Below are 121,896 nucleotides of genomic sequence, written 5' to 3' on the forward strand. Positions count from 1 at the left end.
GTACGTATAACTAAACTGTATGTGAAAAATCCTAAAAAGAGCGATTTTTCGTGAAAATATGGTGGACTGCACGCGACTAAATGTTCTACACTTCCATGCAAATGCTACTCCCTCCGTTTCAATTTAGGAATAGAGTTGATTTTTTCAAAATTTCTTCAAAGTTCACAATCTTAGCGACATAGGCGACCAAGTTTTAACGCTCTTCTTCTTGTTGTTTCTATAAGCCTTGATTTTTCTAAATGTTTTGAGTTTTTTTATTTGATAGCTAAAGCCTAAAGCTAGTATCAACAGTATATTTGGTAATACAGTGGCTGAAGTGGTCAAAGGCTTCGAGGCAGAGACAAAGAGGTCATGTAAAAGGCCTCACTCCAGTCTTTATATATGAATGGAAGGATATGCATATAGTGGTCCAAGTTTATAATCACTCAATGGGATCGGGAGGAGATAATTAATTTGTCGACAATACTTGATTCTTTCGATATATTATCATATAATTTTCCATTTAAAAGAGAATATAATAATGTTAAAAGTTAAATTATAAATATAAAATTTTGATTCTATACCACGGGTTTGCACAGTCAAAAGTAACATCTGAAAAGTTGATAACAATAAACTTCATTATTCAGTGCAGAGAGAGCAGCTCCTGCCTCCTGCTACATATTGTACACTATTTATCACACATTTTATCCATACATATTACAGTTTATTCGTCAGATATTTTATTCTTCACACAACAACAGGAAAGCATAGATTATGCAGAGACACTGGCAAGCAGAGAGTGTCTCTGTCTCTTATTCTTCACACAACAACAGGAAAGCATAGATTATGCAGACGAGACACCGCGAAGCAGAGAGTGTCTCTGTCTCTTATTCTTCACAAAACAACAGGAAAGCATAGATTATGCAGACGAGACACCGCGAAGCAGAGAGTGTCTCTTTATAATGGAATAGGATCTAGCAGGTAATGGAGATGCAGCAGACCATGCACACTCATGCACTCGTTATTTTATTTCCTGTTATTTACTGTTATTTCATTCCACTTATGTTGAGGTGACAGCTAGCATAAGTAGAAGGGTAGTGTAGTCTTTTAATCATCAAGTTGTTAGTAGTGGATAGCATAAAAAGGACAAGGCAGTATCATTCCAAATCGAATCAAAAAAAAGTAGCATTTCTTTCTGTGCAAGATAGTCTCTACATTCTCTCTTTTCCATTACTCTCTGTTTACAATTGGCTATTCATTTTGTCTTTATGGTATCAGAGCTTCCATTGTTAACATAGAGAAAAGTGAGTTTGTTTTGTGACATTGCAGATTTGCTTCGGTTCCTTGTTTGTTTATATTGGTCATATTGTGTTTCTTATTTCACTGAACGTCTTGTCTTGCTTTTGTGTCTTAAACCAGATCTTGAATACTATCTTGATTTGGTTTCATGGCAACTGGAAGCAAGTTCACATTTGCAGATCTGCAAAACCCTTTGTTTTTGCATCCTTCAGACGGGCCAACATCGATCAGCGTCTCAAAACTGCAGGGGGCTTCCGACTACAGATCATGGCGTCGCTCGATGGAAATACAGCTCATGTCTAAGAGGAAGTTGGGGTTTGTAGATGGATCTGTGGTGAAAAGCACGACTGATGCTACTGATGCGACTCAATGGGAAACATGTAATAACATGGTAATTTCCTGGCTGCATAACAACATATCTGACTCTGTTAAACGATCTATTTTGTTTATAAATCTGGCTAGTGAAGTTTGGAAACAACTAGAACGTAGATTTATGCTAACAAATGGGTCGAGAAAATATAAGTTGAGCAAAGATTTGTTTAGTTTGAGGCAAAATGACCTTTCTGTGGCTGATTATTACACTGCTATGAGTACTTTATGGGAAGAAATTGATTCAATGACTGTGTTGCCTAGAGTGACTGTAGACAGTATTGAAGTAACTGCCCTGTTAAGTGCAATCGAAAGCATGAGAGAGGAGTCTCGATTGTTTCTGTTTTTGAATGGTTTGAATGAGGTTTATGGTGCTCAGCGTAGTCAATTATTGATGTTATCTCCATTGCCCACTGTTGAAGTAGCATGTGCAGCCTTGCAGCAGGAAGAATCTCAGCGTGATGCTCTCAATTTAAGTGTCGTGCCCGATACTGAAATGTCAGCCATGTATAGCAACACTAAAAGCACCCCTGAGAAGGTTTTTGTGTGCACAGCTTGTGGGATGAAAGGGCATAGTTCATCACGATGTTGGACTGTGGTTGGCTACCCAAAGTGGCACTATAAGCATGGCAAGTCAGGCCCGAAAGGTGGTGCGTCCAATTTTGGGGTTGGTTCATCACAATGGAATTCTAACAAAGTGAAGATGGCTAATGTTGCTCAGGTGACATCTGACAATGATGATCAGTCTATGACATTTACCACAGCACAACTCCAGCATTTACTTTCTATGATGCCTGGCAGCAAGGACACAGAAGATGATGAAAGTCCTTTTTCTGGAATGATAGATAGCAAAGCAGGGGGAGCACACAGTGGCAAATGGATCATTGATTCAGGGGCGTCTGACCATATGACTGCCACTCTGAATATCTTGGAAAATGTTAGACAAGCACCTCTCAATTTCACCATCAAACTGCCAACAGGGGCGAAGGCGTTAATAACTCATGTTGGCGATCTAGTTCTTGACAATGGTCTGAAAATGCTGAATGTGCTACATGTACCGGATTTCAACCACAACTTACTTTCAATCCATAAGCTGGCCAAGGACAATGGCTGTGATGTTACATTTCACGCAGACAAATGCTTGATTCTTGACTCTGCATCCAAGAGACTGCGAGGAATGGGGGAGATATACAATGGATTGTATTATTTAACTCAAGTTGGGACAATACCTCACAAGGCTCAATGTCTGCAGGTTGAGTCTACAAAGCATGATGATCAACTTGGTCTCTGGCATCAAAGATTGGGTCACACACCAACTCAAAAGTTACAACTCATATCAGGCATTAAGAATCAACTTCGAGGTGCAGATTTGGTCTGCCTCACATGTCCAATGGCGAAGTTTACCAAACTTCTATTTTCACAGAGCAATTCACAAGCAACAGAGAGATTCGAATTGGTGCACATTGACACTTGGGGTCCCTACAAGGTACTTGCTCGTAAAAAGTACAGGTTCTTCCTCACGATAGTTGATGATTTCTCTCGTGTAACTTGGGCTTACTTGCTAGAACATAAGTCTGATTATTTGTGCACTATAACTGCTTTCTTGAACTATGTGAGAAATCATTTTCCCACTAGCATCAAGATCATACGATCTGACAATGCATTGGAATTCAATGATAAACCGTGCAAAGAGTTTTACAACAACAATGGGATCCTACATCAGACGTCTTGCGTGTACAAGCCACAGCAAAATGCACGCGTTGAGCGTAAGCACAGGCAGATTTTGGAGGTAGCACGGGCGCTGAAATTTCAGTCTGGATTGCCCATTGCCTACTGGGGAGAGTGTGTTCTCACAGCAGTTTACATAATCAATAGAATCCCCACAACAGCACTGCAGAACAGAATTCCTTATGAAGTTTTGCATGAGTCTCCAGTTGACTATGAAGACATAAAGGTGTTTGGTTGTCTTGCTTTCTCTGCAAACACGGCAACAAAGGGAGATAAGTTTCAACCACGAGGCATTCCATGTGTCTTCTTGGGATATCCTCCATTAACAAAGGGGTTCAGATTGCTAAATTTGATTACGAATGAAACGTTTGTTTCTCGAGATGTGAAGTTCAATGAGAAGGTGTTTCCCTTCAACGATAAGTTTAAAAATGCGTACATGGAGCCTGTACCAGCGTCTGTGCAACTGGACAACTCTAAGTTTATACAGGATGATGACATATTCTGTGAAGAGGTCCAGAATGGAGATGCAGATCACGTTGTTGGAGACGAACATGAGGATGATGCACAGACTGCTGAAGAACCTGTTTTGAGATGATCTACACGTCAAGTGAAGCATCCTACATGGATGTGTGACTTTGTCACCAATGGCAATGTCAATGCAAATGCCAATTCTGTGACAACTCAAGAGGTCCAACCACAGTTTTGCTGTTTTTTGTCCACACTGGATAAAGCTGTGGATCCTGTAACCTACAAAGAGGCTGTTAAGAAGCAATGTTGGATTGATGCTATGAACGCAGAGTTAGAGGCGCTTGAGGCAAACAACACTTGGGATATCGTGGATTTGCCGGAAGGCAAACATGCCATTGGATCAAAGTGGGTTCACAAGACTAAGTATAACCCGGATGGCTCGATTGAAAGGTACAAATCCAGGCTAGTTATCCTGGGTAATAAACAGGTTCGTGGGATTGATTTTACTGAAACGTTCGCACCTGTAGCGAAGTTGTCCACTGTTCGAGCTCTTCTAGCAGTTGCAGCTATGCAGAACTGGGTTGTTTGTCAAATGGACGTTAGTAATGCTTTCTTAAATGGAGATTTGGATGAGGTTGTGTACATGAAGATGCCACCTGGTTATGAAGGCATGGGCAGCAGAATTCCATCTTTGAACATGGTAACCTCAATTCCTACTAATACTCAGAAAGTTTGTCGTTTAAAGAAAGCGTTATATGGTCTACGGCAGGCATCTCGCCAATGGTTTGCTAAGTTGTCACACACACTGAAGCAGATGAACTACGTACAATCCAAAGCTGATTACAGCTTGTTTTCATTCACCAAGGGCAACAATATCACTGTGATTCTGGTATATGTCGACGACATCCTCATTTCAGGTGATTCGGACAGTGATATGACAGAGCTGAAACGTGTTCTTTCTCAGCACTTTCACATGAGGGACATGGGAGCACCTCGTTATTTTTTGGGACTTGAAATCGATAGATCAAGCTCAGGATTTTTTGTTTCTCAGCGCAAGTACACGACTGATTTACTCAAGGAATATGGTATGAGTAAGGTTACACCTCTGAAGCTCTCAATGGATGTTCACTTGAAGCTTACTCCTCAAAAAGGTGATTTGCTGGCTGATCCCACACCTTATCAGCGTCTGGTTGGGAAACTAATTTACTTGACGATAACTCGTCCTGATATTGCTTTCTCGGTTCACATCCTGACCCAATTCATGCAGCAGCCTACAACCATTCACATGCAGGCAGCCAAACGTGTACTAAGGTATTTGGCTGGTAATGTTGGGCAAGGCATCCTGTTGGCCTCTACCTCTGCAGCACAACTCACCGCTTATTGTGATAGCGACTGGGCCAGTTGTCCTACCACCAGGAAGTCTACTAGTGGTTTCTGTGTATTACTGGGCAGTTCCCCTATATCATGGAAGACGAAGAAACAATCTCTTGTAGCCCGATCAACATGCTGAATCAGAGTATCGTGCCATGGCCTTAACAACATGTGAGATAACTTGGTTGGTGGCCTTACTCAAGGATCTGGGCATTCATAAGTTGCCACCTACGCTGCTGAACTGTGACAACAAAGCTGCACTTTCCATTGCAGCCAATCCCGTGCTCCATGAGAGGACTAAGCATATCGAGATCGACTGCCATTACATTCGCGACAAAATCACAGCAGGAGAAATTATAACTCAGCATGTTCCTAGCTATGCACAGGCAGCGGACATCCTCACTAAGCCCTTGTCTGTGAAACAGCATTATGGTCTGCTCAACAAGCTTGGAGTGACCTCTCAGCTTGAGGGGGAGTAATGGAGATGCAGCAGACCATGCACACTCATGCACTCGTTATTTTATTTCCTGTTATTTACTGTTATTTCATTCCACTTATGTTGAGGTGACAGCTAGCATAAGTAGAAGGGTAGTGTAGTCTTTTAATCATCAAGTTGTTAGTAGTGGATAGCATAAAAAGGACAAGGCAGTATCATTCCAAATCGAATCAAAAAAAAAGTAGCATTTCTTTCTGTGCAAGATAGTCTCTACATTCTCTCTTTTCCATTACTCTCTGTTTACAATTGGCTTTTCATTTTGTCTTTAGCAGGATGGAGGTGATTATGTCTTTTGTCGCAGTTGATGAATGCGTGTATCCGTCATATTCATCATAAAGAAGATTGATCACACATGCCATATTAAAAACTCTTGCGAGCAACGGGATCGGAGCTGCCGTTGGATTTAGACATTCCTGATTCATATCCATCCACGCATTTGTGATGCGTTTCTGCAGTGCATGACAAGCCGTATCTTTCGTAACTCCGTGTTGTTTCATAAAACACTCAACAGATGACGGTATATGTGGTCTCAGCTTTTCAAACTGCAATGGCAACATAAATATACCTAATTAAGCAACATCAAACTATAAGTTATGCCTGTGATCTACTCTCGATCATAAATGACACAGTGAGTTTGGGAAAACTGGTCACTTGAGAAGAGAAAATTGCATTGTCCAAAAATAATGTTATTTTTGCTGTATATACTGTTAATTTGTGCAATGTTCATAATCATAATTGCGGCAATCATTAATTCAAACATCTAACCTCATGTCCCACAATGTCATCAGTGAGTCTGCATATCACAGAGGATGCTCTAACAATTAAGGGATCTTTTGACATCCACTCGAATGATTCCCTAGTTGCCACATCACCCATCAGCACGAAGCTTGAGACCGATAACATGTAAATCCCCCCAGTTACAAGCGCAGTACTCATGTACTCTTCAAAGGTAGGAGTGTAGTGGACTTGACACCATTTAGCTTCTTTCAAATATCCTCTTGTCAACTCTTTACACTGAAAATAAGATAACAAGTCTAAAAAAATTGCACAGAACTTATGAGACCGTTTGGGCAAGCTTAAAAAAAGTGACTTTTTGTTTGAAGTAAAGAAGTGGATTAGAAGTGAGAAGTAAATAAGTTAATAAAGTGTTTAGAAAATAAATAGAAGCTAGCTATGAGAGACAAACTAGCATTCTTTAACTTTTAAAAGTGTTTCTACTTATTTACACAAACGGGTCAAGAAAAGCATAAGCTAGAGCTGCTTCTCTTAAACAAACGGGCGCTATATAAAGGGAGCCATATTTCTCGAGTTAAGATAGTTTACAGCATCTATTGCATAATCAACGGCGTATGATGGCCTTCCCGTCTTTGCAATCTCTTCTTGCGCTTCAGTGTAAATATCCAGTAGAGGTTGATAACAGTGTCTCATGTACTCCGGCAGCTTATCTAAGCAACTGATATCCCATCTATAAAACGGTAACATTGTAATTATTACATAGACGATTATAATGGATACTACGTAGATGCTTCACTACTAATGTACCAAGTTGTATTTTTTTAAATGTAGGTACTCAATTTGCCTTACTCTTGTATTGCATCAGTGAACTGCTGAAGTTCTTCAATGGTTCCATAGACATCATATATGTCATCAATTATGGATGATAAAGAAATCACTTTGGTAAAAAATATTCGAGCAGGGGCATAATGCGGCTCAAAGTACACCCCCGATATCCAAAAGTAGCATTCCACCAATCTGTCTCTTGCGAATGAAAGCTTATGTGCAAAATCTAAATCCTTCCACCACCTGAAATTTGATTAAATCTTTTCCATAGTGTTTTTTTTACTCGGCAATAAGTAATTAAGCAGCTATGTAAATAGTTCATGTACCTTGTAATATGACCCAGCTCCACTTGATGCACCTTCTCCACCAGGTTAAAGTCAGTTTTTGCCATATTTAGCAGCACTTGATTATGCCTATCAAATTTGTGGTAGATTGAGATGTAGTGCCTTGCCACAAGCCTGTTTAAACTCTTCCGAAGAGGATACTTTAGTGAACGACCAACAAGATCTACTAATGGACTCCCTAAGTTGGATTTCATATGTTCCTTGAGGTGAGAGGTGGTAAATTCTAGAGCATCATCTAGTACATTTTCCCCAGGCACTCTCAGATGGGCTGCTTCAAACAAGCTTAGCATTCCTTTCACGTCCTTAGCCAAGTTCTCTTTGAACTTGCCGTTGCTGCACTTGAATTTGTAGAATACATCTGGATAAATGCACACACGGTTACTATTGCATAGCATGATAGCAATATAATTATTACTTAGCATGAAAATATTGAATGACATACCAGAAGAGACATTATGGCCTTGCTGTCTTAGTAGCCGGAAACATAGAGCAACATCATGCAGGTCATCATCAGTTTTGGTGCCATAATATACACCAAACCTTTCCTTCAAGTGCTGCAATAATGTGTCTATCTCCGCTTCAAAGTGGTAAGACAAACCCAGCCTTTGAATATCGTCAATCAGGCTGATTAACTCTTGTTGAGATCTTTCCCCTGCACTTAGCATTTTCTTCACTTCTTGTTTTAGCAGTTGAAGATGCTCTTCCTCTTTGCGATCAAGATCAGTTTTCTAGTAATTACACAAGTAATTTGTTAGTACACTTAATAGCAGCTGTACATACATATATAAATTGAATTTGAGCTAATATTACGTACCACAACAGATGAATCATTGAACGCGAGGAATCTGTTTCCCCAGATGCTAGGATGATAAGGTGCTGATTTTCGAGTAATCTGAGGCACCATATTTGGAGTAGAGTGGACAAGCAGAGCCATATCTAGTGAGGCAGATTTAATTGTAGAGAAGAAGAGTTCTTGTTACTGGATTTATAAGGGCTACCACAGCTTACATATTTTGACATAAGTGAGAGGTGCATTTGATATAAACACAAAAAGCATGATAAACAACTGGAGCATCATTCGAGCATGATATATGTATCCTCGTCCTGTCTTGCCTCCTGGAGAAAATGAATAGTGACCGGTAAAAGAGGAGAAGGCTTCCCAGGATTTTAAGGAGACAAGAGCATATTTTTTTATCTTTTTTCTTCTTTGTTGTTCTGCGTCCCTACATGTTTTAAACCTAATTTTTTAGTGTTTAAAATTGAAATGTACAAAATTATAGTATTAGAAGATTTACGATTTATAAATGTTAGGTAAGGACTGTGAGTGCTTCGATTATATGTAAACGGTTTTTTTAATTTGTGTTTAAGGATAAATATATAATAAACATTAAATTTGATAATTTTCATAATAAATATTAAATTTAATAAGTTTGGTGGATTTTTATTGGAATTGATAAACGTCAGAAAATTTGATTATAAATGTGGAACTTCATATTACAAGTATTTTTAAAAATATTTTAAAATTATACTAAAATAAATTGTAGAATTGATAAAGCAGTTTATATACATATGGACTTGGTCGTGCATACAAGCAAATTTTCATTTTTTTTCTAACATGTGTTCCAATAATGCTGGAGGAAAGAAAAAAAAAGGCGAAACAATTGATTTTCTTAAATTTCCATAAATATAAGTTTTTCAAAAGTGAAAAAGGATTTTGATGATGGAAACATTTTTCATACATATCTCATTTAAAATGTTTTACCCTTAGTTGAAAATTTGAGAGAAAATTCAAAAACATACTGAGTAGGGACTCTATTAGAGTGAATTTTTGTCTATACTCCTTAAAATTTTAGTTTACGTACGACCTCAAATAGCTAAGCTGTATGCTATTATGCTGAGAGTTTAAAAGGTCTGTCTGTATAATTTTGATTTATCAATGACTTATGGAGTTATTAAAAATATAACAATAAAAATAAAAGTGATTTATGAGTAACTTATGACTTAGAAGTACTTTTTATTTTAAAAAACGTTCAAAAAGATTTAGTCACTGAAAAAGTACCTCAAACTAACTTCTGGATTTCTAACTTGACATTTTTCAGCTTAAAACCAGATATGACTCATTCCGAGTTTTAAGCCTAGACAAACACGCTCTAAGTTGGATACTTCTTTTGAAATATGTTGCGTTTGTTTAAAATTTATTATGTTTTTTTACAGAAATATTGATAAAAGGGGTGTTATATAGCACGTAAATCGGACCGCATGTAATAATATGTTTTGCTATTTACAAGTTTTAAAATATAATCTAAAAGGGTTAATATTTTGATGAAATTCTATAATGAAAGTTGCGACACTTTTTCATAAAAATTAACGATCAATATACTTATAAAAAAAAGAGAAGCGAGGGGCGTGTAGGATAATCTAAACACAACCTATTCTCTTGATACCACAACCCTACGACGCGCCACCTACACGCCCATCGCTTCTCCTTTATATAAGTATGTTGATTGATTTTTCTTTTTTGCCTATTTATCTTCTCCATCCAATATAATAATGAGTTACTTGTTTTGAATGGCGGTAGAGATAATTGATTGACAAGAGTATAAGAGTTTGTCGGATGTGGGAGTAAACTGCTATCTGATGAATTTAAATGACAATGTTAGTGAAAAACATGATTATCTATAAAAAAATACCTAAATTAAGATTTGTCATACTTTATATCGTTAATTATATGTAGAAATTTATTTTCATTTTTCACTAATGAATTATAGTCCAGTTTTTTGATTTTATATATTAATATTGGTATTGCATCGAGATGTTTATAATATTAAATTTATTTTATTTTATAAATATGAATTTTGAATCATTAATATAATTTTTATAGGCCGCTACACATTTATTTTATCTTACAAATACTAATTTTGAATCATTAATATAATTTTTATAGGCCGCTGCAATAGACGGCTTCTCAACTAGTTTATTCAAAAAAATGGGAAACTCCTGAAATCATACTTTCAACCTAATCAGATTTTCTAAACAACATACCTACAAAAAAAGATAATATTGTAATATATAATTATTAATAGACAACCGATGTTTCAACTAAATATATTAATGTTATTTTTATTCAGAATTTTTTTTTAAGATAAATTATAAAATTATATTTTATAGTAGTATTAAAGTGATTGCTTAACAATGAGGGAAAAAAAAAAGCATAGCAGGGAGAGACTAAATGTTAAATTGATTCATGATCGAATCTTAAAAATAAAAGATATGTTTTTCCAAATTTCCTTATCGTGGACTTCACGTATTATCTTGAATCAAAACCGTCAAACTCTTAATTTATTTTGAATTAACTTCTTTAATTTCTAATAATATTATAAAAGGAATAATTTTGATGATAAAATATAAATTTAATTAGTAAAGAAACGGTCAAAAACAGCTCATAGCGGGAAAAAACACTGATACATTCAGGGGTCGTTTGGTTCACGAGATGGTATGGGTTTGGAATCAGGAATCGGGTTAAGCTGGAATGGGTTTGAGGAATCATTCTTGATATCTTGCGTTTGGTTTAGTACTGGAATGAAAATAAATAATTTATGTACTGGAATGAAAATAAATAATTAGTAATAACTAATATTACTAATTAATAGTAAATAAAAATAAATATAACTTATTTCAGATTAAAAAAATATCATATTTAATTTATGTGTTTTGAGATTGTATTTAACCTTATAAATAAAAATGAATTAATAAAATTTTCATTTGATACCTCATACGTACCCCTCTCTCATACCCACCTCCCCCTAAGGTATCAAATCTGATTCCAGGTGGGTTTGAGGTATGGGTATCAGATTATAAAAATAGACAACCAAACACCAGGTATGGTTTGGAATGAACAAAACCCATACCGCTGAACCAAACGACCCCTCATTAAACTGAATACATCCTATCAAAAAATAGACTAGTTTCCTTGTACCAATTCTGTGTTGTCGTCATTGGTAGACTAATGCTGCTGGACAACTCACCCAAAATAGTAACTATTGCCCATTTCTCTGCGGAACAATTAATGAGAAATTTCTATTTTCATTATACTAGCAGACACCCGATTCAGACATTTCACAATAGCGGCATAAGATATTTCCCATATATCAGGTTTGGATAAAAACAATTTTAGTCGGTGCTTTCAATAATTTTTTTATTCATTAAAACATGTAGGTGCGTCCCAACATGTTTTATATCTAATTTTTTAGTGTTTTAAATTGAAATGTACGAAATTATGATATTAGAAGATTTACAATTTATAAGTGTTAGGTAATTATATTTTTTATTTTCACCTATATTAAATAAAAAATAATTAACTTTATATTTTTAATTCTTTCAAACCTTTTTTATCAAAAGATAATTAGTTTAAAATCTTTCACTTTAACTTTGATTCTTGCCCTTCTTAAATTTTATTTTTTTTATCTATAGCATATAACATTCTACCTTAAATCATGTTTACAATATGTAAATTGAAATATTTAAGGTACTATTATTATTATTGCAAGTATATATGTTTTATTCATATTTTCTTATAAATAATATTGTTATGTAATATTATGTGAAAATGTTACTTTATTGTCAATCAAATTTTTTAAAATTTATAATATAATAAATATAAAAATGTTAAATATTATAATTAATCATTATTTATTAAATATATTATTTTGTTTTCAATAATATAGAATAAAAACTAAATAAATTATTTTATTGTATATTTATAATTAACATTTAAAATAATATTTTGGATATAGCTAATGGTTTTAGCTAATACCCACTGGAGCAAAAATTCTTACGGGTTTAAATTTTTTTTAAGAGCATCTCCAAAGGTGTTATGTATAGTTGTTAGTTATAATATAATATATGGATAATAATCTAAAATTATAGCTAATAGGTTCTATGTTAACTACAATGGTGTGGTGTTATGTATAATTATATTATCTAAAATTATGCATAATTCATTTAGAGGTCTTCCAAATCTAGCTACCCCAATTTTAGTTATCCATATTTTTTTGCTAAGGGGTAATGGTTGGAGTGTTTCACATTTTACATATCCTCTAAATATGCCAACTAGATGACACATAGATGCCAAATGAATGATATACTAAGAGCATCTCCAACGCTAACATTGAAAACTGTTAGCTAAATGATGCTTAGCTAAAATTTTATTGAACTTGTAGTGATTTTTGCTCCAATGGGGTTAGTTATAACCATCAGCTATATTTAAAATATTATTTCTTTTATATTTTTAAATATATAATTAAAATACATTTAAATAAATTTGCTATGCATGAAAATTAATGTTGCATTTTATAAAACTATAACAAAATTATAACATTTTTATATTTATGTCAATATGTTAAAATAAACATTATAAAAAAAATTATAGCACTTAATAATATTACATAACATCATAACTTTATAAATTAAAAATATAAATAGTATATCTATATATATAATAATGATACACATATACATAATTTGTATATTATAATATTATGTATCTTAAACTTACTTGAAATATGTTAAGTTATATATTGATTATTAGAATTTTATAGATGTAAAAATCATATTTTTACACTTTTATTAAATAACATTTTAATTTATAAATTGAAAATTTAAATAATACATCTATACATATAGTAATTATGAACATATATAAATAATTTGTATATTATAATATTATATATTTAAACTATAATTTAGATATTTTAAATTAAATATTGAAAAAGGATTCAAGTTAGTTTGTTATATATTATAAATAAAAAATAATAAGATTTGGACTAAATAAAATAATATATATATATGTATAAGTAAAAATATAAAAATTAAATATATATCTTTTAGCTATATATATTCAATATTTTAAATTAAATATTTAAAAAGTGATTTAAGATATTATATTTTATGTTATAAATAAAAATAAGAATTAAAAGAAGGCTTGGTTTAGACTACTTAGAAGATTGTTAGGAATCAATAATTTTTGATGATAACATAAACATTTTTGTAACATGTCTTACTTAGAATCTTTATCAAATTTCAGTTGTAATTGTTACATTTCTTGTCTTTGGGAATTATCAACGGATGGGTAGAATAGGATGGCTAATTGTAAATATCCAATGCCATGTAATTTTATCTAAGTGAAGGATATTCAACTGATGAGATGTAACTGTTCAACTGATAAAGACTGGATGATGTTTCAACTGATGAAAATCAAGCATTCAACTGAAGACAAAGTACTCAACGGATAATGCTGAGGAATTCAACTGATGAGACTGGAACAGCATTCAACTGATGGAGTTTGTAATTCATTCAACTGATGAGCCAGGCATTCAACTGATAAAGTCAATAGCAGTTGAAAGCAACCAGAACCTTCAACTGATGAAGCAAAGAGCAGTTGAAAGTGACTAGAGCTTAAGTCTGACAAATCACATGGATCGAATTACACTAAAATAGACATGGAAGCCTAATTAGGAAAATAAAGAAGAAGCAGAAACATACTTATCTCATGCAGTGCAATCTGGATCAAATCAAGATGATGGTCAAAGATGAAGACATCTCAGAAAGCATGCATAAGACAAAGTTGTGCAGCATTGTTTTTAGATTAGAGTGCATTTTGTAATCTAGCTAAAAGCATTGTAAAACTTGGAGTATATAACCAAGTTAGTAGCATCAGTTGAACTTGTTCAAATTACTTGAGAGAAAAATTCTGAGAGTTAGAACTTGTTTTGAGTGATGAACCAGCAGCTGTGCGAATTGTAAAACAATCCACAGATTCTTCTATATAAAATCTCACGGGTGGATCATTCAATCCACCCGTATTTTTAATACTTGGTGTTTTCCTGTTTATTGTGTTCTTAGTGTATTATTCTTGAATCTTTTAAATTTGTAAAAGATTGTATTCAACCCCCCCCCTTCTACAATCTTTCTCATAGTTGGTGTAAAATAACAATTGGTATCAGAGCGAGGTTCCCAACAAACAGGGAAAAAGATCAACACTGCTAGAGAAAGATGGGAAAGAAGGATGCTGGAGTGAAGATTCCTGTTCTTGACAAAGACAACTATTTTCACTGGAAAGTGAGAATGCATCTGCATCTGTTGTCCATTGATGAAAGCTATGTGAACTGCATTGAAAAAGGACCTCATGTCCCCATGAAGGTCTGCACAAGTATGGGAGCTGATGGTGAAGACATGGTAGGTAAGATGATTCCAAAACCTATCCATGAATATTCTCAAGAAGATACTGAAGAAGTGCACAAGGACAAGAAAACCATGAACCTTCTGTTCAATGGTTTGGATCAAGAAATGATTGATAGTGTTATTAGCTGCACAAGTGCCAAAGAAGTTTGGGACACCATCAGGACCATCTGTGAAGGAAATGAGCAAGTGAGAGAGAACAAAATGCAGCTTCTGATTCAACAATATGAGTCATTCCATTTCAAGGCTGGTGAAAGTTTGAGTGATACATTTAACAGATTTCAAAAACTGTTAAATGGTCTAAAGCTCTTTGGAAGAGTATATCAAGTTAAAGACTCAAACTTGAAATTCTTGAGAGCTCTTCCTAAAGAATGGAAGCCCATGACAGTCTCTCTCAGAAATACACAAGAGTTTAAAGACTATACTCTAGAGAGACTGTATGGAACCTTAAAAACTTATGAGCTTGAAATGGAGCAAGATGAAGAAATTGAGAAAAGCCAAAGGAAAGGACATTCATCTGTGGCTCTAGTTGCATCTCTGGAGGATACTGTCAAGGACAAGGGAAAATCTCAAGTTGAAGAAACTGAGAAGTTGGTCAAAGAGGAGAACTCAGAGTCAAGCAAAGGAAGAAGAAAGGAGAAAGAAGTAGCTGATTCTGGTGAAGAAAGTGATGGAATTGATGAACATCTAGCCTTCCTGTCAAGAAGATTCTCCAAACTGAAATTCAAAAAGAATTTTAATTCTGCAAAATCTTTTAAAGGCAATCCCAAGTCTGATAGAAGCATGGTAGACAGATCAAAATTCAAGTGCTTCAATTGTGGGAATGCAGGTCACTTTGCAAATGAGTGCAGAAAGCCTAAAGTTGAGAAGAAGTCAAGTGAAAACATTGACTACAAAAAGAAATATTATGAACTTCTCAAACAAAAGGAAAGAGCATTCATCACAAAGGATGATTGGGCAGCTGGAGATGATTCTGATGAAGAGGAGGAGTTTGTCAATCTAGCTCTAATGGCCAACTCCACAGATCAAGAAGAAAACACTGGAAGCAGTAGTCAGGTATTCACTACAAACCTAGTTGAGTTAACTAAAGATGAATGCAATGCTACCATTAATGAAATGTCTACAGAATTGTATCATTTGCATGTTTCTTTAAAATCCCTCACTAAGGAAAATAGTAGAATTAAGGAAGCTAATACCTTTCTTAGTGATAGAAACAGTGTTTTGGAAGCTCAATTTATTGAGTTTGAGAAGCTGAAAATTGAGTGTCAGACAGCCAAGGATGATCTCTTGGTTGTTCTGAAAAGAGAAGAGATCATAAGAAAGCAGCTTGATAAGGAACAAGAGATTATTGCCAAATGGAAATCTGGTAGGGATGTTTCCACCAATATCATCAACATGCAAGGTAGAGAGACCTTTGTAGAAAATGAGTGGAAGAGGAATAAGAAAGTGCTTGAGAAATCTGGGAGCAGTTCAGGTGATGAGAATACTGATGATGATCATCAGTTGAAGAACAAAGTCTCAACTGATGAGAGTCATCAGTTGAACAAAAACTCATCAGTTGACAAGAGTGTTCTCAAGAAGCTTAACAAGAAATATGGTCCTGTTAAAAAGAATTTTGTTAAAGGTGAGAATAGTTCTTCTGAGACCAGTGATAGTGTTAATAACACTCTTCATTCCAGTAACAAGAACAAGAAGAAGTTGGATACTAGTGAGCATAAATCTGAGGAGACTAAAAAGAAGAAAGGAAATAGAAATGGCAAAATAGGAGTTAACAAGCACACCAATTACACTCCCAATGCTAGTGCTCTTAGGAAAACCTGCAGTAAGTGTGGTAGTGTAAATCATTTATCTGCTAATTGTAAAACTGTGGTTGCTCCTAATTTATCCTTGCCTATTCCTATGACATCTGTTCCTCACATGAATTTATCTGCTATGAATATGATGCCTGGTTTATTGCCTCACAATCCTTATTCTCAGCCTAACATGCCATATATGTTCAATCCTTATTTCAATGCCTTTAACATGCCTCAATTTCATTCAAACTTGCATGGAATGAACAATTTATGCATATCTCAAAGGCCTGTGTTTGAAAACAGAGTTGATGTTCCAATTTCTCAACCAAAACCAAAGATTGAACCAATTCAATCCAAGGAAAAGGTTGAGAAAGTGGAAAAGGCTGCTAAGACTAACAAATCTGGACCCAAAGCAATTTGGGTACCAAAATCAACTTGATCTGTTTGTAAAATGTGTGCAGGGAAACCACAAGAAGAATCTGTGGTACTTGGATAGTGGATGCTCCAGGCACATGACTGGTGATTCCTCCCTGCTCACAAAGTTTGTGGAGAAAGCTGGCCCTAGCATTACCTTTGGAGATGACAGCAAAGGATATACTATGGGATATGGCTTGATTGCAAAAGAGAATGTCATCATTGATGAAGTTGCATTGGTGTCTGGTCTCAAGCACAACTTGCTTAGCATCAGTCAGCTCTGTGACAAAGGTTACAAAGTCAGTTTCACTCCTGCAGCCTGTGTTGTCACCAAAGGAGATGACAACAATGTGGTTCTGATTGGACAAAGAAAAGGAAATGTGTATGTAGCTGACTTCAATTCTGTCAAGTCTGAATCTATAACTTGCCTTCTCAGCAAAGCAAGCTCAGATGACAGTTGGCTATGGCATAAGAGATTGTCTCATCTAAATTTCAAAACCTTGAATGAGTTAGTAAAGAAGGACTTGGTAAGAGGTCTACCAAAGCTGGAATTCTCAAAAGATGGACTTTGTGGAGCCTGTTAGCTAGGAAAGCAAAAGAGAAGCTCTTTCAAAAGCAAGACTCTTTCATCAATTGTGAAACCCCTTCAGCTCTTGCATATGGATTTGTTTGGACCAGTCAACATCATGTCTATTTCAAAGAAGAAATATTGCCTAGTGATTGTTGATGATTTTTCAAAATTCACTTGGACTTTCTTCCTGCATTCTAAGGATGAAGCTGGGAAAATCATCATCAATCATATCAAGGCATTAAACAACAATCCAGATGTCAAAATTGGAAGGATAAGAAGTGACAATGGGACAGAATTCAAGAACTCAGTGATGAAAGAATTTTGTGAAGAAGAGGGAATTATTCATGAGTTCTCTGCACCAAGAACTCCACAACAAAATGGTGTTGTTGAAAGGAAGAATAGAACTCTTATTGAGGCTGCAAGAACCATGATTAATGAAGCTCAACTTCCAACCTATTTTTGGGCTGAAGCTGTGAACACTGCTTGCTTCACTCAAAACATTTCACTAATTACCAAACCTCATAATCTAACTCCCTTTCAACTCTTCAAAGGAAAGAAGCCAACAATTAGCTTTCTTCATGTATTTGGATGCAAGTGTTATGTTCTAAGAAATCAAGGTGAAAATCTTGGAAAATTTGAGGCCAAGGCAGATGAAGCTATTTTTGTTGGATACTCTGATGGAAAATCATTTAGAGTATATAATCTGAGAACCAACATTGTTATGGAATCAATCCATGTGGTTTTTGATGATAAGAAGATTCAAGGATTTTCAGATGAAGGATTTCATGATAATCTCAGATTTGAAAATGAAGGTGAAGGTGATCTGTATGACAGTGATGATGATGATGACATTATTCAAAATGTTGGAATTAATCCTGGAATTAATATTCCAACTGATGACCCTCTGGTGCAAGAAACAACTGCAAGTGGAAATTCAACTGAAGCATCAGTTGAAACTACATTGGAGGGATCAGTTGAAACACCTCAAGGATCATCAGTTGAAAGAATGTCTCAAAGTTTCAATCAGTCTAGAAATAATGAGATGTCAAATTTAGGGGGAGCTTTCCAACATGGAAACCTGAACTTCAATAATGAAGCCACATCATCAAGGCAATCACTTCCACCACAAAGAAAGTGGACAAGGGATCACCCCTTTGAGCTAATTATTGGAGATGCAAATGCATCTGTACAAACAAGAAGAGCAACTCAAGATGAGTGTTTGTACAGTGCATTCCTTTCACAGGATGAACCTAAAGTCATAGAAGATGCTCTCAAAGATGCTGATTGGGTTCTTGCTATGCAAGAAGAATTAAATCAATTTGAGAGAAACAATGTATGGAAGCTGGTACCCAAACCTAAAAACAGAACTATTGTAGGAACAAGGTGGGTATTCAGAAACAAGGTGGATGAGAATGGAGTTGTCACCAGAAACAAGGCAAGGCTTGTTGCTAAGGGATACTCTCAGTCTGAAGGAATTGATTTTGATGAGACCTTTGCACCAGTTGCAAGACTAGAAGCAATAAGAATCTTCCTGGCCTATGCTGCTCATGCAAACTTTAAAGTTTATCAAATGGATGTCAAGAGTGCTTTTCTAAATGGTGAACTGGAAGAGGAGGTATATGTCAGTCAGCCTCCTGGTTTTGAAGATCCAGAATTTCCAGAGTATGTTTACTTGTTATTAAAAGCACTCTATGGACTAAAGCAAGCACCAAGGGCATGGTATGACACTCTGTCTCAATTCTTGTTAGATAATCATTTTTCCAGAGGAACTGTGGATAAAACACTATTTTACAGAAATGTAAATGGTGCCTTTATTCTGGTTCAAATTTATGTAGATGATATAATTTTTGGTTCTACAGATGAGAAACTTTGCAAGAAGTTTGCTAATCTAATGAAAAGTCAGTATGAAATGAGCATGATGGGAGAGCTCACCTACTTTCTTGGTTTACAAGTTAAACAAGTAAAGGAAGGTATATTCATAAATCAAACTAAGTACATTTATGATCTACTTAAAAAGTTTGATTTATTGGATTGCAAAGAAGCCAAGACTCCCATGCCAACAGCCACTAAATTAGAATTAAGTCCTAATGAGAAATCTGTGGACATCTCTAATTATAGAGGCATGGTTGGTTCTCTTTTATATTTGACAGCTAGTAGACCAGATATTATGTTTTCTACATGTCTCTGTGCTAGATTTCAATCTGATCCTAAAGAATCACATCTTATTGCTATAAAAAGAATATTCAGATATCTTAAGGGAACACCAAATCTTGGTATTTGGTACCCTAAAGACTCTGGATTTGATCTAATTGGATATTCAGATGCTGATTTTGCAGGATGCAAAATTGATAGAAAAAGTACAACAGGCACCTGTCAATTTCTTGGTGACAGAGTGATTTCTTGGTTTAGCAAAAAGCAAAATTCTGTATCAACCTCTACAGCTGAGGCTGAGTACATTGCAGCTGGAAGCTGTTGTGCACAATTATTGTGGATGAGAAATCAATTACTTGATTATGGATTAAATCTCTCAAAAATCCCAATATTTTGTGACAACACCAGTGCTATTGCTATAACTGAAAATCCAGTACAACACTCAAGAACCAAGCACATTGACATCAAATATCACTTCATAAGAGAACATGTGATGGCTGGTACTGTTGAAATGCATTTTGTTCCAAGTGAAGAACAGATTGCAGATATTTTCACAAAGCCTCTTGATGAATCCACATTCACAAGGTTGGTAAGTAAATTAGGTATGTTAAATTTCTCCTAATTTAGAGTGAATTTTTCTGTAATTTGGCAGCCAGAAGTTGATTAATTTTGATTTATCAAAATTGAATTAATTCTGGATAAAGTCTATAATATCTCAACTGATGAATTAGTGAAATTGTTTCAACTGATGCTTGAAACAATATCCTCTTGCGTTGTTTTTTTTTTATTCAACTGATGACACCAGTTGAAGACGCCTTCAACTGATCCTCATCAGTTGAATAGGAAGTTTAAAGAGGCACTTATTTCATCCGTTGAAAGTATTATCAGATCTGAGCCGTTGAAATTTCTTTTGTCTCTCACCTACTTTATACACACGATCGTGTGTGTAATTTTTGTAGAGATAAATAAGAGTAATTTCTTCTCAACGGTAATTTCTCAGCCAATCACAGCAATTTTCTGAGAAAGTATTTAAGTGTTTTAATTCATTTTTATTTCTTTTCATCTCACTCTTTCGAATTCTCAAAGCTCTCTTCTCTCTCTGTGCAAAAACAAGTTCTAATCTCTCTTCAAGCTTTCTCTGTAACTGCAATGGCACCAATGAAGAAGTATACTGCACCGAGTGGGTTTATCTATGAGAAGAACAACTTTGCGGCATTTGTGGATACCAAGGCCGTGGAGGAGAAGGAGTATCACAGGATGATGGAGTTCATCAAGTCAAGCCAGCTCTCTTATGCTATGACTGAAGCTCCCATCATTTACCATGAAATAGTGGAGGAGATGTGGACCTCTGCAGAGTTTAATAGTGAGAATGAAACTCTAACTTTCTCTATTAAAAATGAAACTCATTCTGTTAATGCTGATATTATGAAAGCATGCTTTAAGATTCCTGAAGATACTGTTTTATCTTTGCCTAGTGATGTTCAGTTGGTTAATTTACTTTATGCTATGAATTATGTTTTACCAACTGATGCCTTAGGTAAAATAGAAAGGAGGGGTCTTAGGAGAGAATGGAGTTATTTATGTGATGCTTTTATTAAGGCATTTTCTGGTAAAATCAGTAATTTTAATGCTCTTACTTCTCAGATTTTACAAATGCTTTACATGTACCTGACTAATGAATATTTCAACTTTGGTGGTTTGATGATCCAAGAAATTGGGGAGAAACTAGGTGATAAAACTGATAGACCTAGGAATATTTATTATGTCAGATTTCTTATGATGCTAGCTAATCATCTCAATGATAAGCTAGTTATTACTAACAAGGAAGCCAAGCTTCCCAGTTTTGTGCAGGAAAAGAGAGTCTTTAAAGACCTCTTTAGGATGAATTTATATCCTTCCTTGGAGGTGGTGTACCTGCCAACAATGGAGGCTGGAAAGCACAAAGAGGTACATGGCTTTCCTACTACTCTTTCTCAACCCTCACCTTCTTTGCTTTCTGCCATCAGGGCTGTTGAAGAGGCCCATCAACAGTCCACACAAGTGGCAAAACCTTCTAAGAACAAGTCTTCTAAACCAACCTCAGATGCCTCCCAAAAGACATCTGTTGTAAAATCCAAGAAACACAAACCTGAGGGGAGTGTGATTGGAGGTTGTGAGGGGGAGGGAAAGGGTGAACATAAAAGAAGCCCTAAGAATAAGGATGGAGAGATGTGTGTTAACCAGCCAAGCCACTCTGCAGTCTCCCAAAAGACTGTAGATGTTAATATGGAATTAAACTCATCCCTGGCAGCATCCTCCCAAAAGGATGTTGCTATTGAAAATAGTCCTCAACCAGGGACACAGTCAAAAAGGGGGAGGGACACCACTTCTTCACCAATAAAAGCTTATGGGAGAAAGAAGCTGAGAAGTGAAAAACTGAAGCACTCTGCACACACACAGGCATCCATTCTGGATTTTATGCCTTTAACTTCTCAAAGTCAGATTGATGTGACTCCAATAAATGTGGAGTCACAGCCCCTCTCTTCATCTCAACCACATATTTGTGATCTTACCATTTCTACTCCTCAAACACAATCCCCAACCTCCTCTGTGGATGTGGAATTAATTCACACCACACTTGTAAATTCTCCATCTTTGGATTTCATGGAGAAGCCCCCATCTGAGATTGATCATCATCATTTTGATGATTTGTTGGATCTTTCTCTTCCATTTCCTTCTTCTGTGACAGTGTGTTCTGTGGATTTTCCCTTAAAATCAATCACCACAGACTCAACTATCACAGCTTCTAAACCTATTTCTTCATTTTCTTCAACTGATCTCCCTCATCAGTTGACAAGTGTTTGTCCTTCAACTGATCTGCTTAACAGCGCTCATCAGTTGAATGCCTCTTCTACTCATGTTTCAACTGATGTCTCTCATCAGTTGACAACTGCTGCTACTTCAATTAATTTACCTCTTTCTACAGCAGTTGATCACATGGTAGCACAAACACTTTTAGGATTGAGTGGAGTGAGCTATGGAGTGGAGAGGCAGCCTAGTGAGCTGGCAAAAGGAGAGGGTGTGGAGAGTCTGGCATTTTCTTCTAGCCAGGAAAAAGGAGAGGATAAGAGTGACCCTTTAGTAAGGGTAAGTGAGGGAGAGGTGAGTTGTGTGGTGAGCCAAGGGGAGCCCTTGATGCAAGAAAAGAGAGAAATTGAGAGAAATGCAGGTGTCAATGAAGGGTTTAGTGAACAAGAGTTTCAAGCTGAATACAGATCCATATTGGATGGTGTTTCACTAGACCCTGAGACTTTTACTCATGGGATGTCCTCCATTCAAGACTTTGCCAGATTGGACAATCAAGCAGCTGAGAGGCACCTCAATCTGATTCACACTACATCTTCAATGCTTAGAGCAAAGGAGGCATTAACAGCTCTGCCTGCCAATGCTGGAGATGATTTTCATTATGATGATAGTGATGAAGACCTCAATGATGCTCTTGAGGAATCCCTTGTTGAACAACCTACAACTTCTCTACCTTCATGGCTCTCCATGCAATCTGCAAATGCAATTGTTGTTAGCATGGAGCTGGAAAGGCAAGCCTCCACTCTTCTTCAATCACAACCTGGAAGCTCATCTTCCTCTCAAGCCATCTCTGCCACCATTGCCAGTCAAGCTCTAGAAAACCTCAAGCTTCACAAATATCAATCCCTCCACTTTCAGAAAGAGATAGAGCATCTCAATTCTCTCATTGCCTCTGTTAAGACTGATCTGACCAAACAAATTGATGAAAAGCTTCCAGCTCAGGTCAAATCAGCTCTTTCTGGTTCTGAGCAAAAACAACTGCAATTGGAAAAGCAAGTAGAAGCTCTGGAAGGCAATGTCTATATCTTAAACTCTAGAATGGATGAGATGTTGCAGCATCAAAGAATTCAGACTGGACTCCTTCAACATCTTCTTCTTGCCTCTGGTGCTTCTCTTCCCAGTCCATCCCTTACACTTGCTGCTAACAAAAAGGGGGAGAAAGGATTACCAACTCCTGCAGAATTAATCAGTCAAATTCCTCCTCCTTTCCACACTGAAAGGGAAAAGCAAAAGATTGAAAGGATGAAAGAATTGGACTCCATTGCAAAGAGAGTGGCTCAACTGGGCAAGAAATCATCTACATCTTCTACAGCAACCACAGCTCAAATCTCTTTTCCAACCACAACCACAATTCTCAGGGTAATTACACCTGAGATTGTTATTCCCTCCAAGACAGAAAAGGGTGAGCCATCATTCTTGAATGAGTTCAAGCCAATTCTGTTTCCAAACAATTGTGGTTACTCCAGGCCTGGAAAAGACTCAAGCTCAATCTACTTTCCACTAGCCAGGCCTGACAAAAATGAATACAAGCTTCTGGGCCAAGAAATCAAAAGTTATAAAGATTGTGCAGATGTGGCCTTAAAAGCTCATTTTGCCATCATCCACAGAGAAGGCCAGAAGCTGTTTATTGGAACTGGCCATCCTCACTACTCATTTGCAAAAGCTGAAGAGGTGGCCAGAGAATGTGAAAAAGAGGAGTTTGAATCCCAACTCTCTTTGAACCAAATAGAGGTGGATGAAAGGTATGCTATTGAGCTGGAAGAGGAGTTGACAGCTGAGCTTTTAAATGAGAAAGGATTGCCTCTTGAATCTTCTCCAAAGAAAAAGAGAGTCAAATCTAAGACTAAGATGCCTGAGGCAGCCAAGAGAAGAGAAGAAGTACCAGAAAAGCCTATCTCAAAGCCTTCTTCTCCAATCAAGGACACCACAGTAGTACATCCAGATGTCAACTTCCATGATGAGCCAATAATGCCAAAGGAGGAGCCAATTGACTTGGAAGATATCCCAATTCCAGCTTTTCTTGTTCAAGAATCTTCCAAGCCAAAGAAGAAAGTCAAGTCTGTTGCTAAGAGGATGGCCAACCCTCCTAAACCTCCAAAAGAACCTGAAAATCCTGATGACTATCTGATCATTGCTAACATTGAAGAAATTTCTGAGTTAGAGCTGGAGCTGGATGATCTTCAAGAAGTGAGAGGAATAGAAGCAACTTCAAAGTTACCTGAAAGATTGGTATTCTCTTACAAAAACAAGGGTGATGTCATCTGGCCTCTTCACAGAGTTCTGAATTCTGAAGGATTCAGTTCTCTAACAAAAATATATGGATCTATGAAGAGGACTGGAGGATTTACACCACCTGCCAAGCAAATGGTACTAAAGAGAATCCTTGAGATCAGGAAGGAATGGAACTCAGATGCTAGTCTACAAAGAAGGCTGAAAATTCCCTACACTGGAAAGAAAATTCATCATGAACCTACTCCAGTCATGGAATTCAGGGACAATCAAGGTGTTAGGAGATTTTTCAGACCTAAAGATCAACTCAAGGTTGCTAGCTTGAATACTCTGAAGACTCTTCAATCCAAGCTCAACAGACAAGATAGTGATGAAGAATGGTTCTACAGGATCTTTCAGAAACAGATCAATATTCTTGAAGAAAAACTTAAGTCCAGAAGAAGAAGATCTTCTAGGAACAAGTAACTGCTCAGTCTAGAGGAGCACAATCATCTGTAATCTTTTCTAACTCCAGTATTTAAATTCTGCATTTTATTTTATTAATGTTTTGTTATCATCAAGTGTAGAATTTATGTCTGCATCTTCTCCAGTCATAAATTGGGGGAGATTGTTAGGAATCAATAATTTTTGATGATAACATAAACATTTTTGTAACATGTCTTACTTAGAATCTTTATCAAATTTCAGTTGTAATTGTTACATTTCTTGTCTTTGGGAATTATCAACGGATGGGTAGAATAGGATGGCTAATTGTAAATATCCAATGCCATGTAATTTTATCTAAGTGAAGGATATTCAACTGATGAGATGTAACTGTTCAACTGATAAAGACTGGATGATGTTTCAACTGATGAAAATCAAGCATTCAACTGAAGACAAAGTACTCAACGGATAATGCTGAGGAATTCAACTGATGAGACTGGAACAGCATTCAACTGATGGAGTTTGTAATTCATTCAACTGATGAGCCAGGCATTCAACTGATAAAGTCAATAGCAGTTGAAAGCAACCAGAACCTTCAACTGATGAAGCAAAGAGCAGTTGAAAGTGACTAGAGCTTAAGTCTGACAAATCACATGGATCGAATTACACTAAAATAGACATGGAAGCCTAATTAGGAAAATAAAGAAGAAGCAGAAACATACTTATCTCATGCAGTGCAATCTGGATCAAATCAAGATGATGGTCAAAGATGAAGACATCTCAGAAAGCATGCATAAGACAAAGTTGTGCAGCATTGTTTTTAGATTAGAGTGCATTTTGTAATCTAGCTAAAAGCATTGTAAAACTTGGAGTATATAACCAAGTTAGTAGCATCAGTTGAACTTGTTCAAATTACTTGAGAGAAAAATTCTGAGAGTTAGAACTTGTTTTGAGTGATGAACCAGCAGCTGTGCGAATTGTAAAACAATCCACAGATTCTTCTATATAAAATCTCACGGGTGGATCATTCAATCCACCCGTATTTTTAATACTTGGTGTTTTCCTGTTTATTGTGTTCTTAGTGTATTATTCTTGAATCTTTTAAATTTGTAAAAGATTGTATTCAACCCCCCCCCTTCTACAATCTTTCTCATAGTTGGTGTAAAATAACAAAGATGTTTTTTAGGTTGAAGGTGACGTGGATTGTTTTAGATGATGGCAGGAGGATCAACAAATGTGACGTACCTTTTTTTCGGTAGGTAAAATTATATCTAACAGGAGCCTGCGTTGGAGTAGTCATTTATTTACACATTAGGTATAAGACAGTGACACGTAGATATTATACCTAACACCTAACAGTTGTATAGCGTTGGAGATGCTCTAACGGTCTTTACCCTTGGACATGCTCTAACTATTGATATTTTAGCTAACAGTCTCATCTTTAGCCTTGAAGATGCTCTAAGATATTTCCCATATATCAGTTTTGGATAAAAACAATTTTAGTCGGTGCTTTCAATAATTTTTTTCTTCATTAAAACATGTAGGTGCGTCCCACCATGTTTTATATCTAATTTTTTAGTGTTTTAAATTGAAATGTACAAAATTATGGTATTAGAAGATTTACAATTTATAAGTGTTAGGTAAGGATTGTGAGTGCTCCGATTACATGTAAACGGTCTTTTTAATATAGCATCCATGCTTACGAGTTCTTGTACAAACGTTAGAAAATTTAATTATAAATGTGGAACTTCATTGCTTATATAGTTATATTACAAATATTTTTAAAAATATTTTAAATCATATTAAATTAAATTGTAGAATTGAAAGCGGTTTATATACATGGACTTGGTCGTGCATACAAGCACAATTTTCAATTTTTTTCTAACATTGTGTTCCAATAACATTTATGCTGGAAGAAAGAAAAAAAGGCGAAATAATTGATTTTCTTAAATTTCCATGAATATAAGTTTTTCAAAAGTGGAAAAGAATTTTGATGATGGAAACATTTTTTATACATATCTCGTTTAAAATGTTTTACCCTTAGTTGTAAATTTGAGAGAAAATTTAAAAACATACTTATTGTTTTTTTAATATTCAGAAAATAACATTATACTAATATTTTGTGCTTAAATGAATTATACTATAATTGATCTAGTAAATTAACAGTTTGGCTAAGTTCATGCCTAACGACGACTTAATGTGGTTTTGAACATTTCCAACGGTGTCTTAAATAGGTTCCTTAAATATATGATAAACAATTCAAATTTTAAAAAATGGAGATTCTATCTTGATTGACAAAACTCCAACAATAATATTGTAGTATTAAATTCATATTCTTTTAACAAAAAAATAATAGAAATATGTGGGAAATAATGTGCAAAAATTGAGAGTTGAATATTTAATCATTTTGAATTAAGGATTACCTATTTATGAGGAATGAAAAATAGATCTTAAAATTTAGAGAATGAGTAGAGACTTGCTGGAGTGAACTTTTGTCCATATTCCTCAAAATATCTAATAAGCTGACAGTTTAAAATGTCATAATTTTGATTTATTAATGATTTATAGAGTTATTAAAAATATAATAATAAAAAATAAAAGTGATTTTTGAGTAACTTATGACCTAGGAGTACTTTTTATTTAAAAAAGAGGAGAAGCTTCCCGGGATTAAGGAGACAAGAGCTTTTTTTTTTCCTTCTTTGTTATCTGCGTCCCTACATGTTTTAAACCTAATTTTTTAGTGTTTTAAATTGAAATGTACAAAATTATAGTATTAGAAGATTTACAATTTATAAATGTTAGGTAAGGATTGTGAGTGCTCCGATGTAAACGGTCTTTTTAATTTGTGTTCAAGAATAAATCTATAATAAACATTAAATTAATTTGATGAATTTAATAATTTTCTTAATAAATATTAAATTTAATAAGTTTGGTTTATTTTTATTGGATTTGATATGAATGCAGGAGGTCCATCCATGCTTATGAGTTCTTGTACAAACGTGAGAAGATTTGATTATAAATGTGGAACTTCAATATTGCTCATATAGTTATATTAATTACAAGTATTCTTAAAAATATTTTAAAATTATATTAAAATAAATTGTAGAATTGAAAGCGGTTTATATACATGGACTTGGTCGTGCATACAAGAAAAACTTTAATTTTTTTTTCTAACATTGTGTTCCAATAGCATTTATGCTGGAGGAAAGAAAAAAAGGCGAAATAACTGATTTTCTTAAATTTCCATGAATATAAGTTTTTCAAAAGTGGAAAAGAATATTGATGATGGAAACATTTTTTATACATATCTCATTTAAAATGTTTACTCTTGGTTGAAAATTTGAGAGAAAATTTAAAAACATACTTACTGTTTTTTTAATATTCAGAAAATAACACTATACTTAAAAATAAATTAAACAGTATTTTCGTTATTAAACCTAGTCGACGATTATATAAAATGTGAATAATTAAGGAGAAGAAAATCATAGTAATATATTGCAGGAGTCCCCGTCTTGCACGTTTAAATATATTAAACCTTTCTTAAATCTACAAGTTACTACTCAGTTTATAAGTTGGGTGACATAAAAATTGGAACAAGTGATTTTTGTTTGGAAGTTGTATTACATATATAGGACATTGCTCAAAGAAGAACACTCTTAAAAAAATAACAAAAAAGAACACTTTAGAATCGCATATAGAATCTCATTTAAAACTTGAATTAAATTCTAATTTTAAGTTAATTAATCTTTTATTATGAATAATAATAATATCTAACATGTTTAACAATAAATATGGATTAAAAATTACATGATTTTATGTAATATTAATCGTGCAAAATATATATACATGATTCCATTCTGGATTCTATTATGGATTCTATTCAGGATTCTATAATTTTTCATATTAACAATTTGGATGAGTTTAGATGTTAGATTTCATATATTATGTTTAATTGGTGTTTAATTATGAAATATAATTTAACAAATCACTTTTTTTGAAAAATAAAGTGTTATGATAGTGTTCTTTGTTGTTCTTTTTTTAAAGTGTTCTGTGTAGAGTGCAACCCATACATATCTATATATAGGGGGCTATTCCACTACAAACCACACTACCATACAAACCTAAAAACCACTATTTCCACTCCCATTTTTGCTATGAGCACTCCAATTTATTTTTTTTATTTTCTGGGGGCCCACTGCCGACGTGGCAGCAGGCCCGCTGCTGACGTGGCAGGGTGAGGTGGACCCAGTGCTGACATGGCAGGGGTAGAAAGTGTAAGTTTTTGAAAGTTGATGGCAAAGCTGGGGGTGATATTGTTAGTTTTTAAGAGTTTGAGTGGATATTTGTTTAGTTTGGAAACTAGTTTTTAGGTTTGTATGATAAGAGATTGGTTTGTATTTGAACAAATGTCTATATATATATGGTGATGCATGTTTGAGTTGAACGAGTCTATGGTTTAACTAAACCGTATGTGAAAACCCTAAAAAACACGACTTTTCGTGAAAATATGGTGGACTACATGAAAGTTGAAACGGGACCAAATGTTCTGCAGTTCAATGCAAATGCTACTCCCTCCGTTTTTCAAGTTACATGTACGTTTAAGAATAAAATTTGTTTCAGTTTAATTATTCACTTCAATTTTTACTATAAACTTTTATTTTCAAAGCCAATTCTACTTCACATAGGGCTGATCAAATGGTCGGGTCGGTCAAAAATCGAATCGAACGAATAACCGAAAATCAAAGTTTCATTTCTTTGAAAACCGAGCTGAACTTGTATTTCAAACCGAACCAAAATACTTTGGTTTTCATTTTTGGTTCGGTTAAAAAGAAACCGAACTTTTTAAGAAAAAAAGCTGCAAATTCGCAATCAACCAGAATATCCTACCTTCTGTCCCAAAAAAAAACCCCAGAATATCCTACCTAGCTAATTAGCTTTTGATTCCAAAGTATTTCTTCTCACACTCAGAGCAGGAATATCCTACGTTGTATTACAATATTGAAGGATGAGCCAAGGAGAAGGACCCGACATCAAATTCTATGTACCTGATGTAGCAGGATACTCCCTGTGTGAGTCCGTTAATCGCAAGGTTTTAGTAGTTTGATAGTTGATTGCAAGAATTCAATAGGGTAAATAATACTACAGATTTTTTTTTTAAAGTTCTGATAGAAGTGTGCAATAAAGGTAAAAGATCCAAACCATTGATCAGTATTCAGTTACGTAGATATATATGATTGAAGAACCATCTACTACCTAGTGACTGCTTTGAGAAGTTATAGTCTAGACATTGAAAGATTCATAAGAACTTGGAATGTTTCAATCAAAGAACTGTCGATCCTACTTCTTACATTGCTTTTCTTTCTATTTCGAATCATTCTGTATTTTCAGCAAGGGCTTGTTCGTCTTATACTTGTTTGCTTTGAAGTGAAATCGATCTCCAAGACAAGTAGTATACTTAGTTTTTCTGTTGAATCCTCGAGTACAAAAAAATCATGTTTTCGCTTTCAAATTCATGACTACGCTATTTCTTTAAGATTAACGAGTTTATTTAACAGAATACCTGGTAAAATGGTAGGTTGATTTTGTCTTGACTCTTCACCAAGAATGTTGATTTAATGGTGTTTGGAATCTTGGGCGGTGAACCTCGCGAGCTTGTGATGAATGTGTGTATTTTATGGCAAGAGGAATGATTGAATTAACCAAAATTCGGTTGATAAATTGTCAGATAATGTACGTAATGAATACTACATTGGAGTGTTTTTTTTTTTTTTACGGTTGAAGTGGTAGATTTTCAATTGGATAGTTCACAATATTCACCGGTCCAATTATATCCATCGGGATTAGTTCTTCGCTTATTCAAATAATTACGATCATTAGACATCTATAATATGACATGAATAATATACATTTATGTATGAATCACTATTTAATTTATAAAAAATATATTTACACCAAATAAAGATAAAAATCATCATCTACTTTTACATAAATGATAAATATGCAAAAAATAATGCTAATCCTAACAAAAATTACAAATATCTTGGAGATTCACACTTTCTCATAAATGTACCCATATATAAACCTAAAGAGAGATACATATATAATTAATTAAACATAAATTACACACTAACAAAATGAATTATGGACTATAAAATAATACTCACGTTAATTTAGGATATGTTATGGTTGGAGCTCATCAACTTTGAAAAAGGGGAGAAATGGAATGAAGGTATAATTTTGAAAAAAGAAGATGAAACTTGAAATGCAGTAGGAATAAGTCTGCTGATCCTTTTGATGGACAATCTGTTTAAAGATACTTACAAAATATATCCGTTTTTATTGGTGAGTGTATTGATATCAAAAGTATCTGATAACATTGAACATTTTAAAATTTTAAGCTTATGGAGCTTTTGACGATGCTATAGAATCTATCATTTTTTCCTAACTTTAGATGAAATGTCAACTGGTTGTCAAAGTATGGTTGTCAAATATATATTTTTGGACGGATGTCCCTGAATCATCTAAAGTTGTCCGTCAAAAGATAAGTGTCCGTCAAGTGTTTTGGTTCCAGCTCAATCCGTCAAAAGATGACTGTCAAAAAAAAGCAGGATGTGTTGTAGTGACAGTGAGAAGGTAAAGCTACAAGTATAAATATAGATGTCTTGATAAAAATTTGTTGAACCGGTAAGATAAATTATCACAAAGTCTGTCGACAGTTCATTCAAATATATTATTCAGAAACGGCCAATTTAAATATGATGGATGGCATTGATTATGGTTGGGGAATTAAAAAAATTTAAAATTCATAAAATTTACGACGGATTATGTTTTTTCCATCATAAAATGTTATGACTGAACATTTGCTCCATCGTAAGATCCCGTAAAACAACATCTGTTGAACTGGTACTTGGAATTTTTTTAAAATTATGGGACGACAGATACTTGATTTCCATCATAAGATTGGCGCCCCGCGAATTCTTCTTGTAGTGTATGTACTAGAAGTGTTTTTTCCTTATCCTTCTCCTTACTGTTGAACCCGGCCCATTTTGTATGGTGACATTTTGTAGTAAATAAAATGAAACCTGCCATCAGTCATGTCCCTAAGGATCGTTTGGTTCACGTCTTTCTAGTATCAGGTATGAGTTTCGTTTATTTCAAACTCATACCTGGTGTTTGGTTAGATTTTCGTTTCCTTCAAACCCATACCTCAAATCTACAAGGTATGAGATTTTCATACCCAAAAGAGGAGGTGGGTATGAAACATAGGTTTGAAGAATCAACTTTGTTTGTCTTATTTTTATTTTTATTTATGTCATTAAATTCAAATTATTAGTACCAAATGAAGTTGATGACTCAAATATATATAAAAAAATTATTTCAAGAATATTTTTAAATTAATTATAATTAATCACTTAAAATATTTAAATTAGATATGCTCATTCCAGTACTTAACTAAACACATGATATTAAAAATAATACATCAACCACATACCACCTTAACCCGATTTCTCATTTCAACCCCATATACTCTCTTCAACCAAACGACCCCTAAGTGCACTTAATGTTCGGGTTTCTTTTCATATAGCTTTACCACTGTCAAATAGTATCTCTATCACTTCTAGAAAATTCAAATCTTATCAAACAATAATCATACATAAAAAATGTTAATCTCACTTTTTTTGCCTTCAAAAAGGAAAATACATCTGGGCAAAGAAGGCTAGAAATCCCAGAAGAAACCGATAACAAAAATATAATATATATGAAGGGAATTGATAAATAAGCTCCAAATTTTACTATTTAAGCTCCATTTCAATTTTTTCCTCTATTCAAATAGCATAATCACCTATAATATGAATGAAACATGTGTAGAAAGCATGAGTAAATGTGGTATAAAATAGGGAATTGGAGTTTAAATAGTAAAATATGGAGCTTATTTATCAATTTCCTATATGAAAACCCAAAATAGAAGAAATTTCTTATACAGCCATAACTTGTAACTTCCTCCATGAGTGCAGTGCACAATCAAGTCCTGGTGTGAACCTGGAATTGACAGGATTAATATTAAACATTATTATATGATTAATCTTGCATAAAATAGTTGATATTGACAAAATCGTGATGGACATATAGTTATTCATTTTACTCATGCATGCAGAACATCTAACATAAAGTTACTAATTGTCATCTAAGTAGTCCATGAAGCATTAATAATGTATCAAAAGATTTAAGGGATGTTATTAGAAGCAGAATTTCAAGATGTACCGGTTAGTATAGACGATATATACTATATAAGTTAATCCAAACATATTATCTAAGTAGTTCATGAAGCATATATTAATAATGTATCAAAGGATTTAAGGGATGTTATTAGAAGCAGAATTTCAAGATGTACCGGTTAGTATAGACGATATATACTATATAAGTTAATCCAAACATATTTGAAATGAGAAAGTTAACATAGTGAACTATGCTTGTATACAAAAATATATGAACATACATTATTTTGGAAGAATATAAATAATGGGTCGTCCCCCAAGAATCAATACTTAAAATATAACCATAGAACCACTAAGTTTTGCGGGAAAACCTTATATTTTTCATAGATTTTGAGAATCTAAATCTAAATACATGGTTTTTTCATCGTTGTGTGAGTTGAAAAGTAATTTCATAATATATATATATATATATATATATATATATATATATATATATATATATATATATATATAAGATATTTTTTTCATATGCAGTTCTTGTGCTGAACCCTGATTAATAGTAGATATAACGATTTTAATAAGATTCTCATAGGTTCTCTCTAGAAGCTGGCCTATAAATAATTCTTAATATGCATATTTATAATAGACGGGAAATTTCCGGGTGAACTGTATATTAAAAGGGATATTTTAATGGGATCTTTTTAAAAATACCCATCTGTAAAATTATTTTTTTAAAAATACTACCATCTTTTTCATTGTTTTTAAAAATACCTTTTCATAAAATTTTTTTTTCAAAAATACGATTTGCAACCTTTGCAACCTCATTTGCAACCTTGGGCGGCGCAGCCGTAAAAGTTGCAAATGAGGTTGCAAAAGTTGCAAATAAAAATAGAAATGAGGTTGCAAAAGTTGCAAATGAGGTTGCAAAAGTTGCAAATAAAAATGGAAAGTTGCAACAGTTGCAACTGCAATTGCAACTAGTTCAACTGAAAACTGTAAGTTGCAAAAGTTGCAAATGAGGTTGCAAAAGTTGCAAATGAGGTTGCAAATGAAGTTGCAACTGCAGTTGCAACTTTTGCAACTGCAGTTGCAACTTCATTTGCAACCTCAGTTGCAACTAAATGCAACTGAAAACTGTAAGTAACAACAGATGTATGGTGTGCCCCTGGCGGGGCCATTAGATTACAATAGAATCAACTGAATGCAACCATATGCAACTGAATACAACCATATGCAACCATATATGCAATTACAAATCCTGATTTCAAGTTCCAATTTTCAAATGTCGTTTTCGACCTCATTTTCGGAATCGATATATATATATATCGATTCCGAAAATGAGGTCGAAAACGACATTTGAAAACTGGAACTTGAAATCAGGAATTTAGTTGCATATGAAGTTGCAAAAGAGGTTGCAACACGGCTGGCGCCGCCTGGAGTTGCAGATGAGGTTGCAAAAGTTGCAAACAGTATTTTTGAAAAAAAGATTTTATGAAAAGGTATTTTTAAAAAGAATTCTGGAAGGTAGTATTTTTGTAAATAATTAAAGAAAAGGTAGGTAGTTTTGTAGATTTCCCTATTTTAATTAGCTTGCATTAATTAAAGAATGAAATAATTAACTAAACACGCCTCCCGTTTTAAGTGGAAAATATAAAATTTTAGTTAAATATTTTAGTTGGATCCAGTCAGATAGAAAATTTAAAAATTTGAGAGGGTTTTTCTTCCCTGACATAAAATAATAACTAAATTATATTCAGATTTGAAGGAAATTTTTATGCATAAAAGATTTATTATTAAAAAAAATTAAGTGATTGTTATTATGTGTTCCGAGCATAACTTAGAAAAATCGAACTTTTAATTAATCATCTCTTGACTCTAGCTCCCTACAAAATTAATAATCACTAATTTGTTATATTAGTATTTTATAGTGTGTACAAAATTGTTCTATAACTCAGTTTTTTTTTTTATTTTTTCCAAAAATAAATCATAATCTGATTTTTATGTATAAAAAGAGTTCAAGAAATAATTACAATTGATCATTTATTAGTTTTCCATAAAAAACTTATAATTTGATTTATAGTTTATTAAAGAGTTCGAGATACAATTAAATCTTAAAAAAAATACTCAAAAATATCTAATCACTACTACAAATTTTCATAGAGGATCGGAGAGGAGTAAGGTTAATTCTCATTCAAACTGACCAAATAATTTAGGTTGTGTTTAGTGTACCGAATAATTGTCTAACAAATTCTATATATTTTTAATTTCTGTTTCTTTCCATTTTGGTAACGCTTGCGTGCCTGTATATATGTTTCATCAGGTAGTAGTAGTATAAATGTATAATACCTTGTAAGCCGTCAACATGAGCATAATACTGATTCCGGAGTTAAACGGAAAGGGCGCCAGATTCGCTAGTTCCTGAAGTGCTTTTAAGCTAAGTCTCCCCACAGCTTTCCAAAACGGATTCGTCTCGTAATTAAAATAATCATCTCTCTGATTCGCTCCCATTTTCTGCACCACGCACGTAATATGACATGCATAAACACTTCTGTTGTAGGTATTAACGTATGCCCAGCGAGCCCTATTCCCGGCACGTCCGCACATATTGCATGTCAGCCCCATGCCTCTCAAGTCGCAGTAAAGGCTGTGACTCATCCCATTGTACACATTCATGTGCACATTGGAAGAGACCAGCTGCTTCACGGATTGTGGAGCCGAGTCGAGCGGGTTATTTGAGTCTGAGATGGGTTGTACAAATATATCAAAACATGTGCGGCAAATTTTATACTCGTGACCCGCTGTTCTGTAGCACTGGCCGTGGATTGCGTACTCGCATATGTCGCAGTTTGAGTTCCCTGCACCAGCTTGGAGATGGAGATTAAGTGAGTCTCTGCGTCCATAAGCATTAACAAACTGCAACGCCATGGAATGTAACAGGGCTGGCGATATTAGACCCGACCCGATTCAGTCTGGACCCCTGCATGCATTAATTGGATTTGATTAAACAAGTCAAGATGTGTTATAAATTCAAAGTAGCGTGCCCAACTAGTTAAAAACCAAGTCAGTTAAAGAGAGACTCTGGGACTATAATATCACAAATCAAACACAGGACTGCTTCAAAGCTTACCAGCTACGGATGACACCGGCTAAATTATTATCTGCAAAAAAGGGAAAAAGAATTAATAATTGTAAAGAGAGATTATTATCTGTAAAGTACGTTTGGAGATGATATTCATCGACTAGATGAACTAACTTGACTGTGAAGAGAAACACATACCACAAACCTAGACCAGCCAGATCTGGATCGATATACAAACAGCAAAGAATAAAGGGATCTATATATAGAGTTTATGGCCGCGTTTGGTGTTGTTTTTGTAAATGAAACTACTAGGTTTTTACTTAACACTGTATACCAAAAAAATTTAGTATAGCGATACGTTTAGTACAACGATATGTTTGGTACCAGGTTTCTAGTATCCTAGACGGTTGACATTGTGCAATTTACTATACTAATCAAATTAAATAACTGTTGTGTATACTTTTGTTCATCCTCAGTGTGGAAAAGTTTGTATTTTGAATAACAAAGAATTCAAAGTACGCGTATCAGACTAAATTTGATGGTAACAGGAAAATAACCCTAGTTTTTATATTTTAAATCAAATTTAAAAATTCTTTATAACTTAAATATTATCAGGATTCTTATAATGCTTAAATATTTAAAAATGAATGAATGCATGGACAAATTAATTTTGAATTGATAATAGAAATCAAGAATAGATATACAACTAAATAACTAATTGCCTCTGCAGTTTTCAAGCGAAACCTCCTTGCTCATGTCAAAACGTTTTAGGAACTTTTCGTAGGTTTTTAACTGTATAAATTATACAAGCTAGAATGGAAAGTTCCATGTATCTATGTCTGCATAGATTAATTTAGATGAAATTGTGGTACTCCTGATAGTTTTAATTATTTAAATTTTTGCAGATTCACCTGACCTCTCTCACACTCTTTCTTCTCTGTACGATATTTTTTGTAATAATTTCATTTTTATCCACTTGGAATGTTTCCGAACATCTGGGTGTATATTTCCGAGAAGTGCGTCTTATCTTTCTCACTTTCAACAAAAATTCTTTGCTTGTCATATACTTTTACTAAAAATGTATATCTGTACATACTTTAGGCTTTAGCTGCTTGATTAAAAATTGAAATAATGCAAATTTTTAAGTATTTTGGATGACGGTGGATAGGTCATTTTCGTTTAATCTTTCTAGTGTTGAACAAAACTGAAAAATCTTCCAAAATGAGATTGTAAGACTTTCTTGAGAAATTGTATATTCACCATGACAGATGGTGTGGCCAAAAGAGACGTGTTACAGATATATTAAGAATTATACAATAATATACGGTTAATTATATATAAAATTTAATAATCACAATATAGTGTCTTGCTATCTATTTTAAGCAATTATTATCATACCTTTTGTAAATGTTACTTTAAAAATGATACTAATAAAATAGTAAGTTCAAGTATTAGGTTTGGAAAAAAATCACAATTTATGATTTATATATTATATTATGATCAAAATATACACTACAAGAAAAACCGGGTATTTTTGACCGGTTATTTTTGACCGCCTTATTTTTGACCGAACGCAGTCACATTTAAGGTCAAACTCGCATGTCACCAAGTCAAGGTTAAAATTGACCGATTAATTTTGACTGCTCACAATTTTGACCGAAAACGGTCAAAATTAGTTTTTGGTCAAATTTATCCGGTCAATTTTAAATGGCGGGCCCCGCAAAAAAAGGAGGGAAATTTCCCGCCAAAGCATGTTTCGATGACGTCATTAAATTTGACCGATCGCGGTCAAATTTGTGTGCGGTCAAAATTATTTTCTAGGCGGGAATTTTCCCGCACAAAATTTCAAAAAAAGTTAAATATATATTTGACTGGAGTCGGTCAAAAATATAAATTTGACCGGGTTCGGTCAATTTTACCGTTCCCATATTTGTTTCCCTTTTCTCATTTCCCTTTTTTTTTCTCGTCTATTTACCCTTTTTCACCATTTCTTTTCTATTTTTCTCATCAAATCGTTGAGATCATCAAGTAAGTATCACATTCTAGTTTTATTCTATTTTTTTTTCTTTGAAAATATAAATTCAATACCTAATTATGATAATTATATTGGTTAAATTTTGTTTCCTAAATTTGTTAAATTAGTGTAGAGTATTGTTTGTGAAATTGGTATAAATGTTTGATGTTACTCATGTATGATGAAGTTAGTATAGATTTGTGTATTAGTATAAATTTTAGGTATGAGTTGATTAGAATTTTGTGATTTTATTTTATTTGCATTTATATTGAATTTTGTATATATTTTGTAGACGAACATTAACTTAAATCCATGAGATAATAGCAAACAAACAGATATTGTGGAAGTCTATATTTTTCTTTATACAAAGTAAATCATATAAAAATTAAAAACAACAAACATGTGCGGACAAAACAAATATTATAAAAGAATAACCAACAAACAAATATCACTAAAAGTTTCGGCATTGCCATTTTCATCCATCAATATCATTTCAAGACTATATTCTTCTCCCTTGTTTGGATTTGTCGACTCTCACATCCGACAAACTCTTACTCTCATAAGTCAATAATCTATGTCGATATTCAAAGTATCTAGCATAGTATAACTCATTTACAAGGGTTAATTTGAGAAAAGACCGACTTATCAAAAATATTTTCTGTTTTTGATATACATTTTTAACAAAAATATGGTCAACTTCTTGGAAGAGAAGTAAGCCATTTTTGATAACAAAATAATCGAAAAGAAGTTTCAAATTCTGATTTAATATTTATTAAAGTAGGTAGTTTTTAAATATATTGCAAAAGGTAGTTTTGAAACTTTCTTCCAATATATCTGAAATTAAAAAAAGTAATTTTTATTTTTGATATTTTTAAAATTAAAATCATAATTTAATTTTTATAATACCTACTTTTAGGTCATTTAGGTATAGTTTCTCTTGGTTTTCATTTATGTTTTTATTTTGATGTTATTGTCTATATATATTATTATATTTTGCTCACATAAAAACTTAACAAAAATGATAATATAATAATTGACAAATTAAAGTAATATTTTTTTGTCACATAATTAAAGTAGTATTTAATTTAGTTAGAAGTAAATATTTCTCACACGTATATTATTTATAATTTAAATTAGAAAAACTAAAACTAAATAAATAAATTAATATTCTTAAAGACAGCGGGATTAGATTAGACAGGCCAATGTTAAGAGGATAGAACTCCCCAAATTGAAATTTCCTATCTACAGACATTCCAGATAAACTCGCGATCCCTCACCTCTCCTCGCAGTAGCGACCCCCATTTCCACATCTAACCTCACACTTCCGACCTCACAATATGATATCTCAGACAAACATCTCTCTCACCTCACTATGGCGACCTCCATTTCCACATCTCACCTCACAACATAATATCTCAAATTAGGGTTTGGTATGCTCGATTTGGGATTTTGCTCGGTTGTCAACATCACAACTCCATCACAACATATGGCATCAGCAATTAGGGTTTTGATGTTCTCAATTTAGAGATTTAGGGCACTTCTCAACATCACTTCTCGATTGAGATTTTGATTCTCAGTTCAACTTCTCTGTTCTTCACTTCTTAATCAGGGCATCTCAACATATAGGGCATCTCATAGGTTGATGACTACCTCAACTTCTCCTCCTACCCAAAGCGTAGGTCCCACCGAAGGTCTGCAAGCGATTCGAGCGCATTTCTTGAGCAGGTGAGTGTGGACCACGAAGAAGAATGCAAAATGAGACCCTTGGCACCAGGCTCCAGGTGAGCAGCTCAACTTAGTTTCTTATTGTTTGAGTATATTAGTCTAGGCATAATTTCTTTATTATTTCAGAATATTGGATTTAGGTATATTAGTCTGGGCCTTTTCATTGATGTTGCAGCACTAGTATTGCATATATATACATTAATAATTTTTCTTGCATTTTGCGTTACATATGATGGTGGTATTAATTTTTGATGTCGCTGCTCACACTTGCCTAAGTTGAGTTCCATATGCTCAGATTAGATGGTCATGGTATGCTTGATGTTGTCTAGACATACCTTTCAAGGCTTAAGTGAAGAATTTGCGAGTTATGTATGTTTTTTCACCTTCCTGCTTTTGGAATTTTAATTTGAAAAAGCAAAATTTTCATCTAAACAAGAGCTTCATTTCTGACGCAATTTTAAGAAATGTTTCCGATTATATTAATACACTCATATTTATACATTAGATAGGAATCCAGAACGTTGGCTGACCACTTAGTACGATCGGTATGCTTCCTTAGGGATTAGTCAAGGTTACATCTATATGTATTAAAGAACTTAATGCGAAAGTGAACCACGACAAAAGCTCTGTCTGTGGCTATTTGAAATTAATATAAATTATTGTTAATCTATTAAAATTAAACATTGCAGGCACTTAATTTGCAAGCTGGTTTGGATATTTTATTTCCCTTCTAACTTGAGTCATAATGGTCACATTATAAAATGGTAGGTCTGTGAGGATATACTGGAGTTCCTTTACTTCATAGAATGAAGATGAAATCAATCATTAACAAAGAAGGGCCAAATAGGCATGCCTTGAAGAGAGGAACTCCTATAATGGGTGGACTGTTATTTGTACCAATTGGCGTGATCGTTGCAGAAGTCATAGTTGGTTTCTCTTCTATTGAAGTATCTGTTGTGGCTGTCGCAACTCTGTCATTTGCGGCAATTGGGCTACTTGATGACTCGTTAAGTCTTATCAACAAGCATAATGGTGGTTTATCTTCCTGGACAAGAATTGTCTTGGAGGTAAGTGCTATTTCTTGTTTGTAATTAAGTTTTGTTATTCCCAGAAGTATTATTACAAAGCATTAAAAGTTCTTAACGTGTGCAATCCGACTGATTCATAACCATCATAAAATTAGTACATTGGTAAAATTTTGGACATTGCCGAGTTCTATAGTGAATCTGTTTGATAGGATTTTTGTAGAGGGGAAACAAACTAACCTATCTAGGGAGAGTTGCTGGACTGGCTTGATGAGAGCCTGACACTTGGCTCTTCTTCCAGCAATAAAAGAAAAACTGAGAAAGAAATGTGAATGTCTGATACTTGCAAGGATTTGGATATAAAAAGGAAAAGTTGTTAGCGATTATGTATTGGATCTCATATTATAATTTCAAGGTATTGCCTTCTAAATTACATTATATTTATGGTATGCATGATATCCTGTTACTGTTTTGCATTATTCTCAATTAAGTGTTCAATTTAGTGACAGGTTGTCTAAACATACCTGTCAAGGCTTAAGTGAAGAACTCGAGAGTTATGAAGTCTGACCATGTCCAGACCTGCATTAGGTGAGAGACATAATATTTACGAGTAAGAAGTTCTATTTTATGTAGCCCTCTATGATTTATATTTGAGTGATTTGAATGCCAAATCCTGATTTTTTAGAATACTACTCTAGTGGTCTTTGCTGTTTGAAGAAATTTGCACAGAATTAGCATTTACGTATCTATATCCATTTGTCTGGTACCACAAAAATTTGAGGTTAAGTATTGCTTATTGGATTCTTCTACGTGCTGTCTACGTGCTGTCTACATGCTGCACACCTGCAAATCTATTATTTTCTTTTCTGCATTCTTATTTTTCCATAATTTATTCAATTGCAGGGTGCTAGTATTGAAAAAGCTCCAATGGATCGCGACTTCTCAGGAAATCATGATGATGAAGACGTAGATGAAGAAGCAGATCAATTTCCCTTGTAATTGATGCAAGGTTTCTAACTGCTGTAGTAATTGATTTTGCAGCGTAAAACTTATCCTATCAGTTATGAATGGTACCAGTTGTGAATGGTGTATGATGAAGTTTGTTTACAGTGTCTTTCGAATTTGAGTTTACATTAAATTGCAAAGTTCAGTATAGTTAGTTTGGGTTGTTGTGATTGGATTGGGTTATTTTGATTTGGTTACAGGTGGGATAGTAGTATATAAGCTAGGTCATGGCGTTTTTTTTGGGTAATATTATTGATAAATTTGGCTGTTTTCGGTCAAATTTATAAATTTGACCACCCAACATCAGTCAAATTTATAAATTTGACTACAACTTTCTAGTCAAAAATATAAAATTGACCAACTGAAATAAGTGGTCAAATTTATAAATATGACCAGATATAAGTGGTCAAAAAAATAAATTTGACCGAGTTGGTTAAATTAATTTAAAAATAGGCGGGAAATTTGAATTTTCGTGAAAATTCGAAGTTCGAAAACACTAGTCAAAATTGACCGCAAACGGTCGAAATTGGCGGTCAATTTTAAACGGTCAAAACTAATCGGTCAATTTTATCCGGTCAAAATTAACTATTTTTGACCGAAAATGACTAAAATCCACTAAGCTATGACTGACCGTCAATTCCGGTCAAAATTAGCTAAATTTGACCGAACCCGGTCAAATTTAACTAAAATTGACCGGAAATGGCGGTCAATTTTACCCGTTTTTCTAGTAGTGATAGTAAGTTCGAAAAAATGACACAATTTTTCACCTGCGTGGTAAATATGGTCAAGTGTCGTAAGTTTTATATGGTGGGACCCACAATTTCACTAAAATAATAGCTAACCTTACGACACAATAAATCGGTTGTATGTTTCACATTTATGACAGAACTTTCCGTCATAAAGTAATTACCAACGAAGTCTATTATGAACGTCTGCCGCAAATTTCGGAGAAAACTTAAACTTACAACATATATTTCCGTCGTAAGTTTAAATTTATCTTTTACTCAAAATTTTGGAAGTTTTTCTAATTTTAAAAATATTATAATAAAGAACTTACGACGTTCTAAGATCCTAAGATCCTGTTTGTTGTTGTGCTTGTAGTCAATTTTTTCTAACTTGAGTTGTTTAAGAGCACCTTTGCAAACGAGACTAACAACTCAATTCATATATAGTATAGTTAATTATCAACCATTTTAAAGTAAAATTATATATGTTTGAATAAGGAGATCTCTTAAATAAGATATTGCAGGTTATGGTAATAATACAAACTTTATCAAGGACGAACGATGTGATTTCATACCTACTTTTATAATTTAACGAAGTTTCAACACAGAATAAAGGATATCTATGTATTGGCAAAAGCTTGATAGTTATTATAGAGCAGGCCACTCAAATTGAAAGGATTCATTAATTAGTGGAACGTTTATTGCTTGTATGAAAAAAATATACCGTTTTTGCAAATTTTTGATATTATCATACACAAAATTTTATATTGAGGATTTCTTTAATAAATTTATTAAAGTAATACAAGATTTTTTAATACTTATATATGTTCAAATAGATTTAAAAATAAAATATCAAAATAGATTTTAGATAATAATACTTAAACATGTTTAGATAGAATTAGACCTGATAAAATATATTTTGAAATGGAAAGGCTTTTTAGCACATCCACCGACAATCCGTCAAACCATTATTTAATATCTATATTCATTTAGAAATAGGCCTAATGTAAAAAAATTCTTATTATTTTTAGTACAATTAGAAATAAGTATTTATATTATATATACAAATTTTTGACATAATTAAATTTAGGAAAATATAAATTTCTAGAATATTTTTAAGTAGTAAACTAGATTTTTAAAATAGAGAATACAATATATAGTAAGTTATTAATTAATCATAAATGTTAAAAATATTATTATATTATAAAAGATACATTAATATTTTCCAATTAACATTTTTTCCTAATGTATATATACATAATATAGTGAGTGTCTGAGTAAGAAATCGGCGATTTTCTTTGTTAAAAAGATGACGTCCTCTTATCTTTGTTTTGAGACGTCTACCCAAATTTTTATGAACTTTTATATGACAAGTTTAGAAGTGTTTGGCCGAATTTAAAAACCCGACTTCTGAAAATCAAGAAATATTTTTATACATTATTAATTTATAAATCTTAATTTACTTTTAATTTGGATACCCTTAGTAAGTGTATTGCTATTTATCTTTCGAATTATTTTATCTATTGAACATTCACAACTTAGATGTGGGTGAGACACAGCTTCACTAGAAGTGGGGAAAGGACTATTCTCCGCTGAGTTAATATGTATATTAGTGTTAGAATTTGTGTGTTGGAGAATGAGGTCATAAAACCTGATTCATTTCTAATATATTTTTTATGCATATATATTTTACTAGCAAGTAATATATTAATATTTGTTATGATGCAGCACAAATAGAGATTCATGTTATATGTTTTATTTTCTCCTAATATGCCGTCCATGACATATTCTTATATTCATGTCATACATAAAAATCATGTTTAACACTAATAGGAGTCTTATAAGCACTATTCTTATAATTTCCACACAGACACTTAATAAGCCCATCATTTGTTTTATGAAGATTGTGAAAGGCAAAAATAATGAATCATCAACATCATTTTTATATTTGTTAGTTAAATATTTTGATTCATTAAATCGATTAAGACTAGTCCAATTACGATTAGATGCCCCCTACAGTAAATACATACATCGAGTTTATTTATATGCATTTCAACAAAAACACAATAATAAAAATGTGCTACAACTATGTACAAATTTATCACAACTATAGAAACATTAAAAATTTATAAATATATATATGAAACAAAATGCTACTATCACAATAATTAATAAATATATATAGATTATTAATTACAAAAAAAAATACTTATTTGATGTTTTATGAAGACTCCATTTGAAATTCAGAAACTTTGGGAGTAAAGAAAAAGATATTAATCGGGGTAGGAGGTGAAAGATATTAATTGAGGAAACAGTTACCGGAAAGGAAAGAAGGTGTGAGCATCTATTTCTATGCGGCAAATATCTCCCACATAAATATTCTCGACCGAAATCATGGGAAGAAAAAACTGGAGGGAAGAAATTCGAGTAGCCAAAACAGTCAGTCCAAATTTAATTTATTTTCAACCGGCTAAATTCAAACGTCTTTATTTTCGATTCAATATATTGACTTCTAATTAATATTTTTGTAGGGCTAATTTTGATTGCTTGTATTTTTGATTAAAATAACTTTCATTTGATATTCTGCGATCGAAAATAGATTTGTTTTGTAATATATAATTGAAAAGTTAGCTTAAATTTAAAATAAAGTCATATAAATATGCGGAAAGAAGAAGTCCAAGAACTCGTATATATTCGTTAATGTTGAACAAACAGGTTATCAATTTATTGATTTTTTTATACCACAACAATGGTCTCTAGTCTCCACGGTATTTACTTATCTGGAGTTTTAATTTATTGTTCGTTGAGAGAGAAAACAATACGAAGTATCCATTCAAGCTTTCACATCGCCAAATTAAATAGACATTGACCCGTACAGTGTTACGTACACAGTACACTACTTCTATGAGTACAATTAAGCTCCCTAGTGATAGGTGCAAATTGTTGTTATTTATGAAATAGATAATGTTTACTTATCAATCTAGTTAATCAAAAGTATTTTATTGCAACCAAAGTCTATGAAGCAGTTTTGAGTCATCTAAACCCCGCCGCGTGAAAAATACAACAGAACATTGTTATACGATAAATCTTAGATTAATAAAAATATATTTCAGTTATTATTTTATCTCATTTCATGATATTATTATATTTTTAAAATATATTATCATTAATAAAAATATAATTTGAAAAACTAATTATACTACAATTTCTTATATAATGATTCTCTTTCCTTTAGAGAAAATGAACTACAATTCCTTAAAAATATAATATTATTATTAAGGTATTAATAATTTGGTGGTAAATATTATATAGTTATGTGGTCGATTATTCCTTGGGATCATGATTATAAGAGTTTTGGACTTAGTTCATTATTTTTTATTAATTTTTATAACCTGTTATTTTAGTTGTGTGCGCTAAATGATAAATATTATAATAATATATATTTTTGCCTTTTTTTAAGAATGAATAATATATATTTTTGTCTTTTTTTGAGAATGAATAATATATATTTTTGTTAATTAATAAATATATAATATTTAGAATATAATGTCTCAAAATATGGGTCACTTCCTATAGAGCCACTTTATACATAGGAATGGAGAACACCTGAATACATTAAAAGATAAAATTTCATCAATTTTTTCTAAACAAATAATTAAATATTAATTATAATATTTCAACTATTGTAGAACTATATATATTCGTCCAAAATGGTTGTGCAATGAATCAAATTTCAATAAAAAAGAAACAAGAAAATAGATTTTTTTTGTCACCCACTAATTATACATTTATAAACTTACCGCATTGTGAGTACATTACATATGATTAATATATTCTGCTCAAGACTATAAAATAGTTGTTTTAATGTTTTTTTTTAATATGTAACTAATATGTTGTGAGATTAACAAATAAATCGTGTGAAAAACTCACCGTTTTCAAATTAGTTATACTAGCCTTTAACCCGTGCGAAGCACGGGCGGGAATATAACTCGTAATTTATTATTTATAATTTAAATTTTAACATCATTTTATTAGTATTTTAGTATTAGTGGATTAAATTTTAATTAAATTATATTATTCAACTGACTATATATATTAGTACATTTAATTTGAATTTAGTACATGTAGATTTAAAAATAAAAAAAATCAGAAAATTCAAATCTTTTTCAAACATAGCCGATCGTGTAATACACTAATGCCTTTGAAAGATTTAGTAATGTAATCAATCGAATTTCAAACGTAATTTTGTAATCTTGGTTTTTTTGACAACGATTAGAGTTAGAAAGAGTTATGTAATTGTTCGTGTTTATATTGAAATAGAACACGATAAAATTAAAAATAGTTATATGAAAGTTCTTGCTAAAAAAAGATATTCAAAATTGCATATTTATAATTTTATTTATAACATCATTATAATTTTTTAATGAAATATTATATGATATATTGTTATGAGTGCTTTTAGTATTTGAAACTGTTTAACAATATAATACTAATATACTCCATATTTGTAGACTTGTAGTACAAACTAAAAAATATAATTAAAACTTTGAACAATTATCCCTATTGATTTATTATAGTATAGTATAGATATGTGACCTCTCCCCCTCTTCCTGATTCTGTTATACGTCAAAATAGTTAAAACTTAAATAATCATCGATAGAGTGGAGAGCGCGTAAATCCCTACATTTTCTACTAAAATGACATTTGTCGACATGACAAAGAGATTAAAATATCGGCGTTGAAAACAAAAAATGGAAGGACTTGGCCAACAAATTAAACAGTATTTTCGTTGCAATATTGTACGTCGAGATGAGAAGGTAGAAGACGCGCGCGCGGTACATTATTCTTACACGTATACTTAGCATTGACACAGCTGCAAGTAACTACTACTCCCTCCGTCCCGATCAATTCTATACAGTTTCCTCTTTGGGATGTCCCATCATTTCTATACATTCCCAAAATAGCAACTTTTCATAATATAAAACACTACTACACCCACTACATTCTCCCACTATCTCCATTTTATAATAATAAAAATACTATTACACCCACTAACTTTCTCCACTATCTCAAATCTATTATTAAAATATATATGGGTCCCACCACTTTACCCACTTTCCATTTAACTTTACTCATTTCTTACACTTTTTCTTGGTCTCCGTGTCCAATCCCAGTGTATATAACTCACTGGGACGGAGGGAGTAGCAGATTATATAAATTACATTAGCTTGAATATTAAATTTCACAACTATTTCCAGTATTACATGTATGATGATGCATGTAAATGATGTATACAAACCAAATATTCTTCGCTACCTTCCAGGTGACAATTGTCAATTGCCAGTACCACCAACCCTAGATAATACACAAACACCGTAAAATACTGGGAAGATGCTGTTGACTCTATCGGCAAGTTGCGCATATTATCTCAATTTATTACCTGAAGTTTCTATGCTATCAGGATTAAACTTCTTTTTCTTCTTTTTTTAAAGGGTTAAACTTATTCTTAGTTGATCAATATTATTTTCTCTCTGTAAGTATAGTCTTATCAGTTTTTTCAGCTAACTTTATAATTTTTTTTGAAACTCAAATCTCGACAAAACAGGAGAAAACTATAAGATTTAAGAGCTGGCCATGAGAAGCTCTTAAATCATTTACAAAAATAAATAAAATAGGCTATTTTTGAGAACTGTGGATGGAAACCCAGCTATCCCCTTTTGAATTAGGGGGTCCTGTTCCGGGCAACCGTGAGAGAAGTTATCTAATACACTCTGTACAGGATCGTTAGATCTCTATTTTAAAGACTCAAATTCAAATTTTTTTTAAGGATCCACTATAAATATTCACGGAACGGGAGTCTTCCTTCCCACGGATATATCGGAAGTTCGTCTTTCCGCGGCAGATCCATTAAAAAAAAGATTGAATCTTAGTACAGTGTGTTACATAACCCCTCCCTGCACAATAAAGTGTTTATGTGTACATCAAATTTTGTTTTGAAGGGACAATGTTCTCAAGATGATGTAAATTCTGAATGAAATCGAGATCTTTCGTGGTGATATGAAGTGAAAACGCAGATTGATATCATCCTTGTGAGTCTCCCAAAATTAGGTTTGAGTAGTTTCGCTTGAATTATACCATGATTAAAAGGTTGTATAGTCTTATAGAACTTTTGACAGATCGAACATGCACGCATATTAAATTAAATTAAACTAAATTAATGATAAAAACTTAAATAATGTTTAATAGAACTGAAGGTCATTGACATTTAGGAAAATATGTGTACTTTTACAAGTTGGAAAAATGGATTCTACTCCTCTGTATATATAATCAAATTGGTAGCCTTAGTCGGGAGAGATTTGAAAAGCTATTATATTTCATTTTTTTCTTCCATTTCAGTTCGATATTTGAGTTAAAATTATGAAGGAATTCCCTCAAACTCCGTTATTCATTCAATTTTTTTCAAATATTATTTTACCACAAATTTCTTGACATTTTTTAATTTCATTTCTTATGAATTTAATTGTTAATAAGTGAATAAAATCTCAGCTCTTCCGATTTATTCTGATAATGGTTTGCAAAGTATTTGTAAATATTTTTGCCTTCAAAATATATATACATCTGGGTAAAGAAGGGCTAGAAACCCCAGAGGAAAAAGAAAATATATGGAAACTCATGCATCTAACATAACACATTAGCACTGCCTGCACCCCCATCATAAAAAATTGGATAGCCATATTAATTAAGTTCCTCAGTGTGAGCCGTGCACAATCAAGTGTGTCTTCTGCTGTGAGCCTGAAAGTAATAGGTTTAACACCAATAAATTTTATGAATCTCGCCGACAGTTGAATCAAAGTGTGTAGAATAATTATAAGAAATATTCATTCTAAATATATATATAAGTTGGTGTGATCAAATATGAGATTAGATTAATGATTGTAGTGTCACATATATCATACATATAGCATTAGGTATATTATGAAATTCTCCCCGGGGAAATATTTGGACAATTAATTACTATTGGTCGGGTGATAGTTCATCACCCTTCTCTTAGTCTTATTTTTAATATTAATTAATTAGGATGCAAAAAATATCGTGTTTATGTATTATATTCCAGAACTATATTTGAACATACACAACAATGCAGAAACGAAACATATATTTAGATTTATATCATGAAAATCTGTTTAAAATTTAGTATTTCGAAACAGAAACTTAATGATTATAAGATTTTATTTTAAGTATCCGTGGGCACAACTCTTAGTTAGTCTTTACTCTGTATTTCTTTTTATAAGGTCTGTTAAATAGTATATGTTTGGTCAATACGCGTTTTTTTTACTATAATATCTAGTTTTCCATCTATCACTATCGTCTATACATTGATCAGTTTAATTAAGCTAAACCAAACAAATTAATTAGTAACCATCCTCAATACTTTGGTTGGTCGGATCGAGTCAGACTGAAAGTTCGAAATCTTTGCGACTTACTAAGTTTCAAAATTTCCCTGACTAATGATTAGTCCATATTTTAAATCTTAGTGTGTAAATATGAATAACAAGAATATTAGTTAGTCTAATTGGAGTACCTGGTAAGCCAGCAACTTAAGAAAAATACTAACTGCCGAGTTAAACGGCGGTGGCACCAAATTTGTCGCCAGATTTCTCAACACCGACAAGCTTACTCTCCCCACGAGACGCCAAGTTGGATTAGTATCAAAAACGAAATTATCATCGCGCTGATTCGCTCCGACTCTGGCTACCACGCATCCGATATGACACGCGTAAACGTGACCGTTGTAGGTATTAACGTACGCCCACTTGGGCCGCCTGTTGGGATGTCTGCACATACTGCATGTCACGCCCAGGCATCTCAAGTCGCTGCAAAGCTTGCTTGTCATTAGATTGTATTCGTTTCGTGCCACAAAATCTCCGTAGACTCGGTTCATAAATTCTCGAGTCACGTCGAGCTTGTTGTTTGAAATTGGTTGTACAAATGTGTCGACACAGTATCTGCAGATGTTGTAGTTATGACCGTCTCTGTACCATCGGCCGTGGATTGGATACTTACAGATGTTGCATTCTAGGTTTCCGGTATTTGCTCCAGGTGTGAGATAGAGCTGATGTGATTCAGTGTTTCTGGTAGCGTTAATAAACCGGAATTTTACTGAGCGGTTTACACTCCCCGCCATTTAGTATACGGGTTTTATATCAGAGTGACCGATCAAAATATCTCACTTAGTCCACAAACCACAAGGCCAGATATATAGTAGGTTGAACTGACACCAGGTGCTGATCAGACCACAAGTACTTGAGACCTAAAATTAAAGAAAAGAAAATGAATAAAGACCTAAAATTTTAAGAGCGAATAAAAAGAGATTATGGAGTACCAGAGTTGTTTGTGTGTGCACACGTGCTGTACGTGCGTTTATATACTAGCTCCGTGGCATCTGGATTATACACACACAAAAGAATGAGATATATTTGACGACTCCATGGGATGTCCGTGTTTGGTGGGGATTTGCTGGAAGAAACTACAAGGTTTTTCCCTGTGAGCGTATACAACTATATAGTATATATTATACCAACGACTTTTTAGATCGATGTCATTACAACAAATTTGGTTTTAAGTTTCTAGAGTACTCTAAGATAGTTGACATTCTACAATTGAAAGGAAATTCCCCTTGAAAGTTTTTGCTTTTTACTACTTTGATCAACATTAGTCGCCTTGATGGAATATTTTTTATATGAACCGTAACAAACAGTTTCTTACAAGTTTCTAGCATCTTAGATTTGATATTAATCTCCGGTTGGTAGAATATGTGGAATATATATCCTCTATTCCAAATCAAATGCATGTTTTAAATGTATATTTTGTTTGAATTTTGTGTGATGAATTAGATCAATCAAAAATTAATCGTAAAAAAAGCTGGACAATTAAGAGGTATAATGGTCGTTGTTTCCGTCATACTGGAACATCTAATGTGAATGATTGAAGACCGGTCGGTATTTACTATTTAATTGGGTTTAAAATATAAATTTTAGATTAATAAATAATTTTGAAAAATGATATGCATTCCATATTTCTAAATACTTGAAATATAATATACATTCTATATTTCTAAGTACGTGTCTTAGAAATGACGAGATTACAAAAATAGTATTATTATTCTTAAGAATTCCTAGTCGAGGATTATCTAAAATGTGATATCTAAAATGTGATTAAAGAGAAGAGAAACATAGTATATATTGCAGGAGTCCCTATTCTTACACGTTTAAATATATTAACGGTCTTTCTAATGTGTGCCAAGGGCACACAATAAGCACCAACTCCCATGAAAATGGCTTCATTTGATTGGTGGGATTGGTGTAAATGCAGGGGGACATCAACATTTATTATCCATCCATCAATCAAAATCTAGTATTTTTATGAGAGTTATTGACTATTGTGTGCCCATGGGCACACCATAACTAGAAAATTCGATATATTAAACCTTTCTATAAATCTACAAGTTACTCCTTATTTATAAGTTAGGTGAGATAAAATATTGGAACAACTGATTTTTGTTTGGAAGTTGCATTACATATATGGTGATGCATGTTTGAGTTGAACGAGTCTACAGTTTAACTAAACCGTATGTGAAAACCCTGAAAAACACGACCTTTTCGTGAAAGTATGGTGGACTACATGAAAGTTGAAACGCGACTAAATGTTATGCACTTCCATCCAAATACTACTACTTTCGTTTCAAATTAGGAATAGAATTTATTTCAATTCAATTGTATACTTCAATTTTTAATATAAAATTATATTTCTAAAATCACTTCACATAATGTTACTCTTCACATCTATGTTATTTATATTTCCTAAATCAACCTCACATATTATAGTCATTTAATACTATTAATTTATAAATATTTACTTTTCCTAATTAAACCGTGTGATTTTTTTGATAATTTAAAACGGAGGCGGTATATATACTCCTTGCATCAGTCAACCCTGGGACCGGAGAGATGCAGTTGATATTCGTTGGCAATGCAAGTCGCTTATATTCTTTCTGAATCACCACAAATTTTTGCTTATTGTATAAATTAATATTACTCCATCATCGGTAAAGTCATTTTATTTAATTGTAACAAGTAAAAGGGATTTAAAGTTGAAAAGGCTGTTGAGAACCAGAAGTAATTAGACGTACCAGACACATTTCAAACTAATTACTTGTTTAATTTTTGTAATTTATATGATAAATATACTATCACTCGTACATATAATTGAACATTCTTTATATTTACAATTTTAACAACTAATAAATTAAATGAAGAAATAATCACTAATCACAGCATGCAGTGCCCATGTTTTACTCTGGGTCAGTTCCTTAAACTCCCTTTCGGGTCAAATCAAGGAGTGGTTTTGGGTCAAAATGGAGGGAAATGGTTAGGTCAACTATATTTGGATCAACTTTTTCCAAAATATTGACGTATTAATGAAGTTCGTAAGCTTGGACACCATTACTATATATCATGACCCGAGATTGCAACTAGCACTATGCTAGATTGCGAGAATATTGGGGGTGACAACGAATTGGAGACCTGTGCGAAATCTGAGCTCTGATACCATGTTGAGAATCAATCCATTTTAAGCCTTGATTTTTAGTCAAATTTTTTTGAGTTTTTCTATTTGATAGCTAAAGCTACTATCAACAGTATATTTGCCAAGCAGAGACTGTCTCTTATTCTTCACACAACAACAAGAAAGCATAGATTATGCAGACGAGACACTGCCAAGCATAGAGAGTGACTCTTTATACTTAAATAGGATCTAACAGGATGGAGGTTATGATATCTTTGGTCGCAGTTGATGAATGCGTGTATCCGTCATATTCATCATAAAGAAGATTGATCACACATGCCATATTAAAAACTCTTGCAAGCAACGGCATCGGAGCTGCTGTTGGATGTAGACATTCCTGATTCATATCCATCCACGCATTTGTGATGCGTTTCTGCAGTTCATCGCAAGCTGTATCTTTCGGAACTCCATGTTGTTTCATAAAACACTCAACTAGTGGTGGCCAAACGGGCGGTCCGGGGCGGGCCGGGCCGAATTTTCATCGGGCCGAGTTACAGGAACATGATTCGTAACCGGCCCGTTTGATTAGGCGGGCCGGTCCGGTTCCGGGCCGAATTCGTCCGAATCAGCCCGTGAACCGATTCGCGGGTTCACGAGCTGAAACGGTTCATTTTTATATTATTTTTTAATTTATTTTTTATGTTTTTTAATTAAATATTTGTTTTAAATAATCATTTTATTTTATAAATAAAAGAAGTCAAGAGAAAAGATGTCAGGAAAAAAAATAAAATAAAGCATATTTAGTGTCGCAGGCGCTGGAACTCGCAGGCGGGCCGAATGATTCGTTCGATTCGTATGATTCGTTCGATTCGTTCGATTCGCTTGATTCGTTCGATTCGCCTGTTACATGCTTTAATTTGTGAACTGTAAAGTTATATTAATTAAACCGCAAATTATCATATATATATTAAATAAAATTAAATAAAAGAGGACGATACCTCTGTATAATTTTATTAATTAAAAAAATGTTTTACAATTAATTTGAGAGGACTCCATCTAAAAAAACGGAACAAACCGCATCGATAAAAAAAATAAAACTACACTAAAAAATTTTAAAATTACAAAACTAAATTAATCTAATTCATTTTCATTCATTCATCGAGGATTCCGAAGAAGTATCCAGTTCGTTCGAACCGGTTGATTCGTCCAGCTCGTTGATTCGTCCAGTTCGTTCGAACCGTTCGCTTCGTCTAGCTCGTTGACTTGCGGTTCGTTCGTTCGGTTCGTTCGTTCGAACCGCGAGTCATTCGCCCGGTTCTTAGCTCGGTAATTCGCGGGCCGGTTACGGGCCGGTTACGATTTCTTATATCCTGATTCGTATTCGATTCGGTATATTTAACGAGTCGGTCCGGGCCGGTTCAAATTCGTTACGGGTCGAATTTTTACGAATAATTTGACGGTTCGGTTCCGAACGAGCGGTTCGAAACCGCTCATTTGGCCAGCTCTACACTCAACAGATGACGGTATATGTTGTCTCAGCTTCTCAAACTGCAATTGCAACATAAGTATAACTAATTAACCAACATCAAACTATAATTTATGATGGACCCCCAATATTCTCATAATTTATGCCCGTGATCTACTCTCGATCATAAATGGGCTTCCGAGGGAAAGAAAATATTGGAACACAGTAATAATCATGATAAGCTCTCCTTCGAACACCACTGTGAGACTTTAGTAAAACTGGTCACTTGAGGAGAGAATTGCATTGTCCAAAAATAATGTTATTTTTGCTGTATATACTGTTTGTGCAATGTTCATAATCAAAATTGCGGCGGCAATCATTATTTTGAATATGAGTGATTGACACTTTGCACCCCTTATGTTTGGGCGCTTTTTCGATTTGGTCTCAAACTATTTTTTTTGGCAGTTTGCACCCGTAAGTTTAAAAGGCGCTTCACTTTGCACCCCCTTGACTGGTCTCCGTTTATTTGACTGTTAACTTTAACGGAGCCAGGGGTAAAAGGGTAAATTCACACGCTGATTAAAACAAAATTACATTTTCGTAAATTAAAACTACATTTCAGTAAAAGAAAACAAAACTCCAAACGGCTCTTGAGATCGAACCCATCTTCCCGCCCCCCTTTTCTCGCTGATTTCGCCGATTCCACGAACCCTAGTTCTGCGATGAGAGGTCGTTTACGAGTTGTTAGCGATGATAATCTGAAGACTTGCACTTGGGCTGAAGTCCCCGACTGGTATTGGCTCGCGACTCTTGAAGACCACGCTGAAGTTCCGATAATCGAAGTCCCTGCAGTGCCTGAGGGATCTGAAGTACCTGCTTACGGGGGTAAGCATCTCTAATTGAAGCTTGTCTAATGTTGATTTCACTTCGGATGTATATTGTATTTCGTATGCATGCATGATAGATTAGGGTATGAATAGTTTATTGTAGTGGTCCCTTTTAATAGTATATTGTCTTGTAGTGCTAATTTTATATTCGATTGTTTATATCCTGTAGTTGTAGATTTATTGTGATTTTTGGATTTATTTTCTTCAATTTGTGTAATTTAATTTGGGTAATTAAGTTGTAGGTTTACTGTATTTGTTATAGTCCATAAATTTAAGTGATTAATTTGGGTAATATAAATGTGAGGTTACATTTGGGTAATTTAGTTGTAGGTTTACTGCATTTGTTATTTTCCTTAAATTTAAGGTTGAAATTGGGTAATTTCTCTACTGGGCAGTTTAATTTTGTAGTCTAAATTTGTGTAATTTTATTTTTTTGAACAGCTAACTCTAAAAACTTCACCATCAAACTGCATCACGGTGGGGAGTTTGATGAAAAATTTGAGAAATATAATGATGGGGAGTTGAAGTACTTTGACATGTGCTCGCCTGTAGATTTTAAATTATTTGACCTCCAATCAATGTGTGAGGAAATAGGAATGGGTGAAGGTTGTTATAATTTGTGGTTCAGCATTCCTCATCAACCTTTAAGCGCAGAGATGTTGCTCCCCCTTGATAGTGAAAAAGATGTGGGAGTGATGGTGGACTTGCTGATATATAGCAATTGTATGGAAGTGTACACATCTGCCAAAGATCAAGGTGAAGATGATATGTTTGATTTCTCTTTCACACAACTTGCAGAGGATGAAAGAGAGTGGAGGGTGGGTGACATGTATGATGAACTTGAAGAAAAGCAGATGGACATGGATGTGGGAGAGGCTGCAAATGAAGAGGTTCAGGATGATGTGAGTTTCCATGGAGATAGCTCGAATCTGGAGATGGACATTTGATTTTGGGGTAAAAACGAGTGAATTTACCCTTTTACCCCTGGCTCTGTTAAAGTTAACAGTCAAATAAACGGAGACCAGTCAAGGGGGTGCAAAGTGAAGCGCCTTTTAAACTTACGGGTGCAAACTGCCAAAAAAAATAGTTTGAGACCAAATCGAAAAAGCGCCCAAACATAAGGGGTGCAAAGTGTCAATCACTCTTTGAATATCTAACCTCATGTCCCACAATGTCGTCAGTGAGTCTGCAAATCACGGAGGAAGCTCTAACAATTAAGGGATCTTTTGACATCCACTCGAATGATTCCCTAGTGGCGACATCCCCCATCAGCACGAAGCTTGAGACCGATAACATGTAGATCCCCCCAGTTACAAGAGCAGTACTCATGTACTCTTCAAACGTAGGAGTGTAGTGGACTTGACACCATTTAGCTTCTTTCAAATATCCTCTTGTCAACTCTTTACACTGAAAATAAAATAACAAGTCTTAAAATATTGTACATAACTATAAGGGAACCATGTTTCTCTATTTAAGATAGTTTACAGCATCTATTGCATAATCAACGGCGTATGATGGCCTTCCCGTCTTTGCAATCTCTTCTTGCGCTTCAGTGTAAATATCCAGTAGAGGTTGATAACAGTGTCTCATGTACTCCGGCAGCTGATCTAAGCAACTCATATCCCATCTACAAAACAGTAACATTATAATATTACATAGACGATTATAATGGATTATACTCCCTCCGTCTGATCAGTCATTTGTTTACATATGGTTTGGGCACGGAGGTCAAGAAATATGTATAAAATAATGTGAAAAGGAAAGAAAAGTGGGGAATTGGTGGGACTCATTGACTATTTTTGGTAAGTTTTGAAATGTAAAGAATTGGATGGGACACCCAAAAACGAAAAATATACTACATAGATGCTTTAATTACTAATAATATACCAAGTTGTATTTTTTTTAATGTAGGTACTCAATTTGCCTTACTTTTGTATTGCATCAGTGAACTGCTGAAGTTCTTCAATGGTTCCATAGACATCATATATGTCATCAATTATGGATGATAAAGAAATCACTTTTGTAAAAAATATTCGAGCAGGGGCATAATGCAGCTCAAAGTACACCCCCGATATCCAAAAGTAGCATTCCACCAATCTGTCTCTTGCGAATGAAAGCTTGTGTGCAAAATCTAAATCCTTCCACCACCTGAAATTTGATTCTTTCCCATAATGTTTTTTCACTCACAATAACTAAGCAGCTATGAAGATAGTTAATTATGTACCTTGTAAGATGACCCAGCTCCACTTGATGCACCTTCTGCACCAGGTTGAAGTCGGTTTTTGCCATATTTAGCAGCACTTGATTATGCCTTTCAAATTTGTGGTAGATTGAGATGTAATGCCTTGCCACAAGCCTGTTCAAACTCTTCCGAAGAGGATACTTTAGTGAACGACCAACAAGATCTACTAATGGACTCCCTAAGTTGGATTTCATATGTTCCTTAAGGTGAGAGGTGGTAAATTCTAGAGCATCATCTAGTACATTTTCCCCGTGCACTCTCAGATGTGCTGCTTCAAACAAGCTTAGCATTCCTTTCACGTCCTTGACCAAGTTCTCTTTGAACTTGCCGTTGCTGCACTTGAATTTGTAGAATACATCTGGATAAATGCACACACGGTTACTATTGCATAGCATGATAGCAATATCACCTAGCATGAAAATATTGCATGATACTCCCTCTGTCCCCCGGGTAGCTTACCTTGGCGGACGAGAGTTTGGCATGCATTCTAATGCTTCTAGAAAATATAGTTTCATAAAATATATTTTAATTTTTTTTCTTTTGAATGAAAAATTGATGTTTGAATTTCTATACACAAATAAGAAATCAAAAATAAGTTACAGAACTATATTTTATAAGAGTCTTAAAATGCGTGTCGAGCAGTGAAAAAAAAACTATAAATTAAGAAATCAGAGAGACGGAGGGAGCATACCAGAAGAGACATTATGTCCTTGCTGTCTTAGTAGCCGGAAACATAGAGCAACATCATGCAGGTCATCATCAGTTTTGGTGCCATAATATACACCAAACCTTTCCTTCAAGTGCTGCAATAATGTGTCTATCTCCGCTTCAAAGTGGTAAGACAAACCCAGCCTTTGAATATCGTCAATCAGGCTGATTAACTCTTGTTGAGATCTTTCCCCTGCACTTAGCATTTTCTTCACTTCTTGTTTTAGCAGTTGAAGATGCTCTTCCTCTTTGCGATCAAGATCAGTTTTCTAATTGCACAAGTTTGTTAGTACACTTAATAGTACATAAATACATATTATAAATTGAATTTAAGCTAATATTACCACAACAGAAGAATCATTGAATGCGAGGAATCTGTTTCCCCAGATGCTAGGATGATAAGGTGCTGATTTTCGAGTAATCTGAGGCACCAGAATTGGAGTTGAGCGGACATGGAGAGCCATATCTAGTGACTAGTGAGGCAGATTTAATTGTAGAGAAGAAGCGTTCTTTTTACTGGATATATAACTGTATAAGGTCTACCACAGCTTACATATTTTGACATGAGTGAGAGGTGCATTTGAAATAAACACAAAAGGCATGATAAACAACTGGAGCATCATTCGAGCATGATGTATCCTCTTCCTGTCTTGCCTCTGGAGAAAATGATTAGTGACCGGTAAAAGAGGAGAAGCTTCCCAGGATTTTTAGGAAACAACAGGAGCATATTCTAATATTTTAATTATTTTTAGTGTTGGATATAATTGTTTAATTTTTTTCTTTATTGTTGTTCTGCGTCCCTACATGTTTTCAACCTAATTTTTTAGTGTTTTAAATTGAAATGACTAGAATAAAATTATAGTATGAGAAGATATACGATTTTATAAATATTGTGTAAGATGGTGAGTGCTCTATATATTTATATATAATAAAAGTGGAAGTTCATTGCTTATATGGTTATATTACAAAAAGTATTTATGGAAATATTCTAAAACTATATTAAAATAAATTGTAAAACTATATACGGTTTATATAGATGGACTTGGTTAAACTGAAGTGGTTGTGAGCATTTATGCCGGAGGAAAGTAAAAAAAGTGATATAATTGATATCTATACTATACTATAATAAGCCAATATGGGTATAATTTGTAGTCCTATGTTTAAGTTTTTTTTTTGGTTGGTACTCTCCTTTTGGTACTACAAGTCTACAAATGTGGAGTCTATTAGTCTTACATTGTTAAACAGTTTCAAATATTAAAAACACTCCAAACAATAACTTATCATATAATATTTCATTAAAAAATTATAATGATGTTATAAATAAAAGGGCTTTTTTTATTCATAACCACGATTTCAATCTTATTTCTAAAAATACTACCTTATCCAATCTTATTTTCAAAAATACTACCTTCTCTAAAATATTTTCAAAAATACTGTGGTTGCATATGCAACCATATATGCAACTACAAATCCTGATTTCAAGTTTCAGATTTCAAATGTCATTGATATATATATATAGAGTATTACTCCAATAGAAACCTCCTTATCCTAGAAACTAAAAACCAAACTGAAATATCACTAAATCCTAAAGCAAATACCACTAAATTCTTAAACAACCCCATCTCCATCTTCATCTTCACCAACCCCACCTTCATCTTCACCAACCCCATCTCCACCGCCACCACCTCCGTCGTCGCCTCCTTCATAACCACTACCACCTCTATGCCGCCCGCCCCCTCCATAACCACCACCTCCATCTCCACCTCCACCTCCATTATTTCTCTAACAACACAACCTCCACCTCCATCTTCACCAGCCCCATCTTAATCGTTGTTTTAACCTCCTTCAGCCCCGTTCATACTTCTTTCTCCACCTCGACTCAACTTCAAACGCGGAGCCCCACCTATTTCCGGCAACGCTCCAACCCCCTACTTCAAGCCGCCCAAACCTCCGCTATAATCATCTTTCCTTCATCTCCACCTTCACCTCCACCATCTCCACCACTATCACCATCATCTGAATCGAAAACGTGAACAAATCTGGAGATTCTAAGCTGGAACATATCTGGAGATTAAGTTTTCACTAATTCGTGCAACACAGATCACTAAATCCTAAAGAGAATATCACTAAATTGTACTGAGAATATCACTAACTTGTATTGGTTTCTAGTTTTTATTTTAAAATTGGTTTCTATTTGATCATGAGCCTATATATATATATATATATATATATATATATATATATATATCGATATCGATTCCAACGATGAGGTCGAAAATGACATTTGAAAACTGGAACTTGAAATCAGGGATTCAGTTGCATATATGATTGCATATGAGGTTGTATTCAGTTGATTCTATTGTAATCTAATGGCCCCGCAGGGGCACCCATACATCAGTTGCAACTTACAGTTTCGGTTGCATATGAGGTTGCATGCAACCTCATATGCAACTAAATGCAACTGAAAACTGTAAGTTCCAAATGATGTATGGGTGCCCCTAGCGGGGCCATTAGATTGCAATAGAATCAACTGAATGCAACCTCATATGCAACTAAATGCAACCTCATATGCAACTAAATGCAACTGAAAACTGTAAGTTCCAACTGAAGTATGGGTGCCCCTGGCGGGGCCATTAGATTGCAATAGAATCAACTGAATGCAACCTCATAGGCAACTAAATGCAACCTCATATGCAACTAAATGCAACTGAAAACCGTAAATTGCAACGGATGTATGGTGTGCCCCTGGCGGGGCCATTAGATTGCAATAGAATCAACTGAATGCAACTATATATGCAACTGAATTCCTGATTTCGAGTTCCAGTTTTCAAATGTCATTTTCGACCTCATCGTTGGAATCGATATATATATATATATATATATATATATATATATATATATATATATATATATATATATATATATATATATATATATATATATATATAGAATCCAAATATGAGGTCGAAAATGACATTTGAAATCTGAAACTTGAAATCAGGATTTGTAGTTGCATATATGGTTGCATATGCAACCACCGTATTTTTGGACAATATTTTCAAAAAGGTAGTATTTTTGAAAATATTTTAGAGATTTGAAAATAAGATTGGATAAGGTAGCATTTTTGAAAATAAGATTGAAAAAACAATATACAAGATAATTCCCCTAAATAAAATTATAAATAATAATTTTGAATATCTTTTTTTAACAAAAAATTTTATATAACTCTTTTTAATTTTAACGTGTTCTATATCAATATAAACACCACACATTACATAACTCTTTCTAATTCTAATCTTAAAAGTTTCTGTTGTCAAAAAAATCAAGATTACAGAATTATGTTGAAATTCGATTGATTAGATTACTGAATCTTTCAAATGTATTACAAGATCGTCTATGTTTGAAAAAGATATGAATTTTTTGATTTTTTTGATTTTTAAATCTACATGTACTAAATTCGAATTAAATGTATTATATATATATATATATATATATAGGATATATATATATATATATATATATATATATATATATATATATTTGTTAGGGTTTGTCAATTTTCAAGTAATCGAGAGAAAATATAGTCAGTTGAATAATATAATTTAATTAAATTCAATTTATTAATATTAAAATACTAATAAAATGATGTTAAAATTTAAATTATAAATAATAAATTAAGAACTACATATCTCCGCCCGTGCTTCGCACGGGTTAAAGGCTAGTTTTTAATAATTCATGAATATAAGTTTTTCAAAAAATGAAAACAGAATTTTAAGAATGGGAACATTTTTTATACATATCTTGTTTAAAATGATTTACCCTTAGTTTTTTTTTTTTTGAAAGGCTGATTTACCCTTAGTTGAAAAATTGAGAAAAGATTCAAAAACATACATAATGCTTTTAATTGGATCACGTTATACTTATTACTCATGTTAGATAGTTTAGTCAGGGCATGTGTGAGTTCGTTAATCGCAAGGTTTTAATAGTTTGATAGTTGATTGCAAAAATTCAATAGTTTAAATAATACGGGTCAACACCCTCACTATCACTATATCCATATAGTTAATGTCCTAAATATCAGCATACATTATCTAGCGTTATGTTAGGGGTAAATAAACATAACGCTGGTTTATGTACGTAGCTTTCTTTTAGGTACGCTTCCCAAATTGAAAACGCTAAATTATCATGCATTACTGATATTTGGGACCATTTTTTCTATCTCTGTTATTCTGGACATTACTTCCAGAATTTGTGAGATCTGGGGCTATTTTTCAAATAATACTACAGAATTTTTTTTAAGTTCTGATAGAAGTGTGCAATAAAGGTAAAAGATCCAAACCATTGATCAGTTACATAGATACATATGATTGAAGAAGCATCTACTACCTAGTGACTGCTTTGAGAAGTTATAGTCTAGTCACTGAAAGATTCATAAGAACTCTAAATCTTTCAATCAAAGAAGTGTCAATCCTACTTCTTACATTGCTCTTCTTTCTACTTCGAATCGTTTTGTATTTTCCGCAAGGGCTTGTTCGTCTTATACTTGTTTGCTTTGAAGTGAAATCGATCTCCAAGACAAGTAGTATACTTAGTTTTTCTGTTGAATCCTCGAGTACAAAAAAAGCCTGCCAACAGAAATTACTATATACTAAACTAAACCAACAGTATACCACCCTCAGAGTATACAAATCTATTTTATATAATCTTAAGCAAATTGATAAACTTGGTTTTTGGTCTTTTTATTATTTGTTTTCCATTGGTAACACTTTTCTGTATGAGAGATGGATGGTTTAGTACCTTTAGAGAACGCATGCTGGATAAGGTCTGCACTTAAGCCTGTTTAAAATTAGAAGTATACAAGTCAAATTACATCTGATGGTTTAGACCTGCTCAATTTAATTTTTTTTTAATTTACTCTTCTAACTTACCTTTGAATGTTGTTGTTGCAGTTCTTCCACAGTACAGAAATCTTATTGGAAGACCTAATAACCATTGTCTTGGAACAACAATTGGCGTCTGAGTAGATTCATCATCAGCAAATACCTATACAAAAGGCTTTGCTCAGAAACTAAGGTGATCATATAAAGTAAAAAATCAAGGTGTGACTGAAAAAGGTCACAACACACCTCATTAACCTGGAAGTATGTTCCATTAAGTGGAAAGGTTCCGTGATTTGCTGAACGAACTGGGATCTGTGTCAAAGCTCGGATCAATATCGGTTCTTTTGATTGAAGTAATCACCATCTTCTAAAATTTAAGCTTCAACTGACAAGCCTTGCATGTATTGTTATTTTTACTCACCAGAAGTGTTCCACAAATAGTTGGTAACTTCTGCTTCTCAATATTCCGGGATGGAGAGCCGCAGCATACAATTTCATGGCAGACTTCTGGTTTTGGGGATCTGCAATCTTCGGAAATTTGTGAAACCAAACTTCTAGGTTTACCGGATAACTCTCCTTCAACAGTAAACAAAATACATATTAACTATAAGTTGTTATTATTAAATCATAAGCATAATGTTCTCATTGATAAGTTACTAAGAATTAAGAAACTATCTTGTCAAGAAGCTGAACGTCAGTGCGCATATATATAATCGAGCATTCACCTTCCTCTTCCCACACTGCAAAAAGGTATGGAGATGGATCATCAGGATCCCTCCTGTCCACCTATATATTAATCAAAATTGCACAAAAACATGTTATAATCTAAATCATGATAGCATGTAATGGAAATATACGATTTAACATACTTACTCTTTCCAATATAGGGTGTGAATCAGGAAGTTCGAAGCTGCAATGCAGTAGGCAGACAATAAGAATTTTGATCCAATAATAATAGAAAATTTTACATCATCTCAATTATTGTAGAATAAATATTACTAATTTCCACTATGTATATTATTGCATAAATCCACAACTTTAAGTTAAATCAGTTAATAAATATTAGATTATTATTTTTAATATACTTACACTTTGTGCACAGTCAATAAGCGGCCTGCAAGTTTTAGTATTGGCTTCGGGGAAGGAACTGGAAAATTTAAAATATCCCATGTCTCTGTTGTGTCTACTTTAGTTGAAATAATTTTCTTATTTGCAGATTCTGGTTTACTTTCTCTTAAGACTTTACTTTCAAGTCTGATAGTGAGTATATCGTCGTCAGTCTCCCCAGAATTACTGCAATGATCAGAATCTTTGAGAAGGTCTTCAATATCTTCAAGTTCACGGGAAGGAGAAGCAGGAAGCTCAATTAATATTTCACATTTATGACTTTCATATTCTGAATCTAGGTGCTGGTATCCGTGATCTGATATGTTAACATCAAACTCCAACTCCAGTGGTGTTGTTTTTACGACATGGTTTCCAGCGGTTTCCACATTTTTGCTCAAACGTTCCGGTAGGGCAAGCCTATTACTGCATTTTAAGTAAAAGTTTACAAGTGGGCAAAACCAGATATTTATTATTCCCTCAATTTCAGAATAGAGGACTGGGAATATTTAAATCTATCTATCAAAACCAGTGTACTGTATATAACAAATATTTTCTCAAATATTAAAAAAAAGCCACTATTCTCTTTACATCTTTAGGCACTCTTTAAACAATTCAAAAGTGAATAAAAAGCATAAGTATACATCATTATATAATTTCATATATTGCACAAAAGTTGTCTTTGAGTATTTAATTAGCAAAATCAACTGTCCGGACCTAAGACGAGACCTCGTTAATATGCTATAGTAAGGTGTTGCAATGGAAGTGTAACCGTGGGAGTATAATCTTTAAAATGTTCAATAAGTTTATCAATCACTAATGCCCTGTTTGGTCAGAGGGAATGGAATTGAGAAATAGCAGAAAGCTTGCTTGCCATATTCTGTTATCTGAAAAAAATTTTGAGCGAGATTGAAGAACAACAGGATGTCAAGAAGAAGAATAAAATAACGAGGAAGTGAAAAAAATTTAATGATGCAATTTGTAAAGAAACTGAGTAGGATGGAGAATCGGGGCATATATTCTTGAATCGGTGGGTTTATCTAGTTTATGATAATCGGAAGAGGGAATGATTTAACAAACATATACCATGTTATAGTACTGATTTCATTCTAATAGCCCTTCCATTTTCATTCACCTCAACCAAATTACCATAATAAAAATCCTTTTAAAGATTTTTTGAGAGCCAAGGAAATCTCACTTTCCACAAAGTGGAATTATAAGCATAATAATAAGTGAGGTGTAATAGGTACAGAAATTATAGCTTTGTGAGGCTTTTGTAGTAGGACATATAAAATAAACCAGTACGACAGCAACAAAGTAAAAAATCTTAGCAGAAATATGTGAAGCAAACCTTGCTGTTGCACTAGCAAAATACTTGCACTCTCCCTTCATTGGGCAGGCATTGCAGTTTGGTTTTTTCTTTGTACAAAAAACCTATAAATAGTGGGATGTATCAGTACGGAAGATATTAATATTACTAACGGCAAATAATCGCAAATACATGAGAGCATACCTTACCAAATGTTATTAGATGATAGTGCAATTCATACCTGCAAACAGATTAGCACACAACCGTAAAGTGTTTGACAGTCTGGTTCATAAAAGCAATCTAATAGTTTAAGTAATGCACTTATGAACTTCAAATCTACTGTGCATCTGCCAACTCAAGCTTCGAACGAACTATACATGTGGAGCAGCACTGTGAGTTCTATTTTACCATTTATAACATGAATTAAACTTGCCTAGGCATAAAACATATATGTCAAACAGTAAAGTGGAACAATAAGAGAATGTTGAAATAATATGAATTTACAATGTTTGTTGATCAAGGTTGCACAGTCGAGGATATAGATATGTCTGAATGCTATTCACCGGAGGGTACCTACATGTATTGAGCATCATCTTAGTTATCTTCTAAACAGTTACCACACTATTAATTTTATTAATTGGGAATGGATACTCACGTTTCTAGAAGATGCAGTTGAAGTCCTTCTGGGAGTGGTTTCAGAGGGACCCATCCTAATCGAACTGCTACTCGACCAACATTCGTGTCAACCTTTTTCAAGAAAACATCAGTTCTGTTGCCGCATATATCATTTAATCACTATATATAAGCACTAAGCTTACTTACTGGAAAGGCAACATGGCGAAGTGTCAAAAGTCGAATGCATTCCGTACTCTTTAATCCTATACCATAGATGCTCATCAAGAAGTCCCTAGGTGCAGCAAAATAAAAGCTCAACACTTTGAGGTAATTATTATAGCTGTTATTAGCTTTACAAAATATGAATTTTTCTTTATTTAAATATATATAGAACTTCTTGGCATACTTTGTATCCTGTGGCGGAACATCCCTCAGCCACTCAAGATCTAAGCTTCCATGGTCTTCAACTATTCTATCAAGAAATTCCTGCACAACGTAATAGATTTCAAGAAATTCTTGTACAGAAATTTGAAATTGGTTAATAGCCTTTCAAATGCCACTCAATACACAGTTTTCTACCTTTATTTTTTTTGCAAGCACATTGTTCATTCCACGTTCTTCAATTGTACCCGCGACCTCCACAACATCTGCTTTCCTAACAGCCTCCCAATCTAACGCATCTGTGGCTTTTTTATCTCTCCCTCTTCCAGTACTGTAGTTCTTTCTCAAGTTATCCCAGATTTTGTTATTTCCTTCCTTCTGCTCACCCTTGGCTTTATCTTCTAAAGGTGCGCTTTCGGACTTAAAATTACTTTGAATACTTGTATGTTCACATGTTCTGACTTGTTGCAAACTACAACCGCCAGCTGATGCTTGATCTTTTCCTCCAGAAGGATCATTTACTGTTTGTTCGATATATTTACTCTCTCCGTGGAAGTTTTGTGCAGGATATCGTGCAGCTAAGGACATGAAAGCAGAACTGTAATATAAAATATTCCATTTTTATCATCATTATTTTGACAATATACATATATATAAATTACTATTGTTATCATCATGATTTTGGCATGAAAAATTGATGAGACAGCTAGGAGTATATGATAACCTTGAAGCATGGTCAGTGACATTCTGAGTTAGATAAGCCCCCACAACAGAATCCAGCACTGAACCCTTCCATTGTGAAAAACTTCTATCACCTGTAACATTTGCGTTATGAGCAGTTAATCTTCACAGATTATATTTTTCAATATCATCGAACACCTAAGCATATGTGTAAAAAGTTGCATACTAAGTTTATAACCAACTTCAGCAAGAAATGTATGCGGTAAGTTTGTACCACTCAAAAGTCAATCAGAAGTTAGCTAAACTTCTGTGTTGGCATGTTTGGAATGGAATGTTAAATACCTTGGATATCACGAAGGGTAGATGTGAGTGTCTCCACTCTCTCTCTGGTTAGTTCTCTTTGTGTGGCCCAATATTCCTTCTTTTCAGGGCTTGCTTCTGCTTCTTCATCATAGTTATTTCCAACATTAGACATCAGCATATTATAAACTCTCTCTGATTCCTCATCAATATCAACTAACGCTTGTAATTTATGTTTCTTGACAACATCAAATGTTTCTTTGCATAAAACAATCGAGCTTTGAACATTTTCATTTTGCAGCATATCATGCCGATAATTTTCACTTATAGTAAGAGACTCAAGCTGGATGATGACAACATCTACGAAATCTGCATTAAATACACAGAAATTAGTGCCTGGAAAAGAACACATATTGAATATGCAAAGTTTAAGAGAAAACCGCTTACAATAAGGCATAAATAATTGCCAAGGTTGTAAATTTCTGTGTCTCTTCTTGACAACTTCTTTGCCATTGCGTTTTCTCTGCCAAACTTCTACAGTTTTTAGCCAAGATCTGCTAACTCTTACTCTCTGTCTCCTCATCTTCTCTTTCTTGTGCATATTTATATTGGTATGTTTCAAGCACTGGTTTACTTTTGTTTTCCTACTATAAACTTGGAAAATAAGGTGCTCGCAACCAATATCTTTCATTATTATCGCTCTCAACCTAGAGGAAACCCTCTGTATACCAATCTCGGGTTTGATGAAATCACATACTACACCTTTTCTTAATGGAACACTTGCATTCATCTCGGCTGAACAATCCATTTCGGTGCTTATAGCAGACTCACTAGTTTTCATGTTTATGGGAATATTCCCCATTCTTTTTTTCCTTCTCTGATACTTTATATCAGGTTGTTTTTCCCATTTTTCCTCCAAGTCTATTTCTAGACATTGATTGTTGTTATCCTCCAATATTTTGCATCTATCTTCGTTTTCCAAGTCAAAATTTAAAGCTCGCTTACATGATTTATTAGCAGCTTGTCCTATCCCAAAAGCATTTGAATATTTGGACCTTGGTTTTGAGCTTTTCTTGCTATCACAATTCCTCCTTGCAATTGGCTCCGGGGTACATACTTCTGGAGTGTAGTCTTCATGTAGTACCTGAGGTCTATGCTTTTTCAACTTGGGACTTTGCTCTGGCTTGTCTACAGCAACGTTACGCCTTTTATTAGGATTCTGCTTCAATGGGGTTGACAAAACAGGGGAAGGTAAGCCAACCACAACCAAAATGTGCAAGCTTGGATCAGTTTGGATGTTGTCAGCCTGATATTTTGAATAAACATCTTCTTCATTGCTACCCCTTGCATTCAATCTAAGAGATGTAATACCTGCACAAACATCCGAGTGTATTTATTTAAATTCAAATAACATTTATCCTCAATAACCAATGGCAAAAGAAAGGTATACTAGTTACATTACAATTAATGTCGAATTTTGGATCATTGTCAAATACAACTTCGCAAATTTATTAAAAACTGAAACTGAATATTGTGCAAATTCATTATACACTAGCAACATATCTACAGTAACCTCTAGCATTTTAGTAGCATTTATGTAGCCTAATCGATATCGCTATCAGGCATGCATGTGTCTGTGTGACTAACTGACTACCAGGGTAAGTGCTTATCAAAATCCGGCCTCAAAATAAAACACAATCTGCCAATAGTCATAGTGCAAACCTCTGGTAGAATCGACAAAAATTCGCACACCTCCAGAAGGTAATTCCTCAGGGGAATCTTCTTCCTCCACTACATTTTCATTACTTTCCTCAAGAAACAGATCTCCTGTGAACCGCAACAGTAATATTAGAAGTATAATCAGAGAAACGAAAATGCTAGTCAAAACCCCCTTTTAAATTGCATCAGCATTGTCAAGAAAATCAAAAACCAAGCACAAAATGCAAGTGAAAACCCTCTCTTACATGCAGAATGACAAAAATCAAACAGGAAAATAACATGCAGAGAAAGGAAAAGATAATATAAAAAAAATTGCAAACGAAAAGTTAATCAGTGCAGATTATTATTGTGAAGGAGTTGATAGAAACAAATTTAGAAATAATACCTGACAATTTGGAATCTGGAGCCAAATTCATCTGCATGTAACTCTCACCTTTCACTTAAGCAGAGTGTTCAATCTCCTACTGTTTAATTGAGTAGTGTAAGAAAAATTTGAGGGTAGCAGTAAGATACTCACTAATGAGAGAACCGTGCAAGTGTAATTTCAGTAAGTAGAAAATGACAAAGTAAAAAAGGGTGCTCTTTTCTAGAAGAGTGTGCCGGAAATTTTATTTTAATGCTCAAAGTTAGGTCCAAAACAATTGTTTGTTTATTTCAAATTAAGTATTTAGTTAATATTATTCTGTCAAAAAAAATATTTAGCTTTTTTTATGCAAGAAAAATATTTAGTTAATATTAAAAAGAGAAATGCAAATATAATCCTCCAAGAAAAAACAATGTATGATTTCTCATGTCCTCATTCTGTTTTTTAATGAGCTTGTTTAGCAAACTTTACTTATCAAATTAAAAAGCTTGTTTTTTCAAAAATATTATTTATTTTTAATAATATTTTTAAGAATATATATAAATATGCCAGCCTTTTAAAAATTATTTACCAAAATACTGTCAAGTTAAATTCTTTTAAAATTTACAATTTTCTCAAATTATTTACAAAAATATGACTTACAACTTCTGCAGAAGTTTCAAGTCGTATTTCTTATAGAAGTTGTAAATTAATTTCTCATTTGTAACTTTCAGAAAATATTGTTGCAAATGAGGTTGTGGAAGTTGCAAGTCGTATTTTTGTAAATAATTTAATAAATATATAGATATATTTATAATATAACATTTATTTATAAATCACAAATAATTTCCATTAAATTATTAGTTTCACAAAATTAAATAAAAAATAAATAAATATGTGTTTGCCAATAGGAGAAAAACAAACAAAATCAGGAAAATAGTTTTTTCTAGAAAATGTAGATTTTGAATAAAAAGACAACAAATTGTATAAAAACAAAACACATCAATTTGAAGCCTTCTTTCAAAAGGAAAAACTCCTTTGAAGCCGCAACACAGATACGAGCGTCTTCGTTTTCCGCACCGATCTCTGAAATACGCATTTTAAGTTCCGGCTAATCGAAAAAACCCCCAAAATCAACACAATCATCCGAATATTTAGTTAGTTTAGAGATGGATAATTCAAGTGATTTTGAGCGTATGCTCTTCTTCGAACACGCTCGCAAGGCTGCCGAATCCTCCTATAACGAAGATCCCCTCGACGTTGAAGTCAGTATCATTCTACTCTCATTCGTGTCTATAACGATATATAATATGTGTATGTGTTTATATTATTGATCGCCTGTGTTGATTACTGTGTTTTTTGTTTGTTGTGTGTGTATTTTGCGTGTATAGAATCTGACAAGGTGGGGAGGAGCTTTACTGGAGTTATCGCAATATAAGAGCGTTGCGGAAGCTAAGAAAATGCTCGACGGTACTTGTTTTCGCCTTTCAATTACACTCGATGATACGATTGATATGGTTTTCGGTTTTTATATATAACTAGTTGAGAAATAAAAATTAAAATAATAATTTAGTATTAATATTTGTAGGGTACAATAATTTTGTGGCTGTCTATAAAAAGTATATTAATGATTAAAAATTAATATTTGTAAGATAAAATAAATTTTATATTATAAAAATCTTGATGTAATGCCAATACTAATATATGAAATTGTAAAATTTGGACTATAATTCATGATGAAAAACTGAAAATAAATTTCTACACGTAATTAACAATTTAAAGCATGACGAATAATATTTATTTTTGAATGCTGTATAAACAGCTTTCACTTAAAAGTTGCTTGAACGGAGAAAACAGATAATGCATAAATAATATATTCATGTATACAAAGTAAATCATAAAAAAAATTAACAACAAACATGTCCGATGAACAAAACAAATATTATAAAAGAATAACCAACAAACATACATCACTAATAGTTAATTTATTGATATCATCCATCAATATCATGTAAGACTATATTCTTCTCCCGTGTTTGGATTTGTCGACTCCCACATAGCGGTCTGTAAATACCTTTGCTTGCAACAACCTTTAATTTTTTTTAATACCGTATAAACAATCTTCACTTATCGTTGTAGGCACCACCAAGTTAGAAATCGAGCAAGAAAACTATCACTGTTGTGGTATTGAGAGAGAGTGAGTTGTGTTCACTAGAGAGAGGTAGGGTTGTGGTAGTGAGAGAGAGTGAGTTGTGTTTAGATGATCCAAAACCCTACAACTTACAAGGGTATTTATATGTGCAGAGAGACTTATGTGCTACTCTTTCCCATAATTATTTAATCTGAAACAAAATCAGATTAAAACTTTCAAACTGCTATATTTCATAAATAATCTGAAACAAAATCAGATTCTGAAATATCCGAAACTAAAAAAGGTAGTTCTAATTTTTGATATTTTTCATCCGAAAATTTCAGAAAATTAGAAAAATATAACGGAGCGATGTAAGAGGCGCCACCTACACGCCCCTCGCTTCTCCTTTATATAGAAATGAAATCAGATTAAAACTTTCGAACTACTATATTCCATTGAAACAAAATCAAATTCTGAAACTTGCTTCTAATATATCCGAAACTAAAAAAAGGTAGTTCTATCGCTTCTCCTTTATATAGAAACAAAATCAAATTAAAACTTTCAAGCTACTATATTCCATAAATAATCTGAAACAAAATCAGATTCTGAAATTTGTTTCTAATATATCCGAAACTAAAAAAGGTAGTTCTAATTTTTTATATTTTTCATCCAAAAATTTCAGAAAATTAGAAAAATAGAACGGAGCGATGTGAGAGGTGCCACCTACACGCCCCTCGCTTCTCCTTTATATAAGTATATTGATTTATATTTTTCATCCAAAAATTTCAGAAAATTAGAAAAATAGAACGGAGCGATGTGAGAGGTGCCACCTACACGCCCCTCGCTTCTCCTTTATATAAGTATATTGATTGGTATTAACTTATAGAGTTATAGTAGAATGTTGCTTACAAATTGAAATTATAACGTTGCGTTTGCACGGTGAAGGGATGGATTGATATGTGAAAACGTATTTCAATATATGCTCCTTTGTTTTGAGTGTTGTATATGTGATGATTATGTAGATGCAATGTTGAAGTTTGACGAGGCGTTGATGATTGATCCAAACAAACATAATGTTCTCTGGTGTATGGGGAATGCAAATACGTCTTATGCCTTTCTCACTCCAAATACTGATGAGGCCAAGCCTTATTTTGAAAAGGCTGTTGACTACTTCTCTCAAGCAGTTGATGCGGTAAATTTACTTGATGAATTCTTTGCAGTCATCTGTGTGTTGTCATGTTTGCTGTGCTACTCATTTGATCTCTTTTTGTGGTTCTGTTTGTTCTTAGTTGTGTTGTGCTACATTTATTTGACTTCGAGGTTGTAGATAAGTGAATCAGAATCAATGTTTTTGTAGGATGGGACGAATGAACTCTATCGCAAATCTTTGGAAGTAGCATTCAAGGTACACTAATCCTATTCTTCAGTTTTTTTGCCTACTATATTGTTCTCAATTCCAGTTCTATATATGGGCATGATATACTTACCACATGAATGCATTAATATGAGTTCATTTTGATGCAAGTATTTTTGTTTTTGGCCTTGTGGGGTTGAGAAGTTAAAGGCATTTTTTTACCTAATCACTAGTATATTTTATATGTACTGTGTGATGATATAGATGCTTCACTTGTCTTGTATGTTTCCACACATAATATTCTTGTATGGTAGAAGTATCTGCTTATGTGTCTTTTGTTGGCTGTGCACCATTTTCTCTCGGACTTTAGCAGTTAGATGGTATATGGGAGATCTAGATATCCATATCTTGTTTTTTAAATATTATTATAAGTGTTCTATTCTCAGCTTTCATGATATCGTGATATACTGATGGTTGGTTAGTTAAAGTTTTCAATCTTATGAAGTGAACCTAGACTTTGAAGTGAACCTAGGCTTTGTAATTGAAAAAGGCACCATAGGAGTACAGAGGATTGGGGTTTTCTGTTCATGGTACTAAATTGGCATTCAATATGCGGCCATGCGGGCATAAGCTTTAATACATTAACATTCTAGGAGTGTTTGCTATTATAAGTTCTTTGTATAAGGTTTATCATTATATCCAATGCGTCTATTTTTATGTTGCGTCATTTAAACACTAATAAGAAGGAAGAAATCATTTATTACTATGTCTCGGCATTCTTGATCACCCAAATAGGTATCCAGAAAATTAATTCAACGGGGGCACTATATACCACTAAATACATGGACCTAATTCATCGGTGCAGGGTTGGCTTCCTCATATCTGAAATATCCATAAAATTACTTCTAAATTCTATGTAGATATATTATTATTTAAATTTACATAGTAGAATTTGTAGTATTTAAGTCTTGTCTCCGCAATAGATGCAAGCAATCTATGACTATATTTCTGGAAGTATGTTCTGGAAAATGTGTTATTTATACAAACTACATATAAAGAAATAAACGTGCATTTAAACTAACCCAAATTTTACACACATTTAGATTCTATAAATGCAAAACTGAAGACACTTGTACCACAATGTCATACATTGACTAAGAATGAACACAGTATATTTATACAAAATGATAAAGAAACTTACGGAATAATTGTATCATACATTCACAGAGAGGAACATTCAGTTAGCACCACGATGAATCTCCCTAGATTTTTTCTTCTTCCACTTTAGCTAGGGGCAGCTTTGTGAGGGAATTACTCACCTTAGTAGTATGTCATTCACTACATATATAGTTTAGTAGTCACATTAGCATCACGTGACTTTTATTTTTCCGAGTGCATATCCTGCCCTTATGGATATTTAAAATACGACTTCCTTCATAAGGTCTTCAATCAAAAAGTTGGAGAAGTTTCTACCTTGTTGGAGGGGCGAGCATCAAACTACCAAATGAGTAAACCAACACAATGTTGTAATGATGACATTACATGTGCTTTAATGATGGGATTCCTGGAGATGTGGAAAGGGTTGAAGTTGAACAATGCTAGCTTTTATGTGTTTTGCATAGAGTGCAGATCTACTGTCTGCAATAGTGGGTCGATTCTCGGTTACCTGACTTGGATTTCTAAATACGTGCTATATAATTTTCGAGTACAAGCAGGTGATGTGCAACCTGCTTGTTTTTGTCTATGATGATGTTATTATATGTATATTTATGGTTTAAACATTAAGTCCTGAAAATGTTTTTTTTTAACATAATCCAATTTTCCAGGATGTTTTATCTTAAGTAGTATATTATTCACTCCCTTTTCATTCAATGCCTTTTAAGTTCTATGGACCAAATTGTAGCTTCCAACTGTGCATCAAACCAATATGCTCAAGCGTGTGATTAATTTGTTATATCATATAGTAATATCTTCTTGGTACCCTTGGCTAATTTGTGGAAGGATACGCAAGAGGTAATAATCTAGAGAAGGAGTGAAGGGATTGATAAGTACTTGGGAAGTGTTATGATTCACCTCCGTGTATCAAAAGGGTGTTTTAGCTTGTCAGTCAAGTCTTTTAACAGTACATCATAGTGAATAAGTTATTTGATCAGTTCTATTGCTCAAGATGCACTTGGTTAAATTCCAATAACAAATTTACCCTTCTATTGCTCAAGATGCACTTGGTTAAATTCCAATAACAAATTTACCCTTACTGAAATACAATCAGGGCTAACGTTATGCATTCTATTATAATCTGCTGAAATATCTTTGCATGCGCTTAATCATTGAACTGTCTTTTCCTGTTAGTATTTATATTTGGCATCTGGTGTCTAGCTAAGTTCTAAGAAATTTATAAAATCAGTTAGACGGATATAAATAGAAGGATTTATGTGCAAGAAGGCAACTATGGAAGAACGTAAAACACTGACTTTAAAGAACGATATGCTGTACTTTGCACTAAAAAATAAAAATAATGCAAATAAGTAAAGCTAAAACAATATTAATGTGGCCTGACCTGCGGTTTTAAATTTTTCTGGGGCGTAGTTTACAAACAAGGTAAAGCGCTTGGTCAAAAGCTGATCTCAAAGTGCAAAATAATGATTAAAGGTTGAGTCCCGGGTCAAGTAATCAAACCATTATTAAGTGGGACTATGAATAGGAAACAGAGTAAACCTAGGGAATTCAATATTGGAGTACACCTGGGCATCTAAGGGTAACATGTCAAAAGTTGCCCCTTTCTCCTATAAAAAGAAAATGAGGGCTAATGGGATGAGCTCAAATTTGAATTAGGCTGCTTGTGGTGATAGTGCCGGAGTTGTTAATGTAAGCAATAGGCCTCTCTCTTCCCCAATTGTATCACATTTTTCTCTCTGTTCTCGTTTGTTTCTTAATTAACCCTTTCCTTCTACTTTTCAATGGCCTTCACAGTATGTTGTTCCTTGAAAGCTTCTTGATGTTGCAGAGTGTGTTCCAAAGTTAAAAGAACAAACTATATCTTGATTTAAATTATGTCTCATAACATATATTGTTATACTTATACCTATTAATAAACTTATAATTATTGTCTTCACAGGCTCCTGAATTGCACAAGCAGGTCCATAAGGAGGGTGGTTTGGCTGAACGAGCAGTTTTGGGGGAAGGGCCTTCTACTTCTACCAGTGCTAAGGTTGTCTATACCATCCCTTTGCTCACAAGAAGTAATTTTTGCCCTTATAATCTCTATGATAGCTGTAATGCTGACTCGTGTTGCTGATGTTTATGCATGAGTTGCATAAACTTTTCATTTGTTTTTGAGAAAAGGGGGAAGGGATTTTGAGAGTGAAATATTTGCTCTTTTTATTTTAAATGTCTGAAGATGGCTGAAGTTTAAATGTGGTTGCAACAAATACAACACACGCTCCTAGCATAAACCACATAAGTTTTGCCATTTTTTTTCTGCATAAATAAACAACGTAGAAAAACACGTCTATAATTAGCGGGAAAAGATAAGACATGCTTATAAAATGTTTAGGGTCTAGATGGGCTGCCGTGTTTTATTGTCAGGAAAACTGTGGAACTATTGACTGCTTACGATAATTTTCCAGAGGATTATGATATGCATATCTTTTAACCGTACTTGAAGTTTAGCATGACAAGAGAAGACAAGTACTAGACCTTTTTGGTTAATTTTACTGTGGCACTTGCAATTTTTTTGCTGTGAAATGGGATAGCTGGACAGTTCAGACATGCTTTCTCTAAGACTTGAACCTTTGACCTCTTATTCATTACCAAGAACAGAGTGCTGAGGGCTATCAATTAGGCTAAAGCCTTGCAGATCAAATTTATGGTCTTGACCCGAGTTCGCGGCTTAAACATTTTGTTTGCTATGTATTTCTTTGAATTATGTAGACGTGCTGGTGCTGTCATGCACAGGTGTGATAGTTTATACTGTATAGGGTTCATAGTTTCATCCTAGCTCCTAGGTTGATGCAGAGTACACTACAGTAGTCATGTTATGAAATTACCTTTTGTTGGATGGCATCTGTTTCTGGCTGTGCTTTTGTTATATGTTTATGTTTTGTGATTGCTGGTTGCAGAGTGAAAATCCAAAGAGCAGCGGTGATCTCAAGTATGACATATTGGGATGGGTGATCCTCGCTGTTGCAATAGTAGCATGGATGGGGCATGCAAAATCTATTATGCCTCCTCCTCCTCCAAGATGAATTAAATCTTAGCGACCGTCATTATCTTTGAATGGAGGTTACTTTAAATGTCCCCCTGTTTAGCAGATGTTGATCGAGAATTGTCATTCGTTAGTTAACTTTAGAGCTAGAGAATCCCCAAACGAAAAGAAAATGCCAATGTTAACTGATTGAAAAGTTTTGTTTGTTTCTATCCAGTTCTCATTTTCTAGTAAATTACAGCGGGAGAAGCTATAAGATATGCTTCGTATCTGATCTTCCATAAGCATAGTATAAATTATAATGTGCTTACTTATCTCCGTTTGCTACTTGTTGAGTGTTTTTCACATACACAGGCACAGCCACACTAACATACACTCTCATGAATGTAAATACTACTAGCTGCAGACATGTGAAACAGGTAGAGCAAAAGTTAAGAATCTTGTGAAACATTTCTTGTTCCGTAGTCATTGCAAGTGGTCCTCTGACTAGTGACTACTACTGCTCTTGATGTGTACTCCCTCCGTACCAAAAAACATTTCCTGTTTTGACTTTTTGCACTGTTTATTGTAAGCAATTGACTACTAATTTATACATAATTTATAAGATAAAATATAGTCATGAGTGATCTTGTTTGATTCGTATTTATGAGTACTTTAATACAGTGAAATTTTTATATTTAATACTAATACGAAATTAAAAATATTAAAGATAAGAAATGTATGTTGGCAAACGCGCACATGATTAACAGGAAAAGTATTAAGAGACGGAGGGAGTAGTAAGCATCTAATTTAAATGACTGATTGATTTATATTCATCCACGAATCCATGTACTATAATTCTACCTACGGCTACATAAAAACGGACTGCGAAGGAGTAGTATCATACATTTTCTATTTGATTGACATTTTGATTATATGCTTGATTTTTTTTTTGTCAGGATTATATGCTTGATTTGATTTCGCTTTACAACCATAAAATTGTGAATCGCATACCGTCTTATCACTTGGAAATGAAAGTATAATAATCATAAATGTGGCGTAAAGTAAAAGCGAAACTAATAAATATTCAATCAAAAATCTACAAAACAAAGTATCGGGTCTATTACAAAACTACGTTGATTAAATAAATTAAGTTACAATATTTAAAATGAACGAAATTAAACAATTACTGTACTCAATTAGAATGCCCTGTTCAAACTTCCCCAACAAGCTGTCAAGCTGGTACCATAAAGTTATTCCTAGCGGGGTGCTTGAAATTTAAATTCGAATTTTTAAATCAGAATCCCCTCAACCATCCCGCCAAATTATTCAATCTCCCCAAAATTCAAACCGTTTCAAACCCAAAACTTCCCACAAAAGCTTGCCCCACTTCCCAAACGCCCCTCACCCCAACTGAAAATTACTTTATGTTCATTATTTGCACGTATTTTGAGAATTTTATAAAACATAGCTTCATAACATCTTTTTTATTTTTTTAATAAAAATATAAAAATCAAAATTTTATCAAAGATAAAAAATTAAAAAATTATTATGAAACTATATTTTATAAAAGTCGAAAAGTAACATAAAGAATTGCCGGGCTAGAGGGAGTACGTTCCCCATTCTTCACAGCCGTTATCTCACACAAAACCCGCGGCGCCCAAAAGAAAAATCGTCGATCCAAAATCAAATAAAACCGAAAAATCCCCCCAAAATTCAAACCGTTTCAACCCCCAAACTTTCCGCAAACGCTTCCCCCACTTTCCAAAACACCCTCCACTCCAACCAAAAATTACACCATGACCCAGCTTCCTCTGCATCCTGCCAAGGGCAAAACCGTAATCTGACACCAAACCCGCGGTCCCCAAAACAAAACCCTCGAGCCAAAACAAAAAAAAAATCGAAAACTCCCCCCCCAAAAATTAAAAAATCCCCGCTCATTAAACCCTATAAAAACCCCCAAACCCCAATAGTCCCTCATCTCAACATCCACAATCCAATCTATACACACACATATACATACAAAACAAGCCACACATCTCTTCTCTTCCAAACCCTAATCCCCAAAATGCCTGCCCTACCCGAAGAGCCGCTCCTCGCCCCGAACCCGGACCGCTTCTGTATGTTCCCAATTCAATACCCTCAGATCTGGGAGATGTACAAGAAAGCCGAGGCCTCTTTCTGGACCGCCGAGGAAGTCGATTTATCTCAAGATAATGTTCACTGGGAAGCTTTGACTTCTGATGAGAAGCACTTTATTACCCATGTTCTCGCTTTTTTCGCCGCTTCTGATGGCATTGTGCTCGAGAATTTGGCCGGGAGGTTTATGAAGGAGGTGCAGGTGGCGGAGGCGAGGGCTTTTTATGGGTTTCAGATTGCGATAGAGAATATTCATTCGGAGATGTATAGTTTGTTGTTGGAGAGTTATATTAAGGATTCGGAGGAGAAGGCGAGGTTGTTCAGGGCGATTGAGACGATTCCGTGTGTCGAGAAGAAGGCCAAGTGGGCGATGAGGTGGATTGATGGAGGGGAGTCGTTTGCGGAGAGGATTATTGCGTTTGCTTGTGTGGAAGGGATTTTTTTCTCGGGGAGCTTCTGCGCGATTTTTTGGCTGAAGAAGAGGGGGCTTATGCCCGGATTGACTTTCTCGAATGAGCTGATTTCGAGGGATGAGGGTCTGCATTGTGATTTTGCATGTATGTTGTATGATTTGTTGAGGATGAAGCCGAGTGAGGAGCGGGTTAAGGGGATTGTAGCGGATGCGGTTGAGATTGAGAGGGAGTTTGTTTGTGATGCTTTGCCGTGTGCTTTGGTTGGGATGAATGGGGATTTGATGAGTCAGTATATTAAGTTTGTGGCGGATAGGTTGTTGGGAGCGTTGGGGTATGGGAAGATGTATAATGTGCAGAATCCATTTGATTGGATGGAGTTGATTTCGTTGCAGGGGAAGACTAATTTCTTTGAGAAGCGAGTTGGGGAGTATCAGAAGGCGTCTGTGATGAACAGCATCAATGGCAATGCTGATAGCCATGTGTTTAAGCTTGATGAGGATTTCTGATTTTAACTATGTTCATCTAATTTACTGTTATTCATAATGTATCCTCTCATATTCAGGAAGTTCGGATACTTCTGCTATGATGGAGTTCGTATGTAATATATGCAATGGAATGTTCTCTTTCGGATATGATGTGATTATATGACTGTTGTGTTGAAATTGGTATGAATCATTGAGCTTATATTATGCATCAATGTTAACTGATATTTTGATGATAAAAAGCTTCATTTGTATCTAATAATCTTGTCTTTGTGGTATGAATGTGGAATAGCTATTGTAATGAAGTCACAGCATATCTGTGAAGGTCTGCATTCTCATATTTTGTGAACTGATTAGAAGTTAGAACATAATAGGATCACAGGAATATGCTGATATCGTAATAGATGCAAAAAATTATGATCACAACATGAGGGTTATGTTGCATGGAATGTCAACATTTTAGTTTATATTCTTTATAATTTATTGATATTATGGTAGAAAAGCAAATTTGTAAGCAACTTTATATGTATCTTGTAAAGGCAATGTGTTCTTTGTGGTATACATGGAGAATAGCTACTGTAAAGAAGTCACAATATACAAGCATATGTCATGAGAGGAAAGGAAATTGATTGGAATTGACAATTAGGTATTCTCCCGTTTTGTAATGAGTGTAGATATTGTTCTTATTACGAGTGTAGATTTAAATTTGATTGTTTGCATTCCCACATTTTGTGAATTGTCACCCCACAAGATTGCTGGGATTTTGCAGTAAAGTAATGCAGTACTGATTTGCTGTATCAGCGGACTTATTCAGTATTTCTTTTTAGAGGCTGGATTGAGTGACTAAGAGCATCTCCAACCATCTAAAACCCTTAGCTAAAAAGTGAGTTGGCATACTTAAAATAAAAAAATTTAGCCAACAGCTCCAAAAACACAACTCCAACCATGCTCAGCTGTTGTCTATAAATTTAGCCAACCTCCTATGGATGGCTAAATTTGTCGAACCTCTACAGGTCTGTAAGAAAATCTGTAGGAAGATTGTACATCATTTATTACCATATTGAAATGATATATTCTATTTTAACAATTTAAAATATTAATAACATACTATTTTTAAATTATAGCCACCAATATAGCCAGTACCATTGAAGTAAAATGTCTTACAGGTTCAGCAAATTTTACATAATGTCTTACAGGTCCAATTTAGCCAACGATTATAGCCAACGCCGTTGGAGATGCTCTAATGCTGTAGTCGCTTGCTTACTCAATCTGAGTAAGATGATGCATAGTGCTGGTCTCAATAAACAATGTGCACCAAACATATTATGGCGTTTACTTATCAATTATATGCATCACTCTGTGACCAAACAAGTATATATGGGTCATTAGGGCATATTGAGTGCAGACAGTATGTGAGCAGTTGTAACCACCAAGTTTGTAAGAATTCTACTGGTTTTCTGCGTGTTGGTTAGCTAGTGTTACCTCTTGTTTACCATAAGTAAAATTTTGCATCAGTAGAGAATGTTGTCTGGAGGCCATGTTCTTTCCAAAAGTTCTGGTGAAGATCAGAGTTCGAATAGTTTGTCCAATCATAACTCTAGCTTGACATCCACTTATAGAGCATCTATAATAGCATCCAGAGTGCCGAGGGCCATTTTTCCCCCCTAGTTTCTATCTGTTATGATGATCTTGTACTTTCTCTTCTAAGCAGATAATTTCATTTGAGCCCAATCAATTTAGAATAATTACTTAAGAAAATATTATTGCAAATTTAAGCCCTGGGGGTTTCATCAATCCAGGCTTCTGCTACTAATATGATGGTCCAAGTATACAAGACAGTCGATGGATGATAATACTGGGGTGTAAATAAGCATCTCAAAACAGACATCACCCGGTTCTGATCATATAATTTCATAAAATTGTTGTAAAGTCAAATTTCTTTTCCATCAACCCGTGATGGACTCTACAGTAAGTTGCCACCAAAATGGGAAAAAGTTCATCAAGTTCTAACAAACTAATAACACATAACTATTGAAAGAACGTATAGACTGGAAAAAGATTAACCTAAGAAATACAATGAAAGATTTCTATTCCCAAATCAAGTAGCTAGTCCTTCAAGTGTTGCTGTATGATGTTGCATCCATCCCCTACAAAACTGAAATGCATAAATTTAGTTGATGCACAAATCAGGTTAAAGATTACTCTACTTAAAACGGGTATGCAATTTGTACAGAGTTCCTGAGTTTTAATAGAACAAACACAATCAATAAGAAACATAATCAAACCAAAATTAACTTGTTAAAAATGAATTCAGGATTCATCTTTCAGCAGCTAAAACCTTGAGCTCAAAGACATCAGGTACAAGGTAGGAAATCACCACAAAGAGTTGGAGACTAAAAATCTCTACACTTACTATGAGGCAAAAATACATATTGGGAGCAGACAGTTTCTCTAATCCAGTGACTTAACAAGTTAACATTACAATTTTATATGTAGCAATTTAATCTACATAACTATGGCTTAGTATTTACAAACTAATACAAAGTAATTTGATATGGATATACTCCCTCCGTCCCAATTTATTTGTCTTGTTTGATTTTTTATGGTCAACTTGACCAAACTTTGACTGAAATTTACCTATATAAAATAATAAGAAAAAATTGTAAAAAATATATTACTAGAATCTACATCTATTCTACTTTAATATGTATTTTTTTTATTTTCAGAGTCATGTGAGAATAATTACTAATTAACAGTCAAAGTTTGATCAATTTGACCACAAAAAGTCAACAAGACAGATAAATTGGGACGGAGGGAGTAACTATGAACAATATTTAGAGCCAAGTCTGGTAAAGTAATTCACAATCAAACGAGGTATGAACAATAAATAATGCAAAATCACCCACTTGAATCGTAGAATTCATCACAGGTGATCGTGTTTCCAAATCACAGAAAAATTGTATTATTATTATAATCATTATTATTCTAACAAACTCCAATGAATTAAAAGGCAGATGATCATGCTCACGCAGCACAAAAATAAGGCAACAAAATAAGCAAAAATCACAATCACTTATAAAACACAAAAGACAGTTGAGAAATAAATATAGATAAATGAATAGTAGACCTCAAGCAGCGCCGACAATGATGTTGTTAATAGGAATAAAGATGAGCTTGACGAAGAAGCCAACGAATCCCATCACCACGAATCCGACGGCTGTACGGAACGCAACCTTGGTGAATTCTGCGGAGAATAATCATAATAAAAAAGATATCAATTTCGAATGAATTAATAAGAGAGATGAAATTAAGAATAAGAGATGTAAGATGAGAAAGTGGAGGGGACCTTTGCGATCGGGCTTGTGGCAACGCTTGACAAGACGATAGCTGTCCTTGGAGAAGTCTCTGAGTGGATCGAAGACTGAATCTATGGCGTCCATGGCTTCTGTGTATGGGATTACTTGGATCTAGAAATTATGCACCAAGGAGACGCTGCTATATGGTTATGTATGTATGCGTGTTTGTATTTGCTTTTTCTTTTTTTCTTTTGTTTTAGAATTTCTGCGTAATAATGGTGAGTCAGCGAGCCAGGTGAGCAGGTTGATTGGACGAGCTTAGTCCATGTGAGATCCAACCACGTCATATTAGTGGGGAGCGTCAGAATGTATCAATAATAAGTTTGGTTTTTGCAATTTCGAAGCACAAAATTTTAATTCTAAATAGATTTAAATGATTTTTTCCTAGTATCAATAATTACATGAATGTAAGAATTTGTTCGAAATAGTTAGTTTGAATATAGAAATAATTTAACGAATTTAGAATCTATGCATCTATTTTTATTCTAAATATTTATATTTAAGTTGATCTAGTTTATTTAAATATATACTAGTCCTTTACGGTTAGTTTGAAAAAATTTAGTGAAATGTATATTATAATTTAGTTAACATAATTCATAGTATAAAAGCAATATCATAAATTTATAAATATACGTTTGACTATATTATTTACAATATTTTTATAATTTAGTTTTGATATGATAATTTTATTTATCATACAGTAAAAACTCTATAAATTAATAATGTCGGGACCGGAGAAATTTATTAATTTAGAGAGTTATTAATTTATCGATAAATTAATAATTATTAATTTAAAGAGTTTTTAATCGATTATACTATACATACCAAACAAAAAGGCATACTGTATATAAATTAATATACCAAACAAAAAGACAAATTAGTTTATCTTTTTTAGAATTACACTGGAGTGAACCTTGGGAATTAACGTAAATGAGTAAGTACTGTGTTCATATGTATTGAAAATTAATACTCCATCCGTCCCAACATATTGTTTACGTTCACTGTTTGCACGCATTTTGAGGCTCTTATAAAGTATAGTTCGATAACGTTTTTTTAAAATATTTTTTTTTTGAATTTAAGTTTAAACATCTAACTTTTTTTCAGGATTTTTTTTTAAAAAAATATAGTATGGAACTATACTTTATAAGGGTCTTAAAATGCGTGCCCAAAAGTAACGTAAAGAAGGACGAAGGGAGTAATGACTTTTGAAGTAATGTACATGAAATGTAAATAAGAGGAATAGATGTGTTCAATGTATTCTTAAGCAATTTTGGCATATATAAATTACATAAATATGTTAGAATATTCAAACAATATCTCACAAGATGGCTTCTCATCTAAGAGGTGTTGCGAAATCTAAAAAAAAAACAGGTAATTATTAAATCATATTTCAATAGAGTGTAATATATTATTTTGAGCTTTTATGAATTATTTTTTTTTTTGACAAAAGCTTTTATGAATTATTAATTTATGATTTTCTTGAGACCAAAAATTATAAAGAGATTTTCCAAAAAATTATTATCTTATTATTTTATCGAGTTTTTCAGTTTTTTACATTGGCCCAAGTCGGGACCGAAAAAATTTATTATTTTAGAGAATTTATTAATTTACCGAGTATTAATTTAAAGAGTTTCTACTGTATTATCATTCATATACCAAATTTCAGCGAATAGTTTCATCGAAATATCGATTCATTTCATTTTTAACTCATAATAATATATTATGGAAAATGCTAGGAACCCCAAATATTCATCCCAAAATTTTTTCCCAAATGACGTGGCGAAATTTCATTGGTTGCCTTCATTCCCATAATAATGAGGCCTCCCTGCAGATTCATCAATCATCCAATCAAATTTCTCCACTTATTATCCACGTCATTTGGTAACAAATTTTGGGAAAAAAATTTGGAGTCTCTAGCATTGCCCATATATTATTTCATCTGATTCGAGTCACGCAAATGGAATGAGGAGAAGAAGGGGCCCATCATCTTAAAAACGCTAAAAATGAGCCCCAGCGTAGTGGCAGCCGGCCCCCACGGTTAGCGTATTTACTCCGAACACAAAAGATCAAACAGAGGCAAGGCGAGCACAGCTTCATTTTATCAAGAGAGAACAGCGAGAGAGAGAGAGGAGAGAGATGGATCCAGACGCAGTTGCAAAGGCATTTGTGGAGCACTACTACACGACATTCGATATGGACAGATCTGGTTTAAGTAATTTGTATCAGGACAACTCTATGTTGACCTTTGAAGGTCAGAAGATCCAGGGGAATGCTAATATAGTAGCTAAGCTGGTTTCACTGCCGTTTACGCAGTGTAAACACACCATTACTACTGTTGATTGTCAGCCTTCTGGTCCTGCTGCTGGTATGCTTGTGTTTGTTAGTGGTACTCTTCAACTTGCTGGTGAACAACACGGTCTCAAGTTCAGTCAGGTACTCTCTCTCTCTCTCCCTCTCTCCCTCTCTCGGTAATCGGTATGCATGTCATCAAACACCTATATGTAGATGTGTGTGTCTGTGTTGATTTTTGATTCTCTGTCGGAAATATGAAGGATTAGTTATTGATGCACAGCAATGGTATATGTGCTTTGTGCCTTTTCTTATTTTGTAATTATTGCTGCATATTTGTGATATTCTGCGGCTTTGGGCCGCAACTAGTGTGCCTGAAAGACTGAAAATAATAGATTGTGAAACTGGAGGATGGATGTGCACGTTGTTGCCTGTTTAAGTTATTGATCCATCGTCACTAATCCTGTACGGTTGCATATTCAATTATTTTTGTGTATCATAACGTAGAACTACTTTGATCCTTTTTAAAAAGTATAGGTATTTTTTTTTAAAATAAAACTTCTAGAACTAGATTTAACTGCTAGTTGTCCTTTAAAGACTACTTCAGTTGTGATACATCATACAAAGTAACAACTGTTACATAATATTTAAAGAGGTAAATATCATATATAGCTCAACAGTGAATTGTATTATTTGGTCTTTGTAGAAGTGCTTTTAAGTCCATCCTGTACCCCTATTTTATGTTCTTAAGAACCTCTCAGTCCAAACTTTAAGGACTGCGCACTACCCTCCTGTTTTTTGCGGACTGGGGGATTTGGAGCTTACACTCTCGCCTTTACTTTCACTCTCTCTTTGTTCACTGGCTAGTGAAATCCCTGTTTGAAATGCTTCGCATGCTTTTGCTTTTCTCGTAGTCTATTTCTTCAAAATGCTATTTCCTTTCCTCGTGTTTGCTGAATACGTATTGCATTCCAAATCAGTAGAACGCTTGAACACTAAATATTGCACACACATTTTTAGAACATACGTAGGCCTGTCATGATTGAATGATTTGAAGTGCTTGTGCTAATTCCCTTGTTCAGTATTATGTTCGTTTTTGCTGCGAGCTTGCTAATATTGTATCCAATCAGTTGGTAAAGGTCTGGCGGTCTTTGTTCATCTTAGGTAAACTAGAGGTGAAAGAAATCACAAGAATTTTCTTCTTTTTTAATGTAAGATATCTAAACTATTATTATTGGAACCTATTACAAACCAGAACCACACCTTCAGTTTCTCATACTAAAAGAGCGCTTGTTAGATTTTTTTTAGGGATTTGTTGTGGTCTGGGGTGTTGGATTAAATTATTTTCCAAGTTGTATCAGCATGATACAAGTCATCCAAATACACATATATTAAAAATAATTATAATTATTTGTATTGTTTGCATATATTTTACGGTGTTTTAATACATTGATGCATATGCGACAAGACGATAATATATCTTTTCATATTATGACTTGTTCTTTTATTGTTTGCATATTATCATTGGACTTATTATGCCTTCACTTTGTGATACAGATGTTCCATTTGATGCCTACGCCCCAAGGAAGTTTCTATGTGTTCAATGACATATTCCGCTTGAATTATGCTTGAAGTTTAGGGATGTATGTGAATCCAACAATTACATTATTTGTGTCCAGTAACTAAAGAAGTTATCTGGAAGGTTATATACATTTAGGTATTGAGAGATGCCGAAAGATATTCCTACTAAAATGTTTTCTCCATTTATTAAAGCTATTCTCGTCTTATCTGTCGCTTGTGTTATTTTCTTAGCATCTACAAAATCTCTTTTATACTATCGATTACTTGCTATATTGCTAGTTGCTTTCCTCTCCCACCAGTCTGAGTGCGTAGCATGTATGAGACAGTTCCTACTGATGCAGCATGACCGGGATAGGAATGTCTTTAAAAATCGAGACTGAATCTATGAGTTTTTATATATATATAGAGAAAAGTGCACTTTGTGTACCTGTACTATGGCCTACACAGCACTTGCAATACTGTAGTTTCAATTCCTGCACCCGTGGTACTAGACTATCTAATTTAATGCAGTTAGTGTGCCACCGTCAGTTTAACACTGACGCCGTGAGTTTAATTTCTAATTAGCAGGGTAATTAACTTCGTAACGGCTATTTTGCTGCTCTATAAAGTCTTTCCCCCAACATCTCCCTTTCACAGAACAAACCCTAAATCTCTCTCTCTCTCTCTCTACCCTAAATCTCTCTCTCTGTACCCTAAATCTTCTTTTCTCTATCGCCTCTTTGGACAAATGGCCGCAGCAAACAGCAGCAACGCCAATTCTGGAGACTCTCGTGAGATTCCAGATCTCGATTTGTGTTTCTGTGACCTGCGTGTTGTTGAGAGCTACTGTTGGTTTGAGGAAAATGCAGGTAGGAAGCAGGTTGTGTGCCCCAAGGGGTGGAAGGGCTGTGCATACTCCAGGTGGATCGAGCCACCGCACGAGGAGCGTTCTGTGGCTGTTATTCAGAAGGTGTTGAAAGAGCTGAACGACAACAAAATCAGGCACTCTCTGCAGGTGAGTCGGATTCATGGAAAGCACGCCAAAAAAATCAAGCATATCAAGTCTATGATTCAAGCTGTGCACACTGATGATGATGATTCTGATGGCGAGGAGTAGGCCATGGTTTAATGTTTGGTGTAGTTTGCAAGAAGGATGTGGTGTGATGTAGTAGTTTGTAGTTGCATTTGATGTAGTAGTTTGTTTAGTTTGGTTGAAAAATGGTTTGTTTTGTCTGGTTTGATGGTGTAATGTTTCACTTGTCTGTAATGCAATTTCAGTTTTTCCATCCAACTCCATAATCTATCATTTGAAATGACTCACAGCAAAGTAAAGCTAAGTAGAAGAAGTGTAAAGCAAACAAAGCAAAGATTTCCATAACATAAAATTGTACCAAATAGTTACATCCACATTCCACCAAAATATGGTTTCCATAAGTTCAGAGCAGAAGACTAAGTTATGGTTTACATCCCACCAAAATATACCTTCCAAATTCATGTTACCACAGTTGACATGAATTAATGACCACAAAATCCATACATTACACCACAAAATCCATACATTACACCACAAAAGTAAATTAAGCAGCAAACCACAAAATCCATAGTTTACTATCTTAAATTTTCCAAGCAGCAGCCTGAGCAAATTTCTTCCTATTGTCCTGCTTTGCCTTTCTTGCTACCTCTAGTTTCCTCAGACTGGTGACAGGGGCACTCCTGCCATCTCCAAAATCCTCTGCTTCTATGCCATGTACTGTGTTCTTTGCAGATGTTGTCTTCTTTTTCTTTGTGAAAATGCCACCTTGACTGGCATCTCCCATTGCAGGAGTTTTGGATGTAGGCCTTTTTTGCTTTGGAGCTGATTTGTTGGTGGCCCCTTCCTGCAAGTTGGTTGCAGCACCCTCTTCCCTGGGTCCATCTTCTCCTGCAGCACCCTCTTCCCTTGCTCCATCTTCAACTGCTTCTGATGTCGGTTCCTTGGGTGCTTTTGCCTTCTTAACCCTCACCTTCACTTGTTTCTCACACCCTTTAGCTCTATCTGAGGCCTGTTTAAAAGTAAATAAACATTAGCATGTAGATACAACCACTAAACATTAGCATGTAGATACAGCCTATCTTACCCTTGCTTGGCATGTTCTTGTGTTATGATTAGCCTCCAAACAGTATGTGCACCTCAAGTAACTGTTTTTCCTAGTAAGTTTTGTGGCTCCAACTTGAGGGACATCACTTGTCTTGTTTCTTTTTTTCTTGGGCCTACCAGTTTGTGCTTTAATTGTAGGAGGTAGTGGCCTTGGAAAATTTGTGGGAGCCCACTCTGATTCCCCACATATGGGCTCAATGATGTAGCTGTAGCATTCTAAAAAAACATCTTTAGTATAGCTTTTGTGTATGTAGGGCTCAAACCTCTTTTTTGCCCATGCAATGCATGCACATGCATGGTAACATGGGATCCCTGACAACTCCCATTTCTTGCAGGCACACCTCTGGGCATCCAAGTCCACCACCATTTCAAAACCTCCCTCTGTCACAGTCACTAGGTACTTAGAACCTCCAGACCATACTACATGGCAGCCTTTACTTGCTTCAATTGCCCTGCATATCAATTAATAATGCAGCATTTAATTTCTCATTCTCATTGCATTCAATACATCCTTACTTGTTCAGCCTCAATTATTAATCAAGGATTTAAAGACTTACTTGTTCAGCCTTCTCATTGCATTGGGGCATATGGGATTCAATGCATAACTTGCTTGCATTTTATTCCTCCTTTTTTGTATCCTAGACATGACATCAATGTGTATCCCCTTCAACATGCTTATTATTGGCAGATCCCTGTACTTCTTGATGCTGCTGTTAAATACCTCACATTGATTGTTGACAAATTGATCTGATTTGCAGATGAATCTAAAAGAACTTCTACTCCATTGGGACCTTGGTTTCTCCATCAACCAATCATAGCATTTTTTTGATAACTACAAAAAAATGACACATCAATATCTTACCTTCTAAACAATACACATTCTAAACAATACACATTCTAAACAATACACATATCTTACCTTCTTTAGTTCTTCCATATGTTTGTTAAACATGTAGTCAGTTGTGGACCTTGCTGCAGCCCACAAGCACTGCCTAACTCCAATCCCCTTGAACTCCTTCCACATGTTCTTGTAGAGGTGCATGACACAAAATCTGTGTTCAGCACCTGGAACAATTGCTTCAAGGGCATTTATCAACCCCTGACATAGATAACATTTTGTATTTTAGAAATACTTGTAAAATTAAAAAGAAAATAGTAAATAAGTGTTAGATATATACCTTCTGTCTGTCACTTATGAATGTCCAGCTCCCTGAATTGTCAATCCCCAAGTCCTCAACTATTTGTTGTAGAAACCAATTCCAGCTGTCTGAGTTTTCTGCCTCCACAACAGCCCATGCTATGGGATACATCCCATCATTAGCATCTGAACCTACTGCTGTTAGCAACTGTCCTCCAAAGGGTCCTTTAAGGTGGCACCCATCTAGGCCCACTAAAGGCCTGCAACCACTCTTAAACCCTTGCTTGATTGGACCAAAACAGGTGTAAAACCTCTTAAATTTCTTCCTTTCATCAGGATCCCCATCTTCAGTCATCACAAGCACTGTACTTCCAGGCATTGCTTTCCTCAGTTCAGAAGCATAGTCCCATAACTTACTATATTGCTCTGCATGACTCCCATTTATCTTCTCCAAAGCCTTTCTTTTTGCTCTACCAATTGCATGTATACTAACATGGCAATTCCAGTCATTTACAACCTTTTTATGAAATGCAGAAAGAGGCCATGTGGGATTCATTCTTAGCTCATTTTCATAGTGCTTGGCAATCCACCTGCTGTTAATCTGTTTTTGATGAAAAGTCTGCAAACAAGTGTGTGTGCTATGGTATGACTTTATTTGAAAGGTGTCTGAGTTCTTCATCCTAGAGCAGTAAATACTCCACTCACAGCCTTCACCCTCACAAACAAATTTAGCCCTTGTCCCATAGTTTCTGCACTGTTTGATTGGCCTTCTTTCTATTATTGCTTGTTTTCTCACAGCATCTCTAAAAAGCTGAACAGTTGGAAATAACTGACCCAACTCAAACTTTGGATGGCTCATCTCACCCACATCAAAGACATTATAGCTATCCTCTTCTTCATCTGTTGTATTGGAGGCCATCCTTTCATCCTCACTCCCTGCATACTTTGTTTCATCAGATGAGTACTCATAATGCTCATCTGCATTTTCCACACTGGGTGACTTATCTTTGGTCTTTGTAGAAGCAACTTTCTTCCCCTTATCTGTCTTTTCTTTGTTGGACTTTTCATTAGCTATCCCTTTCCCCTTTGCCTTAACACTCTTATTCTCTTTTTCTGTGGCCCTTTTTTGTCTTGTTTCATTGTGGTTGCAAACCTCATCATCAGTACTATCCACATTAGACCCATCTGAAAAGAATGAGTCCTCAGTGTCACTATCTTCTTCCACAGCTTCATAGTCTGAATCATCAGAATCAGAATATCCATCCTCATTAATAACCTCCTCAACATTCTCATCAGCATCCTTATCACCCCCCTCCTGAACATTCTTATCAGCATCATTACCACCCCCCTCATCAACATCATTAGCAGCCCCATCATCAACATCATTACCAGCCCCCTCCCCAATGTTACCAGCCCCATCCTCAAAACTCTTATCAGCCCCATCCTCAAAACTCTTATCAGCCCCACCCTCAAAACTAAAATCAGCCCCACCCTCAAAACTCTTAGCACCCTCATAAACCTGAATAGCAAACTCTTCAAACTGGGAGTCAAAGTTAAATTCCTGTGAAGGGTGGAATTCTTGTGTGAGCTCTCCATCAGGTGTGCAACTTACTAGAGGTGTTTGTGTCACAGAGAATATGTACACCAGCTTTGGTGGCCTAAAACCTACAATCTCAGCCATCTCCACAATTTTTGCATCATTACTTAAGTGATATAACCCCTTCTCAAAGTCACTCAGTGGTAGCTTGTAGTAAAGTTCAGAAAAACCAAAAACACCACAGTCCCTCAACATGCCAGTTATCTCAAGTATACTAACTTTGTCGACATCACAGCAATCTACATAACTAAAAGTGCCTCCAACATATCGTTTTGGATTCTCTCTAAAAACCCCACCATAGAATAGTTTAATGGTGAACATGTCGGGGTCTGCAATTTAAAAGGAAACAAATCTAAACAACAACCAGACAAGAACAGAATCTAACACTAGGGGACCACAATCGACAATATTAAAGTATACACTAAATTAAGCATATCAGGGACCACATATGTATGCACACAAACCCTAATTACAATCACAGTACAGTTGAATATAACAGCACAGTACAAACCCTAATTGTAAACGAGTATAAATGGCTTACCAGTATAATCTGGACATTCGTTAGGAGCGTAGATCTCGTTGTCTGCTTTTGCTCGTACTACCCACTCCATGGTTATCGATCAGTGAATGATGATGGTATCGATTCAGTGAGTGATGCTTGAAGAGTAACTACTGCTACAAAATGCCGCGTCTTTTGTTCTTGTCTGGGTGTTTGTTGTTTAAATGACTGAAATAACCACCGCTAATTAGAAATTAAACTCACGGCGTCAGTGTTAAACTGACGGTGGCACACTAACTGCATGAAATTAGATAGTCTAGTACCACGGGTGCAGGAATTGAAACTACAGTATTGCAAGTGCTGTATAGGCCATAGTACAGGTACAGGATTTGGAGCTTACACTCTCGCCTTTACTTTCACTCTCTCTTTGTTCACTGGCTAGTGAAATCCCTGTTTGAAATGCTTCGCATGCTTTTGCTTTTCTCGTAGTCTATTTCTTCAAAATGCTATTTCCTTTCCTCGTGTTTGCTGAATACGTATTGCATTCCAAATCAGTAGAACGCTTGAACACTAAATATTGCACACACATTTTTAGAACATACGTAGGCCTGTCATGATTGAATGATTTGAAGTGCTTGTGCTAATTCCCTTGTTCAGTATTATGTTCGTTTTTGCTGCGAGCTTGCTAATATTGTATCCAATCAGTTGGTAAAGGTCTGGCGGTCTTTGTTCATCTTAGGTAAACTAGAGGTGAAAGAAATCACAAGAATTTTCTTCTTTTTTAATGTAAGATATCTAAACTATTATTATTGGAACCTATTACAAACCAGAACCACACCTTCAGTTTCTCATACTAAAAGAGCGCTTGTTAGATTTTTTTTAGGGATTTGTTGTGGTCTGGGGTGTTGGATTAAATTATTTTCCAAGTTGTATCAGCATGATACAAGTCATCCAAATACACATATATTAAAAATAATTATAATTATTTGTATTGTTTGCATATATTTTACGGTGTTTTAATACATTGATGCATATGCGACAAGACGATAATATATCTTTTCATATTATGACTTGTTCTTTTATTGTTTGCATATTATCATTGGACTTATTATGCCTTCACTTTGTGATACAGATGTTCCATTTGATGCCTACGCCCCAAGGAAGTTTCTATGTGTTCAATGACATATTCCGCTTGAATTATGCTTGAAGTTTAGGGATGTATGTGAATCCAACAATTACATTATTTGTGTCCAGTAACTAAAGAAGTTATCTGGAAGGTTATATACATTTAGGTATTGAGAGATGCCGAAAGATATTCCTACTAAAATGTTTTCTCCATTTATTAAAGCTATTCTCGTCTTATCTGTCGCTTGTGTTATTTTCTTAGCATCTACAAAATCTCTTTTATACTATCGATTACTTGCTATATTGCTAGTTGCTTTCCTCTCCCACCAGTCTGAGTGCGTAGCATGTATGAGACAGTTCCTACTGATGCAGCATGACCGGGATAGGAATGTCTTTAAAAATCGAGACTGAATCTATGAGTTTTTATATATATATATGGTTGATATATATCCATAACTCTACTAATTTCTGGTCATTGACTCATTGGTCAGTGTTATAGACAATCACAGGATAAAAGTAACTGTGAAATTGCTCGTCTTGAGAAAAGGTAACTATAAATCTAATATGTGTGGATTATCTATTTCTAGCACAACCTTAAAGAGTGAGTAGCTGTGTGGATCATCTCTTTTCTAACACAACCTTAGAGTGGAGTAGCTCTTGGGCCATTGGTAAACCATGATGATAGTCATAGTCTAGATAGCGATGGGTAACAGATTGCATTTGAAAAACCTTCTACCTCATTGCCTTGGTTGGCCTAAATTGCTAAACTATTGACTGCAACAGTTTATGGTGAGGATTTTGGCTTTTAATTCAGTGTGCCTAGTCCTCCCCTGTCCCGTTTAATGCTCATCTTCTTATGGTCATCGTTGTCACTGTTGTAGAGGCAAACCTGTGCTCATAATGTAGGCATGGTGACCTGATGTTGCTGGTAATATAGGGGACCTGACAAGTTTGGAAGGTAAGAACACATACATGTATGGTTGACCATCGTACTGAATACTGATGCAGGGTGCTCAATCGTAGTGCTGAGAGCATTTTGTTTTTGTTTCATTTTTTAGTCAATGATTTTCTTGGCGTTGTATTTTCGTATAAATTTCCCTCTTTCATCCTAAAATATATAAATACAAAGGTTATTTTTGAGAATGGGATATGATGCAACTCAAAGCTCAGTTTCAAAAAGTAAATACTGTATATACTCCCATCAACATTCTAACTATTGGAGTTGAGAATAGCTGGTGTATTTGCTCGTTCTCTTATCCAATATATTTTTGAAAAGATTTAAATTGAGAAAGCATGCGGTGTCTACTATTCTAGTCTCATCTGTTTGTATGGTGTCTAATAAAAAGAGTTTTAAGCATAGAAGAAGCTAGAGTGTGTAAACTTGTACCAAGTCAGTTTAAAACTGCCTTTATAAAGCAAGTCCATTTTATATTATTGAATATTTTGAAGTGGCCGCCACCAACTTCTTGTGCTCACAAAATGTTTAGTCCCAACCAAGTCTTTAACGTGTCCTTATTAGAGGCTCTCTGTAGATCTCCCTGTGTTCAAAGCCAAGATCTGAGAATCTCCCAAGTCTCAGTTACACACTGAACTAAAGAATATTGGTGAAAAGAGGAAGAAGCAAGACTAAAAGATCGAAATGGCTGATTGGGGGCCAGTGTTAGTAGGAGTAGTGATGTTTATACTCGTGCAACCTGGGCTGCTGTTCCAGTTACCGGGAAACCAGAAGCAACTAGAGTTCGGGAGCATGAGCACCAACGGCAAGTCCATCGCTGTCCACACTCTCATTTTCTCAGTTATCTATGCTATCTTGATTCTAGCTGTTCATGTCCACATTTACATAAGCCAGCCCCAGCTTATTCTTCAAATTGGGTTGTGTTTAATTTGAATGTTCTTCTGTTTATGTTATTCTGAGGACGTTTTCATTTTGAATTTAAGAAAAAAAAACAGCTAACTCTAGTTGTCTTTTTTTGTTTGAGATGTTCATCTTATTTAATTGTAACATGCCAGGCCTGCAGGAAAAACTTGTTCAGGATTGTCACTCCCATGTGGATGCTCCACATTGTTATCATATTTCATCAAATTTATTTCACACTCTGAAAAAACACTTACTAACTTTAGAATGCGTTGAGTACCATATGACAGCACTAGGAGCATATTAATGCACTTCCTCCCTATATATATTGCCAAGAAACTGCTCTTCTCAAATCTTATGAGTAGTATTTAAAACAGCTTATAGAAATTGAAGGGTTCGGCATAGCTGTTACAGATTGAGTCACATAACTGACCTGCTTATAACCGATAGGTCCGGATCCTTGACAGATGATTGTTGCAGCATATTTTACCACACTTACGCAATAACTTATCAATGCTAAACTGATAGGTCCGGATCCTTCACAGATAATTGTTACAGCATACCTTATCACACTTGCACAATAACTTACCACACTTACTATCACCAAGTAATAACCCTGATTTTCAATGTGAATATTGGGGTCGCAATATTCTTGGCTTGCTTATGCAGAAATTTTCAGCATATCATGCTTACTAACCGCGAGAATTGTGCGTTTAGGTCAAAATTTTCTTATCACGCTTATTAATTACGTGAAGTGTTGTGCAACATAGAGACTTAAGCCTCAACAAATAGCCATACAACCTGAATTGTGTTTAGATATTAATATCTATCCACCTCACAGAAACAATATAGAGCAGAATTGCAAGCAAATTAAACTTGAACATGCCATCCTATGATCACGTTGTAAATTGCAAATATCAGGTAAGTATGATGGTCTGCAAATTTCATAATATGATTAAACTCTTTAACAACAAATTTAGGTAAACAAGAGCATGGCGGATGATTTTGTTTGGCATCCATAATACCCCGTTTTACAGTAACAACTAACAAGCCTATTGGGAGCGAAACTTTAGTCACCAACAAGTTGAGACAAAACAAAAAACAAAAATGAACACAGTTGGAAGGAAGAACCAGAAATAGATGTAATATCTAGTTGTGATTGACCGGATCATTGAGTACGTATGTGAATTCCGATGGCAACAATCAAGATGGTATAAATACAAAAGTAAAGGACAGCATGAACCAAGATGGAAATCCCACTGGTGTACATGTTCCCAAATTCCATCACCCTGTTCCTTGCTGGTAACTGAAACAGCAACCCCGGCGATAACACAATGAACATCACCACTGCCACCACAACAGGTCCCCAATCAGTCATATCTCTATCAATATATATTTATTTGTGCCCGTGTAGATATGTGCAAGTGTGGTTTGGAGTCGGATAAAGAGCTTAATCAACGACGGGCGTCTCTTAGGTTATGGACTTTAGCAAGTAGAAGGTGATAGAGCTACTTTATATGTAGGGAGATGCTTACTTGCTAGTTTTTCTTAGTGAAGAAGGAGAAAATGTATGATGATGCTAAACTTGAGGACAAAACAAAGACAGTGGGATTAAAAGGGAGGAAAGGTATATACATATTGAAGGGGATGGGACTTTACTTAATGGAGTTATAAAGAAGTAAACTTTATTTCCCTAGACAAAAATCCAATAAATCGTCGCTGATGACCCTTTATCATGTCCATAAACTATTAGTTGGGGGAAAAGCATTTTATCTGTAAAGTTGAAAGTGCTAAAACCAGGCACAAACCGCGTACTCCTTGAGTTCTCTTTTATCAGCTGGTGGGTTGTCCCAGAAATCACACTGCACACATGGTCACATATAATAAAAGATGACCCTTACACTGTATTTACTATGATGATCAGTAGTGGAAAAGTTATATCCCTGTACTCCTCTTCTTGATATAAACTGAGGTTCGATCCCCATATCCCATCCTCTTAAGTCAGAAAAGAATTGATATACAAGATTTAAGTCTATAATAACACTTACCTAGATCAGTCTGGCATTTACAATGTAGGTTCAATTGCAACATTTTTAAGCAAGTAAATTGACTATAATCCTATAATATAAGGTTTTCGCCTGGCTGCTCTAGTTAGTTTGTCCAACTCCAAGTCAAAGACCAGGTGTTAGAATTTGAATTGGTTGTGCATAGCGCGTACCAATATCGACAAGGAACCTGAGATCTCAACTGGTTTTTAAATTCTGTTTTCTCATTTCTCAAAGCTGTGAGCCTATAACTGACATCTTTGCATACTAGTTGGTAATTATATCAACTATACTAACATTAAATTCAATTATGCCCAACGTAACTTTAAAGATCTATTGGAATAATGATAAGCATCTTGTTCAACGAATTCTCGTGGAAACCAAATGATTTGCCATCACACCATACAAAATAAAACAAATTTTCTCCTACAGTCTGCTAAAAAGAACCGTGTAAATAACACATAACATATATGAGCCTAAAGCAGAAAGTGCCCTCTAAAGCTCGATATGTATATTCATCTAAAGCTATTTCCTACTTCCGAGTCTGGCACTCTATGTGAGGGCAAGGCAATAGTACACTACCTTATAATTGAAAATTTTTATTGTTTTGTGATACACTATTTTTAGCTGATTGGCTCCATCCTGGAATCTTGATGTGGTGTCTCGGCCTCATAAAGGTTTCCATGCTGTATGAAGATAAACATAGTATTGTTAAGAAGTTGGCCTATAAGTCATTATGATTTGACAGATATTTCAAAGATGACTTACATGCACTATGAAAAAAATGAGTGCAATCAAAAGAAAAATATAGCATGGTTAAAAGAAATGAAACAAATATTAACCACTAAGATTATATAGTTGCTACGAGATATATAAACTATGCCATGTGTACAGGTGATATTAGTGAAATTGTTAATGATTGGAGAATGGAGATAGTAGTATATACTAATAAAAAATGTGTTGCAAAAAAAGCATAAAAAGTCAAAAAGATATAGAGCAGCCTAGAACTTTAACAATGATAATTGTAAATTTAAGGATATTGATAGACTGTATCACATGGGATAAAAGAAAACTGAAACCAGGGTGTATTAATATATGTTCTGAAAATATAATCATTGAACAAACACGGCTAAATTTCTGAAAATATAATCAATGAGACAGTTCAACTTTTTGGTACTAAATTATAACAGCTCCATCTTTAGCACATCCATAGAACTTGGTCTAATAGTTGAGACAATTAAATTTCCAAAATGTCTCTCTCTTTGTTTCAACAATATACATATCAAAATCTACTACCAGGGCACCAGTGAATGATGAACTATGGAACTAGTCTATCAATTGCAATATCAAAATGGGCAGATCCGGTATTAGAAGATCAAGGGTCCACCAACATTTTTAACAATCTTTGACTGCTAACTTTAAATTGAATCATATAACATGTTAAATAGTAGTTCAGTACTTCAGTTAGTATGAAAAATCTTGTAACACCGGATTGATCGAGCTTTAGATCCAGCTAAAGTCACATTTCATAAACATATTCAACTCTTATGTCTTAGTTCAGCTTATAAGAAAATTTACGTTAATGCAACTATGCAAGTTGGAAATTTTGGTAAAAGCAGCAAGCAACACATAAAATAAAAGCAGAACATGCAACTACACTACAATCATACAAGTAAAAACATCTTCTCATTCAAAAGTTTGCAGCATTTTCAACATTAAATTAAACAGCACAAGTAAATTAGTAATTATAGAGTAATCAAACACACCTTTAGATGAAGGAGGTGGGGAAAGAAAGGCCCGGCCCAAAGCGGACAAATTAGAGAGCCCATCAACGAAATAAAACAAGACGAGCAGCCCAACAACGCATGGCAACAAAACAAGGCCGATGAAAAATATGAGCGACCCAAACACCATGAGAGCCAAGGAGATGCCCAGGAACAGCGACGCGAAAGTGGCGGGAGACGACGACAGCGACGCGGTGGCGAAGAGCGACGGGAAGGGAATAGGAAGAGGCGGCGATCCGAGAATGTGGATGATCATGGTACAGAGGTCGTAGAAGACGCGGTTCTGATCGTCTTCGTGTTGTTGTTGTTGTAATGAAATGGGAGATGCCATTTTTGTTTAAATTTTGCGTGGTGAAGAAGATAAGGGGTGGTGTTGTGTGTATATATAGCGAGATAAAATGTAGTGAAGAAGATAAGGGGTGAGGTCTGTGTGTATATGTGTGTGTATGTATATCTGCATTGATTTTCGCAAAAACTGGAGGGAGGGATGGAGGGAGGTTGTTACTGTCAACTGTCAACAACTGCGGCTTGTTTCTAGAATAGGGTTATTATGAATTTGTGTAGAAGCCTTGCACATGGGGATGTAGCTCACATGGTAGAGCGCTCGCTTTGCATGCGAGAGGTACGGGGTTCGATACCCCGCATCTCCATTTTTTGTTTAAATATCTGACGGAGTCGCTTTGCTTCGTTCACTTGTACTTCATGTACCATCTTTTTTATTATTTTGAAAGAGCCTATAAAGACTCCTATTAAATTGACATCTCAATTTTAAAATGAAATTCCAGGAAAGAGTGTATGACATTTGTGGCCACCATGCACAAGTAAAATAGACAGTCTAAAGCAGCCACACTTGCCCAAATCATGGTGTGCTTTGATATATAAAAGTGAAGAGGAAATGACAATTAAAGGTATTCAACTACAGCAACACATAACAAGACTATCTATTTCATAAAAAGTGCGACAGCAATAATTTTAACAGCCAAAAACGAAAAATCAAACTGAGGGTTGGTATAACCTTTAGCAGTTATGCCCGATGTCATTTACACTTTGAGGCTTGAGCTAGTAATTATAGCGACTTCCTAGAAAAAGAGAGAAGCTGCGATGCCATTGTCTAATAACACTGGGATGAGAAGTTATATAGCTCACTTGCAACACATAAAGGAGTGAGCTAGAAACACCCTACTTGCACGGGAATGAGTTGTGATGCTCTTGCTCATACAGCTCATTTGAACACAGCTGTGATATTCCATTGATGCTGCAATCAAAGATATTGTTGCCATCAGAAATTGCACCTGCACGGATTGGTTTATCCTCCATGATTCTTGGATATGAGTATGGGTACATTTCATCAAATTGCAGATTGATGCCTGTAGGCTGACTTGAGTGGAATGCATCATGCTGGTATGCAGAGGGATTCATTATAGTTTTTGCCGCTTGTATTTGGTTTGTTGACAGAAGAGAGAGAGCACACGTGGATTCCTCCAAGTGTGTCAATTTATCAGATACAATGATGTTCCTGCAGTTGCTTGCAGAAGTGCCTTCGGAGTTGACAACTTTTTGCGTGATTGCAGCTTCTGGATTCCAGTAGATGCCCTTTCTAGAGTTAGTGTCTGTCAAAAATGAGAATTCTTTATCTGTTCCATTGAAAGCCTTTTTCAGGCTAGAATGCAACCGTTGATTGTTGTTACTGTTGTTGGCTGGCCAACTAATACTAATGCCACTGTTGATATTTGTACTACTTCCGTATGCCTGTGGACTACTGAACTGCAACCAGCCCCCACCTAAATTGTCGAAAGAAACATCAACATAAAAATCTCTAGTACTTGAGATGGTTTTATAGGTATAAACAAAGTATGAGAGGCAAAGCATGTGTGAAACCTTCAAAGATCTCTTTATAAATTTATACAAGTTATTACATATTTCAAGGTTAAAACTTGAAAGTGCAATTATATCAGATTTACTGCTCTTGCAGTAAAGATTAATACTTTTGAATTTCCATTCTTGAAGTTATTATTAGTCAACTTCGTCCATTTAAAAATATGTTTGCTGTTTGGTGGTAAAATTTTGAGCTTGTACTTTTCCCTTTGGTAGGAATATTTTGATATTAAGGTATTCAATATCACTACAATATAGAAAAAATAACAATCATTTTAACTAGCATTTGCTTGATATATATATTCTATAATTCGTTCATCATGATGCTAGACCTTTCACTTCTAGAAAAATCAGTGATACAAACAATCTATGCAACTAAGATTGCAAACCTTTCTTCTCAATTATGATCACCCTAGTCACTGCGTATTCCTCAGAATTCCAATTTTATCTTTATTTAATTAATCCATTTGCGAAGTACTAAAATCTAATTTCGATATAAATTTAGTTAAATCTGATACATTTAAAGACTGGAAGTCTACTGTAAACTCGCTGAAGTTATAATGAATACATTATTATTCATTCAATTTAGAAATATACTGTAAACAAAGTCAACAAACACTTCCTAAGATCTGGTTCAAAGTAGCTAAAAATGTATAGGTTAGCCAACTTAAATATTGATGTTCATGTCAAGAGATCAACACTTAGTCATCGTTACTAAAGAAAAAATAATAAGTAAATGTTTTACATGATCAACCAATTAACTTTAACCATAAAGTAATTTTTCTATGAGAATATTTTACCAGAAGTGTTGATAAAAGAACACACCTTTGTAATCTGATAGAAAGTTCTGTGAAGTCATGTACAAAGCCTCTTGCTGAGGCTTTCTTCGACGGCGGTTGTGACCATCTAGACGTTTTCTACAACTCCTCTTCACATCATCAAACTCCCCAAGAGAATGGAATCTACAATAATTAGATACAAAAGTTAGTTTTTAGGTTGGGTAACATTATTTAACATCAACTGCATGGTTGACCTAAAGAAAGGAATGCCTTACTTATAGCGAAAAATTTATGCACGTTTAGCGTTTCGGATTAATTTGACAAGTATGTCGAATCACATATGCATAAACTGTATTTGATAATCTACGTTCAACTCAAGAGAGAAGTTTAAGCTCGTAGCAAATTCACCTGCAGCCTTATATCTGCTTAATCATGGTGATAAGTCCACAGGTTATGTATATTAAATTCTACTGAGGCATGTTTGATGTCTCTAACTCATATAACTTAATTGCAGAAAGCAAAGGATCTACAGCTTTGTTCATACTTACTTGGAACAGAATTGTGTAAAAAGGATATAGAAGTGGACACTCTAAGGTGAATAGTTAACACTGTAATGTATTTCAATTAGACACCTTCCTCAATCAGAGGAAGACATGGGTGCTATAATCATGCTGTTAAATTACAGTAAAAATAAGTGAAAAACAACAAATAACAACAGTTGTCCTGAACAAACTTGAAGCTAATATATCAAATAAATGTATACCGAACCAGAAGGAGAACATAGATGGCTTAATTTACCACTCGAAAAGCCTTACCTGCTACATTGCTGGCAGAATCTTTGCTCTCTGCCTTTGATTATCACAACAGGGGTCTTTGAGTGACACTCACAAACTCTATGGCGCCGATGATACTCCCTGCACTTACTGAGGTCTGACGAGCACCCATCCACTAAACAAGTTACCTTTTTCACACAACTCAGTGCATGTGTCTTCTTCATTTCTAAAGGTAATAACAGCGTTTTTAAACCATCTCGCTCCTTTATTATGTCCATGGATCCATCTTGCAAATCTCCTAATCTACCTAGCCCCAAATCATGTAGCAAACCTCCTCCATTCTTCCCACCAACTAAGCTACTAGATCCACCTAGTGCAATAAAGTGGGAGTTGTCCTCTTCACCTAAACCAGCCATGTCCCAAGCAGATGCTTTAACTACCCAATCCATGCTTAGTTCTCAGAAGTAAAGTATGTGAAAACCAGCAGATCTCTCTGTCTCATAAAATAAAACATGAATTTAGAATCTTTATATAGCCAAGCTCCCAAAGAAAATCCAAATACACATTTGTATCATCAAATACATATGTAAAATCAAAAACATGTTCATTGACTAAACATAGAATCAAAAGATAAAACAAAAATCACCTAATTGTCTATACAAGAAAAAGTTCCCAAATAATCAAAACTAATCCTACCATAGTTAAAATACTAAAACTCACACTCATAATAAAAATGTGGTGATGTGCATCAAACAAGTGGATTAATAAAACTAAACATACACATTGAACTATTTGGTAATCAATAGTTTTGGTCTAACACAGAGGTATGAAAAAATGACACCCTAAAGATATTATTGCCAAATAAAACAATCTCAAATACATAGATCAAAACTAGCACAATATATAGTCATGAAATGAGATGAAGAAAAAGTCTTTATCACCAGTAAGACCAAGAAGAATAAAGGGTAAGTGATTGTACTTACAAACAGTTGAAGAAGAAGAAAAAAAGTTAAAGAAACCCAGCTAACTTTTCAGCTTGAGGCCTATGGCAACCCAGTGAGTGACATGGATTCACACCCAACTCATAGAAAACAATAAAAATGGTATAATCAACCTTAAAGAAGAGTCAATGGGCATTCCATTGAGATACAGTGTAGAGTAATATTATAATACTAATAGGTACTACAGTAATAGACAAGTATGTAGTATTATAAAGAAAAAACTAAGATTAGTGCATAGTGGGGGTATGGGAATCAAAGAAAAGCAATGCATGATATGATGATAAACTGTGTTCAAGTCAAAAGAAAAGAACAGGGGCTTGCTTGCTAATTGCTATGGTATTTTTAATGTTCATCTCCTTTATTTTCAAGAAATGGTTCTGAGAGTTGAGACACTGGAGTTGTTAAACAGAGAATCAAGACCCCAGATGATTCATTTGCATCCATCTGGCCATCTCCACGGTTTTACTAACTGCCTGCTTTTTAGGACTGATTTTTTTCCAGAAACCGAATTTTTCGACGGCTATTGTACAAATTATATTATTATTTCGGTTAAAATCGAATACTGAAATAAAAAAAAATACAATGGCATAAAAAATTACTATCAAATTAGAAAAAAGAGCTAATATAAAAATGATTAAGATTTTATTAAAGATTACTCTCGTTCTTTACGTTAATTTTTGAAAATATAATTTTATAATATTTTTTTATAAAAAAAATTTAAAACAAAAGTTTGATGTTTAAATTTTTATGGTTCGGTTAACTATGATGCTCAATCCTGTACTTTTTCATATGTTTTAAGATGATTATAAATATTGTTAATTATATTACCCTTTTTTATAATTATTGTATCAAAATTTATATAGAACTTTTTTTTTTTATGACCGGAATAGTTATTTGCTTAAAATTTCGAGACAACCTACAAATAACATGTTAGCAAAGATATTCGACATCATGAAAATAACATGTCAGCAAAAGATATTTTTCTCCCACCTAGTTCACATTACATTTCGACATCATGAAAATAACACAAAAGATATTTTTCTCCTACCTAGTTCACATTACAAGACTGGAGTAGGTAAAAAATCTCATAACCTTTTCTTAAACATGAAGAAATTTCACCATCACTTTATATACCCACCTAATTCTTTTAAATTGATTACCTATAAGGCTATAATATAATAAAAGTTTTTAAGTAGGGATTAGAGAAATTAGGTCACTTCAATTGGTTAGGTGGAGTTGTGAATATAAATACTTAGGTCGATTGAAATGTGTTTAGTACAAAACATGTTTCATCTGAAATGTACCACTAATAAAATTGTAAGTTCACAGCATAATTAGGGAAAAAAGTGGATCAAGATAATTATCTTCATTTAGTAAATTTAATAGTGTGCAAATGAAATAACTAACAATTTGTATTGTCTATAATCACACGGGATAATATACAGGTATATTTTAGATTCTAAACAGTGCAGCCAAAAAAGTACAATAAAACCAGAAACGGCTAGACAAAAGATCATGACTTGCAAAATATAATTTTAGCTTCTCCAGTACATACATTAACAAGTGAAGTAAATATTAATTCCTATTACTTGTAAACTGAACACAAAATAATTAATATATATAGCAATAGCTGTCCCTGGAGTTGATTTTTAAACCTGAAACAAGATGCTGGCCGCTGGGCATTGATACTTCTAGACTAAACTCTTCTGACACAATTTATATATACAAATTCTCGCTGCTTCACGGATATGTATGTTTCGGTCATTCTAAACCTCCAGTGATGACTAATGATTGTGCGAAATGGAGGGAAACTGAGGTTAGCGGTTATCTGAGAGCTTAGCATTATAATACAACTTGTGCAACTTTTTGCGACAATCCATCAGCATCCTCAGATTGCTCGGCAATTGCTTCTTCCTGTAAAATGTAGCATGATAATAGCAGTAACAAACAATGTTATAACTTATAAAGCATCCTTCTCAATTGCAATCGACAAAGCTTGTATATAAAGCAGAGCAGCGTCACATTGCTGCCTTAAATTGAAGGGGCGGGAAAGACAAAATGGTAGTGCTGCAATAGCTTTGTCAACTTAAAATCAAATATACCCTAGAACAACTACGTGAGTGATCAGAAAGCACAATAAACTTACTGCTGTATCTGTTCTTTGTTGAACTCCAATACACTTCGAGCCACTAATACTGGCACTCTTTAACAAGCTATGGTCGCTCTGGTGTGACTTATTCTGTGTGTTTGAATCCCCAGATTGATCATTATTTTCAGTGTTATTTTCATCTTTGGGTGCAGAAACTCTCTCCCTGCAGAAAAGCAATATGTTTTATCATGCCACAAGTATCTTATGTCATGAAGACATTTTAAAGTCCTAGCGTTTGTACTTTGGTCTTGCTAATGGACAGAAAAGAGTTAAGATTGCAGAGTGTATCATCACATACACGGGTACTATTGTACTAAATTCACACTCCGACACAACCTATTCTTATAGGTCTCCCATCCCTGAATCCTCACAAGGGAAAGAATCACAAACTGTGTCCGAGTCTTGTTGGTTAATGTGTTTCACAGCAGGTAACTTTCATTGGTTCAAATATGAAATGTAAAATTTACGTGTTCAGCAGGAAGAAAGGAATCATACTTCTAAAATTTGTTACCCAACTCCTCATTTTGCCTCAAGTATCCTTGTCAGACACTCGACACTCAGAAACCTATTTTAAGCAAAAAACATGTGTATTTTTCATAAAATTACTAACTCCTACATTTGGACATGTATATATATTATACTTCTAAACTTTGATATCCCAACTCCTCAGTTTGCCTTTAGTATCCTTGTCCAACACTCGACACTCAAAAACCTATTTCAAGCTAAAAACATGCGCACGCGCGCACACACACACACGTATGTATTATAAAATTACCGAGTCCGACATCTGTATCTATATGGACAATTACAACGGAGTCCATCCAACAGAGCTTCTATAATTGTGAAGCAGATAATACGTAATTGTCTAACTTCGAATATTAGCATTTGGAACATATGTCTCACACTCTCACTCAAATGGGTTCGACCTTATAGCTTCTTTACCAATTAAAGATAGTGGTAAACTTACCTAGGCAAAGAAGCATGCTGCCTCAAGAGTGGAGTTTTTCCATCCCCTTTGCCATGATTATCTTCAAGATGAGCAAACTGCCTCTTAAACCGGTCAACACCACTGATCAAACATGAAACAATGGAATATGTGAGTAGTTGAGAAGACAGCATAAACATTCTACAATTTAAAAAAAAAAAAAAAAAAGCAAATCCTGGAGAGAAGTAACTTTATTTCTGAAATACCAGTGGATGCAGATGCAAGTAAACATGCAAAGAAAATTTATGAGCATGGCCACCTGTTTTGACACTGCTTACTGCATCCCAATTAAATTAACTCTAACAAATTATATATTACAAAATAATGTTCATCCATGTTTGACTAATTAGTAGGACAAGCACACATAGATCACTTAATATGCTTAAGGATTAGAATATAAGAGGAGAATAATTTCAAGTCCACAAGTAGAGATATAATCAACTTCTAACTAAAGATGCAAAGGTAATACAGCTGTGATAAATATAGAGCTATGGTCGTGTTTGAATTAGGTTTAGCTAAATCCAAATATTTTCGGGTCTTAAAAAATATATCCAAATCCATCCGGTTTCGAATCGGGTATTTAAAAATTTTAAACAACATAATGAGGTTCAGTATACCTGGTACAAGCAAACAATATTTTTTTATTATTTCAACAAACAATATTAGTTATATAATATAACAAGCAAAATTGTAAATGATTAAGTTTCATGAGTTGTCATATATGAAATATCTTTGTAAAATATTAAATAATTATGATTATATGATTAGAAACTAAATCGTTTCTGAGCAAAAAAGGATTAAATAAGTATATTTGTAGTATTTTATATAGATTTTATATATACAAATCTTTTAATATGTTGTTGAGGGTATTTGAACTTGAACCTTTGGTAGCATGAAATAGTGAAATACAGAAAATTCAATCCAATGGTTCTAATTAATTTGATTAAATTGATTTGGTTATAATGCACTATACCAGACTACAAACCAACAATCAAACTTTTGCATGTTCGTTTTTTATAATATAGTATACTAAATATAGTATAGTATAGGGTGTGTGTGTGTGTGTAGAGAGAGAGAGAGAGGTTCAATTCGGTACACATAAAATCCAAGTCCAAAATATTGGGTTCAATATTATCCAATCGGGCCGGAACGGATCAGGTATCCATCAAATCAGATTATTTTGTCGTCCCTAGCTCAAACTTGAGGAATGAACTCACAAAGATAATATACTCACTAGTAATACCAGACATGATAAAGCAAATAATGTACGAGAGCATAGGGCTATAGTAAATAATAATACGGTAATATCAATAGAATTTCGTTACTAACATATTAAAGGGTCCTTTTCAGAGTTTATAGTAAAGATAACAAAACAACTGCCTGACCTTGGGTACATGAAATTAGTCTGTTCACCACCACGAAGATACTCCTTAAGCATTTGTGGGTGGTACTCCAGAATCTGTCCACTTTGTGAGTGTTTGTCAGTAAATATACTTAATTAGCATGATCAATAAAAGGATAATTAGTAAATGGGATCAAACCTCTCTATAGATAAGCTCTCTCACATCATCTTTTGCCAACTTCCTCCGTTCAAACTCAAACTCCAGTTTTGATATAGGTCGAGTAGATGGTTCTCTGTCAACATTGGCCAAACCCTGAAAGTAAGGATCTGCTAGTGCCTACACAAGACTCACCAAAAGTATTAGTATCATCGGCTAGTGCCTACACAAGAAGTACCAAAAGTATAAGTATCATAACATGAGCTAGAAACTGGTGATTGGGTTCTCGTATAGCTACCTCTTCAGCAGATGGTCGATCTTTGGGATCAAAGGCAATTAAGCGTTCTAGCAGCCGAAGTGCTGAAGCATCTACATTAGGGAACTTCTGTGTAAATGGAACTGGCTGTTTTTTGCGCATACTACTCAAATATCTTCTAGCCTTTTCATTACGAATCTACCAATAAGATAAAAAAAAATTAGTATCATCCAGAAACACTATTCTCAAAATCCAGGGGCAGTTTGTCCCTTTGGCTGGTTAATATTCCTATACAAATTAGGATTTGCAGACAATAAAGGAGCTTAAAAGAAATCATTTGCTCAGAGCTGATAGAAGAATATTCTCAAAGACGGGGAAAGATAAGGAAACTTACCCTTGCAATCGATTCAGGGGGAGGAGTGCCAAGCAAATCAGTCATGAGATCCAGTTGATGTACAACATTTTTGCCAGGAAACAACGGCTTTCCATTAAGCAACTCAGCAAATATGCATCCAATGCTCCACATGTCTATTGCAGGAGTATACTGCAAAAGAAACATCTTAACCGTTAATATTAAAGTTTCAAGTGTAATACAAAATCATGAAGCTAAGCTATGTACTCTCTGTAGTAATATCTCCATTCAAATGGCTAAATGCAAAAGATATCATCAAACAGACAAAAGAACAATCACGACATGGCAGAATATAAGAATAGTAACCCAGGTTGTACCAAACGAGGAGCCAGATCGAACAAATTTAACCCTTCTCCTTGCAGCAGCTATTAATTATTTCTATTCATAGGAGCATAAGGTAACTGCCCACCATCAAGATATTTTAAAGTTTTCCAAGTTGATATGTTCAGATAATAGGTTCTCTCTTTAAGGTGTGAGACTAAAATTAAGGGGCCACAATGCCGACTGATGTCTAAAAATAAGCGGGTAAGAGAAGGTTTGGGATTCATTAGTAAAATTTATAATGTCCAAGATCAAAGGAAGGGTTATGAGCAGTTAGCTTATAAATCATTAATTTATTAAAAGATATAGGTTTTCCTAGCTGTTACTTCATCAGTGCAATTAAATCTTCATGAACGAACCCTGTGACTATAAAAAAACATAAAATCTTCATGAACGGACTCTAAGACTATAAAAAAAATTATATGCTCTTGGATCCCAAAAACTTATATAACCATCAAGACATCTCCTTTTCACTTCTATAACTATCTAAATGTACAAAGTATACCTATAAGTTATCATCCTTTTATATGTTCGAAAAGCAAATCAGAACAGCGAAGACATTGAATATACATATAATATGGAAACTGGAAAGTATATCATAGGTAGTTAAACACTTTAAGTCAGAAATCAACTGTTCTCTCACCACAGAAGATTAACACATTCATTATGAATCTTGAGTCTAACACGTGTACAATACCTAGCACCTGGCTTTATTCCCAAGACAAAAATATAAGTCATTCCTCTTTAAAAAAAATGGAATGGAGCACATAATGCAACTCATAACAAATCGCTTAAAGCTAGCACCTCGCATCCAATTACTCTCTTGCTTAAACCAAATCCAACCTTGTGCATGGGGTACATAATATATCATTGCATTGTAGACTTGACACTAGAGCAGGTCCAGAGTATTGTTATGAAAGCACCACAACTTGCACTGTTATGTAAAAAATTTAAACGAGCTCTTGTAAAAATAACCACATATCGATACAAAAATGAAGAATCACACAACATTTTCATCCATAACTATGTATGAATTTGATTTCTAAGCAATTATTGACTTTGGTCAAAATATGAACTCCAGCTAACCTTGGAGAAGAAAGACCCACAGAGTTCTGGAGCACGATACCATCGAGTTGCGACATAGTCCTTCAATAGTCATAAGAACATATATATAATGTCAACTACTCAAAAAGTATAAAAGACTCAAGCGTTGAAAACACTGAACTCCAATGATCCAGAAGCAATGGAAGATGAAGAAGTACCGTCCAGAATATAGCAGATGGAGCGTCATTAAATGAAACACGAGCAAGCCCAAAATCACAAATCTTCAACTTACAGTCAGCATTAGCAAGGATATTCTTTGGCTTTAAATCACGATGAAACACATTGGCTGTGAGTAAATAATTTGTTTAACATATATTAGTAGATAATCAGGGATTATTAGTAAAAGGATTTCTATGTGATAACTAACAAAATTTAACCTGTGTGTATATACTTCAGGCCACGTAGAAGTTGGTACAGGAAAAACTGATAATGCTCAGGTGTAAGATCATCATTTGCCTTGATTACTTGATGAAGATCAGACTCCATCAATTCAAAAACAACATAGATGTCCTTGAACTCTCTACGAGAAGGAGGCAGCATAATATGCTTTATTTCTACAATATCTGGATGTTTGAGCAGTCGAAGCAGCTTAATCTCCCGTAAAATTCTAGTGGCATCAGAGACATGCTCAAAGACATCAAGGATCTTCTTAATTGCTACCTTTTCCCCGGTATGGGTATCAGTTGCAGCACCAACAACACCATAACTACCTTTGCCTACAACTTCTTGAAGATTATATCTGTTTGCCTCTCCATACTCGGTGAAGAAGTCTTTGTCCAATGCACCCTGAAAAAGAGAGATCTAATTAAAATAATACGGGACAAAATACACACCATGAACATGTAACAGAGAAACATTAAATAACGCAAACAATATAATGACGGTTGGTGTTATAAACCAGTTGTTAAATCAATTAATAACTTTTTATACATTTTTCAGATCTTGTGTTTGGTGAGGATGAATGAATATAAAAGGAATGAAATGAGCCTCGAACTATATTATGGTAAAAGTTTAAAATATTCATTACTTCCCTGTTCCGGTCATAACAATTTAAAATGGAAAAAGGTAGACTCTTAGGGGCGGAATATCTTTTTTCCCATTTTTATATATAAAAAACACTAAGCACTTGTACAACAAATACTTATATTCTTACATAGATGCTTATTTCACAAAGAATATGATAGAGATCAAGAGGAATGAAGAATTGTGAATGCAAGCAAGACGCAATAAGAACCATTTCCTCTACATTCATTTATTACTCATTTACGAACCAAATCCAAGACTTGATTCTCTGTGCATTGTACAGGAGTCTAATCATGGAGGAAGAAGACCATAAAATATCGTAAAAACAATTTTTATCCTATCATCATATCAGAGATTACAAAAACTAACATACATTAACAAAAACATAAAACAAGAAAACTTAGAGATCAAAACATGTATACTAAAGAAGCATCAACAGGCTTATCTAAAGACAATTTCAGTTTAATTCAGCCCATTAAAAGAAACAAACACTAAGAACAACCAATATACAAAAAAACAAATCAACAACTCAAGGGAAAAAAAGGCCATTACAAAATAAAATAAAATAAGAAAGCATAAGCAGAGAAATGAAGAAAGAGTACCTTTTTGTGATCCATGAAAAGGGTCAGGGAAAAATCCTTAAAGAAAAGCAAAAGTTAAAAGAAAAGGAAGAGGGGCATGTAGAAAAAGATGAAAAACGAGTCGTCCTCATATACCCAAAACAAGAAAGAAGCTAATTTCTCTCCCCCACCCTTGCTTTCCAAACCAATGAATCGTAGTATTCTTCGCGGGCTCTCTCTTCCTGCATATACACACGTGTGCGATACTCACGGAGATTGTCCCGGAACGTGCTCTAACGTTGGGGAAAATATCTTTTACAAAAAATACAGGCACAAAAGTATTAGAAAAGCAAATAAGCATCATTGTTTACATACATTCATGTACAAAGTGTACCGGTGTGTATTCGATTGGGATTTTAATGCATTGTTTTTAGTATATAGATTTTAATGGATTGTATGGGATTTTGATTTTTTACGGATTCTTGATGAAATATCGCAGATGATAGGATTTAGGTACAATGCTTCAAAATCCCATTGAATTTGGTGGGATTTCAAAAAACTTAAAATACACTGAAGAATGCCACAAAATCCATCATTTTATGAAATGAAAAAAAATCCATCAGCATTTGAATACCATCAGATTTTAATGGATTTTAAACAATCCAATTGAATACCATCGGATTTTAAAGCATAATTTAAAATCTCAATTGAATACCACTGGATTTTGTAGCATAGTTTAAAATCCCAATTGAATACCTCAAGATTTTAATGGATTTCAAACAATCCCAATCGAATACCCTCGGATTTCATGAATGCAAAAAAAATGCTTTAAAATCCCAATCCAATACATCCCTCGTAGTGTCATTATATTTTTTAAATAAAAATTTAAATATCAAAATTTTATTTAAAAAAATATTATCGAGTCTTAAAAACGTGTCAAATAATAACGTATACAATTGAATTATACAAAGAAGTAATATTTTTACCAGTGAGGTTTGACAATGAAAATTATTTTAATATATGTCAAATAATAAACTTAGTATTAGACTATTTAATCACATTTATATTTATTATTTATTATTTATATATATTAAATCTGTTAAATAATATTTTCAATATTTAATTCTGTTAAATTGTTTCTCAATAATATTCAAAATTATATTTAGATTAAAATATTAAATGGTTTAAAATTATGTGTTGTCCATGTCCTCTGTGTGTGTTGCCAAATTGTATGAAGAAGCAAAAGGTGGTACCGACTCGTAACAACATCTTCAAAACTGATGGCGAAAACTGTTGGCGAAATTTTGAATATATAAATTAAAATAAATTATTCTGTATGACTTGATCAAAATTAAATGTTGTATTGATAAAATATATTTAATAATAATATTACAAAGCTTTTATATTTATGTCAACATTTTAAAGTAAATATTATAAAAAAAATATGATACCAAATGAGATATAAAATAAAATGTAATTATGGGGTTTTTTAATAAATACCCAAGTCTAAAAGATTTTTTGCAAAAATAATGTCATTTTTTAAACAAATTGCAAAAATATTATCTTTCGAAAAAAAATTACAAAAATATGGTGGTTTCATTTGCAACTATGTATGCAACTAATGGCATTATATGCAACCACAAATACAACTTTAAATAAGTTGAGTGGTTACAATTGGGGAAAAATTAGTGTCCGCCACTAGTAATATCACAAAAACAAGAAATTAACTAAAAACAACCATAAATCAACTAAAAGCAACCTATTTCTTTGTAAATATCAATTCTCATAAAATTGATTTTATTCACTATATATCAAACCCCCTCTTCCATAATCTCTTACACATAGTCTTGCATGGAGGACAAACTGAATTCATTTTCGCCACTCATCTCATAGTAAGACCTACAAACTGCAAAAACACCATTGCATTACCTACAACTGAAAGCTCGACATTATCGCGCAGAGTTTTAAGAGGTAGTTCAAGAGATGGAAATGGATAGAGTTTAAATCCGTTTAAGAGACAACAAATGAATTTGTTGTTTAAGTGATGATGAAGAAGGAAGGAGGAGGTGCGCGACTTGGTAAAGTAAAATGAGAAAGTTGCAATCGAAAGATGAAGAAGATGAAACACTGTGCTGAGCTCTGTCAAGAACGAGACGTATATTTGCAAATATTTTAATCAGACTTTTAAAGAAATCGTTTTTTTTGCAAACAAAACCAAAATACAGCAGTTTTGCAATTAAGATGTTAAAAAGGAGCATATTTGCCAAACTCCCATATTTCTTTTACAATTTGAGAAATTTTAAATTCTTTAATTTTCATTACTCGACACGTATTGTAACGCCCCAGATCCGCATCCCACAGATCTGGCTTGTTACTAAGCATCTGGATCAAACAACACTTGCATTACTTAATAATATCTTACAACAAAAAAAACTCTCGCCCCACAAGTCCAGGGCCGATCGTCTCATAACATCAATTCCAAGACTAACTTGATTACATATTGGGAAGTCTGATTACAGACTATAATAACTATTGATAATACTACCAAACGGCGTAATCTAGCGGCCTCAGTTTGGGTGATGCGCCTTCTCCTTTCCCTTGCCAGTACCCGTTTCCGGGCGGTTCTCCTTAGTCGTGCCATACTCGCTTTTTACTGCTTAAAATAATATAAAGTAGATGCAAGAATGAGCAATCACATTGCTCAGCAAGTTCACTTAGCACATAACAACAAAGCGCAGAATAATCGAGTAAAACATCGAAGGCATTTTAAAACAAAGTAAGGAAGCAGATAATGCCAATTAACAGAATAATTTCAAAAATAAGAAAAGGCTGGTCTTCCACCTTTCGGTAACACTACATGGTCCGATCATAACCATTTCGTGCTTCCCGTCCCCCTGTGTAATCTTTGCAGTCTGATCGACACTGCACAAGATACACCTCACACTCTCATTTTGCTAGCATAAGGGTTAACATTTGTAACCCTAGACTATCCACACACAGCAGATAGTCAAGAAATTATCATCTCTTCCACGAATTTAATAAATTCGTGTTGACCAGCTTAATCAGAATCCTCCGAGTACACATCACTTCGTCCAAGGAATGCGAACAATGCATCCTTTATTTGTTATTCAAGAAATTTCAGGATTTCACAATGTCGGAGAGGCATTGAATATTATTAGGAGCGGTTACTTCCGAACAAAGGAAGAACCCGAAATGAATAAAATTCTTGGGTTTGCCACTAATATTTGATATCAACTCGGTCAAGTCAATAACAAACACATTTAAAATATAAAATACCCAATAAGGTGTCATATTGGAGAAAGGGAATAGCGAACTTGCCTGGCGTCCTTAGCTTATAATTAGTGGCTCCACTTTTCCAAGTATTAAATAAGTATTCTATACAACACACAAAATAGTGGTTTAGAAATTAATCCAAAAGAAATTAATTATTTAATACTACGAATATTTTCACTAATTTTCCTTGTAATCTTAACGCTATACTTCAACTTATTACCTTTATATTATAAAAATTTATGCTTCACTAAGGTTGAGTAATAATTAGTCTTCCATTATTTAAATAATAATTATTCATTTGTCTATTCATAATGCCACTTGTCCTATTGTCATTAATTTGACAAATAATCCGTCTCAAGCTACCGACTTGTTTTTAGGTATCAACTTATTTTAAATGTATTACTCGGAATATTAATTAATTATTTTAGTATAAACCTTCCAATGCCACCCCAAGGACTATTGACTAACTCATTAAAATTCTTAACTTATAATCCCACAAATTAATCTTACTCTATAGCCTAGTTATTATATAAATTACTTCCTACTTTTAATTTATTTACAAATGGCCTTTTTATTAATATGTCCGCTTACTACCAAATTTTTAACACTTGCCTTCCGTTCCCGACTTAATAATTTTATTCAACGCCATTATTTAATAAGTCTCTACAAAAATTAATAATTTATATTTATTTAATTTAAATAACTCAGCTGGTGAAAAGTCCTTATTGCCCCTAATATAATTTCCCACAAAATTCCCTTATTCCTCCATATCTCCCCAGCCTCTCTTTCTCTCTCAATCTCTCTCTCTCTCTCTCTCCCTCATTCTCTCGCTCTCCCTCTCTCTCTCTCTCCCCCTCTCCCTTTCTCTCTTTCGCTCTTCTCTCCCTCGCTCGTTCTCTCCTTCTCTCTCCCTCTCTCTCACCCTCTCTCTCTCTCTCGCCCTCTCTCTCTCTCTCTCTCCCTCTCTCTCTCTGTTTCGCGTCGTCCCGAACCAACACCGCCGCTGGAGGCGGCGTTCCGGCCGACACCGGCTGCTTCACAGCCTCTCGCCGTAACTCGACTCCCCCCCCTTTCCTCCGATCCTTTCTCCCCTCCCCCATTTGTCCATCTCCCTCTCAACTGCTCGCCCCTCCTCCGTACACTTCCAATCGCCGCTGTAGAGCTCCGTCGGCGTTGCCGACGCGAGCTCCGGCCTCCCCTCCGGCAGCACCTGCTTCCAATCCTCCGCCTCAACTGCTCCGCCAAACTTTAATCAATTCAAACTCAATTCCCCCAATACTCAATTATTCACCAATCAATTAAATACCCAATTTTAATCAAAAACCCTAACCCTAATTGTTAGATATTTGGGTGAAATTCATGATGTTATGGGTTGATTTATATGTACTGGTTTTATTGTTTATCAATTATCAAAGTAAAAGCAGTAAATAAAATGGTCCACAGCAGTTCAACATTCAATAAATAGTCATTTAAATTAAACTCAATCAATTCCATATTTAAGGAAAAGATGAGGTATGGGTTTAATACCTTACTGGAACAACTATTAATCAGCAAGCTTGAACTTAGCTCCTCTGTTTTCTTCCTGGATGGAAGTATATCATCAATAAAAACAATGACAAACTTATCTAAGTACTTTTTAAATACCCTATTCATAAGATCCATAAAAGCTGCAGGGGCATTAGTTAATCCGAAAGGCATTACGAGAAACTCATAGTGCCCATATCTAGTCCTAAAGGCCGTCTTAGGTACATCTTCGGGTTTGATTTTTAATTGATGGTATCCAGACCTCAAATCTATCTTTGAAAAATAAGATGCTCCCTTTAACTGGTCAAACAAATCATCAATCCTAGGTAAAGGATACTTATTCTTAATTGTCATCTTATTTAACTCTCGATAATCAATACACAATCTCATGCTTCCATCTTTCTTTTTGACAAACAAAACAGGGGCTCCCCACGGGGACACACTCGGTCGAATTACTCCCTTATCTAACAATTCTTGTAACTGAGTCGCTAACTCTTTCATTTCTGCTGGTGCCATTCTATAAGGGGCTTTAGATATTGGTGCCGTACTAGGGACAAGATCAATGGTGAATTCTATTTCTCTATCAGGCGGTATTCCCGGTAATTCTTCAGGAAACACATCTTTGTATTCCTTTACTACAGGAATTTCATCAATCTTAGGGCTTGCCTTACTTACATCTACTACATGAGCTAAATATGCTTGACACCCTTGTCTAAGAAATCTTTTGGCTTGAATAATTGTCAAAAATTTTCTAGCTTGCTTTTGACCTCTCACCATGACTCTCTTTCCATTAGCACCTTTCAAACTCACACGTTTTCTTCTACAGTTTATTTGCGCATCATATTTTGTTAACCAATCCATTCCAAGAATCACATCAAATTCTCCTAGTTTAATAGGGATAAGATCTATCGCAAAGTTTTGTGTTTGAACTAATATCTCACAGTTTGGACACACCTGATCTACCGTGATTACTTCTTGATTGGCTATTTCTATATTCATCATTTCTCTTAAAGGTACAGATTCCATTCCTAACTTATTCATGAGTCGAATAGAAATAAAAGATCTACTTGCTCCTGAATCAATTAACACACAGGCATTTTCAGAGTTTACTAGGAGCGTACCTGATATGACATCATTATCCACCATAGCATCCTTCAGGGTCATGTTGAGGGTTCGGGCAGTGGGCTTGTTGCTCTTGATCTCTGGAAATGCAGGTAGTTTTGGTGTAGCACTTTCCTGCTGGGTTTGTCTACACTCTTTCGCCACATGTCCTTTCCTTCCACAATTGAAACATGTAATTGACTTCTCCTTACAGGCAGAGGCGTAATGACCTTTCTTTCCGCAATTATAACAAGTAGTGGATTCCTGATAACATGGGGGTGGATGCTTCTTTCCACAAGTCTTACAATCGGGTAATGGAGGTCTTCCTTGTAACACATTTGCAGTTTGTGCAGTTCTAAATCTTTGACTTCCCTCTCGATTCTGTGGCACTTCTCTCTTTATAAAAGGTTTCTTCACACTCGGGTTCCAAGGTTTCTTGCCGGAATTCTGACTATTCTGTGGGGTTTTTCGCTTCCTATCGCCTTTTTCTTTGTTATAAAGCTCATTTCCTGACTCAACAATACAAGCCTTATGTATTAGTGTTGCGTAGCTAGTGATTTCTAAAACAGCAACTCTATTTTGGATCCAGGGCTTTAAGCCCTGCTGAAAACGTCTAGCCTTCTTCTCGTCCGTATCTACTTGATGCGGAACGAACCTAGAAAGCTCGGTAAATTTAGCCTCGTACTCTGCTACAGACATATTCCCCTGTTTGAGCTCCAGAAACTTGAGCTCCATTTGATTCTCTAGATGTTTAGGAAAGTATTTTTCTAGGAATAACTCAGTAAACCTAGCCCAAGATATAATACTAGATCCCTCTAATACTCGCTTAGCTTCCCACCAGTAGTTAGCTTCACCTTTAAGCATAAAAGCAGCAAAAATAGTTTTCTTCTCTTCTTCTACACCGACTATCTCAAAAGTCTTTTCTATCTCTCGTAGCCATATCTTGGCTTCAACGGGATCTACTGTCCCTTTGAATTCTGGGGGTTGCAGAGATTTGAAAGATTTAAAAGAAATAGTGGGTTTAGTAAGCTGACTTGAAGAATTCCTCTCTGGGTTAGCTTGAAGATTTTGTTGAAGAAAATCAACAAACATTTGAACAGGGTTGGGTTGGGGTTGAAATCCCGGTGGAACTTCAGGGGTTGGCTCATCAACTGGGTTGTCATTTGGATTTGAACTCATCTTGATTCTATTAAGAAGAGACAAAACATGTTAATAATTTTCATCAGAAAGTATAAAAATCATGGTCACTTGAAAGTAAAACATGGTTTAATTTCTTTGAAACTCGGTACAGAAGTTGAAAATAAATTTGAATGTCTTATTTAAAAGAGATTTTGTTGTCAAAGTTGCATGTTTTAAAACTTTTTAAAGAAATCTGCAGAACTTAAGTGTCGCTGAAAACCCTTTTAAAATAAATAATTAGTCATTTTGAAAATATTTTCTTTTTCTCTTTTATTCCCGTTTTTAGAAAAATCTTCTGGTTGAGAATTGATATGCAAAATATCTGACAATAATGAACATGTTGAAAGTAAATGACAAGTCGAGGGTGCAAATAAACAGAAAGAAATTAACAGCAAAACTCATAAGTGAAAACATCATAGAGGTGGTCATAATATCCGAAGCTTTAAAAGTACAAGTCATGATAGAAACAAAATACATCTGATCATGTCATTCCTACAACATCATATCTAGTCTGGCTATAACTATACAAAAGGGTCCAAACTACAACACTACTGCCAGATATGTATATATATCGATACTATAGCATCTGCAGCAAAATAAAAGGTAGTGCATGATACTCTAGTCGATGCTATCTAGTGTCTACAAGTCTACTAAGTATATCAAAACTATATCTGAGATACACACAGCTACGTGTGTTATCTCCCAAAAGTAAAACTGTACATATACCATGAGTCAACTAGTAAAATATCCCTGACACCCGACGGAGAAACTCACGGAATGCTCTATCCACCATCATAGAGATCATAGGGCCATCAACTAGGCCAGAACTGGTAGACGGAACTCCATGCATGTCTGCTCGAAGTCCCTGAAACACTGAAATAGCAATCTGATACATGATCTCTGAACCAGTGTCTCGAGCCAAGAAGCCCGGTCTCGCAGAAGTAAACAGGGGATCCTGTGATCCCTGGAAACCAGCTCTCATCTGCTGGACAGAATCTCTCACCTGTAAGTATCTCTGGACCAATGACTGGTGCTCATATGGTGGTAGAAAAGCGAAGTCAGGAATAGGTGGTGGTCCATCAAACTGGGTAGGTACGGTCATGGGTGCATGAACAGGAATAGTAAAAGGTGATGCAGAAATGATAGGAGTCGGTAGAGGAGTAGTGGATACGGGTGGAGATATAGGGATACCCACCGTAGCGGCTGATACAAAAGTCTGAAACTGGTACTGATCGGTAACTCTGGGAATATCGTAAGTGTAGAGATAGGGAGTAGGCTCGAACTGACTAAGCAGCTCAGGAATAGTAGGCTCCTCTCTCACAGGAACTGGCTCAGGAATAAGTGGTACAGGAGCAGTGTCTGGAGGAGTCGGGGTCAACTCGGGTAATGGGGTCTCAAGATCTAACAACTCTATGAAGTCATCATCAGAAACCAGGTCGACAATCTCTGGAGGAGGTGGCTCTATGATCTGAATCGAGGAGTCATCAGAATCGATGTCAATAACCATAACATCTGATGAGGAGTCACTGGAATCTATAATCATCACATCCATAGAGGGATCACTGTCATAAGTAGAGTCAGTGTCCATAGATATGATCTCTAGAGTAGAATCACTGCTAGTCTCTATCTGGGAAGAGAGGTCTGTATCGGAATCTCCCTCGTATCCTGACATCTACAAAACAAAATAAACATTATTATTACCAATTATATGAT

At 34.4% G+C, this 121,896-nt stretch overlaps 12 protein-coding genes, 4 long non-coding RNA genes and 1 other non-coding gene across 22 annotated transcripts; 5 read left to right on the forward strand and 12 right to left on the reverse strand.

Moving 5' to 3' along the window:
• Window positions 1-5,841: 5,841 nt before the first annotated feature.
• Window positions 5,842-8,636, reverse strand: LOC108213517 (sesquiterpene synthase 2-like). Its single transcript, XM_017385315.2, has 7 exons — window positions 8,429-8,636; window positions 8,057-8,342; window positions 7,597-7,972; window positions 7,295-7,513; window positions 7,034-7,175; window positions 6,476-6,724; window positions 5,842-6,252 (listed from the first exon to the last, which is right to left on the reverse strand). Exons 1-7 carry the CDS (start codon window positions 8,546-8,548, stop codon window positions 5,965-5,967), a joined length of 1,680 nt encoding a protein of 559 aa, XP_017240804.1. The 5' UTR covers window positions 8,549-8,636; the 3' UTR covers window positions 5,842-5,964.
• A 24,255-nt stretch (window positions 8,637-32,891) lies between these two features.
• Window positions 32,892-36,901, reverse strand: LOC108213919 (uncharacterized). The gene is made up of 4 exons (XR_010290513.1): window positions 36,769-36,901; window positions 36,619-36,649; window positions 35,838-36,468; window positions 32,892-33,315 (listed from the first exon to the last, which is right to left on the reverse strand). It is a non-coding gene; the product is annotated as an uncharacterized LOC108213919 (long non-coding RNA).
• A 2,950-nt stretch (window positions 36,902-39,851) lies between these two features.
• Window positions 39,852-42,591, forward strand: LOC135151666 (uncharacterized). Its single transcript, XR_010290515.1, has 3 exons — window positions 39,852-40,365; window positions 41,078-41,922; window positions 42,238-42,591. It is a non-coding gene; the product is annotated as an uncharacterized LOC135151666 (long non-coding RNA).
• A 7,028-nt stretch (window positions 42,592-49,619) lies between these two features.
• On the reverse strand, window positions 49,620-51,629 carry LOC108213895 (uncharacterized). The gene is made up of 2 exons (XR_010290514.1): window positions 50,647-51,629; window positions 49,620-49,856 (listed from the first exon to the last, which is right to left on the reverse strand). It is a non-coding gene; the product is annotated as an uncharacterized LOC108213895 (long non-coding RNA).
• A 2,047-nt stretch (window positions 51,630-53,676) lies between these two features.
• On the reverse strand, window positions 53,677-59,563 carry LOC108213639 (sesquiterpene synthase 2-like). The gene is made up of 8 exons (XM_064089242.1): window positions 59,274-59,563; window positions 58,913-59,198; window positions 58,204-58,579; window positions 57,909-58,127; window positions 57,465-57,606; window positions 57,138-57,386; window positions 55,145-55,175; window positions 53,677-54,122 (listed from the first exon to the last, which is right to left on the reverse strand). The coding sequence occupies exons 1-8, from the start codon at window positions 59,391-59,393 to the stop codon at window positions 53,866-53,868; spliced, it is 1,680 nt and encodes a 559-aa protein (XP_063945312.1). The 5' UTR covers window positions 59,394-59,563; the 3' UTR covers window positions 53,677-53,865.
• A 3,685-nt stretch (window positions 59,564-63,248) lies between these two features.
• Window positions 63,249-64,710, reverse strand: LOC108213918 (uncharacterized). The gene is made up of 7 exons (XR_010290600.1): window positions 64,683-64,710; window positions 64,535-64,595; window positions 64,231-64,385; window positions 64,056-64,121; window positions 63,858-63,972; window positions 63,727-63,765; window positions 63,249-63,554 (listed from the first exon to the last, which is right to left on the reverse strand). It is a non-coding gene; the product is annotated as an uncharacterized LOC108213918 (long non-coding RNA).
• A 1,680-nt stretch (window positions 64,711-66,390) lies between these two features.
• LOC135146806 (DNA glycosylase/AP lyase ROS1-like) lies at window positions 66,391-70,475 on the reverse strand. Its single transcript, XM_064090092.1, has 10 exons — window positions 70,304-70,475; window positions 69,922-70,026; window positions 68,242-69,570; window positions 67,943-68,033; window positions 67,417-67,816; window positions 67,244-67,323; window positions 67,045-67,129; window positions 66,878-66,969; window positions 66,727-66,795; window positions 66,391-66,463 (listed from the first exon to the last, which is right to left on the reverse strand). Exons 1-10 carry the CDS (start codon window positions 70,338-70,340, stop codon window positions 66,391-66,393), a joined length of 2,361 nt encoding a protein of 786 aa, XP_063946162.1. The 5' UTR covers window positions 70,341-70,475.
• A 780-nt stretch (window positions 70,476-71,255) lies between these two features.
• Window positions 71,256-78,224, forward strand: LOC108213280 (mitochondrial import receptor subunit TOM20). Of its 2 annotated transcripts, none has more exons than XM_064089243.1 (6): window positions 71,256-71,526; window positions 71,653-71,731; window positions 73,415-73,584; window positions 73,750-73,797; window positions 76,862-76,954; window positions 77,865-78,224. In XM_064089243.1, the coding sequence occupies exons 1-6, from the start codon at window positions 71,431-71,433 to the stop codon at window positions 77,988-77,990; spliced, it is 612 nt and encodes a 203-aa protein (XP_063945313.1). In that variant the 5' UTR covers window positions 71,256-71,430; the 3' UTR covers window positions 77,991-78,224. The 2 variants fall into 2 exon arrangements, with proteins under 2 accessions (XP_063945313.1, XP_063945314.1); XM_064089244.1 differs by having other exon boundaries at window positions 71,290-71,526; window positions 76,862-76,985; window positions 77,865-78,006.
• Window positions 78,225-79,885: 1,661 nt separating this feature from the next.
• On the forward strand, window positions 79,886-81,113 carry LOC108210735 (ribonucleoside-diphosphate reductase small chain). Its single transcript, XM_017382125.2, has one exon. It carries the CDS (start codon window positions 79,998-80,000, stop codon window positions 80,985-80,987), a length of 990 nt encoding a protein of 329 aa, XP_017237614.1. The 5' UTR covers window positions 79,886-79,997; the 3' UTR covers window positions 80,988-81,113.
• A 1,719-nt stretch (window positions 81,114-82,832) lies between these two features.
• On the reverse strand, window positions 82,833-84,486 carry LOC108211631 (protein transport protein Sec61 subunit gamma-1-like). Of its 2 annotated transcripts, none has more exons than XM_017383279.2 (3): window positions 84,310-84,482; window positions 84,091-84,207; window positions 82,833-83,118 (listed from the first exon to the last, which is right to left on the reverse strand). In XM_017383279.2, the coding sequence occupies exons 1-2, from the start codon at window positions 84,401-84,403 to the stop codon at window positions 84,092-84,094; spliced, it is 210 nt and encodes a 69-aa protein (XP_017238768.1). In that variant the 5' UTR covers window positions 84,404-84,482; the 3' UTR covers window positions 82,833-83,118; window position 84,091. The 2 variants fall into 2 exon arrangements, with proteins under 2 accessions (XP_017238768.1, XP_017238769.1); XM_017383280.2 differs by having other exon boundaries at window positions 82,949-83,110; window positions 84,310-84,486.
• Window positions 84,487-86,285: 1,799 nt separating this feature from the next.
• LOC108210682 (nuclear transport factor 2B) lies at window positions 86,286-94,903 on the forward strand. 2 transcript variants are annotated; one of them, XR_001804891.2, is made up of 3 exons: window positions 86,316-86,752; window positions 88,166-88,325; window positions 94,672-94,903. XR_001804891.2 is itself a non-coding variant. In XM_017382067.2 (2 exons), exons 1-2 carry the CDS (start codon window positions 86,456-86,458, stop codon window positions 88,238-88,240), a joined length of 372 nt encoding a protein of 123 aa, XP_017237556.1. In that variant the 5' UTR covers window positions 86,286-86,455; the 3' UTR covers window positions 88,241-88,397. The 2 variants fall into 2 exon arrangements, 1 of the variants encoding a protein (XP_017237556.1); XM_017382067.2 differs by lacking the exon at window positions 94,672-94,903 and having other exon boundaries at window positions 86,286-86,752; window positions 88,166-88,397.
• Window positions 89,698-93,762, reverse strand: LOC108212612 (uncharacterized). Its single transcript, XM_064090093.1, has 5 exons — window positions 93,582-93,762; window positions 91,484-93,369; window positions 91,225-91,404; window positions 90,863-91,137; window positions 89,698-90,757 (listed from the first exon to the last, which is right to left on the reverse strand). The coding sequence occupies exons 1-5, from the start codon at window positions 93,649-93,651 to the stop codon at window positions 90,277-90,279; spliced, it is 2,892 nt and encodes a 963-aa protein (XP_063946163.1). The 5' UTR covers window positions 93,652-93,762; the 3' UTR covers window positions 89,698-90,276.
• Window positions 94,904-97,441: 2,538 nt separating the features above from the next.
• Window positions 97,442-97,897, reverse strand: LOC108213294 (uncharacterized). The gene has a single exon (XM_017385074.2). The coding sequence runs from the start codon at window positions 97,895-97,897 to the stop codon at window positions 97,688-97,690; it is 210 nt and encodes a 69-aa protein (XP_017240563.1). The 3' UTR covers window positions 97,442-97,687.
• LOC108211189 (squamosa promoter-binding-like protein 13A) lies at window positions 97,442-105,185 on the reverse strand. 3 transcript variants are annotated; one of them, XM_017382717.2, is made up of 5 exons: window positions 104,759-105,185; window positions 103,818-104,268; window positions 103,049-103,185; window positions 100,331-102,129; window positions 97,442-99,250 (listed from the first exon to the last, which is right to left on the reverse strand). In XM_017382717.2, the coding sequence occupies exons 2-4, from the start codon at window positions 104,222-104,224 to the stop codon at window positions 101,528-101,530; spliced, it is 1,146 nt and encodes a 381-aa protein (XP_017238206.1). In that variant the 5' UTR covers window positions 104,225-104,268; window positions 104,759-105,185; the 3' UTR covers window positions 97,442-99,250; window positions 100,331-101,527. The 3 variants fall into 3 exon arrangements, with proteins under 3 accessions (XP_017238206.1, XP_017238208.1, XP_017238207.1); XM_017382719.2 differs by lacking the exon at window positions 104,759-105,185 and adding an exon at window positions 104,717-104,735; XM_017382718.2 differs by lacking the exon at window positions 104,759-105,185 and having other exon boundaries at window positions 103,818-104,710.
• On the forward strand, window positions 100,926-100,998 carry TRNAA-UGC (transfer RNA alanine (anticodon UGC)). The gene has a single exon. It is a non-coding gene; the product is annotated as a tRNA-Ala (tRNA).
• Window positions 105,186-106,278: 1,093 nt separating the features above from the next.
• On the reverse strand, window positions 106,279-113,350 carry LOC108210806 (mitogen-activated protein kinase 9). The gene is made up of 11 exons (XM_017382224.2): window positions 113,128-113,350; window positions 111,880-112,288; window positions 111,661-111,788; window positions 111,485-111,544; window positions 110,060-110,209; window positions 109,708-109,863; window positions 109,452-109,589; window positions 109,296-109,369; window positions 107,893-107,994; window positions 106,923-107,088; window positions 106,279-106,690 (listed from the first exon to the last, which is right to left on the reverse strand). The coding sequence occupies exons 1-11, from the start codon at window positions 113,140-113,142 to the stop codon at window positions 106,619-106,621; spliced, it is 1,470 nt and encodes a 489-aa protein (XP_017237713.1). The 5' UTR covers window positions 113,143-113,350; the 3' UTR covers window positions 106,279-106,618.
• A 4,065-nt stretch (window positions 113,351-117,415) lies between these two features.
• On the reverse strand, window positions 117,416-120,183 carry LOC108194850 (uncharacterized). The gene is made up of 2 exons (XM_064090094.1): window positions 117,907-120,183; window positions 117,416-117,625 (listed from the first exon to the last, which is right to left on the reverse strand). The coding sequence occupies exons 1-2, from the start codon at window positions 120,181-120,183 to the stop codon at window positions 117,416-117,418; spliced, it is 2,487 nt and encodes an 828-aa protein (XP_063946164.1).
• Between the last annotated feature and the right edge of the window lie 1,713 nt (window positions 120,184-121,896).

Source organism: Daucus carota, chromosome 3, assembly GCF_001625215.2.
Source record: "Daucus carota subsp. sativus chromosome 3, DH1 v3.0, whole genome shotgun sequence".
NCBI lineage: Eukaryota > Viridiplantae > Streptophyta > Magnoliopsida > Apiales > Apiaceae > Daucus > Daucus carota.

What these genes read in the sequence shown, in the direction of transcription:
- LOC108213517 (XM_017385315.2), bottom strand. Translation starts at nt 8,548, where the DNA reads ATGGCTCTGCTTGTCCACTCTACTCCAAATATGGTGCCTCAGATTACT. An exon ending in TTGATTATGCAATAGATGCT is followed by an intron (nt 6,725 to 7,033) that starts GTAAACTATCTT and finishes TCTTATTTTCAG; the next exon opens with TGTAAAGAGTTGACAAGAGG. An exon ending in ATGACATTGTGGGACATGAG is followed by an intron (nt 6,253 to 6,475) that starts GTTAGATGTTTG and finishes TTGCCATTGCAG; the next exon opens with TTTGAAAAGCTGAGACCACA.
- LOC108213639 (XM_064089242.1), bottom strand. Translation starts at nt 59,393, where the DNA reads ATGGCTCTCCATGTCCGCTCAACTCCAATTCTGGTGCCTCAGATTACT. An exon ending in GAGCTGGGTCATCTTACAAG is followed by an intron (nt 58,128 to 58,203) that starts GTACATAATTAA and finishes ATCAAATTTCAG; the next exon opens with GTGGTGGAAGGATTTAGATT. An exon ending in TTGATTATGCAATAGATGCT is followed by an intron (nt 57,387 to 57,464) that starts GTAAACTATCTT and finishes TTTTATTTTCAG; the next exon opens with TGTAAAGAGTTGACAAGAGG.
- LOC135146806 (XM_064090092.1), bottom strand. Translation starts at nt 70,340, where the DNA reads ATGCAGATGAATTTGGCTCCAGATTCCAAATTGTCAG. An exon ending in GTCACTGACCATGCTTCAAG is followed by an intron (nt 67,817 to 67,942) that starts GTTATCATATAC and finishes TTTATATTACAG; the next exon opens with TTCTGCTTTCATGTCCTTAG. An exon ending in TGCTTGCAAAAAAAATAAAG is followed by an intron (nt 67,324 to 67,416) that starts GTAGAAAACTGT and finishes TACGTTGTGCAG; the next exon opens with GAATTTCTTGATAGAATAGT.
- LOC108213280 (XM_064089243.1), top strand. Translation starts at nt 71,431, where the DNA reads ATGGATAATTCAAGTGATTTTGAGCGTATGCTCTTCTTCGAACACGCT. An exon ending in CTTTGGAAGTAGCATTCAAG is followed by an intron (nt 73,798 to 76,861) that starts GTACACTAATCC and finishes TTGTCTTCACAG; the next exon opens with GCTCCTGAATTGCACAAGCA. An exon ending in CTACTTCTACCAGTGCTAAG is followed by an intron (nt 76,955 to 77,864) that starts GTTGTCTATACC and finishes TGCTGGTTGCAG; the next exon opens with AGTGAAAATCCAAAGAGCAG.
- LOC108210735 (XM_017382125.2), top strand. Translation starts at nt 79,998, where the DNA reads ATGCCTGCCCTACCCGAAGAGCCGCTCCTCGCCCCGAACCCGGACCGC.
- LOC108211631 (XM_017383279.2), bottom strand. Translation starts at nt 84,403, where the DNA reads ATGGACGCCATAGATTCAGTCTTCGATCCACTCAGAGACTTCTCCAAG. An exon ending in CCACAAGCCCGATCGCAAAG is followed by an intron (nt 84,208 to 84,309) that starts GTCCCCTCCACT and finishes TATTCTCCGCAG; the next exon opens with AATTCACCAAGGTTGCGTTC.
- LOC108210682 (XM_017382067.2), top strand. Translation starts at nt 86,456, where the DNA reads ATGGATCCAGACGCAGTTGCAAAGGCATTTGTGGAGCACTACTACACG. An exon ending in ACGGTCTCAAGTTCAGTCAG is followed by an intron (nt 86,753 to 88,165) that starts GTACTCTCTCTC and finishes TTTGTGATACAG; the next exon opens with ATGTTCCATTTGATGCCTAC.
- LOC108212612 (XM_064090093.1), bottom strand. Translation starts at nt 93,651, where the DNA reads ATGGAGTGGGTAGTACGAGCAAAAGCAGACAACGAGATCTACGCTCCT. An exon ending in ATATGGAAGAACTAAAGAAG is followed by an intron (nt 91,138 to 91,224) that starts GTAAGATATGTG and finishes ATTTTTTTGTAG; the next exon opens with TTATCAAAAAAATGCTATGA. An exon ending in GCAATGAGAAGGCTGAACAA is followed by an intron (nt 90,758 to 90,862) that starts GTAAGTCTTTAA and finishes ATTGATATGCAG; the next exon opens with GGCAATTGAAGCAAGTAAAG.
- LOC108213294 (XM_017385074.2), bottom strand. Translation starts at nt 97,897, where the DNA reads ATGACTGATTGGGGACCTGTTGTGGTGGCAGTGGTGATGTTCATTGTG.
- LOC108211189 (XM_017382717.2), bottom strand. Translation starts at nt 104,224, where the DNA reads ATGGATTGGGTAGTTAAAGCATCTGCTTGGGACATGGCTGGTTTAGGT. An exon ending in TTCTGCCAGCAATGTAGCAG is followed by an intron (nt 103,186 to 103,817) that starts GTAAGGCTTTTC and finishes TAATTATTGTAG; the next exon opens with ATTCCATTCTCTTGGGGAGT. An exon ending in CTTTCTATCAGATTACAAAG is followed by an intron (nt 102,130 to 103,048) that starts GTGTGTTCTTTT and finishes TCGACAATTTAG; the next exon opens with GTGGGGGCTGGTTGCAGTTC.
- LOC108210806 (XM_017382224.2), bottom strand. An exon ending in CCTGAAGTATATACACACAG is followed by an intron (nt 111,789 to 111,879) that starts GTTAAATTTTGT and finishes ATTTACTCACAG; the next exon opens with CCAATGTGTTTCATCGTGAT. An exon ending in ACTAATTTCATGTACCCAAG is followed by an intron (nt 107,995 to 109,295) that starts GTCAGGCAGTTG and finishes ATGTTTGATCAG; the next exon opens with TGGTGTTGACCGGTTTAAGA.
- LOC108194850 (XM_064090094.1), bottom strand. Translation starts at nt 120,183, where the DNA reads ATGAGTTCAAATCCAAATGACAACCCAGTTGATGAGCCAACCCCTGAA. An exon ending in TTAATAGTTGTTCCAGTAAG is followed by an intron (nt 117,626 to 117,906) that starts GTATTAAACCCA and finishes AATTGATTAAAG; the next exon opens with TTTGGCGGAGCAGTTGAGGC.